The 138,461-nt window shown below is 50.2% G+C and overlaps 6 protein-coding genes across 8 annotated transcripts in view; 3 read left to right on the top strand and 3 right to left on the bottom strand.

The window, feature by feature from the left end:
* SPSB1 (splA/ryanodine receptor domain and SOCS box containing 1) overlaps window positions 1-1,198 on the bottom strand; it is a 5,255-nt gene extending 4,057 nt beyond the window's left edge. The window contains exon 1 of the mRNA XM_027882480.1: window positions 42-1,198. Coding sequence (XP_027738281.1) covers window positions 42-735 — 694 coding nt within the window. The 5' untranslated portion in view covers window positions 736-1,198. The remainder of the gene's footprint in view (window positions 1-41) is intronic.
* Window positions 1,199-32,210: 31,012 nt separating this feature from the next.
* On the bottom strand, window positions 32,211-43,350 carry H6PD (hexose-6-phosphate dehydrogenase/glucose 1-dehydrogenase). Its single transcript, XM_027882479.1, has 6 exons — window positions 42,895-43,350; window positions 41,186-41,340; window positions 39,477-40,133; window positions 38,220-38,337; window positions 35,945-36,214; window positions 32,211-35,286 (listed from the first exon to the last, which is right to left on the bottom strand). Exons 3-6 carry the CDS (start codon window positions 40,101-40,103, stop codon window positions 33,929-33,931), a joined length of 2,373 nt encoding a protein of 790 aa, XP_027738280.1. The 5' UTR covers window positions 40,104-40,133; window positions 41,186-41,340; window positions 42,895-43,350; the 3' UTR covers window positions 32,211-33,928.
* A 33,580-nt stretch (window positions 43,351-76,930) lies between these two features.
* Window positions 76,931-102,007, top strand: GPR157 (G protein-coupled receptor 157). Its single transcript, XM_027882477.1, has 6 exons — window positions 76,931-77,322; window positions 82,700-82,913; window positions 84,451-84,645; window positions 85,205-85,456; window positions 87,647-88,188; window positions 101,997-102,007. Exons 1-4 carry the CDS (start codon window positions 76,946-76,948, stop codon window positions 85,418-85,420), a joined length of 1,002 nt encoding a protein of 333 aa, XP_027738278.1. The 5' UTR covers window positions 76,931-76,945; the 3' UTR covers window positions 85,421-85,456; window positions 87,647-88,188; window positions 101,997-102,007.
* Window positions 90,171-99,817, top strand: SLC2A5 (solute carrier family 2 member 5). 2 transcript variants are annotated; one of them, XM_027882475.1, is made up of 13 exons: window positions 90,171-90,495; window positions 90,837-91,130; window positions 92,671-92,769; window positions 93,157-93,317; window positions 93,793-93,917; window positions 95,833-95,985; window positions 96,069-96,194; window positions 96,441-96,628; window positions 97,021-97,131; window positions 97,424-97,525; window positions 97,864-97,939; window positions 98,345-98,472; window positions 99,142-99,375. In XM_027882475.1, exons 2-13 carry the CDS (start codon window positions 91,074-91,076, stop codon window positions 99,373-99,375), a joined length of 1,560 nt encoding a protein of 519 aa, XP_027738276.1. In that variant the 5' UTR covers window positions 90,171-90,495; window positions 90,837-91,073. The 2 variants fall into 2 exon arrangements, with proteins under 2 accessions (XP_027738276.1, XP_027738275.1); XM_027882474.1 differs by lacking the exon at window positions 90,171-90,495 and having other exon boundaries at window positions 91,074-91,130; window positions 99,142-99,817.
* On the bottom strand, window positions 100,111-115,153 carry CA6 (carbonic anhydrase 6). Of its 2 annotated transcripts, none has more exons than XM_027882473.1 (10): window positions 114,480-115,153; window positions 107,229-107,322; window positions 106,102-106,284; window positions 104,312-104,460; window positions 104,061-104,156; window positions 103,836-103,902; window positions 103,138-103,295; window positions 102,170-102,293; window positions 101,610-101,708; window positions 100,111-101,080 (listed from the first exon to the last, which is right to left on the bottom strand). In XM_027882473.1, the coding sequence occupies exons 2-10, from the start codon at window positions 107,305-107,307 to the stop codon at window positions 100,467-100,469; spliced, it is 1,569 nt and encodes a 522-aa protein (XP_027738274.1). In that variant the 5' UTR covers window positions 107,308-107,322; window positions 114,480-115,153; the 3' UTR covers window positions 100,111-100,466. The 2 variants fall into 2 exon arrangements, with proteins under 2 accessions (XP_027738274.1, XP_027738273.1); XM_027882472.1 differs by lacking the exon at window positions 114,480-115,153 and adding an exon at window positions 108,387-108,423.
* A 3,969-nt stretch (window positions 115,154-119,122) lies between these two features.
* On the top strand, window positions 119,123-132,415 carry ENO1 (enolase 1). The gene is made up of 12 exons (XM_027882476.1): window positions 119,123-119,231; window positions 123,312-123,405; window positions 124,691-124,786; window positions 127,036-127,094; window positions 127,748-127,817; window positions 128,004-128,137; window positions 128,285-128,507; window positions 129,920-130,117; window positions 130,285-130,486; window positions 130,863-130,971; window positions 131,434-131,492; window positions 131,952-132,415. The coding sequence occupies exons 2-12, from the start codon at window positions 123,321-123,323 to the stop codon at window positions 132,019-132,021; spliced, it is 1,305 nt and encodes a 434-aa protein (XP_027738277.1). The 5' UTR covers window positions 119,123-119,231; window positions 123,312-123,320; the 3' UTR covers window positions 132,022-132,415.
* Window positions 132,416-138,461: the final 6,046 nt, after the last annotated feature.

Below are 138,461 nucleotides of genomic sequence, written 5' to 3'. Positions count from 1 at the left end.
CTGATTTGAGCAGCCAGAACAAACACAAGAGTGATACTCACGGTCGAGTCCGTTCAAGTAGCACATCCGTATCTCACAGTGTCCCCACACTGCGCTCACCACCGGGTACAGCTTCTTCCCTTTGAGTCCTCGAAACGCCACCCCCATGTACTGCCCATCGACAATGAAGCTCAGCGTCCCATCATCCATGTCCAGGACCACCAGGAAGGAGTCGGGCACGATGAAAGTCTCGTCCGGCTCCAGGAAGGCGGGGTAGGTTTTGCTGGGCTGGTTCTTGCCGTCGTGGTAGAGCCTGTTGCGGCCCAGGTCCCAGCCCCACGACTCGTGGTTGTTCCCCACCAGGGTCGTGTAGCCCACCGAGTGCAGGGGGGCGTCCGCCGTGGCCACCCCCACCACGGCGTGGGTGCCCCGCTGCCGCATGGCCCACGTGATCTGCCACACGTGCAGCCCCCGCGTGTACCCCACCTTGCCCCTGATGGCGTCCGTGCTCTGGGCCACCGGATGCCGGTGAAATATGAGCTTGTCGTCCTCCTTCACGAACACGTTCAGCGAGCGGTCGTCGTTGTTCCACGAGTGCAGCAGCTGCACCTCGTAGGACACGGGAGGCATGTCCAGCAGCAAGTCCAGCCGCGTGGGTTTGCTGTAGTCGAGTCCTTGGAGCTCCTGTTTCAACGGCCTATACACAGGGTCCCTCATATCCACAGTCTTTATCCCACCTGTGACCTTCTGACCCATGGTGTGTCCTGGTCTCACCTCTTCACAGGCTCATCGGGTTCACCTGGCAGCTTCTGCTGTCATTCAGCCCCGCAGAAAAGGTCGCTAGGAGACTCTGTCAAGATGTGCACCACTCAGGATTGCCTAACGGGTGGAAAGAAAAACAGGAGGCAAGTTAAACATTAGCGCACGCAGCCTTGCGTGCCGCATTTACAGAGCGCAGCACTCATCTGTTTATCCCAACACCCTGTCCTGCCTTTCCACCAGCAAGAAAGGGCTCCACGGATAGCCTGGCAAAGCACAGAGCAGCCACCGACACGGGGTTGAGGAGATAACTCTCTTCAAGCCCGCTGAAGCTTTGCCGAGTACCTTGGAGGCCTGACTGCAAGCCCGAAACAGCAGACAAAACCTGCAGGGTCCGTCCTTGGGGGACACTCATTCCAGCAGCTCCTGGTGCTCTCGGCCCCACTGAGGCACTGCAGCCAGGGAGCAGATAAAAACCTGCTGTGTGGTTTGTCTCAAAGGAGCAGCTTCGGTTGGGGCAGCTGCTCCTCTCCAAGAGGGAAAAAAAATCCCCCACTTGAGTCGCAGAGTCCAAGGGGGAGGAGCGAGATTCTTCTCACAGTTTAGCAGTTCTCCTTCCAGATTTCAGAGAAACCTTCTAAAACATTTAAGCCAGCTTGGCTAGAGATACTAGCTCACTTTGTGTACCTCTCCTCCAGCACTGCATCCACTGAAGTGTCTCTGCTCTCACTCAGCAACACAAACAACCCTCTGTAAGGCAGCTGCCAAACTGGGGGCAGCTATTAGGAGAATTAGAAGTGGGAGGGGAGCAAACGAGCTTTCTAAGAAAAAAAAGTGTTATTTTAACATTTCCTGAAGTGAGGCAATCATGCAGCACTCCTGCCAGCTACAGTCACAACACTTACTCACAACCAAGGACCTCATCTGGCATGCAAAATAAGAGCATGAATCAGATCTGGTTTAAAAATAAGATTACTGGACATCAGCAGCAAGGCTTCAGCTAGAAGGTGACAGGGGAGGCTCATGTAGGTTGAAGGCCCCTGTATGTTCAATTCAGCAGCTTCCCTACAGGTTTTTACCACTAATCTAAGGTATGTCACTTGAACAGTGAGCTAAATCTTAATTCCTAAGTAACAAGAGACAAGACTTTTCCTTTCCTTCCCTCCTTTTTTTTCAAGGATGGGAGAGGAAAAGGCCTGAAGTTCTTTAAAAGTCACCCCCCAACACACAGGCTGCAGAACAGCTATTTCAGACTATCCAGGAACCTCAGATGTTTGGCACTGGCAGAGAGAAGATGCCATTTAAACAGGGTCCAGTCATGTTATCAGCTGCTAAGATAACCAAGACATCCTGCAACTTAAATAAATACCATCCCCAACATCAAAACAAATCCTGAACCACATGAGCCAGCTGGTCAACAGCTGAAGATAAGCAAGTAACAGCAAAATCAACAGAGGGATGGAGGTGCCTGGATGTGTCGTGGTTTTGCTCCACAGAAAGCACCAGGTGAACCACCTGGCATTGCCCAGGCCTGTGGCATAAGGGCAAAGGCTGTCCCAACAAGGGACTGGCTAAAGTACACATGGAAGTCCAGAGGCAAATTCAGCTGCTGGAATTTTGATTAGGATAAAGGAACAAAACATTGGCAGAAGGAGGAGAGGCAGAGACTTCCTGTGCAGTGCATGTGAGAACACAGCATAGGAAGCAAGAACCAAAACAAAGCAGACTGCCAGACTGCAGGAGTACTTGGTGCAGAGCTCTTCGAGGCACAAAACACTCCAGAGAAGCAAGAGAATACAATTGTGCTCTTCATTAGCAAAACAATGCCTCGTTCATCGTGACTTTTTGCCTTTTGCCAACACAAGCTTCATCATATTTCTCTCAAGGCCGATGCACCAGAAAGGGAATCACCCCAGTGAAAGACAGTAGGGACTTCTGAAGCACAGGACACCCTCCACTGCCTGCTTGGCTCTGCAGGGGAAGCAGCTTTTCTGCACACAAGCACCACTCATCACTTCCATTAGTTACGACTCTTTCCCAGGCAGACTGTTAACACCAGACGAAAGACAATGGCCAGAAAAAAGGGAAAAGAGGAAAGAAAGAAAAAGGGTTGGAACAAAGGGGTTGATTAGAGTGAGAGCAGGTCAGACACTGAGCACCATACGCCAAGATTTAAGTGCAACATGGCTCCTTATTAGGGCAAGGCAGTAACTCCTGCTCACAGCTGGCTCTGCTGCCGCTCCTGGCACTAGCCCGGTCTGGAACTGCAGGGTGGCACCTTGCCCTGCAGTCAGGAAGCACAATTACACCCTAATTTTTTAAAAGGAAAAGCCTCTTCATGCACAAGACAATACAGGCATTTTCCTGCAGCAGGAGAGATACAGAAGAGCTTATCCTCTCAAATTAATGGATTAATGCCCTGGGCAGCTCGATAGGAGACACAGCCAGCCATAAATGAGAAGATACGCGAGGGAATGGGCTGCTTCAAAACCTTTGAACTGTTACAGGTTTAAGTACAAATCTAAACACTGAAAGTGCTTTTATCTCTCTTATCAACAGCTCAGGCTTGCTGCAACTCTGCTCCACTTCACAAAACACAAGCTCATCCCCCCATGATGCTCAGTTCTGCTCCCATGCTTTTTTTCAGCTCTATTGTTAACCTTCTGGGCTTAAAAGCTTTGGAATGAAATTATAAGAGTGTCTCAGAGAAAAGCATTCCCTGCTGTTTCCAGTGAGAATTAGACCTCCCCTCGATCTCGCTGCTCAGAGCGAGCAGGCAGTTTGCCATACAAGAAAGATATGCCAGATTTCAAAACAACTGCTTGCTGAAAATAGATCAAGGCAGGGAGACAGAAAGACATCTCAATGCAAGGCAAAGTCCCCGCTGTTGGACAGGGAGAACACAAGTCTTCGAGGAAAATATTGTATATGACACAGCAGGGTTGGCATCCAACTTCTCTCTTCAGCTCAGCAAACCCAAGGCTCCTCATGGCTCCTCCCTTGCTCTGCAGCTCAACACCTACAGACACCTGTCTGGAGCATCAATAACAAGAACACTTGAAGGGTCTCAAGCTCCTTGATTCCTGATCCAGTCTTACTTTAAGTCTTTTTATTCAAGTCAGTTTACTGTGGCTTTATTTCCTCCACATAATATTAATTAAGTGTACTTCTACAGATAAGAGGCCAGACCTTTAAACACCTAACAGGCTCTGGGTGCTCTACAGGCAATGAATCAGAGCCCTACCCTAAAGATTTCCAGCCTGGAACACACCTCAGGAGAAAAGATATTCTACCCATGGTGATTTACTTGCTTACAGCTTTAGAAGTTGAATTAAAGGATCCCAGATAGTACTAACAAATGAGACCAAAAAAAAACACAAAACCCCACTGTGGTTTTGCTCATGTTCCCATGATTTTACTAGAAGAGCATGAAGTAAACCTGGTTCATTTTCTTGGGTTGAATGTTCATCCTGCAAGCCAATAAACCACACTACTCCTGGTTTGCTGACCAGAAGGCAGATATGTGCACAACTAGTATGCCAGAAAGTGCCCACAAAGACCCTTCCTTAGAAAGAAAGGGATTTCCCCTTCCCCCCTGGATGGGGCTGAGAACAGATCCCTCGATCCCGCAGACCTTCTGTATCACAGAAACCAAGATGCATCAGCAATGCTACAACACCTCTTAACCAGCATGAAGAGGGATGAAGACTCACGTGCCCCTGACAGCATTCAAACTTTAGCCCCAAAGAACCAGGACACTCGATTTTCCCTGCTTGCTGTTGGTTTTTGGCACCACAAACACAGCAGCCTACTTGCAAGCATGCATTTCTGCCCACTGCAGAACCTGGTCCCAGGAGGGCTGTGACACCCCCTTTCCAGTGCTGATGCAATCACTTCACCACCCTTCTGGCTTCAACACCCTTCCCACCCCATTAAATACTGATTAAACCTTGGGGGGAAAAAAAGCTCACCTGTGCTGCTGAAGAAGTTTTGCAGTGCTGTGTTGGCAGAGCCCAAGCAGCTACGGGACAGATGACAGGAACAACTGCCCCAACAACACGGTTCGAGCGCCTTTGAGTGTTGCAAGTTTGCTGAGATCAGGACTGGGCAGGCAACCCTTGCTGCACAGCACTGGCTGCCTCACTGCTGCCTTGCCCCACGTGGAGAAAGTTGCCACAGGGGCAACTTGCTCAGCCCCACCTCCTGAGGAGCAGGAGCAGTTGGGCTGGGCAGGTTGAGGTGCTGGCAGGGCTGTGTGGCCTCTGCAGGAAAGTGAAACTGAGGTCACCGCAGGTTGGGTGAGCAAGAATGAAGACAAGGTGGCCCATGTCCCAGCAAACAGCACACAGGAAAATCCTCCAGCAGAGTAAGAGGCCCCTGACAAGTTACTGTGCTCGAGATATGGCAGGGATGGGGAGAACAAGTCACTTTGGTTCGGCAATGCTCGACTTGCCTGGACTACGAAGCTAACCACCACCTTGCTGAGCAAACAGCCTCATTCACCTACTGAGCAGGCACCAAGGACTCTGCTCCGTCATACACGAGGCAGCCAGTCCACCCCCAGACACACCAGAAAAGGCTTCTGCCCGAGGAAGCCAAGAGCATGTCATCATTCAGCACTGCCAGGACTTGCAACCACTGAGAATCAGCTTGTCTGTGAATCCAGCTCTCCATCCTTCCTCTCCTTGGGATGATTCAGACAGTTTCTGCTGAAGTTCTCTAGCTATTTTTGCCAGGCTGAAGGCAAGATGCCCTTTAACACCATTTCTCCAGTGTCTGGTTCTCTAAGACAAAGCACTGAAGTTACTCAAAGGAGCACATCTGAGTCAATTAAAATCTGAAGTAACAACCGTGACCCATCCTCAACTAAGCTTGGTCAAACTTAAGCAAATTTCCACCTGTCCACCTACCCAGGCAGTTCCTGCTCACTGCAGTGCTGCATAATCTAGCAGAAAACACCACTAAAAACCAGGAGAGGTTACTTTGCAAAGCACCTGTAATGATGGAAGCAACCCAGACAAAAGGAGTTCCCCAAGTTCCTGCCTGAGATCTTCTATTGAAGGATAATTATAAATGGCAATTTTGGTTCAGAGAAACTAAGGCAGCCCTTTCAATGAAAAAAAACTCCCAACTTAGGGCTGGTTTTCCTCATGGAGGAAGTTCAGGGGATGTTGTAAAGGTCATTAGGCTCTTTACAGCTCCGTGTAAGGCAGCTCATGAATGTCAGCTGCGTGTTAGAGACCAGGCACAAACCAAGGCTCTTTAAAATAGCTTCTCAGAGGCAGATTGCAGCCATTTGCCTGCAGCCATTCTGTTCTTGGCATGAAGCACTGTTAGTTGAGCTCCCTATGGTCAAACCCACTTAGCCCAGTACTCTAAAGCAGCTCTTTTGTACCTTTTCCAGCACTACCTTGGGGACGCCCTGTCCTGGGTATTCTGAGGACAGCAGCACTAGGAAGCTGTGCAGGTTAAACAATTACTACTGCATTACCAGCAGCACAGTTGCTTCTTATCCTGTCTGGTGTGTCCACTTCCTTTCCACACTTACTCATGGTCTGTGGCCTTCACAAAGCAAGCCAGGACAATAAGACTGGCTAGAAACGGTTCATTTACTGGTAGGGGAACACACAGATGTTAAAAAGGAATTAAGCAGTTTGCTGTGCTTGTACAACAGAAATTTACCCTGAACACACATCCTCAACAGCAGCATTACACAGCACAAGAATGGCTGCTAAACTGGCCATGGCCATGGTAAAGTACCCACACTGAGTAGCAGCTGATGAACTGGCCAGAAATCCAGCAACTAAAGCTTTCCCCCACCATCAGGCAAGATAGGACCCTGAGTTTGCCATCCCACATTGAACTGACAGCTCTGCATCTCAGCTAAGCACTGAGAAATTTAGCCAGAGTCCCTTCCCATGTCCCACATCTGCAGCTGCAGCACTGACCATCCCTACACCTCTCCCCTTTGCTCCTCTCCAACTTCCTGCTGGTCTGGAATATCTGCTTGTAGCCAACTGGTGAAGTGCTGTTTTCCAGAAGCAACTTTAAGCTCTGTATTCTAGCAAGCACTTACAGGCAGCTGTTACCTAGAAGGATGACCTGATGAGCTTGGGTTCCAGGTAGAATTCAGCATCCAAATCACACCTGGTGCCAGAAGGTGTCACATGCTGAGGTGTCAGTCAGGTCACCTCTCAGGGTAACCATTTACCTGGGGATCCCAAGTTACCCAGACACACAGGAAATTGCAGACATCCCTCATTTCCAGTGCCAAAGCTGTGGAGAGGTTACAGTGGGGACACGCTGCTGCTGCTCATCAGATGTGTCAAGGTCAGCTTTGTGCCACAGGTCTGAACTCCAGGCAGATTTTTGTTGGGAGGACAGAGCAGAACAGCTGTGGCTTGGCAGTCAGGTCTGAGCTGAGACCACACCTGTACACGGTGCTACAGGAAGAGAGATCCACATTGTTCCCTTCCTGGGAGAAGGTCCAGGGAGATGTGACAGCAGGGGCACACACCAGCCACTGCAGAGCCTGGAGAAACACCGGTAAGTCATTGCAATTTCTGTGCCCTTATGTAGAGCCCTATCCCCACTCAGAGTGCTGAGCACACCACCACAGCACAGCCTTTCTGGAGGACAAGCTGTTTACAGCTGGGGCGCTGGTTTGGGCAGCTCTGAGGCTCTAACACTCCAGCTACACGTTCCACCAGCATGGCAGGTTCTCTGCAGGCTGCAGCACACACCCATTCAGGGAACACAGCAGCACCAGATCAAATATCCTGCAAACCAGGTAAGCTGAAACTCCCTCTTACCAGGTTTCATCTCACTTGGTCATATTTGGCAGTGGCATTTTTTTTTTTAGCTCCTGGTACCATTTCCAGGCTAGATCCATCAGACAGGTGATGCTTTTCCTCATTGCTTATGTCAAGGATCCATTTTTGGGGGATGCAGTTTGTTTGTACTGAAATGAAGACTAATATAACTATGAAAGGCTGCTCCCAGGTTGCTTCAGTGCACTCTTTGCCATCAGAAGAAAAGAGCTCTGGTGTCTTGGGGGAGCTTATTCCACGGAGAAAAAACAGCTAGGCCAGCACAGATACACCAACTGCAAAGGGCACAGTTTTTTCACAGTTCCAATTTCATTACATGCAGTCAAGAGGTGCCTCCAGGACCTGTCTGCAGATTAATTGCCACAGGAAATAACTCACTTAAGTAGCAAGGAGAAGGGTCACACACAGCCTTTTCTCCACGTGTCCAGAGGTTCCCCTTCCTTACACCTTTGCACCTGTCCAACCACCTTCAACTGATTTTTCCATATTTTATCAAGACTCTGCATGTAAACAAGCACTGCCTCCAGAGGAAGCCTCACGACCCCATGAGGTTGAAATCTCTGCTTGGCAGATTACAAATTACAATTACATTACAGATACAAAACCCCCCCAATTTTATAACCAAGCAGCACTCAAAAGACCTGGCCAAGCTGCCATGCTTGCCTAAGGTTTTTCCCTCCTTCCCTCCAGCACTGGAGCCATTTGATAGGCTGCATTTAGAAAGGCATTTCCTCTGCAATTAAGCCACCATAAATTTTAAATAGTGTTTATGTTCAGAACTATTTGCATTAAAGAACCCCACATAATCCGTAACAAGCCACCCTCTCGCACAGGAACTCCCTGCTTTTCATTAGTTCCCTGCTTATTAATTTGCAGCCTACGCTGCCCACTGTCCACCCCTCATTCCGGATTCATTAGTTTTGTCTGATAATCAGGAGATGGGGAGGGGAGCAGTGGGTGGAAAGAACAAAGTCTGACATTTCTACCTCTGCCCAGAGTTTCCACTCCCGTATCAAAAGCACTTTTTTGGCTACGACTGCGAGATTGGCCAACACCACAAGCCATCAGGACAAAGGGTTTGGTAACAAAGCACTGCTTTCCCCTAAAAAACAGTCCATGAATCACTGTGGTTTCATGCTGGCAGCAGCTGCATTAAAAGAAATCGATGTTCTCAGCAGTCACCTACCAAAACTCCCCTTCTGTCTCCTTCCTAGCTGACAGCAGGGCAGAGCAAAGAGACTTTCCAGCTGCCTCCTGTGCTGTCTTCTCCCACCTCGTGGCAGGTCAGCCTCCGTTTCAGCTGAAGAGTAAGACCATGGCATCCCAACTGCTGCCAAGTGCTGGTTTAGTTTCCAGGACGGCTGTTCTGCTGCTTCCAGTGGGCACAGTGAGGCAATCACAACACCTCCATGAACACAAGGAGCCCAGCAAGAGCTGGAAGAAGTCACAAACCAAGTCCCAATACCTGCATGAGAACGTGAACTGAGCCCTTACTGTACTCAAATCACTGATTTGGGTATTACAGACCTGCAGAGCAGCATTTTCTCAAACAGATGCCTTGAAATTATAAAGCACACAGCAGATTGTGAGGATATCAATCCCTGCTCCTCAAAGCAACACAGTATACTCTGTCAGGAGACACACTGAATTCAGCAGGATTCCTTCTGTCAGGAAAACCACTTGCAGTTTGAGCTATTTTAATATTAAGGTTGCTCAGCTACTGTCTCCTTCCTCTTTTCATTTAAAGATGTCACAAACACTGCTAACAGTAAAGCAAAAATCCCCACAACAGAGCAGCTGCCAAGCACCAGATTACTCAGCCTGTTACCCTCAAATACGTTTATTGTGTCTGCAGCTTCAGCACATGTATCTACATCAAATACATCTCTGCCAGAGGGGAAGTTGTGCAAGTGTGTCTGGTGCTGCTCATCACTCTGGAAAAAGCGTAATTGAAATCTGGGCCATGTACTAGAAACAGATAATTCCTGGCCCAATTGCAACAGGGCCTCTGTTCCCTCCAAGCAGAGCATTTACAGGACCACAGACTGGATGCTGTTCTGAATCAGAGGACAGGGCAGCACATTCACCAAAATCAGGGCCCCGTGGTGCAGAAATGAAGTTGTGCTCCATCCCTGCTGCACTGCCACTCAGCCTGGCAAGCTTTGGCACATCCCTTCCCTGGGTCTGCGTTTCCCCCGTGGAGATGGGCAGCAATACCACTACCAACCTGGCACAGAGGGCAGGAGAACACACTCTGCAGAGAGGAAAATGAGAGTGTTGCACACTTCTCATCCTCGGGGAGAGCAAGAGAGCAAGGTGAACAACAGGAGGATGCCCACAAACTGCCTGTTCCTGAGGAGGAAATTCCAAGCCCCAGCATCCCTGATGCCCAGCAGAACACTACTCAGTTCCCCCTCACAAAAACCTGCCTTGTCCCTGACATTTAAAGAAGCAAGAGTTAGATTTTTCTTTCTTCTCCACTCCTACAGTTTATTTACATTTGCATCCCCAGCAACTCAGCTGGCATCCTCTTCCTCGCTTTCAACCATCATGCTCCATCCAAGTCCATCCCTTTCATCCTCCCTCTTACAGTCTGTGTTTAGTCACTGCATTGACCTCTCCTGTCACAGCCATCCCACCACACAGACAGGAGGATGGATGCAGACAGATTCCCGTCCATCCAGGCATGCCTGCTGCTATTTTTCAGGGAGGAAACAAGCAAGTCCCTCAGGCAGGAGCTAATGAGCTTCCTGACTGAGTCTTTTCCACCTGATCAGACACTACGACAGTGGAATCACGAGACTTGAGAAAATTCATTCCATAACCCCGGGGCTGAATGCAGCCAAAGAGCTCTGCATAGCTGCTGTTTTCCTACACATAACCAGTGCTACAGCACAACCCAGTCCCTGCAGAGCTTAAAGCAGAAAAAAAAAAGGCAGTGTGACAAGCACAACTTTCCCCTCAAGCTCTATCCTTCTACCAGCCCAAACACTGGGTGTGCAGCCCCTTATCACCAGCAGCTGCCTCAGCCTGTACAGTACATTTCTCTCCACCCTTTCACCACCAGGTCAAGAGATAAAGTTAGTTGTGCTCCTGTGACCTATCACAACAGTCATGTCCCTCTTTAAAGAGGGGCTGACACCCAACAGTCAAACCAAGTGCCCAGCCCAGAAGCTCTGCAGTGCAAGGACTGTAGTTTTATACCTTGTCTTGCTGAATGCCAAGCAGTGAGTCAGGAAGGTGGACAGCATGGCCTTGGGCAGGATGGCCCAAGGTAAATTTTGTTTACTAGCTCACCAGTTTACTCTTGTAAACCTTCAAAAACAGACTGTGGGCAACCTGTTCCAAAGCTTAACAAGTTCCATGGTGACAAGACTCCTCCTTATACTTACGGTTACACATCTTCTTCCCTGTTCCAGTCATTCCAGTTTCAGGTTGAGTTTTGTGTTAGTGCCCAGGCCAAATAAATCCTAGACAAGGGAATGCAGTTCAGTCCCTTTGTACCAGCTGTTAGTGCCTTCATCCTGCACTGTGATTTACTCTAAGCAACACAAACACATCCAGTTCACGTGCCTTTTTGTCTTACCTTGCCACACGGAAAAAACTCAGCACTCCTCTACAATATTGACCCAGATCTCTTCATCCTGGGCTTCTTAGGTGTTGAAAAAACAGGACTCTGTATGAAGACCCAGTAGATCTTTCACAGCTTAAACTACAGATTCAGGTCTTTCCTGTCCTGAAGTCTTTGGAGACTGAGGGTGTCACCACTGAGGACAAAAACCTCACAAGAGGAGACAGCTGAGTCACTGAGGAAGTGATTTTTTTCCCCACACTGTTTAGGAAACCATTCTGTTCACTTAACAAAAGGATGTTTACAAAAGTCAACACCCCTGTACATGCATCCAAAGCAGGAGCTCATCACACAGTTGTGACAGGTTCTTGAAGTCGAGTTTAGGCTTCCTTACCTGCAAGCCTGTCAGACTCTTCAGAGCCTCCAGCACCTGCCCATGTGCAAAGCAGCTTTGCGTGGTTTCCCTCACTGAGTCTGGTAGTTTCTGTAGGTATTTTCCTCAGCCCCTACTCTCAAATGAGATCTTGGACCCATGATCTGCACATCCAACGTGCCTCTGCTGCATCACACAGTTCTTGTAACATGCTAAATGCTGACAATGTCTTCTCTTTCATGCCCTGACCACCAGCCAAGCCAACCATGGCCTAAGTTTGGGAATGCTTCATTCCTCAAAGTCACCTGCCACATGAGCAATGCTGTGGCTCAGTCTTATCAACCAGTTGTTCTCCTTATGAGGACAGACACACTTCAACATCCCCCTGGGAAACAATCCCCACACCACCCTTTCGGAAGTATTACACCTCACAGGAACAGGGCTTATCTCTTCAAGTGGAGAAGATGAAAGCCAAAAGCTGGATGCTGACATGAACCTCACGCTCAGCACAAGTCTTTGAAGGCAGGAAGGCTTGGGAGGGCAGGGTGGATTGGGAAAAACAATTCTGCCTGGCTGGAGGATACAGATTGCTTCATCACCACGGCGCAGTGTCTGCAGGCTCCTGTTCCCCTCAGCTCCTTCCTCCTGCTGTGCCCCACCTTAGGCTGTGTGGTTGGCACTTTTGACACCGTCAGCCACTCGCTGCAGCTCACAGCCACCTGCAGACACACTGTGCACCAGCATCTGTCACCCTCTGCCCCAGGAACATCCTCGCCACGAGCAGCTCAGCTTCACCCACACCTCCCACCCAAACAGCACAGTCACTGAGCCCCCAGGGAAGGATCTGCACCTTCAACTTAGAGCAAGAAGGGTTCAGGAGCTCCCAACCCTCAGGTTGGTTTCAAAGGAACACAGAATTACCTTCCAGATAAAAACAACAGTTTTGTTATCAAAGTTAAGGAGGGGCTTTGCTTTGAAATACAGTTTCTTCCCCTGCATCAAAGGGCTGCTAAACACTCTTGTAGCAAAAAAGTAGAAGAAATGAAAGCAGCATCTGCTTGGAAGAGATGAATGCAAGATAAAAGGTGTCTGTGACAGAAAGCTGGCAGCAGCCTTATGTTTTCTATTCAAGTTTAATCCGGGAACAACAACCACCCTTAAACATAACAAAAGCTGTGGAAAAACCCTTTCCAAATCCAACAACACAGACAGGAGATGCAGTTTCTGTTCTCCAATTTTAGCAGCAGCCAGTTGAGGTGAAGTGTCCAGACAAATCCAAGCTTGCTATACCAGGGTCATCGAGCATCTAGGCTTGTTTAATTCCACAATATCCCCCCCTTTAGCTTCCAATTCCTTCTTTCCTCCCTTCAAGTCTCCATGGGAAAAGCCATTTCCCATGGATCTCCCTTAGCAAAAAAGGAAGCAGAGTCACACTATGGCAGAACACCTCCAGAATGTCTGGGCACAAATGGCTTTGCAATCCAGCCAATAGAGAATGGAAAACAGCACTGACCTTTCTTGCCTGCCTGGTACAGTCCGTTCTTTGCAGAGAATCAAGTCAGAATTGTAATTTCTGATGGGGATGGTGAAGGATTCCCATCCTTCCACTGAACAGCAGGTAGAGAAAGCCACTCTGTGTAACCTTTTAAACTGCTTGGAACTATCAAGGAACAAGAAGCCAACACCGTGCACTCTGCCTGACCCAGCCCATCGCCAGTCTCTAGAAAGATGTGCTCACCTCTCATTCCTGAGGCAGCTGCCAGGAGCTGTGCAACTCAAACACTGGACATATGAAGCAAAAACCCAAAGAAAGAGCTGGATAAACACTGGAACAGACTAGTGCCGAGACATTTGTCAACATTCAGCAAACCACTCCACCAGTGTGCTCAGCAAGGAGAGCCCTCCACGTCCAGGAACACACACCAGCAACGAGGCATCATCGCACAGCAGCTCCCAAAGTGCTGAACTAAGGGGATATTCCTGGCAGACGGATTGCACAAGAGACACCTCACGCTGCCAGCTTTACTGGAACACACTCAGCAGCTCCCCAGAGCAGAGCATGCTGGGATGATGCTTCACTGGGTTTCTGACTTGTCATTAGCCAAAAAAAGTTTAATGATATGGTTGGACTCGGTGTTGAAATATAATTGACCCGGGACACACCATAATTAGGAAGAGGCACTGCACATCTCCACGAGTCCAGCAGCTGGGTACAGTCCCAGCATGATGCAATGTTTTGCTTTCCCCATCACCTGAAAGGGTCCCTGGAAATTGCTGCGGTGCTTTGAGACGGGCAGGGTGACCAAAAGCTTTGGCTGGCTCCTGACATCATCCAGCAAAAGGCTTCACATGACAGCAGTTTGAGAAAGCCTTTCTAGCCTGCCTGCAATTTTATCCCTGGAAAAGCACAACGAGACAAATCAGACTGGAAAGCACCAAAATGAAGTGGATAAAAAACACATTATACAAACTGTGGCTGCAAGAATGCACATGCTGCCTTCAGAGGACATCTGCACTGTAAGGTAGCCAGATATCTCAGAGCAACTTTTTTTCCTGGAAATATCACTTGTGGTAATACAGAACAAATGTTTTTGCCAAAAAAACATGACCAGGACATGCACCACAGCGTCGTTCACAGTAGCTTCGCTACTGGTTCAAGTGGCAAGGGGTGAAATTTGCCCCTTAGTTGTAGTGGGACACTCAGAAATTCATTCCTAAGCACCAGTTTCACCAGCTTGAACTCTGGAAATCAAGTGATATTTAAAGTGGCTTCCTCACCTCCCAGGTGCCAATATGAAGCTGCACCTCAGAGCACAATGCCCTGCCGGGAAGGAAAGAAACAGCCACTGCTCAGTGTCTGAGGTCTATTTGGTGGTGACAGGGAATGCTAGGGTGGTTTTTATTCCTCCTGTTTCCACCTTCCAAATGCCCTGACACTGCCACAGAAGCCTGAGTAAGCAGAGTCTGAAGAACTTCCATGTTCTCCCTTCCCTCCCTAGGGCTCCTCAGCAGACTAAACTGTGGGTTTCCTCTCTAAAGCAACAAAATTCCACACCTGTAATTAGGCCAACGGCCCTCTGATGTGACTATTCCAGACTCTGCCACCTGGGTCCTTTCCATGAAGGTTACCCATTCAGAAAGCTCTCCAACGTAAGAGACAAGAAACAGTGCAACAATCACTGATGGAGCATGTTCACGAGCTGTGAGCAAGCCTGAGTCCTTATCTAGGCATTAAACAGCTGCCAGGACTTGGAGAGTTCAAAGGCAAGACAAAAACTGTACAGCCAAGCCATCCTCCCAACATACCACAGCCATCAGAGGTCCTCATAAGTCAACATACCTTCTAAATAAGTGTTTAACATAAACATTTGTACAGTCACTTAATTCCTGGTGAACCGAGATATTTGAGGTGGGCCGCAGAAAGCTCCCATGACATCAATGGAAAGTTTCCAATTAGGAAACCAAGTTCGAAACACATTAATAGAGCTTTAAAAAAAACAGAGATGAGGAAGGCCTTGCAGAAACAGTCAAAAGATCTGCTCTTAAGCAAAACGCACCCAGTGCACTTAGGAACAAGCAGAAAAGAGCAGCTGCCTTGCATTTTCAGAGTTTAGTTATCAAGAACTGTAGAGATGTAAGCCAGTTATGTTAGGTGCTGTCCTCAGTATCTGGGCTTCTGACTTTTCTAGGGCTGGGCAGTCTCAGTCCAAGTATGTTCAACTCTTTTTTGGCTTCTGCTGAAGCCCTTACTCCTTTAGAGAAGGCTGGATGGCTTTGCCAAGACTTGCTGTGTGCAAACATCAGTTTGAGATTAACGAGAAAGCCACTGCCACCCACCACTGAGTGCACCACAACCTCCCAAACGTGGAAGAGATGTAAACTGTCCAGAATATCTAATGCCTGGGACATCAAACAAAGCCACCATATCCAACAGTCTTTTCCTCCCCCAAAAAAACCCTCCCACCAGAATAAGCTTACCTTGCAGTTTTATTTCAATCAATCCATTTACAATCAATCCATTACACTACTAATATTCAATGAAAGCATAAACTGAAACCACCCTACAGATAATCCCAACTCCTAGACTTGAAAAAGCTGGTTATGGAGCTATTCACCCTGGATAAATGCATCTAGGCAAGTCTTAGTTGGACTGTCCAGCTCTTCTATCAGACTTGTAAGCACAAGAGGGTTTGCTGAACGTCCTGCAAAGTCACTTTGTCATTGCTGCCACCCTGCCACCTGCTGGGCCATCTGCTCTGCCTGCTTTGCGCCAAGGACAGGACTGACACCTCTTTGGCACCACAGCCCCGGGTCAGACACCATTTCTGTGACAAACTTGTTTTGTGGGTGTCTCAGGTATGCCAAAACAAGATTTAAGAGTACACTGAACCTCGTGTTGGCATAAAAGCCTCCTCAGCAGTAAAACCACTGACATGCCTTCTGCTGTGCTGTTTGGCACCTTGAAATGGAGATTCCCATGAGGCCAAGGATTCTTTGAAAAACAGTCTAGACTGAGGATTGGTTGGCATTGTTGGAAAGTTTGAAGACAGCCTAATCCAAACAACATAAGAGCACATGCCAATGAACAAGTACTGGTTACATTACCTTCCCCTCCACCTTAATGACCATAAGCTCAAAAACCATTCTCCTATCTTAAACACACAGGGGGGTTTGCCAGCAGTCCTACTCTACAGCATGCTGCTCCCCCGTACCAACCAAGGTCTTCCCTGCACCAAAAAAACTCTTCCACTTCAAGCTCTGAGAGCCATTCCTCTCTTGTTTCTTACCAAAAACCGTTAACAGCCGTCCTTCTTCTCCACTTTAACACCAAAGTGTTGCTGCACTTATCCCACAAAACACAGCCCAGCTGAGGATCAGCCCTGGGTCTCACTTTGCTCTCGGATGTTCCTCGATGCACACCAGAGGCCTTGCCACACCTCTGGCCTAAAGCCCAAACCTGCTCCTGCCTACTGAGCTTCGTCAGGGGATGCTGCACATGGCCCAGGGGCAATGTGAAAGTCCATGGAAGTTCTGCTGCCCCCACTGATAATGTGCTGCCACATGCACTTGCAACCCCTTCCCTACATCGAGGGACAAAGACTGAAGGCACCTCACGAGGCAAATTCCTTTCTGGAGAAAATATGGACAGCAGGAAGTCCTTATAGGAAAAAATACATACTGCAAGTTAGTGTTTGAGTACACCTGGCAGCAAGGATTCTCTTCTCAGTAAAGCAGCAGATTTACTGGAGCTCCTTGTAGGCAAAGTTCTGGGCACCTCTGCCACCCTGGAGTGACACAGCACACTTGGCAGGGTTGCCCAGTCACACAGCACTGCTCTGGAGCAAGCAGGAGGGCACTTGCACAACCACAGCCTGGCTGCAGATGTGGGCGATTGCTCCTTCCAGGCAAATCTCATCAGGTGTCCCCTCCCACTCGGGGTGTTGACACACAAAGCTGTGCCTCCTGCAAATCCAGTTCGGTGTCCACACTCACACCAGGCTTTATGGGATTACCCAAATAAAGCCTCGGATTTAACGTTATTGTTATTCATGCCAGAAGTGCAGATTGGGACCTGCGTGGGCACTGTGGGCACATGTGACCTGCCCCTTCAACAATCTCCCATCCTACTGCCACTTGACATACCCAGAGGATCAGAAACACCTCAGTGGAACAGGAAAGATGTAGCTGGGGAACATGGTGAGTGAACCCTCCAGGAAAGCTCTCAGTTCTTGCAAACACAGAGTTAAAAAAGTTAAACCATTTAGCAGCTTGTTGGTCCTCGAGTAGATCATCTCAAGGTCAATTAACTAAGGCAACCATTAAGAAGGAACTACAATATCCAAAATCCAGGATGAACCTCAGCCACCGAAACAGACACATTAATAAACCCCAGATACACACACAGCCCTTTCTTCTTCTCCCCGTCCCACCATACAGCAGGTCAAACCCACAACCTGGAAAACCAGCAGCACATTACAGCGCTGGTCTGCCTTCACTCCCTGCATTTTCACCATTACCCAAGCTCACAGCCACTTCAGAGCAGATTAGCTGCCCCTTTTTTAACTTCTGCACAGCAGCTGTACGTTGGCAAGCCCTCGTGCCACATACCTAACCTTCCAGCAATATCCTGCTGGAATCAGGGCCATGTGTGCAGCCCTTCTGCCCTTCCCCTCGCAGGCTGCAAACTAAGCTGTGCTAGCAAGATCTAAGAGATGCATGGGCCTGAATCAACACCAGAGGCGAGTCTGAGGCAGAAAACCACTTACAACTGGCCTGTCTGATCCTTGCTGCGAGAGGGACACACGGCACTCCAAGAACACTGTGAGGTAAGAGGCAGGAAAGCAGTGCCCTGGCTCACAGAAGATGAAGCGCGTTCATCAGTTTGATTCACTCCCACCCCCAGCTCCGCTGTGTTCCAGCTGGAAGTGCCCAACACGCCACCTGGAGAACCCCAGAGCACTGACTGTGAAAAACTGTGTGGGCCATCAGGCAAGGAAGCCAAGGGCTGAAGGCAGCAGTGCAGAACCTCGACAGCGAGGCCGCAGGGTGACAGCACAGCCCGCAGCAGCTCCTGCCTATCACAGAACCCCAGAACACAAAGTCCAAGCAACTACATTTCCTGCCCACAGGCACCAAGCCAGGTACTTTCTGGATTCACAGAGGCTCAAAAACCTCTTCTCAGCACAAGGGTCAACAGGTTTCTTCTGCAGCTGTTCAACAGTTTACAGGACACAGACACTGATTCTCGCAGTTCAGCTTACCCCTTACCAGCTGGTCCACAAAGTTTTGGGTATTTCTTTCCAGGGGCACCTCTTGAAACTTCAAGTCCCCGATGCCCTGGGATTAGTATGGGACAAAACAATCCCTCCCTCTTTCTCCACATTCAATAACATGGCTTGTTTAGCCTTAAAATAGCATGAGGAGACTGCATATCAAAAGAAATCATCACCATGTAGAACTGCTGGCAACACAGCACAACCCCATCCATCCCTCATACCCAATTCCTCCACAGTAAGTACCAAAGGCTACTGTTTGGAAGCACTGAGAGTCATTATTCTCTTCTCAGTGAGAAGCAATGCTGCTTTCCCTGCAGCACAGCTCACCAGGCTGCATCACAGACCCAGGGATCCCGAGGCACCACATGACAATGAATTAGGGTGTCTAGGCAAGAACTGCACTTTGGCGAACTCCAGGGCTCACTTCAAACCTCCAAACACTGCAGCTGGAATCCAGGCACTTTTCACATCTCTCCATTAAGTAGAGCTTAATTTACAAGAGACCATTCAAAGCAGAATTTATCCACAGGGAAGTCTGCAGAAGTTTAAACTAAGAATTCCTAAACATCTGAGACCAATGTAGCCTTCTCATGTCGAGAATGGCTTGGCCTTACCCCTTCCTTGCTTTTCTTGGCTGTTTACCATCCGTGGCTCACGTTCTTTAGAACTAAGTTGTTTCTGCAGTTTTTGTGCAACCGAGTGCCTTTGTACATTTATGGTGTCAAGGCCCCATCTGGGATCTCCTCAGGACAGATTCCTGACTTGATAACATACCAGCCCTCCAAAGAAAGCAGTTTCAAACTAACATCTACACAGCTGCTCCGACTTACGAGCTTCATCAAATTCCCCTCCCAGGCTAAAAGAAAAAGCCCATGTTTGGTAACGCCATTCAGACATCACCACCTTCTGCCCCAAAAGCTCCCAAGTCAAAAGTTGTCGCTCTCACTTTGAAATCTGGCAGATGGCGGTGGTGGCTGTTATTTTGTTGGGGTTTTTTTTACAAGGAAAAAGCTTCCTTCCCAAAGGGAAAGCCTCGCACTTCTTCCTCCTCCCCTTAAAAAGCTTCCTCCTGCCAGGGAAACCTTTGCAGGTTAAAAGCCTCACTGTTACACAGTAGCAGCTGCTTCGGCTTTGAGTCTGTCTTTACATGTTCTGGAAGAGAAAAAAAAAACCAGCAGAGCCATAAGACAAGGAAATATCAGTGGACAAGATGCTTCAGGAAAAAAAAAAAAAAGCTAAGGCAAAGGCAGGTGGCTGTTTCTCTATTAAGATCAGAAGGAGATGCTAATCCAAAAACCTTTGAAACTGATCTTCAATGCTCCTTAAGTACAACACAAAACCAGAAGGGAAGATGACAAGACATTTACCACAGGAGTGAAACACTAGATAGTTGATGCCACGCCAAGATCCCCATGGCACTTCCACACTGTGGACAGAGAATGACACTTCCCATCTTCTCCACCCCACTGCCACAACGAGCCACGTGGTAGAGGCCTCTAAATAAAACTGGTATTAGTACCCATCCCAATCAGACAAGAGCAGCATTAGCTTTATTTTCCCCGTGGTTGAAAACCCTAGTGCAGGGTCGAGTGATAGAAGCAAGGCCACCCATCATGTCAGATGTCTAGAAAGGATTAACCCAGAGCTGTCCCTGGCCTGTGGTCCTACACCCAGCACTGTCACATTGTCCTTCCCTCTGTGCTGTTTCTAGAGAAAGGACTCCTGCACAGACAGTCCCTTGGAGTGGGACAGTTGAAGTTTTCCTCAATCTCAGCTCCAGACTAGGACATTATTCACGGTTCAGCTGACTCCTCTGGCAGTTCCTTACTCACTGCCTTTACACACTGGGGGTGGATCTCAACACAGCATCCAGCTCACACCAAATCTGTTCTACCAGGGACAGTCTGCTAGATTTCCTTCCCTTAAAAGCTACGGAGTTGAGGCAGCTTGTCCCACCCCACAGCTACAGAGGAAAGCAGTTCCCACACCCAATTAGCACCCAGAATGAGGACTTTCACATTTGCCATATAAAAACACTCCTCAGTCTGGAAGAGAGTTTTTTGACCAACGCAACAGGCCAATTTACTTTATCCCAGGAGTTTCCAAAGCATTACCTTTGAGGGCAGAGCACAACAAAGTTAACAGGGAATCGATGCTTTGGAAGTCTCTGGGAAAACACAGTTAACAGTGGCACATTCTCCCCACCACGTGCTCAGTTAGTAGTATTTTTAAGCTGCATTTTCTCACACTCAGCAGAGAGTGTTTGGCCATCACCTGTAGCACATACCCCCTCTTTGCTAAGGATAACTGTGCTCTTCCCTCCAGCAATTATTGATATAAACAGTAGCAGCTGTAGCAGTTACTCACATGGAGCAACTCAAGGGAACAATTTTTTGGTTGCCCAGAGCAGTGTAGCAACTGGAAGTGAGTCAATACCTCGACATGAGCCCATTCTGCAGTGGCCACCAGCAAAGCAACCCAGTGACTGCAGTTTGGTAACAGACACTTACTCACTTTCATTCTGCAGGCATCACATGGCTTTGTCTGAAAGCAGCCAGTGTCTGACTTGTGACTTGGCCAGTTAAGCCGTGGATACAAGATACATCACACACACCTGTAAATACAAAGGAGCAGGGCAGCACCTCCACAGCCAGCCACACACACCAGGTTTGGGGAATTCAGAACCAAAACACAGCTTGTTAGGCTAAGTCATGCAGGTCTAGCCAGCTGTTTCTCCACTGCTATAACGCAACACTACTCTACTAGTTAATACATGTGCAAGTCTCCTTCCCCAGGACATGAAGATAAGCACAGCCCAGCTGAGATCATCTCATTGATACTCCCTGCCAACACCAGTTAATCCTCACTCCTTGTCAACACAAGCCTTCAGTGACTCCAGACTCAGTCAGTACATGTACACTGAAGCCCAAAATTATAAGCATCACTTGCATTGGCCTCTTCAAATCTGTCAGGTGCCAAATCCAGTGCATTCAGTGACACCACAAAATGTGACTGAGACAAACCTCAGACAGGCACAGCACATACTCCCTTCCACATCTTATGTTCTTCAAAAAATACATTGTGACTTGGAACATTATCTGTCAGCAAGGTCTACACTCAGTCACAAACCCTGGCACAGTGTCATGACTGGCTCACCAGCTACAGATTTTTAATTCCAGTAACTTAATGAATTCTTAATTAGCCCTCACAAGACAGACTTGACAAGACAAGCAACCCTTGCAGACTGCTTTCACTTTTTCTGAGGAAAGGAAATAGAGGCCAGGGAAAAAAAAACCAAAACAACACAACCCAGACACAGGAGAGCAACAAGCAGAGCAGTCTCCACATCCAGCAGCACTGAAGTGACTCCACACAAATGCAGCACGTATCAGCTAGCCAGTTCCAGGAACACAAGCCCGAGTCTCAGAAGTATCCAACATAAGTTTACACACAAGCTCCAAACCACATTATAGTGCACTTCAGTAACCTCTAAAGCAGAGCAGAGAGAGGCTGCAAAAGCCTTCTGCTGATGCACTGCAACAACCTGATGCCCCCCTGAGGAATACACTGCTGGAGTTCATTCCGTGCCTTTAAGGGGGGAGAAGAGTAAATTGCTGCTTTATGCATCCATCATCACAACTACTGAGAGCCACGAGAGGTCCAGTGGCCAGGCACAGTGACAGAGCAGGGAGGAGACAGGGCAGTTCCCTCTGGTTGGTCAGGGAAAAAGCTCCTCCACTTCAGTGCTTCTCAGCATCACCATTCACTTTGTAAACAGCAGCACAGCTCCATCACATTCCCAGTAGTTAGTGCCCTTATCAACTCAGAACAGAAATATCCATCCTTCTAGGCTGGACTCATCCTTCTTACAGCCAGGTCTCTCTTACTGCAAGCCACTGGCACAGAAATAAGATGTTAGAGGGGTGGGAAAAGCACAGAGTGCTCCAGGGAAAAAAGGCTCACGGATTTATCCTACATTGCTATCGGAGAAAAAGAGAGCTGATCTTTCTCCAAGGTAGCAACTCTCATTTTAATCAATCATAGACTTCCTTATCTTGTGCCGTGGCTCGGACGATTTTATAGGTTTTAAATCCGGCACGGCCACCACCAGCCATCAGCCACCCCGGCTGCCCACTTCAGGCAAGGAATAAGGAGAACACATGGCACACTTCAGCAGGAGGCCACGGCAAGACCGACCTCTTCTCATAACAACAGTCTGGGTCCTTCAGATAGAGGGTTATATAAGTCCCCGCTGTACTAGCACAGGTTTACACAGCGAGAAAAGAGACACATTCATCAGCCCTTGTAAGGTGCGCTCCAGAGACCACCGCCGTAACCACAGACACCGAACAAACAACCCCGCTTCCTTAACGGCTCGGAGACATCTGAATCGACATTATCAGTGTTTGCTTTCCAAACCCGCGCCCGGGCCACGCCAGCCGGGCTCTGGCAGCCACCCCGCGGCATCCCCGCCGCCCCAAGCGCCGGGGCTCCCGCGGGCCCGGAGCGGCGGGCGCCCCGTTATCCCCATCGCCCCGGGACCTCCGAGCCGCCCGGGATGGAGCAGCCCCGCTCCCGCCCGGCCCCAAAGCCCGGCCTGGCCCCAGCCCGGCACCGACCGCGGGCACAGAGACCCCGCACGGAGAGGCCGCGGAGGCACCGCGGCAGCGCCCGCCCGCCCGGCCCCGCCGGCTCCTACCGTGCCCGGGCTGCCCCGCGGACCATGGCAGCGGCCCCGCCGCTCGCTGCCCCCCGGCGCGGCGGGCAGGCCGAGCCGCAGCGCCCGCTCCTCCCGGCGCCAGGCGCGGCAAGCGGGGCCGGGCCGTCACATGGCCCAAATAGCGCCCGGCTCGGCCCCGCTCCGCCCCCGGCCCGGCCCGGGGCGCGGCCGCTCCGCCCGGGCAGCGCCGCCATGGGGGCGGGCGGCGGGCGGGGCCGCGGGAGGGGGGGGCGAGCATCGCGGTGCCCGGCGCTGGTTCCCGGAGGGGGGGGGGGAGAAATCTGGGCGAGTTTGGGTCGGTGCTGCCGCGCTCCCTCCGGGAACGGCTGAAAAACAGCGGCGAGCGTCGGGCGCTGCGGGTCCCCCCGCGGCCGCTCGGTGATGGGTCGCATCCTCGGAGTCGCGTCCGTCGGCACGGTGTTGCCGCGTTGGTTGCGATCGCTCCGGGGAGTTTCATGCTTCTTATTAAATTATTTATTTATTTTTGTTATTTATTATGTTTGTTATTTAATTTTTATAGACTTCGATTTTTTAACTATCTATTTGTTATTTTATATAATTTTTATTTTATTAGTCTTTACTCAGCTAAAAATAACATTATTTATGTTAATTTGATTTATTATTTTATTATTTATCCTTTTTATTTTAATTATTTTAATGTTTAGTATTTATGTGTTTCTTTCTTATTATTTTAATGTTTTTTATTTATGTGGTGATTTATTGTTATTTTATTTTATTGTTTAGTGTTTATTTATGTGATGTTATGTTTTTATTTTATTTTTAGTACTTATGTGATATCTATATTTTATTATTTAATATTTATGTGATCTTTTATTATTATTATTAGTTATTTAGTATTTATTTATTTGTATTGCTTTTTATTTAAGACTCCATTTTTTTACCAAAATAAACCAGGGAAGTACAATTCTGGTCATTTCAGTCTTTTCCCCCCCCCCCCACCCCTAAAAAGCAACTCTTCGGACTAATTAGACCCAATAGTGTGTGTCTTTGAGGCGATTAATTTTTCAGTGTTTCCAGACAAAAGGGTTGTTTGTAGCGTTACTGCTTGGAGCTGTAAACCAGTGGGCTGTCATAAATCCAGTGATCCATATTGCACGGGGATACCTCCAAGGACCACCTAGGAGCTGCAGGAAGTGGTATGAATGATTCAGGAGGTGGCAGCTTGCCATCTGAGTCAGTGTGGAATGAATGCCCCCGCATGCTGCTGGACTTATTGTATTTTGGGGTTGGACATTAACACCGGGCCTCGACATTTCTCATCACCGATGGTCTTGGGCACGTGTTTAAAAAGGGCAGGGTTAATTAATTGTCCTCATTTTTATGCCTCTAGTTCAGGACGACCTTGCTTTTGTCTCAGCTGAACTCCATTTCCAGCAGAGAGGCTTAATTCCAACAATGATCTGCCATAAATACACAAGTGCCTTCTCCTTACCTACGTTTTAGTTAGACAGGATGCTCGGACACTTTTCTCCTGGCCGTGCTGCTCTCTCAGGGGGTGGGGAGGTGAGCAGTGAGGAAGGCTGTTCCTGGGTGCAGATGTGTGCAGGATCTCTGGGGAAGCTGGCAGAAGGAGGTGTTCTCTGTTGAGAGCTCAACAGACTGTCTGACACGTTTCATGGGCCATGCGCTGATTTACAACTTAGTTACACCAGTTCTTACAAGATAAAAAAAAAAATCCTGCAGCTGCACAGGGGATGAAATGAAGTTGTGTGGTCCCCAGGGGACCGTAATAACCACTGCTGGGTTATTTCTGCAGTGAGGTGGTCACAGCAGGGCATTCAGTGACATACAACGGGGCAGGGTCCAGTGCTGAAGCCACTGAGCTCTCAGAAGTAGTCAGAAGAAATGTGAGGGCCAAGGTGGGATAGCTGAATACTCCCCTTTTCCTCATGCCTTCCAGGGCAAAAAAAAATCCCTGGAGAGGACTTCAGCCAATGCAGGGGGAAAAATTCTGCTGAACTCCACGGGGCAGTGCATGCATAGGAAGTTGTCCATATGGGCATCTGCATCTCTGCAGGACCGAGGCACGAATTTGTGGAGCATATTTTGGTGTCCCTGGGGATTAGTTGCTCTATGCCAGCCATTGTGGTTCATTAAAAAAACACATTCACATCAGATTAAATTTATTGCTCCAGCTGACCAGAAACACCAGGGAGATTGTAGATACAGCACAAATATGTTCTTTCAGGCCCTGCAAGACAGAAATAGGTGGGTTTATGTTAAATAGGTACATATCTGGGTAGCTTTTTTCAAAACTACCTTGCTTTGAGCTGGACCCGCCCCTATTTAAGTCCTCACTAATTTCAGCAGTTCTTCAGTAATTAAAAATCTCCCCCTTTGAGTTTTTCCTGCAGAATACTGTTCAGTTCTTGGACAGCTCTTAGCCCAACCTTGGGGGCCCACGCTCACCCAGAGACCCTGTAAACAGGGAGCTGAGGAGGGATCTTGGCTCTGCAGAGCAGCTCCGGTGTCTTCTGTCAGCACACTTGCAGCTTGTTGTGTGACCCCACTTTGTGGAGAGTAGGGAGTTCTCCCAGTCGATCTCCACTGCTCAAAAGACCCACTCCAGCCTTTTCTGCCAATCCCAAAGCTGTTAGAGGAATGTTCCAAGCATCCATGAGCTGGAGAGCCAGACAAACTGAGGTGGTGTCCAGGGAGAGTTCTGCACTGCTCAGAACTGCTGCTCTGTGGATCAGATTCTCCTTTACAGTAAATCAATCTACCACACTCACCAAAGTGCACCTGCTTTAAGTGCTTTGTTTCATAACTGTCAAGGTGGTCTGTAATGTGAGACCCCACCGGTGGGAGTAGAGCAAAGGCTGGAGTGGATTCATAAGGTGGAAAGGCAGAAGGAGGGCAGTGGTTCATTAGGTGACTGACAGTAGCTCTTGATGTCTAGAGATAGGGATGGGGAAATTTTCTCTCACCCTGAGACCTTTGCCTGCCCATCTTCTCTGACTCAGTGGAGTGACAGTGGCCAGAGCCAGGATGCTGAGGGAAGCCCAAGATCTCACTCGTGGAGGCTCAAAAACAGGTTCTCCTCAGCCTGGGGAGCCACAGGCTCAGCACAGCACGAGCACCTTCTGCAGCAGCAGAGACGTGTCACTACTGAGTCCAAGAAAGTTGTGAATGATGTCTGAGAACTGTACGGGAGGCTCAGCAGGTTGGAGTCTGCCTGTGATTTCAGCTGCTGTGCTGACTCCTGTTACCTGCCTCCCTGCCCTGCTTGGCACTGGGACCCGTTCCCGATCCCTGGGCACCTTGCAGCACGTTGCCATTAATAGATGGGAGCTTCTTTGAGGGCTGCTCACAGTCTTGCACTTTCCTGTGTGCTCCTTCCAGGTGAGCAAGGGTTTCCTGCCCAAACAGAGATTCCTGTTCCTTACAGCAAGAGGGAGAAGTGGGGTGGAGGAGGTGTAAGAGCAGCGGGGAGGCTGGAGGAAACCAGACGTGACAAGTGCTGAAGCAGAACTTTTCAGCTTTGTGGTGGCTTCTGGCCAGATGAGATCACAGCTCCTACAGAATCTTGTCTCCTTTTATTTCCCTAATATTTGACTTTCTTGCTTCCTTAAGAAGCGGGATTTGCTGATCTTCAATCACTTGCTTTGAATGCTGTCTGTATCTCAAACAACAGCACAAAAAGTGGCAGAGGGGGGTGACTGATGGGCCAGTGTTTATGGCCTGCAATGGAATCCCTCTAAGCCTTTTTGGAGTGCTAACTGGGGATTGAGCCTGGATTAACAGAGACTTTTCCAGCTCCCATCCTTGTGAATTCCTGCTAAGATTACTAAAAGGAAGGTGGGAGGAGGAATGACCTGGCATGCCTGCTTTCTTGTGGTCAGCATTCAGCACTGCAGATTAGCTCTGGGATCTGGAAGTGGGTGAGCATCCACATTCTGGAAAATGGGTCCCTTTTGGCTGTCTGAAGTTAAACATCTAAATCCTTGGGGCTGCCAGCACAGACTCTCAGGCTGGTACAGCCTTTGTAGATGTGCCTTATGCCTGACTGACACACACCTTGCAGCAGGAGCCGGGTAGGCTGAGGCAGTAAAGGGGATCCTATTGCTTTGCGTTTGGAGGGGGTGTCTAAAGACAGGCAGGCAGAAAGCACACAGCTTTCTGTGCCCTGGGGAGAGGAGGGGAGAGAGAGAGAGAGCAAGCACTCTGCCCGGAAACATGTACATGCTGCATGCAGGCTCTGCCTGTGGGAATTAAGGGAGACAATGCAACAGATAGTGAACAATGAGCGTCTGTAATGTGCAGCTACAAAGCCAAAGTAACCCAGTGTGCTGCAGAACACAGAGACAGGCTGTGAAAACAGCAGCCTCACGAGGTAGAAATCCTGCCAAGCCTGCTTAGAGGACAATCAACAAACCCTCCTCAGCTGGAAGATGGTTAAATGTGGTGGAAAAGGGACTAAAAGAGGGTGGGACAGAGGAGGGAAAAGAGGCAACCCCCAGGGACTCTTGGCAGGAAAAAGAAAAAGTAGTCATCTTCCTTTTAGTCTCTTCTTGTGAACTGAGATGTCAACACAACACTTTGCATGCTGCAACAGAAGCAAATGAGGCTGTTGAATGAAATGAAACTACTTTTCCAAAACCAACCAAACAAAACCCCAAAAAAACACAAACCAGAACAAAAATGTAACCCAGATATTCTGCTTTCCATTCACCTGGAAAGCAGAGGCTTGCTGTGATGTCTCCTGTCACTGCTCCTTTACCTTTCCACTTCAGCACAGGGTGCTGGCTGGGAAGATGCCCTAAAGAATGGGAAATAGATGCCTGGAGCACTCATACTCCACTTCCAGTTCTTTTTGGAGCAACCCTCCCAACACTCCTTGTGTCAACTGCACTGTGAGTGGGGAGCTAAGGACATGGTCACAGCCTGTGCATGAGAAGCCACTGGGAGTGGGGAAGCAGAAAAATCAGTTCCTTGCCTTTTTGATGGATAATCACGAACTGAAAATGGTAGCAACCAGGGTAGTACAGGAAGAGCAGCTATGGAGGAGCTGCTGGGAGAGCAGGCTGGCCAGAGAGCTCGCTGTGCTCAGCCGTGCTCAGCTGTGCTGATCCGTGCTCAGCCGTGCTGATCCGTGCTCAGCCTGCACTCTGTGCGGCTCAAGGGCCAAGCAGAGGAGTCGGTGTGAGAGGCCCAGCTGTGCTGGTCTGTGCCTCTGGAAAACGCTCCTTTTGCAGGACAGGGCTGGGAAAAGCAGTTCCCAGCAGCTCCTGCAGCACGAGGAAGCAGCACCCTCTGCTGCTGGCAGACCTGTCTCCAGAGCACCTCTTTACTGACACACACCTAAAGAGCTTCCAGAGAGGAAAATCATCCGCAGCGATGTCCCCCTGTGAGTCACGCACTGCAGCGTGGGGGTGGCTGCTTTGTCAGACAGTTTGGTCGTGCCAGACACAGCTGTTGGGAGAGGAGGTGCCAGGCAGGCCCTGCTTCCAGCTGATAACAGCAGTAAGAGCAGGAAAGATTTCGACTGCTGCTGTTCCCAGCAAGTGCTTTGGCTGGTATTGTTTGATGAACATGACTCGATACACACCGCAGGGGTGATGTAGGATAAAGCTCTCCAGCAGCCTTCCTCCAGCCTCTTCCAAACCTTTCGCATCCCCACGAGGTAGCGGATTTACTGTTGCTGCGTGTGAGAGGAGAGGGGAACCCAGGCAAGAAGGTGACTCACCCGCAGTGAGTCAGTGGCAGAGTCCTGCCCCTTCGGCTTTGCTCTAAGCACGATCCAGCAATTCCCATGGTGCTGGGAACATCAGGAAGGTGTCCTGACTCCTCCCACCCCTAAGCAATCCTACCCCAGGGCACACAGAGAGGTGCTGTGCCACTACCAACCTGCCTCCCTGGAAAGCTATGGGATGCTGCAGGATCCAGACAGTCAGCTGAATCCCAGTCACCCTTGGCTTTTTCCCCTCCCCTTTGCTGTAGACCTTTTGTTTTTCCCAAATTAAGCTGTTTAACATCAACCAGGTCTATCCCACAAGCACATTCCCAAATGGGATATGCACACCTCAGACAGACAGAGAGTATTTGGTCTCTCCCTCCCATTTCCTCCCTCTCCCTGAATGCAAGCTGCCTTTCTCCCCGACACCTGACCCCAGGTTTCCCCTCTTCATGTGGGGAAATAGCCAAAACTTGGTCCTGGCTGCAGCTCCTGACTTGGATGAGGCAGAGATTTGACCTCCCGTTCCATTCCCCCCCTCCCATCTCACAGCCTGTCTGTCTTCCTCTCTCCAAGCACATAGAACACTGTTCCAACTCCCCTTCTTACCCACCTAAAAAAAAAGCAAAGCCCGAAAAAAGAAATGCTGGGATCCTGTTAAAAATATCCTGGGATCTGCAGAAAGGATCCTGCCCAACCAGTCTGTGTGCATGCACAGGTCTCTTTCCAGCGACATCGGTCACACAGAACCCGGATTGTTCTGGGGATAAGGAGATGCCTAAGGAAAGGGAGCCCTGTACGAGGAAAAAATGAGGCGATGTCTGCTCGGAGCGCCACCAGGACATAGTTTCTGCGGGAAATTCCTCTCCACGGAGCGATCGGCCGGAGGGAAGGGGAGCCAGCACGTCCCGCCGCAGGGAGCAGCCCGAGGGCACCGGCCTGGCACGGACTGCAGTGGTGCTTGCAGGGGAACCCGGTGCTGCATTGCTACACGACCTCATGCCAGCTCTCTGCAGGGGGAGCAGCTGGAATGAGCCGGATCCATCCACACAACCCACAGGCATCTCACAAGGCAGCCTGGCTCAGGATCTCCCAGGCTCCTGAAACGGGCTCTTCTTCGCTCTCTCCCCTCCCTCTCCTTTCCTGCCCGTTTTTAGGACACGGCCACAGTTTCATCACCTTGTCTCGGGAGAGGAAGGCAAGAAACCACATCCCTGCTGAGGCAGGCAATGAATCCGGAGCACAGATCCTACTAAGGATTGCCCTGAGCTGTGGCCAACGGAGAAGTCGAGCCCAGCACCAAAAGATTTGTTTTTAGAAAAGCATTAAGAGACTGAAAATTTTGCTGCTTTTCTCACCACCGCCTCTGCTCCCTGTGTTTGGGGAGGATTCACTGACCCTGTTCTAGCTGGAGTATCTCTCTTCAGTGATGTGCAAAGTAAACTGGAACAAAACTCTCTCTAAACCAGAATTAAAACACTTCTGATGTTAATAGGAAAAATCTAGAGAGGAAAATACTGCCCCAGCCCTACGTTAAATGTTGCATTTAACTGTTAAACATCCTCACTTGCAGAGCCATCTTCAAATGAATAGGTATCTCAGAGAATTCAGCATTACCAACAGCATCAGCAAGTACCATAAACATGTCATAGTGATGTCCCTGGACGCCCAAGGGAGCACTGGAGAGGACTGGGACACGGAAAAGATCCACATCTGTGGTACTAGAACAATGCCCTGCTGGAATCCCCCCAAAACCCCCAAGTGTGTGAGTGACAGTGCCCTTCCAGCTGCGTGCAGGGGAAAGGAGCAGTTGTGAATCAGCAAGACTGCAGCAGGAAGCCATCTGATTTAAATCCTCCCATCCTCCTCTTGCCAGGAAAGCGAAGCCTTCCCCCGGGGCACTGGGATGAATTTGCTGTGCTCCTCCTCCTCTCCCCTTTCCCAGGCACACAGTGCCCGTTCCTCCTGCAGAACAGGAGGTGTCAGGTGAGATTTTTCCTCGCAGCGAGGAGGTGGCTGGGTCTGGACAGGAGCATTTGGGCATCAGCTGCGCTGGAGGCCAGGACTCTGCTCCGGGACTGTCCACAGTGCCCTCCCAGCCAGAGCCAGGGCACAGCTTGTGCTTGAACTCGAGCTGATCTTCCCAGAGCTGAGTTCTGTAAACTCTGTGTCGTTCAGCAGCTCCGTCCCGTGGTGACGGTATCCATGGAAATGCAACACTGGGAACCAATGTGCAGCAGGGGGGGGCTTTCCCCAGGCCTGGCCATTTCAGGACCCTGCCCAGCATCGGGTGATCCCATCTTCTCACCTTAAAAGGGCTTTGGCTGTTCCTCTGTTTCGCAAAGTCCTGGCCTTGTTCGGGTGAGACATCAAAAAAAACCCAGAGTCAGAGTGAAGCTTCAATACCAGCTGCACTGTTCACTTTGTACAGCTAAAACCCGAAACCTTCACTCACCAAGAGGACAGGAAAAAACCCAGAGTGATCTTTGGAAGAAATTAAAAGACACTTCTCGTTAAAAACTATTTATTTTTTTACAAATATAATTCTCTTTTATTCATTAAACAACAAGAAAGGAATCACAAAACTTTGCTCATTGGGGAATAAGAAAAGATTTTACAACTTGATTTATAAAAAAAGTTTAAGTTAAAAATTAATTATTTCCAGTGTTAGTTTTCTGTAAAACATATAAACAATCATACCATTGAATTCTAGGAATGCGCTTGACATGTAAAAAATTAATAAAATTGGTATCAATAATCACGTAGAGGAGAAACAGACTGTGAGAAATTACCCCATGGAGCTGCTTTTGCAAAGAAAGGTTAATACAGGCTCTCAAGAAGGTGCACACCTCCTATTAATAGCTTTCACAAAATAAAAATAGCACTGCTTCCTTGGCCTAGAGCCCAGTGGATTTCTACCATTCCTCCTCATCAGATTTGTTGCTCATTTAACCCTTCTCCCCATCCACAGTCTCTCTCTTTCCAGTCCTAAGTTTTGTATATTCAAAAATATTTTTTTTTTCATTTGGAAAATGCTAATTATGAAAGAGTTTAAAAGGAATTATCTGTGTAAAAAGAAAATGCAGTTCTAACCCCACCACCCAACCAAACCAAACAGCTATGTTCACTGAGGGGAACATGTGGAAGCTTTCAGTGGATTTTAATAAAATCTGGGATTAATTTCGGGATGACCCGCTAGATAGAGACTTCACAAATAAACCCCATTTTCAGCTGGAAAGAAGAGAGGCTCCCTGGGAAAAAAAAACAACATGTGCTTACTTAGAAGTGCAAATAAACCTCTCAGCATTTATTTCAAAAGGTGCCAGCCAGATATTAAAAATAAGTGTGCAAAAATAGGAAAGCACCAATGCCATAGTCACCTGCAACACAGCCATAAATTCTGTCATTCATAACAATATAGTTACTCTCATATAGGTCAATTTTTCATTAAAACTTGTTCCCTTATACCAACATAAAAGACCTGGAATGAAGATAATGGATCTTTTTGTTTAAAAATTAAAAAAAATTATGTTGGAACTCGTGGATGTACCAGACCCAAACCCTGTTCCTCTGCACAGCTGTTCCAGCCACTGTGGCATATTTTGGAACCACTGTTTGCTACCAGTCCTCTACAAAGAGGGTTATTCCAATGAACTCCTGGACATAAGCTCTTATTCCAGACTCCACTGGAAAAGCAAGTCCTGCAGAGCTCACCTTCCTCCTGCTCCCTGTTCTCCTCTGCTCCCCTGGGGTTTATTTTCACCCTCTGGTGTTTGTGCTGGTGGTTAATCCTGCCTGTAACCAGGACACAGGCAGAGACACCCACAAAAGAGGGATAACCAGCCATCCCAGCTGTCAAACCAGTTAAGGCACTAATCCAAAGGTAAATAACCCGCTGGAAAAGATCAGGGAGCACTTGGGGATACCATGGAAGCACAGGACACCCCTTGTGCGTGGCAGCATTCTGGGAAGGGGAAAATTGGAAGGTCAGGAAGGGCAGAGTGGCGTCTCTGGGTAGGACTGGATGTCTCCAACCCTCCCTGCGAGCAGAACTCCACATTTCTGCAGCCACCCCATGCTGTGCTGTCAGAGGTGCACTCTGCTGGTTCCGTGTGCCGCGGGGATGTGTACAGAGAAAATTCCCTCCCTTATAAGTCACCATCCACGAGTTCAAACACCAGCAGCGCCACCACCATCTGCAAACAGTGGATCTACCTCAGTGTGTGCTGTAATGATGGATATGTGGGGAGTTTGTAAAGCTGCCTCCCACAGAAATTTTATGAGCCACCGAATGACGCTTCAAGCTTCGAGTCTGGGGACAGAGAAAAGTTCATTTCAGAGAACGAGGCAAAGACAGCTAAAGAAAACATTTTCTTGCTAGTTAAGTCCAGCAATTCCTCTGAACACCAAGCTTTTTCCTCAATAATTATTGCACTGCTGGCAAACAACAGCTCTGTGAGCTGCCATATTCCTCACCCTGTCCCCATTATTTTAACAGCCTGAAAAGCAGTTTGTCTTCCTTCCCCATCCCCCGTGTATCAGCCATCCACTTAATGAAAGCAGCAAATTACTGCTTCTCAACTCAGCCTCTGCTGCTGGGCAGGTTGCAAAGGCTCAGGACCGCAGTGAGCTCACAAATCAGTGTCAGAATTTGGGGGCCACAGAGCACAAAAGCCAATTGTGCTCCCAGGAGAGCACAGTCAGAGCCTGGCTGACACCAGGATGGGCTGCACAGATCCACGTGCACACAACCCTCATTTCACTGAGACAAGGACTCTGGCCCAGCCAGACTGAGCAGGGCACAGGATGAACACGTTATTATTGTCTCTTAGCCTGAGAATTCCATGAAATTTTTTTAAAAATTGGCAGATAGTTAATTTAACAAGTCTCCCGTGGTGCCTGCGAGGTAGTTAAACGCCAATAAGCAAAAAGGCCTGATAGAAAAACTGAGGCACTTCAGGGTGAGGTAATTTGTCCAAAGTCACAGTCAGAATCCCTGGCAGAGCCAAAAATGCTGCACTGGCTCCTGCTGAGCTCTGAACAGGGAGCCCAGCTCCCTTCAGGCTCAAATGTCAGAGGCGCTGCAGGCCACGGATTTCCCAGAAGCTCTGAGGAGCCTGTGAGAGATGAAGCCGCCGCTGGCAACAGAAAAACACGGACATTGTGTAGGAAAATCCAGGCTGTAAAGGCCACGCAGACAAGGGAGGAGGGACACCGTGAAGGCATCACCCAAGCAGAGCGTCATAATCCACGTACCAGACCAGCTGGCCAGAGCTGGGGCTGACGCCCGAGATCGGCCACTTCCTCGGCTCGTGGCCCACCCTGCTCAGCAGGGTGGTGATGTTGTGCTTCCCCTTCCCCAGAACCAGGACAAACACCTGCCTGGCCTTGTTGATGAGGGGCAGGCTAAGGCTCATCCTCTGGTGAGGTTTGACAGGGCTCTCGGTCAGCACCACAGTGGCAGCCCCTTCCAGGCCGCTCTCCGAGCGGGGGAAGAGCGAGGCCGTGTGGCCGTCGGTGCCCACCCCCAGCAGCACCAGGTCGAAGCTGGCGTTGGCCACCAGGGCCACGATGTCCTTGGCGTACAGCTCCGTGCCCCTGTCCTCCTCCACGCAGAGCCGCCGGTTCAGGTGCACGGGCATGGGGTGGATGTTGAAGTAGGGCACCCTGACGCTCTGCAGGAGGTGGCTGTGCAGGCCGAAGAAGTTGGACTCGCTGTCGGTGAGGGGCACGCAGCGCTCATCCACCAGCCAGATGTGGGTGTGCTTCCAGGGGAAGGCGAAGTGGTGCCTCGCCAGCCGCCGGAACAGGACCACTGGGCTCGAGCCCCCCGAGAGGGCCAGGTGGAACTGGCCAGAGCGTGCCACGCTCCTGACCGCTGCCTCCTCCATGTCGGACGCCAGCCGGGAAATCAGGTCCTCGGACCACGCCGAGACCAGGGGACTCTGCCGGTACTTGGACTGCATTGCCTTGTAATCACTCGGCATCTGCCTGGGGGGGTTCAGCAGCTCCTCTGGCTCTGCCAGGGCGAACGCCAGTCCCCCACTCACCATCTCAAAGTCGAGGAGGTGCTGGTTCTCCACGCCCCCGGGGTAGAGGCGCAGGGGCTGGCGGGAGATGCTGTCCAGCAGGGGTGTCCAGAAGCCCCAGGAGGCCAGCAGGTTCTCCGTGGTGATGAAGAAATCCTTCCTGCCGTGGTAGATGTTGGAGATGAGGACGGAATACGCATCTCTCTCCTTCACGGGGCTGTAGACGTAGTAATCAGACAGCGGTTGTCCAAAAACGTGCAGGTCTGACTGAGCCACGGCTTCTTTCCAACTGTCTTTGGGCATGATGGGCCGGAAAAGGTTCCTGCTCACAAGCACCGCAGGGGTGTTGAGGGCCCCGTGCCCAAAGTAGAAGATGATCTGCTTGGCTTTGCACTGGCTGTGCCCTGCATCCCTCAGAGTCTCACTCTGAGTGCAGTAGGCCCTGTTCTTGAAGAGAACACGGGCATAACCTACCCGTTCATCCAGAGCCTTCCCAGAGGTGAGGAGGAACGGGACCCCTTCCCACCGCAGGCTGTCACTGTGGATCAGCACACCTGAAATGACAGGGAGCTCAGCTACCAATCAAACCTGAACAGCAAACAGTTTTGGGGGGATCTCTATCACCTACCCGTTATTCTCCTTCCTCACGTCCCAGAAATTTTGGCAGCCACCGTGTCTCTTGCTCCACATTCAACCCTTTCCTGACTTCATTGCCTAACTGCTCTCCAGTTACCATGCTGTGCTTCCTCCCAGGTATCCCACTTGTTTAGCCTCCTTTAATCTTGTAGGAAACCAGTTTTCTGAACATGAACATCATTCAGACAGTATCTTTAATGTTCAGAAGACACAGCATGGGTAGAGGTGGCCTCACGGTTCACTCATCACAGAAGACTGCAGAGCTTTACCCCTCAGCTGCAGAGAGCAATGTGACTGCATGAAAAGGCAAAGGAGTTTGCAGGCCACTCTTAAAAATAATGCAGAAATCTTAGAATAATTGGACTTAGCTCTTATGCTTCCCATTCACAGTTAACTGACACAACAACAGTATTGTCTTGTTCCAGCTCCCAGTCATGCTGGTGGATGCCAGGAGACATCCCTGTGCCAGCAGTGAGGTCCGGAGTCATGGAGCTGGTATCACCACACAAGGACTTATCTCCTGCTCTCCTCAGCTCCAGGCTACTCCCCTCTCCAGGGCCCAGCCCAAACTCTCACCTGCAAAGGTTGGTGTTGTGCTGACGTAGTCCTGCGCCTGCTGCAGCTCCTCCTGGACCTGGCTGGCATACGTCTGGTACTGGCCCAGCACGGCACTGTTCTTCTCCAGGCCCCACAGGGACTGGAAGCTCTGCAGCTTGTGCTGCAAAACCTCTTCTGCCCTGCTCACGTTGGCTGGGAGCTCCATGATCAGGAACATCAGGGCCTCTGTGAGGTGGTTCTGCAGCACGTCCCGGATGACCCCGTACTGCTCGTAGAAGCTGGTGCGGCCTGAGGACAAGGAGGAGGGAAGATGCTTTTAAACTGATGTGGGTTTCTTGCAGCTTTGTCCTCTGCTCGTGCAGTGTGTGTGCCAAGAGCAAAGAGAACAAGCCCTGGCTGGTTTGCACCTCTTCTCCCAGCCCAGCAATTAACTTGAAGCCGTCAAGCTCAGAGAAGTTGTGGATGTTGCTTTGAGCAACCTGTTCTAGTAAAAGATGTCCCTGCTTGTGGCAAGGGGGTTGGACTAGACAGTCTTCAGAGGTTCCTTTCAACCCAAATCATTCTATGATTCTACACTAAATAAAGATAAAAGGTTCCCAAGGGACTGCTTGTCCTCCCCAGAGCCAAACACATCAAACACACTTCTCTTTTTGGGTGCTTACAGAGCCTGAACCCAGGAGAAGTCACGCTCTGCCTGACAGTCCCAGGTGCACAGAGCAGAAGGCAGCCCTGCAGCCACAGCTCTGGGGCTGACACTCCACACAACAGGCAGTTCCACACAGAAGCTTTGCCAGAGTGGCTGCAAAGTGGGGTGAGAGCAGGGACCCCAGCAGCTCTAAGGCTACACACCAGCTCCCCAGAGCAGCTGCAGCTGCGCCCTGGCAGCGAGCACTGCTCTCCACTGCCCCTTTTCCCCTTGTTTTCCTGTCCTCAGAAGGCTCTGGCTGAGCCATGCCCTTGGGAGACAAAATTTCATGCACAAAGCCCTGCTTCCCATTTCCCTGCCTGGCTCCTCCTGCAGGTGGGAGCAGGGGGAGAAGGACACTGCACTTATGAAGAGACTCAAGCAGATGCCTTTGTGTAAGCAAGCCAGCAGCAGCAGGCTGCAGACTGCATCACCCACAGGCTTCCCCTATTGATTGATACATTTATCTCCTCTGCTCTAATCCAAAGGCACATTCATTAGTGGAATCAATGCTGCAGGCTTGCTGGCAGCCAGGCTGCCAGCTGAAGCTGAACAGGGGAAAAAAAGACGTCAAATGAAAAATTACAAAGTTGTTCAGAGCAGGGAGGGCACCGGGTGTAGCTGGGGCAGTGCAGAGACAACACTTGCCCCTTTATTTCCCTGCAGTGCGTCCCTCTCCCAGGAGCAGGCCTGGCTGAGGGCTGGGCTGCCAAACCAGAGATGGCTCCAGGTTTGATAGAACTGTTTGAACTGGTTTGTGGTGGCTGAGAGAACGAGGAGGGAGGGAGGCAGGGAGGGAGCAGGTAAAGGGAGTGAAGAAGCAGCCCTGATGTTGCAGAACTGAGGGCACCTGACATGCCCAAAGTGCTGCGGGTGGCAGTCCAGCCCGGGGAGCTTTGTGCTGAGCACTGCAGAGCGGCTGCTGCAGCACTGCAGGGAGGGAATGCAGCCGTGTCCTTCAGCAGGAGACCCATGCTAGCAGCTCTGGCCTTGGATTCTTTGTCCCTCTGCAATGCTCTTTCTTACTACAGAGAGGAAGGGAAAGAAACAGGCAGATAAAACACAGAGTGACCCGGGCACCTGGACTGACACTCGTCCGAGAAGAGCAACATCCAGGCAAGAGATGCCAGAGCACCTTCCAAGGAACAGCACAAAGGTACACTCAGGGTGAGCCTGGTAGCTCACAGGACAGGAATACAAAAGGGTTATTGTTGTTACAACAACCAGAGTATTGCTGCACTGAGCTGAAGTGGCCTTAGATTGCATCAATTCCAAATCTAGTGCCTTTTACCAAGAATCAGGATGGGAAGCTGGGTGCAATGTCCCCAGAGCTCTGCAGCACAAAAAGGTGGGGGATTCTGCCCCTGCTCCCACACGAACTGCAATTGGAGTCTTTTCTTGGAAGCAGCAACACTACCTGGAAGTGAGTCAGCCTCTAGCACAGGAAGTGTAGGACAGTCCCTCTCTGTTTCCAGAGAGCAACATACCGTGTGTTTTTTATCTCTGTACCAGCATTACTTCAAGGGCCACTTTCATATAATTAATGAACCTGCCAGTTCTCCCTCTCATTCATTCACCCTGCACACTCTGCACACTCTCCTCACCAACCTTTAGCATCCACAGTCTCCTTCAGGACAATCTCCACTCTTTCCACGTGATGCCGGTTCCAAATCGGATCCAGAAACTGTCGGTTCTGATCTCGAAAAGGCAGGATATGGGCTACAGCCTGCGAAGGGAAAAAGGCAAAGATCCCATAAAAACTCACCAGGCTCCCACAAGATCTCTGGCACAACATCTCTGCCCCATCCAGCACTGGGATGTGCCAGCAGACAGGCAGCACAACAGAGAGCAGAGTGGGTCAGAGAAGAGAAAATCATCAAGAGAGCCTGCAGGGATGCTCAGTGGGGCTGCCAGTGACTGTCCAGAGCAGACATTCTGAGGCATTTTGAGGTTTCTTGTGAAAAAAGGCTGAACTACAAACTGCAAGGCACTCAGTTTACATCTGTCAAGGGACAAAGGGCTGAGTCAGACCATCCTGGGACTAACGTGCACTTCCAAAGTGCTGAAATACATCAGTTCAGATGCTTACACCACTGAAGCCATCTGCTCTTTTTGGGACACAAAAAAAACCCACAACCAACCAAAAAAAAAAAAAAAATCCAAAAAACCAAAACCTCCCTCTTAGTGGAGATGCTCTCCTTGCAGCTGGACATGCAGGAAAAACTGCCCACAGTGCCACAGCTGGAACAGGCTCCTCTCAAAATGTGACATCACAGTCCTGTGAAACAAGGATGGCATGTCCTTGGACACATTCCCTCTGGGACAGCGCAGCTCCACATCCTGAGCTGTCCCTGCAGCAGACCGGAGTGGAGCACAGGGCAGGAGGAAACCTTCTCCTAAGCATCCCATAAAACCGACATCCATCAGCTCCTTATCATATCAAATCAAAAACTGCTTCCAGAAGGCAGGGCTAAGCAGAGAGGCCTGTGAGTAATGAGATGGGAGAAGTGTGAGAGGCTACTCAGCGAAATCAAAGCCCTGACCTTGGGGAGAAGACCAGATAAACTCTGCACCTCTACTTCAGGCCCACACAGAGTTCAACCCAACACCCTGGCCTCCCTCTGGAGAAGGAACCCTCATCACTCCAGCAGGAGAAAGCCCTGCTTTGGTCATCTCCTCTGCTCTCTAAGAGGAGGGACAGCAGCACAGGACAGGAGAGGAGCAGTACAGGATCCCAGGAGGCTTTGGATCACACTGAGAGGCTCTGCCTAACTTTGAGAGGGGAACAACACCCTCATTAGGTGCAGAACTGACACCCAGCATTCTCCCAGCCAGGCAGGGGGCTGTGCCCTGCCAGCTGCTCACCTGTTTGCCGAGGTAGTGGTCCACCCGGTACATCTCCTCCTCCCTGAAGAAGCCCGCCAGCTCTGCAGCCAACTGCTGGGCCGACTGCAGGTCGTGGCCAAAGGGTTTCTCCAGCACCACCCTCAGCCAGGCCCCCGGGGGGGGCCTGCAGCTGCTGTTGATGTGGCGGGCGATCTCCGTGTAGGCAAACGGTGGCACCGAGAAGTAGAAGATCCTCCCGGCCTCCTTCAGCCCCTCCTGGCGCAGCAGGGCCTCGATCCCCCTGCTCAGGGCAGTGTAGTTTTCGGCAGTGCTCAGCTGGTGGTACTGGCTCAGCTTCAGGAACTGGTCCTTGAGCACGGCACACCTGTTGGGAGCCTCGTCCGGGGGGCAGGACAGCTTCTTCAGCACGTCAAACATCAGCCTCTGCCCCGGCTCCAGGGCCGTCAGCGCGGCCCCATGGAACGTGAAGCTGTGGCCGCTGCTCACCTGGTCCATGTAGAGCTGGAACAGACCCTGCCACAAATACTTCTTGGCCAAATCACCCGTGGCTCCCAGCAGGACCACGGAGATGTGGCCCTGGGATGCCTCAGCCAGGGATTGCAAGGCTCCCACCAGCAACACTGTCCACAGGACCCTTCCCAGCATCTTGGGAGAGAAGGGGCAGACCCAGGAACACTAGGAGACAAGGACAGAAAAGAAAATGTGCCAATCCATGTTATAATGCTGCAAAACACAAAGCAAGGTACCTGCACCCTCCACCCACCAGTCTCTCCTCCCCTCCACGATTTGGGTTCTGGAAGGGCCTGCAGCCTCTTTATGCACAGCAAGAAGTGGAAGGCATTGTGTGGCCGAGGCCTTTGGGCAGCATGTGCATTGTTCCCACAGCTGAGTTAATGCAGGGCTGTCAGTGCCTTTAGACTGTGAAACTGGAGCCCATTTTGACACAAATTTCAGAGCTGGCTACAAAGGAACACACGTGCCTGCACATTAGGTCCTGCTTTCGAGAGCCTCCTGTTTGGGACTTTGCTCCAATAGTGCTGTGCTGCCTTGGCATGGCTTCATGTCAATATTGTGAGAGCAGCCCAGAGGCAAACACGACCACTGGCAGTCCCAGTGCACAGGCTCCTCTTCAGGGCACTGTTTAATGACTCCTGTGCACCAGCACTCTGGTGAACAGAGCTGAACTGGGTTCTGAGGAGCTGCTGAGGTGATAAAACAACACAGGGGAAGAAGTTTAGTCCTTAAATTGAGTTTAGACATGAGCCAGTCCAGATGGTGCCTCGTGACAGGCAGTGTATGTGGCCAGGGGAGAACGTGGGGTTTGTGTTCTGCCTCCTTCAGCCTCCCCTCACTGAAGAGCAGGTCAGCACCTTCTCCACTCAGGGCCCATCCAAACCCCTGCAGACAGGCACAGCTGGAATCCTGGACCAAAAAGCCCCTTTGCTCACTCTTACTTATTCAAAATAAAGCTGCTTTTAAGAGAAAAGAAACATTGGAAGCACAGATGTCTGAGCTCTTCACTGGTTTTCCCTGTGGAAAGCTCCCAGAAAATCCCCTATTTCATCACTACATCAACACAGGATCTAAAGCAGCTAAAGGATCTAAATTAGCTAAAGGATTAGCTAAAGGATAACTAAATAATAACAAGGAACATCTGAACACCTCTCCCTGTCTGCAGCTTGAACTGGTCTGTATAACTCTTGTGTTTCTCTGCCCAGCAGACTCACCTGTAACACAGGAGCTTTGGAGACCACAGTGGCAAAGGGAAACTGGAAATGTGTCTTCTCCCAGTGCAGATCTCCCTCCTGCAGGGACTGCTGTGGGGCAGAGTCTCTGATCAGTGGCTGGGCGAGCAGGAGAGATAAGGCACCTTGCTCCCTTTCTGGTAAATGGGAGGGAAGACCCGATTACAACAGAGAAAAAAGTGAATTGTGCCCGAGCCAGCAGCGTCCCAGCACATCCCAGCTCTCAGCCCACCCACAATGGCTGGGCCAAACCTTCTGCATGCTGTTTGTGAGCTGGCAAAACACGGGCACACGTGGCAATTCCTGCTCCCACGGTGTCTTCCTGACCCCTCAGCTTTGCACCTGAGCTCAGCTGGGTGCTGAAGGTCCTCAACTGACCCCAGTGAGCCTCCCTGGGAACAATCCCCCAGTCCAGCTCTCAGAAGGCACAGTCCCAACACCACAACCTTGTGGCAGTGGGAAGGGGGCACCTCAGTGAGCCCTCCTAGGACAGCAGGACAGCTCTTGAGCAGTGCTGTGCGTTTCCCTCTCAAAGATCAGTTTGCACAGAAATTCCTTTGGATTTCCCTTCCCTGTTTCCTGCATGGAGACAGGGCAGCTGAGCATCACTTCAGCTGACAGCTACAGCCCACCCTGCTCTGCCTCCTCTCCCTCCCTCCCTTCTCCCTGTGCTCCTTAAGCCCCTTGTACTCACTTGAGGAATCCAGCAAACACCGCTGGCAGCTGCAGAGGGGCAGAAATGTGGCTCCTAAGTTTTTGCCTGCAGCATAAATAACTGCTTGGTTTTCCTTCCCCTGCTGTGGGGTTCCAGTTCAGATGGGCAACGTTTCTCAGGGCACTGGGGCAATATTTGCACTTGTTTGAGCAACCTTTGTTCCAGGAACCAGGGACACGTGACACGCTGCCCACTGCACCTTGGCAGGCTGAGATGCTGCACGAGACCTCAGCAGGTCCCACCGTGGAGTGGGAGAGGTTTGGGTGGGTCAGGCTTTTCCAGAAGGAAGGAGTGAATTAGCCAAGTAACTTCCTGGCAGATTCAGTCACATGCCCTTCCAAGCCAACTGAAAGCCAGTTTCACAACACCCCCAATTGCAAAATATTGAGCTACACTGCCCAGAAAAAGCACAGCAAACCCAGCAATGTTTGCTTGCTGCTTTCATATCAGCTAATCACCACTGTTCCCGTTAAAAAATAGTACTCAAAAAATCCCCCCCCCCCCGCCGGCCAGAACAAAGTTGCTCAGTCAGGCCTCAGGAAAAGACTCCTGGGCCTTATCCACATAAAACATGTAGGAGTTTAATCCAGCAGTGAGACTGTGCATTCCCTCCAGTTTGACAGGAGCTCAGTTCAGATCTTACACAGAAAAAAAAAAAAACAAAACAAAACATTAAAAGATGCTTTGTTACTGTTGCATCCCCACTGAAAAATAATTAAGAGATGCACAGCCAAAAGAGCTGGACTTTGATGATGCTTTTGGGTCCCTTCTGACTCAGGGAAGTTGGTTCTATGATAAATCCAGGGTGTTTGGGCTGCTACAAGGCCATGCATAGGTAACACATGAAGGAAAGAGTGATGGGGATACTTTGATAATCAGGAAAACCATACTGGCCTTCTGTGTATCCCAACATTAGAGCAGGAATGGCCTCACCATCAGCTCCTGGGAAGGTCAGAGGCTTAACGTGGAGACTCACATTAAAAGCAATCTGGGAGATGCACGAATTAGCGTTTGGCTCTTCTGGTTCTGGCACAGCCCCACTCCAGATGCCCCACTCCAGGTCCCAGCTCAGCGTCCGGAGCGCTGGAAAAGCAGGACAGGGTTAGGGTGACAAAAATGCCCCGGGACCCCAGGGATGAGCTCACCTGTGACAGGTGCGTGTCACACCCCCCCGCACCTCCCGCCAGAGCTTCCCCGGGACACACCGGGACACACCGGGACACAGCGGGCCAGCGGTGAGCCGGGACGGGCTGAGCGCGGCGGGGACGCGCGTGGGTGCCGTGGGTGCGGGGGCAGAACGTGCGGTGCCCACGCGGGGCCGGGACGGACCGGGTGTCCCGCAAACACCTCTGCCCGCCGGTTCCCCGCCCGCTGGGGAACGCCGGGGACGGGACGGGGGTCGGCGGGGACCGGGAGTATCCCCGTATCCCTCCATCCCTCCATCCCTGCATCCCTCCATCTCTCCCTCCCTCCCGCGGCCATGCGCGGCTCCCCGGCCGCCCACGCGGAGCCGGAACGGGACGAGGCCGCTGCCTGGTGTCGCAGGACAGCGCCGAGCGCCGGGGCCAGCCCGTCCGAGCCGGGGGTCCCACCCCCGTCCCGCCCCCCGCGCCCCCCGACCCCCGGCCCGGCCCCGCTCACCTCCCGCCCACCAGCGCCGCGCCGGCGGGCCCGACACACAGCGCCCCGCCCGCCGCGCGCCCCGCCCACCCGGCGCACAGTCTTGTGGTTGGCGTCGGGGCTCGCCGCGCGGCGCCGCGCGAGAGGGGGGAAAAAATCGCGGCGTCCAAGGGGGGAATTTGGGGGCGCTACCCCAGCTCGGGTGGGACGCGACCACCCCCGACCAGTCCCCGCTGGGACCGCGCCTGGGCACTGCGGATCGCAGCCTTTCCATGCCTGGGGGTTGCGTCAGGCGTGTCCCTATGGGTGGGGGTGTGGTGCGTTCGCTTGTGGTTCCCGTTCTGATGGAGATGTTCTCACTGCACCGTCGGACCAAAGCCTTGACCAAAGGCAGGGGGTTTGGCAGGAGTTTTGGTAACCTTCGAGGGCAGGTTGGATGGGGAACTGAGCAACCTGGTCTAGTGGAAGGTGTCCCTGCCCGTGGCAGGGCGTTGGAAGATGAACTTCAAGGTCCCTTCCAACCCAAGCCATCCTTAATTCTATGATTCATTCTAAAATAAAAAGTATCTCTTTTCCCCAGCTGCATTGGCTAATTTTACATATATATATTTTTTATTTATACACACACACACACATATATAGGTATATTTATCTACAGACCTTGCACTGCTTGGTGTCCTGAAATGACTGTGACCCCAGCACACCCCCTCCTCACCCCACATGTTCCTGTGTTTAGTTCTAAACAACAGAAATACCTTGTGACCCTCCTGGTGTGCGATTCAGTTGAGCCTGATACTGCTCTTAGACACATCAAGTTTTGGGGAGGCAGGTGGAGTGATGGGAGGCAGAAAGAAGAGAAGCAAAGGGGGAAAAAAAGTCTTTGCAAACGTGTATGGCAACAACAGGGAGTTGTGAAAGCAGACTTAGACTGTTAAACAGCTATAACTGCATCCCATAATATATGGCATTACATTACATGGCAAGACTGCACACCATTCCTGTTGTCTTTCTCACTCAAAGGTCTCCAATTATTTTACACAAGTAGAGACACTTCACCACCACTATTTTACGGGTGGGGAAAGGGAGTCACACTGGCAGGACTGAGCACAGAACTGGGGTACCTTGCTGCTCAGACTGGTAACCCAGAAATGAAATTATATATAAGACAAGCCTTGCACTGTATTTGTGATATATAGATATTTATTTTGAGCAATCTGGTGTAGTGGAAGCTGTGTGTGCCCAGGCCATGGGGGTGGAACAAGGTGATCCTTAAGGTCCCTTCCAACCCAAACCATTGTGTGGTTCTGTGATACAACTTTGAATCTTATTTACTATATAATTTCTTTATTCCATACCCTGCTCTGGAGGTTATTCCACCAGCCTGCTCTCCCAGAGACCCTGTAAGGGGTTGCAAAGGGATCAGAGTGACACAGTGCCAGCACCCAGGCTTGCCTGCAAGGATGTGGATCCGAATTTGGGAGGAGGGAGACTGCAGTGTGCCCTGCCTCACACTGCACAGTGCTTTGTGATTCCACCCATGTTGCTAATGCAGCTCCGGGCTGGGTGAGGCTCCAGTCCTGAAACCCAGCGCAGGGTACATCACAAACGGTGGAATTTAGCAAATTAGGCTCGCTGAGGGGGTAAATAACTCATCTGAAAGAGCCAGCTGGACAAACAACCCAGCTCTTCCCCACTCTGTGTGATGTGACCACACAGTACATTTAGCAAGGAGCTTAGGGGGAAGCGGTGCCACATCCCACAGCCCTGTGTTTAACCCGTTAGCACCCTGATGGCAAAGCTTGCTGAGCTCTCAGAAGTTAAGCTGGCTCTGTTTGGGTAGAGCAGCCTGTGAGCTGAGGTGCATGGGAGTCCCCTTCTGCAATCTGTGTTCTGTTCTGGCACAAAAAGGGGGTTTGCCACCTACTTTAGCAGGAATCCTAAAGTGCAGGTCTCCCTGCTGCATCTTTCTGGCACGTGGAATGAGATGAACAGCTGAGGACTTGGTCACTTGAGCCTGTTATTATCAGAGAGATTTCAAACTTGGGACTAGCAGCAGTTGTTTAACATCTTCTGTTGACACATCATGTTTACAGCTAGGTTATATGATGCCAAATTTCAAACATTGAGGCTGAAATTGTAAGGGAGGGGGGTTTCATTTTATGCAGTCATTTTTTGGAAGACTGGGAAAAAAAAATATAGTGCAGCTATTTCTGAGCTGAAGGTCAGGAGATAAAATAGGTTTTTTGACTGTGTTAAAAATACCTCAGCTGTTTCATTAAGGAGCTCTAACATCTCATAATTTGGGGCAACTAAGATTTTATCAGGATGATGGTTTGGATCAGAATGTGCTTTTGGCAGGACCTCTTCCAGACTTCCTCAGTTGCATGTGCCTTTAAGGGAAAAAGGTCCAGTGTGACAGATGAGACATGTGATGCCAATAAAGGAATAAAAGGTAGTTAACAAGGGAAAGGGGCGTTAAGGAGACAGATGTTCTACAAGCAAATAAAAGCTCTATAGGAAAAAGCTGTTGTGGGTGGTGTTTAAAGGTGGTGTTTCAGAAGAGGAAGCAGTAAGCTGAAAAGAAGCAGCTTATCCATGGAGAGACTCTATACCCTGGATAAAGGTTGTGTTTTGGCATAGGAGCTGGAAGCTGCTCCACAGAAAGTGGTTCTTTATCTAGGAGTGGGGAAAACAATGTAAAAGGTGAGCTTGGTGTAGCTGGACTTTGTTGCCCTTTGGTGTTGCAGTTGCAGGCTAGACCAAGGTGTGGAGAGGTGAAACTGGGGCAGGATGGGGTTTGTAGTGCTCTGAGGAGGTGAAGTGTGCTTCAGCAGGGCAAGCTTTTGATGAAGTAATCTTAGAGGAAAATTGCCTGATATCTGCCAAATTTATCAGCCTCTGCAAAGGCATCTGCTGCCAACGATGTGGCTGTAAGTGACTGAGGAATTTCTGTGGGTGCCTCATCATTCCTTGCTTCTTGTGTGTGGTTTCAGGAGCTGAGGGCCCTGTTTGGTCCTGCTGCTGCAGAGCTGGTGGAGCTCAGTCAGTGGCTGTGCTGGAGGGGGGGAAAAGCTTCCAGGAAAGCTCTCAAGTTCTAGGTTATCAAGGCCACGTGGCTTTGAACAAGGCTGTGCAGTTCTGCTGTGAAGCAAGAAAGAACAGCTGTGCAGCAGCTGGGGGTTCCTAGAAAATCCAATTACTGTCCTGTGGCTTCTCAAAAACCAGACTGTAAAAGTCTTAACAGCAGTTCTTAAACCAGGGTGGGGGAGAACAAGAAAGAACAAGAAAGAGGGGCTTTTTTTATGGTTATTGGGGCAAACCAATGACTTACCTGCTTGCTGAGTTCTGGAGCTGCAGTTGTGCTTGAAGTTGGTTCGTGCTTGAGGGTTCTCAGCCTTGAATGGGCCTGAACAGGGAGAAATCTCCACTCCAGTTTAAGAAGTTAGGATTTAAATATTCAGGCCTGCTTGGCATCAGACAATTCCACCTCTGTGCCTCCAGGCACACTGTTTAAAGGCTGGAAAACTGATCCCAAGAGAGCCCTGGGTAGTGATGTTCCCAAGACCCCACTGCTCTGGTGCTCTGCCCGGACAGCTTGGCTCTTAAAGAGCTTAGCATCAAAGTACAGCTGAGACACTCCAAGGTGAGAGAGTATTAGAGTAATACTGCCTCTTAAGAGCTTTTTTGTCTGTTGTTTGTTGTCTTTCTTTTCGGAACTGTAGCTTTCAAGCTGCAGAGATCGTGTCCAGGGAATGCCTCTCAGGTGTGCAAGTGGAGCGGGGAGGGAAAGCATCTTAACCCACCTGCCTTGCTGTGAAGCTCCAGTGCATGGTATTAGTGGCTGATTGCATTAACACTCTGCTGCTGTCCCAGTCATGGGACTAAAACAGGACTTAATTCCCGCGGTGAAATCCTGTCAGCAGGACCAGGTGAGCCCTTCCCTGCACTGCTGCAGTGGGGATGCAGCTCTGCCACCCAAACGAGCCAGAAAAGCAGGGACAAGGGGAAAGGAGCCTCGCGGGGGGGGGAAGAGGAGGAGAGCTAATCTTCACCAAGTGCTCTGCTTGAATGAAGCAGAGCTGATCAGAGCCATGCCTTTTGTTCTAAGGAAGTGATGCTCTCATCGGCTGCATCAGCAGATTAAAGATAAAGCGCTGGCATCTTCCCCAGGTATTCCTGCACTGGGACAAGCTGCCTTCTGTCTCCTTTTCAGTTTTGGGCTAGGTGAAGATGAAAACAGAGGTTATAGGCTAAATGTACGGTTTCTTCGTTGTACATTTGGGAAGTACTGTCTTCCTCTTGACAGGGGGGCAGAGGAAGCCAGGCAGCTTTGCTCAGCTTTAGGTAGCCAAAGATGAACTGCTTGCAGTGTGGTCCAGACTGATTCAGAGCTTCAGCAGCTTTGGGTCTGTATCACAGTCTGTTGATTCACCTCAGAAAGCAGTTCAGGGTGGGTAACTTGTGTTGCTGCCTGGCTGGCTCTGGCAGCTTTTGGCAGAAGTTACTTTTCTTGGTTATGATATAAAAGGTGGACAGAAGACAGGCACGTAGGGGGTACTGTCATCGTTGAGTTACTTGAAGTTCCCCCAAAATGTACTTGATTAGAGTTTAATAGTTACTGTATCTTAGATAAATATTGATTGATGAAGATTGACACACTGAACTTCTGAATTTAATGGGCTGGTAATCAGTTTCCTGACTAATTAATATTGGACATATTGCCCTAGATTAGTAAAACCCAACTAAATGAACCAAACAACAAAAAAAAATTAATTGTATATAAGTAGCACACTTGTGAGAAAAAACCTTCAAATACCTGGAGGCTTCCTAGTCTAGAAATGTCTGAGCTCTTTCTTTGGCTTCCACACCCTCAGTCCAAGGTTTTTATCATTCTGAGTGGACATTGCAACCCTGGATGCCAGTTGTCCACTTTTACATTGAATTTTCATTGAGGAATGCAGGTTTAAGAATGGCAGTCGGGTTATTTCTTCTATCCAAGAAGTTTTGAAAACTCTAATAAAAGTAAACCCAGCATCTACCAACCCCCTTGGTGTTCTAATACAAACAGAGGTCTAGGCAGTATCTGATGGTGTAAGAACTGCAGGAGAGCTGTGTTGAACTCCATGGCAGAAAGCTGCTGCACTCCAGAACGTTAATGCAGCTGAGGAAAATCAAAGCTTTTCTCTGAGCATCTGAGGGCTGAGTCAGGAGGCAAAGCTGAAAAGAATTACCCCTCTGCTCCCATCTCTGTGTTATCTTGAGCTTGGACTGACTGACAGACAAAGCTTAAACCCCAAATCCTGCACAGGAGCATCTTTGTTCTCCTATAACAGAGGGAAATGCACCAAAATGCATAACCATGTTACTATAAATGGACGGTGGTGCAGCAGGGAATTGGTGCAGAGTTTGGGATGGTACGTGTTGTTCGGTGCATTCCTTTGGCATCCTGCACACAGGGTGTGCTCTGGAGCTCCCCAGCACTCCAGTGGTGCTTTCCCTCAGCTTGCCTAACACAGATTAACTACGTGTTTCTGGTTTAAGGAGTGAGTGGCCCTGAGATGTTGTGAAACGCTTCAATAAATCAATGTTTCCTAAGCCTTGGCAAAGATCTGCGCCGTTTCACTAAAATATTTTGACGTTCGGGGGAGTCTCTTGCTGCTGCTTTCAGCCCACTTTCAGGTGTCACTGAAAGGCTTGCAGGGGTGGTGGGCTGAGAATATCCTGCCACGCAGCAGCTGCAGCAGCACAGTGCTGGGGGGAAGGCACAAGTAACTATAAATGCAATGCTGAGGACCCGGTTTTGTCTCTCTGTGCTCCTGTGTGGTGGTGCAAACCCAGGATTATTGAGCAACAGGTAGAGAGAAGTAAAAACTGACCCAGACCCCTGACTCCTAAGGCCAGACCTCTGCAGGGTGGGTGGTGAGGACTGGAGTGCTGGATGCAGATCTTCATCTCCATCTCACCAGGCAGAGAACAGGTATCCTGGTGCATTTTGGGTGATGCAGCTGATGGGCAGGTGCAAGTGGTCCGGTCAGAAAACTAATCTCCAAATGGAAAAGCAGTGAAGGTGAAAGGGAGGAGAAGGCTTCCCAGGCAGCAGCAGGGCTCTCTCACATGCAGACAATCAGCATATCTGAAAGCTTTCAAGGGTGGTACCAAAAGGCGATGATAAATTTAGATTGACCCTGAGGTACACTTGGCACTTTGCTGTGGTGCATTGAAGGGTGTGGATGAAAAATTAACATGTTTCAAAGCTTTGCAACTGTTGGTTCCAGAGCCAGCTTGTTGTAGAGCTCCTGTCCAAGGGTTTTAAATGCTGTGTGCCCCTGCAGATGTCCTTCAATAACCTTGAACTTAAAGTGGTTTCCCCTTCCTCAGTCTCACTGAAGACCAGAACAACAGGGCCAGAAATCACTGATAACTGGTGGTTCTGGGGTGTAAAGTCTCTTCTCTGGACACTTGTTCCATGGTGCTGATTCCCACTTGCATGAGACAGAAGGAAAATGCACCAGTGCCTGTTGTCTGTCATGAAAATGGGCTGAATCCACCACGAGATAAAGGGGTCTGTGCAGCATCACTTGCTGTAGCCTTCCAGTGGCTGAATCCATGGAATAGCTGGGGATAAATTGTGCTTTCTGTCAAACTGAGAAGAGGCAGAAGTCAAATGTGCACAGGGCAAAAAGCTTTTTGAGGCCTGAGGTTTAAAACAACACAGATTTGCTGAAGTTAAAGACAGGTCTTTGTATCAGGCTTTATGCTGTTCTGTATCAGGAAAAAAAAATGGACCTGTCAAATGTCTGGGGGATATGTGAGCCTTTTGTTTGGCTTGTTTGTCTTCTTTTTTTCCAAATTTATTATTTATACTTGCAGCTTCTGTCTGAATTCTTGATGTGGTTAAGCGTGCTGTTAGCAACACTGTGGAGAATAAGATTTTTCCCTGTTCTTTTTGTCACCCCCTGTCCTCGCTATCAAAGTTAAAAGAGTGCATTCCCTGCATCTCTCCGGCTTCTGTTTGCTGGAAGAGCCGCTGCTGACTCCCGAATAAGTCCCAGCCTGCTCCCCAAATTTAGACCAGCTCAGGTGGGAGCAGAGTACATTTGAGAGGCTCCTGCAGATTGTCTGGCTTCGCTTTTCATTCTTGCTCTTGCAAGAGCAGCCTCACCAGGTGAGAAAACCCGGCAGACAATCAAAGAGCTCAGTCTCCACCTTGCCGGGAAATCCGGCTGCGCAGGGGAGCGAGTGCCGGCTTTTCAGACCCAATCCTATAGGATCAGGGTTCTTGCAGTGTCAGGGATTTAAGACTTTTTAACTCCCCCCTCCCCCGTTTGGATTTTTTTTTTTTTTTTCCCCTCGCCTGTCTGAACAGCTCCGGGCTCTCCCGGCATCACTTCAGTGCGAGGACCCGTCTGACACGACTTCTGCCAGGTCCTGCCTCCCTCGCAGAGGAACCGTCTGCAACTTTTGCTGCTCCAGACATCGCTCCATCCCTGAGACGGCAGAGCTCCACAGAGCGGATTTGGGGTAAGAGGAGAGAACTCGGGAGGGAGGGAAGGAGGGAGGATTTTCTAACCTGCTTTAATGGAAGCTCTTCCCTTTGCATGCTCTTTTAGGGAGGGAGGCATTTTAAAGAGGCTGCAGTCCTCCCTCCTGCGAGGTTGTCTTTTGTGATGGATAAAAGATGAAAAAGTGCAACTTCTGCCGTGTGCTTGCTAATTAAACTTCATCCACTTCGTTTCCTTTCTGCCTTTTGAATTCCCCTTGGGACCAGCGTGAGGGAGGCTGAATCAGCGAAGTATTTTTTATTCTGCTTATTTTAAAACAAGTCAATTGAAAATAAAATTTAAAACAAACAAACAACCCAAAAAAATCCAAGCCAGAACTAGAGCCGCTAAAACGCCTGGTCGGGAGCTCTGGTTTGGCGTTGCCGCTGGTGCTTTTCCAGGCGGGTGCTGGGTTTTCCCTGCCTGGATGCTGGTGCAGTTGTGCTGCAGTCCGAGCCCTGTGCTGGGCTGCGGAGCTTTGCAGGAGGTGCAGCAGGACGCGCTGCTGCTGCTGCTGCTGCTGCAGCACTCCGGCCACGCAAACTTCCTGCATCTCCCCTCCTTCCCCCTTTCCCTGGCACTTCTCAGCTCGTCTCCCCACTCTCACTCCCTGTCATCCTCCCACCCCCAGCCCCACGAACGCCGGGGTTTGTGTGGCAGGAGAGGGGAGGGCGAAGGAGGAATCGGGCACTGCAGCTTTAAGAGTGCAGCAGTGCCAGAGCTTTTCTCCTTCAAGTGATCTGCAAAGCAGCAGCCTGAGCCAGGGATTCCCCCTTTTCCGTGCTCGTCCGGAGCTGCCAGATGGAATCAGGGGGTTTGCAGCCCCGACTGACTTGCTTTTACCTCTGATTTCTAAGCAGGCAGTCAAAAAAAAAAAAAATAAAAAAGATGTCGTTTCCTGAAATGTCCAGTCTCCCATCTCAGCTTCAGGACCCTTCTCCCAACAGACTGTGTCCTTGTACCTGCTGAACTGAGCTCCAAAAGTGTGTTTGATGAACCTGAGAGAAGTGTTCTCCCGACCTCCAAGCTTTAGTACCTTCCTACAGTCTTCAGAAGTTGAATTTGCATGGGAATGTGCCAGCACAGCCTCTTACTGCAGAAGTTTAACTTGCATTTTCTGGAGACGTGTGCAGTCTGATTTGTTAATGGCACAGGGACTGATTAGTTGGTTGTGGTTTTTTGAAGTAAAAAAATGTCACTTGGACATAAATGCCTGTTAGCAGCTTGCATTTTCCTAGTATAAAAATTATCTCTATTAATTGAAATGTAGCTTTTTTTTTTTTTCAATTCCAGAGCCTTGGGAACTGTGTGAATGAATGGGGCAAGGGGAAAAATGCAGTTTGAGCAATTATCAATTCTGTTGAAATAGCAGTGAAGTCAGCTGAGCTGAAATCCCTGCAGATATGGATTTCATCTTATGTGTCTGGGGGTAGTGGGGGGGGGGAAAGCTACTCAGCAGTCAGTTGTTACAGCACATACCAAGTTAGATCCTGGCTGCTGCTGTGGAGTTGATGCTGGATGACATTTGCAGCATCTGAAATGACTAAATATTTGCCTTTCCCTTTTTTAGTGATGTCTCTTGACAGCAGGCAGGGTGTTCTTGTCCCCGCTGAGGCCCAGGCAATTACTTGTGTCTGTGGCTTTATTTGAGAGTAGTGGTGCATGTTTACATTGATTAGATCAGTAATTGTGGTGGGAGAGGTTGTTTTTTTTTTTTTTTATTGCACAAGGACTAAGAAAAGTCAGTCAGATCTGTAGGAAAGGTGAGTGTCATCCTCCTCACGGAGGAGCTGGGGCTGAGGTGTGATCTCTCAAGGTCACACCGGTGCCAGCTGATGGCAGAGGCAAGCCCTGGGCACCCCCAGCTCCCAGTCCTCCTTTAAATTCAATCAAACTTTCACATCTCCCATCAGAGATATCTCTGGCCCCAAGTCAGAAGGCACGAGGGGTGTCACAGATGCAAGGGTGAAACCTTGAATTTTGTATGATTTAATGTAGCCCACTCATGATATGTTACTTCTGTTCCTTTGCATCGTCATATTAGTGAGCAAAGAGACTCCAATTCATTTGTAAAGTGCAAATGTAGTGAGTTTGTGGCATTTTGTGAAGAACAAATCTTCACAGGTAGAATAGGAACAAAATTAAAGTAACTGGATGTAAATCACTAAGGGCTAATGAATGTGACAGGGTGTTCCAACAGATGGGCATTGTGGAAGGGTAATCAGTGTAAAAGAATATTGGTCTCTGCCTTAAGAAAAAAAAAAAAGGTACAACTGCTGTAAAATTGAACAGAACAGACTCACCAAGGGTGGCACAAGTGGTGGGAGCACTGGGGAACTGCAGGGGAGCAGCCTCAGTCCTGGGAGTTCTGCTCTCCAGAAGTGGCACGGGAGCCTCCTGGAAGGGTTCTCCTCATGTCTCCTTGAAAACCTGGCATGGTGAGTGCCCAGCAGGCAGAGAAAATAAGAATAGAAATAAGAATAATTGAGGCAAATCCAAGGCCTGGTGTTTCAGATGGGCCCTGCATTGAAGTGTCATCGTGCTGGGAGTCTGTCAGGTGACAGATCCGTGTCACTGTAAGGACAGTAACGGCGAAGAGCCCTTTGGTGCTGAGCAGTGGGAGGAAGAGTCCCAAAAGCCAAAATAACACCAGAATTGTTGAGGATGTACCTTATGCTATTTATCTTCTTGCATCCTCTGCTGCCCCAGCAGTCCTTGCTTTGCACACCTGGGAAGGCATCCTGAGTGCACATTAAATCTTAACAGGAATTCATTGCACCTCCAGTGCCACCTTAAACTTCTGTGCTGTGCCTACAGCAGCCCAACATGATAAATATCCAGACAGTGTGAATATAACATAAGGCAGGTACTGGAAAGCCTGAGCGCAGAGATTCAGTGCCTCTGACATCTCAACTTGGCTGTGCCTGATGAAAAGCCATATTTCAGCTGATTTCTTCCTTTAGTGCCAGTCTCTGAGCTGGAAAGCAGTGATCTTTCCCTGGCTGCCTTGCTGATTTTTTTAGAGTGAGTTTTAGCATTTTGGAGCTGCCTGGGGTATTTCTTCATGCTTAAGTTGTCTATTTTAATAAGAGTAAGGTGTCTTGAGGAAGTACTGGCTTTATAAAATGTAAGGAGGTTTGTTCCTAGTGCCTGCTCTTGGGGCTCATGAGCTGGCACAGGGAGATGCCACATGAAATTCTCTGTGATCACAGCCAGCACTGCTACCAGAGCCTCAGATGAGCCTGCTTCACTGTGTGTTTAAGGACTGGGACTTAAAATAGTGGTTTGCTTGTTGCTACTTGACTTCTCAGTTTCTGTTTGCAGTGGCTGGTATGGAAATGTTTAAGGAAGATTGGGTCAAGTGGCAGCACGTCCATCTGGGAAGGTCATGGATGCTGTGCCTGCTGCCCCACTGCAGAAGGCAGATACCCATTAAAAATCTGGCTGTGTCTACAGTTAGTTTGAGCTCTTGCCTCTGGTGCTGCTGAGGCAAATGCAGTGTAGTGCAGCAGCAGCTGCTTGGCTGGAGGGATGCAGCTTATTTTCCAGCCAAGATGTGCTGCTTCTTCCCCCCCCCCCCTCAATTTACGACAGGCCCTGTGGGTAGTGACGAGCACTGCAGCAAACCCACATGCTCCAAGTTTCTTTCTTCCCAGAGGGCTGGTGTTAAGAGGCAAGAAATGCAGAAGTGATGTGAGGAAGGGTCTGTAATTCAAAGTGGAATTTAGAAATTGCTGCTGCTCCCCAGAGGAGGGTCACTGGTAGTGCCTGTTCCCGTGGGGAACTGGGAATATGTGCTTTGCCTTCCTGAATAGTGAAAGGCAGTTAGTTTTGCCCACTTTTCTGCAGACCTGAAACATTCAGGCTGGGGCAAGGAGAGAGGCTGCTTCTTGCAAAAGCCCTGCAGGTTCTTCCAGTTGGCTTTTCCACTGCGGGATCAGGAGGGCGAGGAGGGGTGGGGGGATTTGTTGCCCCCCTTTGTGTGATGTGATGCACCAATGTATTAAAAAGCCTCACCAGCTGCTGTAAATTGTTTCCTGCCCATCCCTGTCTGACACGTGAACACAAGAATTCCCATGTGCTGGGAATCTCAGTGGTTTGGGTTTATTTTTTTCTCCTGCCCCATCAATGTCCTTAAGGTGTAATTTTTCCAGCTCAGCCCTCAGAATTTCTAATTATGCTGGGGAGAGCTAAGCTGCAGCGGGAATGCCATCCTGCTGCCCTTGTGCCTTTCCCCTGCTTCTCAGACAACTGACCTTTTGAGAAGGGAGAGTCCCTGCTGCTGAGTGGAGAGCTACAGTTTGGCAAAACTAAACGAGCTTTAACTTGCGTCAAAATTCTGCAGCGAAGTAACTTTGTATGTTTGTAAACAGAGGGCAAACTCACCTCACTTTAAGAGCCCGCTTGTGATGAATAGGAAGTACTCTGCTCTTGCCTTAAAGAACAAAATTCAGTGAGGGTGGTGCTTATGGAAGATGCCTTTCACTTGGCTCAGCAGCAGAAGTTGTGTTGCATCCTGTGGAAACAAAATAAGGTCCCTGCCCCAGAAAGCTCAGAGACAAGAGACTATTACATGCAAGAAAAGCGTGGAAATGGCCTTGAACTAGCTGTTGACCTTGAGTTGTTGGTGACATTTTTAGGTTTAAAATATTGGTGTATTGTAACTGAGCATTAGTCTTAAGTCCTCTGCCAGTCCTGTACTGCAAAAAAAAAAAAAAGGCTTGGGTGATTAGGTACCGTTTGATTAAACAAAGGGAAATGATGTGGAGAGCCATTTTCAGCTTCGAAGGTCACTGTTAGGCTGGGCAGAGCAGGGGAGAAGGTTGCTGGTCGAGGTCACACCTCACATGCTGTGGTTTGGCTCCTGTGGAGCTCCCAGGCTCTGAAATGCTTCCCCATCTGCCTTCTCCCAGGGGACACCCAAAAGTGCCTTTACATATAAACCAGAACATACTTTTTTTTTTTTTTTTTTTGGACAGAAGGCATTGTGCTAATGCAGGGGCACTGGCAGTGGCAGGACATGTGACTTCACCTGTGTCCCTTGCCTGCAGAAGTGCCTGACAGTGCTGCTGTGCTTCAGAGAGCAGCCCTTGACGTGCTCTAGGCAAAGAGGGACCTGAAAGAAAGGGCCTTGAAGAGAAGGGCAGGAGAAACTGGTCACTGGAGGCTGGTTTGGAGCTAACCTGGACTGTGGAAAACTGTGTCAGTTAGAACACTGGGCTACAGTCCTGAGGAGAGAGACCTTGGGCTGAACACCAGGAAATATTCCAAGCTCCAAGCCTGCCTTGCCTATGGAGCTGGTAAATCCACGTGTCTCAGGGTAGAGGCAAAAGTGCTCTGCACAGAAGCTCTGTGAGTGTGGTGGTGGCACGCAGAGGGGCTTTGGTGGTGGCACACAGCAGATTTTGGTGGTGGCACACAGCAGATTTTGGTGGTGGCACGCAGCAGATTTTGGTGGTGGCACGCAGCAGATTTTGGTGGTGGCACACAGCAGATTTTGGTGGTGGCACACAGCAGATTTTGGTGGTGGCACGCAGAGGGTAAACTGGAGCAGGATCCTTGTGAACTCTCAGAAGAGTTGAAAGGAGGGGTGGTGCAAACCAGACCTGCTCCTCCTTGAAGGCTCAGCTCTGTGGGCAGGCTGGGCAGTCCCTCTGTGTCTGATTACTGAGTATCAGCTCCTGTTCCCCCTGATGGAGGGGGGAGAGGAGGGCACGCTTTGTGGTCTGCTGGCAAGTCACCCGCTCTTTGATGCACTGCAGCAAAAGCCCTGTCTGAAAACTCTTCAGCAAAGAAGGACATTGCAGGGGAAGGGGAGGGGGGGTGGACGATGGACGCAGAGGGCTCAAAGATGCTGCTGCAAGCGCCGTGGCAGCCAAACCCTGAGCCGGGCTGCGTCCCCCGCAGTCGCTCCCGGAGAGTTGGCCAAGTCCGCTGCCTCGTGTCTGTGACAGGAATGCAGTGTCCTTTCCCTGGATGCCCTTCAGCTGCAACCAGGGTGCAGCCACATCCCCGGGGGCTTGTTGTAGCCGTTCAGGTGCCACCAGGATGAGGGAGCAGCGAGGCTCCAGGAGGAGGAACAGGAACGAACTTGGGTGAGGAGCCACCACTGCAGCACCCGCTCCGCAGTGGCCTCGGCCGGGAGGCTCTTGGTGTTCCGGGCACTGAAGTGACGGATGTAGCGCATTATGTAGCAGCAGTGCTGATGGGGGAGGAAGTTGGAGGCCAAAGGGATGGCTCACTGCTGATGCAGTGCAGGTGAGCCTCGGCTCCGTGTTGCAGCATGCGCAGGGTGCCCGGGCTGTGCCACGGGGCACCTCATGCATCTTACCCGCTGGGGATTGAAGCTCTTCAATTGGGAACAGCCCTTTGTTGGCCCCCCACAAATATGCTGTTGCTGCAGAGGAAGACTGCAACCTGCAGGCCGCCCTGTCAGGGGATGGGTGCTGCCCCTCTCGGGGGAATAACACCCACAGTGGCAACAAGGGGTGGAAGAAGATCCTGCTGACCCATGGGCCAGGGGCAGGGCTCAGAAAGGTGGGCATCCTGCTACGCCGCTTCCAAGCTGGACCTCTTGGCAGCACAACCCGCTCGCCAGGGCAGGATTTGGCCTCCTTGCTGTGGAAGGAGTTGCAAGAGCACGGTAAGGCTTTTTAACTTGGGGTCTCAAAATTAACCTGTTATCTTAACTCTTTATACTGCCATCAAAATACTGAGTTGGAGAAGAGGGAACACTTGCTTATATTACTTGATATTCCAATTTCTTCTGGTGCCAGTGAACTGAGAGTTTAGCATGGGAGAAGTGAAGTCTGCAGCAGACCTTGGATGCAGAAAAGACTTGTAGTGATCAACTGTTTCTCTTCTGGCAGTTCCTCTATAACATACAAATTGAATACATGCAATGACTGTATTTTTGTTGGTAGGTAGCATCCATAGTATCCATGTTCAGCTGATGTTTATTTTCAGGCTCTGTTTTAAGAAAGTGACTCAAATTTACACGCCAGGGGTGTTTCTGGTAACAAAGTCTTCACTTGGAGCACGTTGGCAGTGTCGTTGGTGTGTTTTGTTGTGTAAACTTGTGTGACCAAATATCTAAACCAGCCACTTGAGCTGAACATGGCACTGGCACTTTTGTGCTGTTGCAGGTTGATTTAAAGGTGGCATTTCTTGCCACGTTCTCCTCAAGTCCCAAAGAGCTGCAGCAGCAGCTGGGGGAGATGTGGAGATCTCCACATTGTGTGTTTTGCAAAGCTTTGAATCCCTGCAGTTCTGCTCCTGATGGAACTGCCCTGTGCAGTGCCACCTCAGTGGGCACAAAGCTGCTTTTCACCAGGTAGGAACGGGCAGGGAGTTTGGAGAAGGATGGATTAGGAGAGGTATTTCTTTCCCTGGCTGTCATTTCAGGAGGAATCAAGGTGTTGCAGTGGCAGTGGAGGAAATGTGGCCAGGTAAACAGAGCTGTCAGTTTTCTGCTGGCCTTGCACTGTCCCCCGGGTGCAAAGGCAGATGCTGCTGCACAGGCTCCCCTCCCTGAGCACCTCTGCGTGTGAGGAACTCAACTTGACCCCCTGTTTTTGCTGAAAACTCTGTTTGTTCTGCAGATGTGAAGCACGCAAGGAAATAAAAATACCTGCAGTCTGCTGGGGGTGGGGGAGGAAACAGCTGCCAGCAAAAAGCCCGCTTTTCTTACTCTGATTCACTAAGAACTAGTCCTCCACCTGTGAACCAGCAGGGGAAAATGGGATGGGCTTCTCCCATATGGCTCTGAAGGAGGCTTTCCCATCTGTACCCCTCCTGCCTGCTGCGCTCCTCTCACCCTGGGTGCTTGCAGAGGCCCCTGGGGGATGTCCCCACTGGGTTAGAGGAGGACAGGCCACCTCGTTCCCAGGACAAGGTGTCCCCTCTGCCTGGCTCCCAGCAGAGGGAGGCAGCAGCACACCAACCTCAGCTGCTCTGTGCTCTTCCAGCCCCGGTGTCACTGAAAATGAGCGAACAAAACCCCCCCAACACCTCGCCAAGTAAAGATTAATTTCTCTTGCTGCTCAACCATAAAGCCCTTGAGTAGCAGGGAACTGCTACCTGTAATTGCCCCAGCTAATCCTACCAGCAAGCTTTGTCCTTTACCTTAGGTGCTATTCTTAGTTCAGTCCCCTGCTGTGTTCCTGACAGAGCAAGGGCTGAGGCTTGGTGTGTGCCTTTGGGTAGATCAGTTGAATGAGTGAACTGGGAAGCATCTGCTCTTCTTAAACCACGCAAGAGATTAATGGAGACCTTGCTTTTCCAAGGGAGATAAGTCTAGTCCTGATGGAAATGCTCAGAAAGCGGTGGAAGTGCTGATGGATGAACTTGGTGGACTGGAGCTGGCCCCAACTCAGCCTGAGGGAGCAGACTGAATGACTTCAGTTCCTTGGGACTCTTTGCTCGGACGATCTCCATCTGAAACATCTTTTTGTCCTTTTGCCTTTCCTGATCTGAGCTGGGTCTCCTGCTTGTTGCTGTCCATTTGGTCTACCAACTAAGGAGCAGAATCTCTGTGCCATCCAGGCCCTGCTCCTGCTCCTGTGACCCTGGGAAGGGGTGATGCAGTCCAGGAGGAGCTGATCAGCTGCTTGAAGGGGTGTCTGCTTCCTAGAGCAGTCATGTGCTGCTGTGTCCTCAGTGGCATTTTTTCCCCCCTCCCAAGACTACAGGGCACGTTTTTACACTGACATACTCCACTCCTCTTCTGCAAAGTGCCTCAACTTTGGGCTGTTGCAGCCTAGGGAACTCTGGTGTGTCTCAGTCCATCTGCAAGTCAGTTCTAACAGGGCAGGTGCAAAGTCATGGCAGTGTGGTGAGGTGTCCCTGGACCTGGCAGCTATGGCTGGGTGTCACCTCCTGTGCAGCATGAGGGTCTGGGGGGGAGGTGTCCTTGCACCCACTTCTATCTGATCAGGAGGGAGGCAGAATCTCCCTAAGAAACAAAAATCCTCATCTTGAAACTGGTACGTGCCTGAGCAAGACCAGGCTTATCAGAGTGAATGAGGCACTTGAGTTTGAGCAGTCAGATGTTCCAGTCGTCACTGGGAACATGCTCAGCTGTCTGGAACATCACCCCTTGCTCTGTGCTTGAATTAGTTCAGTTCCTCATGCTGCTTGCTCTGCTTCTGTTCCCTGTTCCTGCAAAAAGGGGAAACGTTCCCAGGCTGTTCTACCCACAGAGTGTTTGGGGAAAGCATTTGCCAGTGGTGTTGGAGCTCACTGCTGCTGCTCTGTGCTTACACCTATGCAGCTGAAGAGACTCTGTGCCCATCCCATTAGCTGTAATCAGCCTCTACAAAGTGTGCCTGTACAGGCATGTCTGTCAGCAGCCAGAGGACAGGGGAGGGAGAAGATTTCTGCAGGGGAGCTGAGGAGAGCTGGACCCGCATTTGAGTTTTCAAGTCACTGAATTCATGACAGCTCGGGTTCCTCCAGCAGCCTGAGAACTTTTCCTGTGCTGATGTTCAAGTTCCAGCTGGTTAACGTGTCTTAGTCACCAGCCCTTGTCTACCTTGTTGCTGCAAGTAAAGGCTCCAGCAGAGCACCAGCTGCAAGAGTGGAGCAATGACAGGCTTAGACACCAGTGGTGTTGTTTCAAGATGAGTCAGTAGGTGAAATGTGCCTCTGTGCTCTTCCACCGTGGCTGCTGATCGAGGCAAATATTCCCTCAGTGTGAGCTGGTGTTTGTGGTGCTAACTCCTGTTAACACAGGCTCTGAGCCTGCACACACAGCCCGTGAATCCAGCCCTGCTGGAGCGTGGCACTGCTCCCAGCTCAGTTCTGGGAGCTCCTTCAAACACAGGGCCCTGCAGTTGGATGCCTTCCACACTCACTCGCTGCTGAAGTTGCCCAACTTGGGTGCCACCTGAGGTGTTCCTGCAGTGGAAGAGGCAGAACAGGTTACTGAGGTTTGTCAGGTTTGTGTGAAGACCTCGGGCTGTGCTTCAGCCTCTCACTCACCACACAAAGTGCCTGTTGAGTAGGCACCAAGCCATTTATGTCATAAATACGACCATGAACACAGGAGCTGGTGTTGTACAGACAATATTTCTGTTCATTCCTAACAGGCCACTTTGCTGTAATTGAGAAACCTGGATCCTCTGCTCGTTCCAGGTGCACAGTTGCAAAGTCTTACCTGCCCTTACAAATGAGGTCTGGAAATGTGCACTTTGGGGAAAGCCTGATTTATTTTCTTTTTCTCCTCCTGTTTATCAAGAATTTTGTCATCTATATATTAAAATGATGGGTTTTTAGGGGGGAGAGAGGTCGTATATTAGTGACTTGTGACTGGCAGTTTGCATGAGTGTACATGAATCTACCTCCATTGTGGTACCGTGGAGGGGAAGGAGTTGGAATGGATGAGGAGGAGTTGGGAACTTAAAGGAGACACTGAAACTGCTGTTTCCCTCCACATTATTATGGGAACACTTTTCCCCTTGGTAGGTTTATTGGTGACTTGGTGTTAAACTCCGTCAAGGTTTACATTAAGGGGTGGGAGTTGTGAAGGGTGCTGGGAGGGGGAATGGTGGGATTTTCTGGGCTGCAAAGGGTTCTCTGCTCTCCCACCTGGAACAGAAAGGCTGCTCAGAAGTTGGGTTTTCTGGTTTTTACTGTTTTATTTGGGAGCTGTCAGTTTAGAAGTTTGAGGAAGGTGGAAACCTCAGTTTGAAGTAGGAGAGCCCTGGGGAATTGCATGAACAGGTGCAGAATTGGCCCTTTTAGCTGCCTGTTGCTGTTAACACTGTTCAACAGCTCACACTCCTTTCCAGGAGGACCCTGCTCTTCATCCTTCCCATATGGGATGAAGGGAATGAAGGACTCTTCTCCCTGTAGTTCAAGCTTAGGGAAGTCTGTGCATAAGACTAGTTTATTTTTTAAATAATTTTGTAGAAATGTTTGCTTTTTTATTATTTTTTTTTTTTTAAAGAATGCTTTGGAGCTGTCGGATATCCCACTCACCCCTGCTGTCACACTACAAATCCTGAGCCCCTTTTCTTCCCCCAGCTGCAACTTCAGGTGATGGGTGGGAAGCAAAGGCCACCTGGAGGTAATCGTGGAGTCACCCAAGTGGCTGTGCTGAAATCTGAATCTGGCCCTTGCAGCTTCCTTGGGAAAAGTAAATGTGACCACTGACTGACACAAAGGGGGGGAAATATCTGCATTGTGTGTGGGGAGGAGGCTGCTGCAGCTCTGCCTCTGAAGGGCTCGTTATTAATTAGCTGTGTGCACACTAAGCGCTTCTCCGGAGGACGAGGAGGGAGGCGAGGGCACCTCGTGGGACCTGCCATTTGTCACAGTAAGTGTTGGGAGGGGTCGGATCTGGGAGATGGGTGTCCTCGAGCTGCAGGAGGAAATCCCCCGGAGCACCGTGGGCTGAGTTTGGGGCGTGCATTCCACGCCGGGGTCCTGCACCCCTGGGGCTCTGCTCTCCTCGCTGCTCTGGGCTCCCACCTCCCTTTTTTTCCCCACTCGCTGGAGCCTCTGGTGGGATCTCCCAGCTGTGGGTTACGTTCCTTTTGCCAGGAAGGATCCTGGAGGAATCGTGCATCCCTCCTGGCTGGGCTCTGTCAGTGCAGTGGGTCCAGTTCAGCCCCGCTGAAGTTGCAGCGCTCCCGAATTTCAGCTTCCCTGGGATCAGTGATGTTGCAGCGGCAGGAATCGGGTCCTGTGCCCTGGCCCGATGTGTGCTGGGCTGTCCCCGGGCTGCAGGAGGTACCTCGCTGTGACACCCGGAGGGCTGGCTTTGCCTCTGACCGGGCAGGCTCAGGAAGAGGCTTTATTTGGGCTTGTCTGGGCTTGTTCAGGCCTGAGCCTGCCTTTGTCTTTGCGATCCCAAGGATCGGAGTGGATCAGAGAGGATCTGCCTCTGCCATCAGCAGCTGCTTTGGAGCCCTCCTTGCGAGCCCCCGGCAGGACCCGCTGACCTGGAGCCTTTGGGACCCTCCTGGCTGTGCCCAGGTAAGTGCAGCCCAGGGTGTGTTTGCCCTCCTGCCTGTCTTACACCCCCTGCCAGCTTCCTGCAGAGCCTGGGGGTGTCTGGGGGGGGGTGCTCTGGAAGGTGGGGATGGTGGTCTGTGCAGATGCACACCTCGGGGAGGCTTTTAGAGGTCTTGAAATCACGTGGGGGAATGTTACAGTAACTGCCCTCTCCACTCTGTCATGCTGGGGCAAAGAACGCTTCCTTTTCTCTTTTATCCCCCCTTTCCTCTTCTGACCCCCCCTTCCTTCAAGCCCTTCGCACACAAATGCACTTTTAGGATGCTGGTGAACGCCTCGTTTTTGAGGGATCCCAGAAAGTAGCAGCCCCCGAAAAGCAGCTGTGTGGGTCACGTTGTCTGAACGTGCTGCAGCTGCACGGGGAGAGCTGAGGATGCCACAGAGCAGCTGGAGTCCAGGAGCAGTTCAGTGATGCTGAGGAGTTACTTGTCTGGCTGCCACATCCAGGAGACACAAGGCACCTGAGCTGGTGTTGGAATTAGCCACTCTGTGATTCATTGACGTGTCAGGCGTTCACATAGGGGGAACACAAAGCTGGATGCTTAATTATTTGCAGAGAGCTGGCAGCTCTTCCCCTCTTCTGCTACACTTGGCACAAACCTTCCTGTCCATCCTATTTCCAGGGCTGTTACCTGGCTCCACGTGTTGCCTTTGTAAGGGAGGGGATAAATAATACAAGTTCAACTGCTCTCATGGGGGAGGAAAGCTCTGCTGTGCCGTGTTTGGCTTTGTTTGCCTTGTTCACTGGCAGAGTGGAGCTGGGCTCCACCTGCACCTCGCTGCTCTGTGCATCCCTCACCTGCTTATCAGGAGGTTTCAGGTGTCTGCAAATGCCGGTGGGATTATCTGTGTAACTGTGACATCACATAAGAGGGGGCCTTTCCATGACTTAGGGCTGCCTCGGGTAAGAGTTGGAAAAGACACGAGGAGTTGTTCCAGATGAGAGGTAAATACCAGCCCATCAGAGCTGTCAACACCAGCACAGGTCCAGCCCCAGGGCTTGGTATTATTTCCCCTCTCACCTTTCAGGTGCATCTCACACAGGATGGGGTGAATGGATATGAAGGTTAGGCCTGTATTTTGAAGACAGGTGTGCTTTATATCTCTGATATAGAATGTAATCAACCTGCCTCTCATCTGTACAGTCTGTTTGATATTTTATTAGCTGTCTATACACCAGAGTGGTTTGGAGTTCCCCCATATTAGGGGGGAGTTTGCTTGATTGTTATTTCCTTTATCATTTTCAAGTGCTGTGAGGTGCTTTCTTTTGTTTGCTTGTTTAGTTTGGTAGACTAGAGACACTAAGGGATTTTATTTTATTCCTAGGACCTGAAAGTAAAGATGTAGTATTTGGTTCTGATGAATTCTGTTCCCTTCCAGTGAACACTTTTTGCATCTACCACTGATGGTTTTGCAGTCAGGAGTGTTTGTGGTGCTCCCTTCCAGCAAGGCTTTATGTTTGTGCGTGAATTTTCCATTTGCAGACACCTGCAGGGAGTCTCAGACTGAGCTTTAACCCTGTCCCACTGACAGCTCCAGTAGGCACACTGGTCACTCTGCAGCTCTTCCATTCCCCGAAAAATTGCACTCCAACAGAATGTTGTGCCTTGTGGATGGGGTTGCACCCAGGGCTCTGCTGCAGGCCTGGTGAGTGCCCAAAGCCTTGGCCACAGTGGAGTTGTGAAATGACCTGCTCAGCCTGAATTCCAAACAGGGTAAGAAGGGCAAAGGATTCTTCCATAACGAGGCTCCTTTTTTTCCTTCTCTTCCACTTAACTGCCCTCTGCACCCAACCCAAGGATGCTGAGGACAGGCAGTTCTGGTGGCCACGCTTCTGTCGTGTCACCTCACACTGTGTTTTGTCCCCTGAGCAAGTTAATTGACCTATTTTAAGTGGCTTCAAAAAACTGAGGCACTAAAAAAAAAAATATATATATATATATTTTGAGTATACAGTGAAACTTATTAGTCCATTTTGTAGGGCACTCTGTGCTCCCCTGTGCTCTGAAGGTAAAACACCAGTAATCTCCCAGTGACTGGTACAGCTCATCTCTTAATGCAAATGGAGAGAAGTTAATAACACATGAGCCATTGTTTTGTTTCCAGAGAGAGGCTCAGCTGAAGGGGCTTATTACAACTGTGGGACTCGAATTCAAGCTTTCAGTTTTATGTAATTTTTTTTTGTTTTGTTTTCATTTGAATGTATTGTAGGAGAAGTGACCAAGGCATCCAACCCATGCCCGGCCTGTCTGAAGCTGCTTTCTCCCTGAGGCAAGAACCCTGCACCCAGTGGACAAGAGAAGGCTTTGGTAAGATGAATTAGAGTAAAAGAAACTTTATACTACTGAAAATGGAGTTTGAATCTGTAAGTGTTCTCCCCCAGTGATGGGAGTCTGCTGTTATACCCATTCACAAGGGAAGCAGCTGATGTGCAAGACCCTGAGCTTGTTTAGAACGTTGCAGTGCACTCGTGATGAACTGATCAGATGCATCTTACAGGGGATTGCAGCCCTTTCTGTTGTGTAAGCAGGTACAGCCCATGTCAGGCTGGGGAGGAAGATGCACTTTAGGGGTAACAAATGTACAAATAAGAGAGTCTGGCCTTGGAAAAGAAAGAGAGGCATGTCTTGAAGGAAGTTCTACAAAGATCCTTCAAAGCCCTGACAGAGGTGGAGCCTGAGATGAACAAGGAAGAAAGGGCAGAACTGCTGTGACCGTAAAATCTCTGCTCTGGATCCGCCTGGCAGCATCTTCTGTCCCAGCAGACTCACCTGGGGGGCCAGGTCAGGAACTCCTTGGGTTGGATAAAGTTGTCTTTCCCAGCTTTATGCAGGCTGTAAACCCACAGGTGTCTGTTTGGCCTGAGGAGCTGGAGTGGAGATGAGGCTCCTTGCAGCTCTGCTGGGTTTATGATCGATGAGTAATTCCTGCGCATTGCCGGGCTAATGAGTCACGGGCTGACGTGTGGCTTGGTCCTCCCGGCTCTGCAATGCCCTGGACTCTGCCCAGGCCTCTCCCGAGGTACTGAGTCAGCAGAATCCCTCAGTCTGGTGTCCTCAGCGTGCACTGGCTGCTGCAGAGTGGAGCTGGCTGGGAAAAGGGGCAGCCCTGCTTCCAGGAGCTCTGGCAGCAGCGCAGCCCTGGATGGGGCCATCACCAGGCTCTGCTGCACAGCTCCTTGCTGGGAAGTAATTTTGTCTGGGGCAATTCTGCCCAGAAATTAATGGCACTTGCTCAGCTGCTGGGAGAGCTGTGAGCTGTCTGTGCAAGCTCCAAAATGACAATTCCTCAAAGAGCCTCTCTAGATGCTGTAGGGGGAGAACTGGTGTTTGGGGTTATCTGACAAATGACCACAGAGCAGGTTTAACAGAACATTTTGGCTTTTATTTAAACCTTTGGGTTCAGTGTGTGTGTTTTACTTCGGTTAGAGAAGGCATGGGGAGGGAATTGGGCAAAGGAAAGGGGTAACATGCAACAAGTTTGGTGTGTGAACTACAACAGTTCATCAGCTTTGTGGGTAACACAAGTGCAGGTGTTCTTCTGGCCACTGAGACTGGGCTGCTGTAAAGAGCCTGCAGTCCAACTTTAGGATGTTCCTACTGGGCATCTCTGCTCTCATTTGGGAGAACAGGGTGGAAAAAGGTAATGAAAGCTCTGTTATTCATTGTTGCTGCAAAGGGAAGAGCAGAATTTCCTCGAGTGCAGAAAGCAGAGGGCTGTTTTGTTTGTCTTCATGTAAAAAGGGGATCTAAAAGAAAGGAAGACGTTGCCCTGAACCTGGCAAAGAATGAGTTGTTTAACTCTGCTGTGGGAGAAGGCCCAAGTCTGGGGTAATGTGTGAGCTTGTTCCTCCCAGCAGGGCATGTGGAGAAATTCAGTAAGCGATGTGTGTATTGATTCCATGGCTTCATCTTGTTTTGATGTGAAGATTTAATATTGCCTGAGCCAGTGATATTAGTCAGGCTCAGTGAGATCCCAAACGAGGATTCACCTGGGTGAGAGGTGACAGATTTTCAATATGATGCCTTTTAAGGGGTGGGAGGAGACTGTTGCTCTGGGTTTTCTTCACAGCATCCTCGACTGTGCCATGTTTTAGGGAGCTTTTGTACCTGTGTTTCCTGGAGTAGGTGCTTGAGTGACAGACACAGCTGTCCTGCAGATCTTGGGTAATACAACAAGCTGAGCTCCTTCCTGGATGTTCCCTCTTATATCTGAGAGCTTTTGAGCTGCTCAGGGTGCGGGGAAGTTTGTGGGAAGAGGCTGCTGGGGGTGGATCTGCCTTCCATCAGCAGTGCCATCCCAGGGGCTAGAAAACCACTGCTGCTGTTTCACCTGTCACCCGCAGTAAGACAGGGCAGCCTGTTGCCCAAATTGCCCCCTGAGCTGAGGGACCAGGTGGAAATCAGCCAGGTTTGGAATGTGGGTCCTACAGGTACAAATGCTGGCCGGTGCCACACAGGACCCGTTTCCCTTGTCGTTCTGTCACCTCTCCTGTGTGATCTTTGCTCTCTGTGAAGCACAGCAAGACAACTGCTGGTACTGGCTGAGCTTTTCTCAGTTCTGCTCCATTTTCAGCAGCCTGTGACTCAGTGCAAAGGTGTTGTCCCATTTCCTCCCGAGCCTGAGCGTGGCCCGTGGGAGTGGTGGCCGTGTGTGTGAGTGGGGAGGAGTCCTGGCTGTGTCCAGAGAGCCGGAACTGGCTGGGTTTGCTGTGAGTCTGGAGCAGGTGTCTGCACCTCTCTGGAGCCTCTGCTCCCCTTCCCTGTCCTGGATGAGGCCAAGGAGCAGGAAGATGGGATCACCTGGGAGTTTAGATGGACCTCAGGTCCTGCTGCCAGGCGGGCTCAGCTCCTACCGCAGAACCACAAGGAACTGGTAAACCTCTTTTACTGTCTGGGGACCTGTCAACTCATCTCCTAAGCAAAGTTTTCTGCTGGGTGATTAATTAGGAAAAGGCAAACAGGAGTTGTTAAGCAGCTTGTGTGCTGTATTTGGGGAATTGGGATGCTACAGGGAATTTGGAGGGGAAGAAAGTGGTAGGAGAAATATGATAATAACGGTGCTTAATGAGCATTGCCAAGAGTCATTAGCACAGAAACATTTTCTGGATGGCTCAGCATATTGCAGGAGTTGCAGCAGAAGGTGGGATAATACAGCACTAGCCTGAAAACTTTTGGGGACAGTAACCCAAAACTCAGGATCCCACATATTGTGGGATTTCTATCAAATCAATCAGAATTTATCAAATGTATTCTTACCTAAAAAGGGGAAGCCTGTCTGTAAGGCTGAAAGTCAGGAAAACTGACTGTAGTTGGAGAAGCAAGACCTTTCCTCTCCTACCTGGAGGTTCATAATAGGAAGCTTAATTTAATAAATTTTGTCCAGATTTACTGAGATCTTTGTCTGTCCGGGAGCAGATGGATCAGATCCAACTGGCACATTTGCATTTAGGGTGCTGGTCCCTTGCAGCTGAAGGCTGGAGTAGGTTTCTTTGGATCAGATGAACAGTTCTGATGTGACTTGCTGCTCGGGTCTGCTTGGGGTGCTGGGCACACGTTTTTTGGGGGCTGCTCTTCCTGGGAGATTTGAGTACAAGGGTGGTTTTGGTGCTCCGTGTTCTCCCTCAGGATTGAACAAGAGGGAGATCAAGAGGAAAACATCCAGTTTCAGCTGGAGAATTTGTCTCCTCTCCTAAAGCACTAGGAATAGGTAGCAAGCAGCACAGGGGAGCTAAAATGATTTGCAAAATTAAAAGTAGGCTCATTATTCTCTGGATGACTCAGCACGTCACAGGAGTTGCAGTAGAAGGTGGGGTAATACAGCACTGGTCTGAAAACTTTTGGGGGACACTAACCCAAAGATAGAAGGTTGTTCCCCAAAACATCTTTTCCTGGCCCTGTGGTGCTTGATTTTTTTAGTGGCTCAAAGGAAAGTTTTACAGTTCCCAAATTCTGCAGCCCTGTATGTCCCCTGAGGAGGATGAAAGATGAAGTGGTATCTTCCTCTTCTGTACCAGACTGTTTTGCTCTCCTGTACCTGTGCTTGTCCCTGACCTGTTAATTGCCTTTGAGATGGTCTGGTTTGTTCTGATCCTGGTGGGAAATGCTGGAGGGATGATCAGGTCACTGTTCAAACAAAACAGCTCCTTCCAGAGTGGGGCACCTTTGCAGGACAGGGAGGTGGGTACTGTTGTCAAGTCTTGATTTTCATGTTTTGGAATTGTTTGCTTTTTCCCTCAGGGTGAAAAGGTCACAGTCAAGAAGTGGTTTGTTAATTGACTGGTGCTGTCTCCTGGGAGTGGAGCCCCTGTTCTGTCATCAGGATGCCTGGTGGGTGTGACTGTTCTCAGCTGTGCAGGTTGATGTGTGGTTACAGCACCTCATTTCACCTTTGTCAGCCTCCTTCGATATTACACAGAGGGCATGACCTTTTCCCATCACCTGCACTGCCATCCTGTGTGGTGGAAGCCACTGAAATCTGTCGTGGCTTAGTGCACACAATAAACCCAACAGTTTAGTCTTGCTCTGCAGGGATGGCAGGGCTCTGGTAACCTGTTGGAAGATGGAAATGTTGTTTCACTGAGGAAAACAGGGTGAAAACAAGGAGCAGTCAGGAGTCTCAGCTCGCTCTGTCTTGGTATCCAAACACAAACCAGGTTGTGGTGTTTGTAATTGGTGACCTGGTGCATTAGGAGGGGGAACAGAAGTTTGGAAGTCTCAGAATACACAGATTTAGTGCTGCCAGCGAATCACTGAAAGAAATTAGAGGCTGGTGAAAGCCAGTGAGCTCCTTGTCCTGCAGCCTGTTGGACCTTTATACTCAAGGGTTGCCCAAGAGGCCCTGGAGCAATAACCTGCTTGTGGGGCTGTGCTGCAAGAGTTAAGGAGCTGCTTTGTCCTGGAGGCTGTTTTCTCACGTGCCCATGTGTTTCCAGGAGCTGAGGATTGCAAGAATGCCAGATAACACCATTTGTTGTGTCTCTCAGGCTGTTCCACGAGTAAAACAGGAAAGTCCAATGGTTTCAGTACAGGTAAGTGTTGGTGCCTTTGTGTTCCCAGTGAGTTCCCTTTCTGTCCCCCCCCCCCCCGTGTCTGACCCCAGACAGAGCTGTGCAGTCAGCTGAACCCACCAACAGCTTCAACAAGTTTGTGTCTTTAAACTGTTTCCAGATGTTTGGTGGGTTTTATTCCACCCTCCTGCCCAAGAAGTGGTGGTGTGTGAAATGTGGGAACTCATTGCAGTAAATAAGGATTGCAGGCAAGTAAGCTGGGCTTATCTTGGTAATATTTGTAATTCTCAGAGGCCATGACCAAGGTCTGGGGGGAAGGGACAGGGGAACTGTCACTTTATGGGTTTGAGCCTCCTCTCCCTTGAAAGCTGGTTTTTTTTCAGCACTGCTGCAGCTGCTTCACTGACTCTGTTTGTCCCCAGGCTCTGTGGACGAGCAGAGGAGGATTTCCAACGACCTGCCATCCTTGTGTTGATGCCAGCTGTGAGTGTTTCTTTGGCAGTGTCTTAGCTGGTTGTTGTGAACAATAGTCAAGGAAGCAATCAGCAAGTATACTGCCCTAGAAGTGCTGCACATTGTTGGGCCCTGCCTCACCTCCCTGGCTCGAGCTGGATGGGGATCCAGGCTGGGAAGCTGCCCAGGTGGTGTGTGTGGAGCTGGAGCTGGGGGTGCTGAGGGAGCAGAAGGCTGGTGTGAGAAGTGCCACGGGATGTTCGATGTCAGAGGAGACAAAGATGAACACACCGCAAGTTTTCTTCTTTCTTTGTCCTTCCCACGTGCCTGTTCCTGAGTGTCAAATGTGTCAAATGCCAGCTGTGGTTGGTAACGCTGCAAAATGCAGCACTAGGTGCTGGGGGAGCAGGAAGAATCATCCCAGCCCTGGGAGAAGGGAAAGGCCTTGCCTAAATCTTGTTTAACTTTTCAGTAATCACACAGAGGTTAAGAGCTTACATTTATTTCATTTAGGCCAACCAAGCTGCTTTTGCTTTGTCCCTGTCTCTCATATTCCCATCAGTTCCAGGCTTTTTGTAGGAAGAAAGAGGGTGGGTTGTCCCTGGTAGATTGCTGTGAAGATCACTGCAGAAAGGGCCACCGTGTATTATGTGGAAATTCCCTTTCCCAGCTTGACTCTGCCCTGTACTTGAGTCTGAGCTGGGTGTTGGCTGATTGGGACTGATGCAATGACTGGAATGTGGTTGGGGTGACAAACACGTGGGGCTTGAACCTGTCTCACCGTGTGACTGCTGAGCAACTTCCTCTGTGTTAATGAAGGCAGGGGGTTTGAATCCCAGGTTATAAGAGAATGTTCTGCTCTCTGAGTTTCCTGCACAGAGCTGGGCAAAGGGTGAGAAGTGTTTTAAACCCCCTTTTCGGGGTCATATTGGGATTTTTGTAGATTTACTACAACTGTGTTACACCCTTTCCCTCCAGTAAAATTGTCTGTTTGCTGCTTTGCTCTCCACCTGTTCCAAATAACTTGTGTGAAATAACTCGAGTGAGGCTTTGAGCTCAGGGAAAGCTGATCTGCATCCTGACTCCCTCCTTGGGGCTCTCATTATTAGCTTTCATATTCCTGTCTCATCTGTGTTAAAACCACAGGCTGGAGGCAGCTCTCTCTGCTGCAAAGTGTGCACCTCCAGGTCAATTTACAGGAAAAATTACACCCCAGAAATCCTACAATTGGGCCTATTTGCTGACTATTAATTATATCACTTTTACTATAAATTATGACAATGGTAGGAAATCAGCACTGAGGGGTTGCCATGAAGTTCACTGCAGAGACAGGCCCTTTGTATTCCATGTAAATCCCCTTTCTAGTGCCCTTTCCACGCTTGGGTGTGACCTGGGTGGCCCCACAACCAGCTCTGAAATGCAATGTCTTTTGCTTGTTCATGGCATGCCCTGTTTCATTATGAATGCACAATATCAACACCTTTATTTTTCTCCAAACAGCCCCAGCATGAAGGAATATCCTGTGTTAATCCCCTAATTTAAATTTGAAATTAAAACCTATCACAACACTTGGAGCATCCTTTAATTCATTGATTGTCACTGGCTTCGTTCCAGCACTGTAACTAATTACATTCTGCCTGCAAAAAAAATTCTCATTGCTGGTGGCTTTGCTCATTTTTTTTTTTTTTTTTTTGAGAGCTGCTGGCTTGAATTCTTGTGCCATCTCTGCAGCCTGACTACACATTTTTATGCTGATGGAACTGTTTCAAATGACTAAGCAGCTCTGCTCGCTGGAGGGATGCAGTGTGGTGCTCTGCAGCAGGTGATGAGGGTGTCCTGCCTCAGCAGTTGTGTACAAACACTCTGCTCTGGGGTTTGCTGGAGGTGGAGAAGGAAAGCCTTGGAGTAAATCCCAAGTCATCCTGATCCAGCAGGTTTTTACAGGGTCACGTTTGCCTCGGGGCCACTCTTCTGTCCCCACTGCTGAGCCTGCCAAGAGTTGAAAATGTGTGACTCCCACCAGCAGTTGTGTTGTGTGGGTCTGGTTCAAGGGGATTGTTTCAGTCCCTAAGGAATCCCAAGGCAGCCAGGCTGGAGCAGCAGTTAACGTGCCACAGTTTGTAATCAGGCCCTGGAAGCAGCTTGGAGGGCACAGCCCTGTCACTGCTGAGCAGCAGAGGGGTGGGAAGCAGGAGAAGGGGGGGATTAACCTGCAAGTAGCAGCGGTAGAGAAAGTCAGGGTGTTTGGTCTTGCACGACCAAGATAAAGTAGGAATTCATCCAGCATTTGCTAATTCCAGAGGACTTGGAATGAACTAAAACTAATCTGAGTTAAACTTATTTTCAGCTGTTGCAGTGACATGAGGGCACTTTGGGTGGTACTTTGGGTTTTTTTGTGTGACCCCATCTGGTCCCTGGGGGAGAGTGGGAGCTGCTGGTGTTGAGATTGGATGTGATGTCTGCACCTTTTTGACTGACTTGTTGCTTGGTGTTCTTAGTGACATGTAGGGAATGTATTTCCTTGTGGTTTGTTTGTTGTGTTTTTTTTCACTTGACCCTTCTAAATCTATGTGAGGAGGGTTGTTGTCTAGAGGGGGTCAGGTAATGAGAGACTGTTATGAAGTATCTGAGTGCTCACTGGAATTTTTGGAGCAGCCCTCGATGTCTTTCAGCAGTGCTGTATCAAAAGCTGGCTGTGTTAGTGCCTGGCCAAAAATGGAACAGATGGGGTTAATGAAGTCAAGGATTAGGTCCCTAATCTGTGCCAGGACTGCTAGAAATGTAGGGTTGTGGGGGTTTTTTTGTTTTTTTTTGTTTTTTTTGTTTTTTTTTTTTTGGTCACATGCTAGAAAAAGCAACAAAGGACAAGCATGAGGATTTTCACCTCTCTCAGAAGCCTTCTCTTAACTATGCTCCCCTGGCTTTCCTTTCAGCTGATGCAGTGAACCCAAGGATCAGGTGATGCCTTAGAAAAAATGGTCCCATTCTCCTGGAAGTGAAGAGCTCAGGTGCTGGTAAAACTGTTGGCTGGTTTTTTGTTGTTTTTTTTTTCAATTGTTTTACAATTCCAGAGTTAGGGTTCTCTTTCCAGGGACTCAGGTTTAACTCTTGGCCAGGTGTTCTGCCTGGGGTCTGTGGCAGGGGAAGGTTGGGCAGGGTGCATTTAATTTGGCATTCCTCTCAGGGGGGTGGGAGCTGGGTGTCTGATTGCTCCCAGACTGGGCCCTGAGAAGCTGATGGGTATAAGAAACAGCTGTATTGGCTTCCTGGGTTGGAATTTAGCTGCATGGTGGTTTGAAAACTAAAACATTAAAGAGTTCTGGTTATTTCAATACTCATCTACTTTTGTTTGTTTGTTTGTTTGTTTGTGTGTGCAATGAAATTGGATTCAACCTTTTTTTTTTCCAGACTCCTGCTTGAAATCACTGTCTAAGCTGTGGGCAGGGGTGGGAAAACGTGACCAAGGTTCATCTGCCTTTATGAAGAGCTTGTTAGATCAGGACAGTGGTGATGGGAGGAAACACTCCTGCCTGGACCAGCAGTGACCTCTTGTGGGTGCAGAGGCTGCTGGGGGTGTTGGGAGCTGGCACTTGCAGTCAGAGGGTGTTCATTCTATCTGTGGCCTTAAGGTGGATGTGGTGAAGGGAACTCGGATTCCCTTGCCTGAAATACCAGAAACAAACAGCTCTAAGTGGTGCAAAGTCTCTTTTCTCCCTCACACGTGTGTGCTCTGGGCTGGGATGTGAAATGATGCTGAATGGTTCAGGAGAAGCTCAGGCTCCTCTCCCTGGTGGACCCTGAGCTGGCCTTTGAGCAGATCAGGGGAGTAAAACAGAGCAAGAGCAGAACTCCTGTGCTCATGTGCTTTTTCCTTGGAGTGTCTTTATCTCTGATGAAAAGCTGTCTCACTGATCTGGCCCTAAACCCAGATTTCACAGTGCTGTAAAGCAGGCCTTTGTCTGGGGTATGCAGAGGTGCTGGGGGGGTCTCAGCTCCTGATAATCACTTAAAAGTCCTAAGGCATATGACCAGGTTCCCAGTTAATGGGGAACTGTCTCAGCCCAGCTTCCTACCAGCTGCAGGGGCAAAGCAAAAACTTCTTGTTGAAGCCAGTTTAAAAAAAAAAAAAAAAAATTTAAAAGTTATGATGTCAGTACATTCTGTCTCCCAGTGGAGGTAAATTTCTGCAGCTACAGCTCAACCAGTGCTGTGTAAGATGCAGAGTGTAGCCTGTGTATCAGAAAGCTCTTTTAGTGGTTGGTGAGAGGAATTCAAGTCAGGAAAAAAAAAAAGATTTTTTGTCTTTTCACCAAACACCACATTGCTTCATCTCCCTGTGCCTTAAAAAGCATCTGAAAGTGAGGCTCTCAGAGGAGATTTTTCATTGTGTCTGTTGTTTTATGACAAGCTGCTTGCTTAGATTTTTTTCTTTTTTTTTACTTCTGAGCTAAAGACAACGCTCCCTTTGAGTTGACACGTATCTTTGGGCAGTTTCCAAATATTTCTGTTCCCTGGACAACTGCAGATTCCTTGGGAGTGAAGGTAGGAATTTTGGGCAGAGACAGCTGCACTGCTCCCCTGCAGTTGGGAGGTAACAACCTCAAAATGCCAGGAATGCCATGGAGGTGCTGGATGTCTTGGCTGTGGAGATGCCAAGAAAATGAAAGGTGGTGGGAATCCTTAGTAAGAAGTTATTTGCCTTTTATTCCTCAGTTTTAAAGCACAAGCTCTTTGTGTGTGCCCTGCTCTGGAGTGGTGACTTCTGTGTGTAAACTTGCCAAATTCCTATTTTGGAGACACAGCAGAAAATCCTCTGCCCTTTTCCTATTTCTGACTGCTAAGACAAAGATACATTTGTTTATTTCTGCAACATATGATGACCTGACAAACTGCTTTTTTTAAAAAAAAAAAAGCGGGGAGAAGGGAATATCTGAATTATAGCCACACGGTTAGGGAAATGTAAATTCTGGGTTTATTTTGATTTCGCTGTCTGGCAAGGCCTAATTAACACCCAAAAATAAAAGCAACGCTCCAAAGCCCCAGGGTGTTTGATGCTGTGGTTTGTCTGGATGTTTGTGATAGTTAGGGGAGTGTCTTGTGCTATAAAAGTGGGGAAAGGGGAAACCAAACAACGAGGAAGAAGACAAGAATGTGTAAGAGCAACAGCTGGGAGTGCAGCCTTGACAGAGCTTTGTCTCGTGGGTTTTTTGGGGGTGGGTCAGATGGTAGCTAAAGAAAGGCTGGAATAACGATATTCCAGAAAAGCTATTAGTGTCAAACTGTGTCCGGGTCAAACGAAGTGATTTAAAATGTTGAGAACTCTCTCTCAATTTGGAAGATGAAAATGTAAAACTGAAAGGACATTTGTGGGGTTTTTTTAAGGTGTTTCCATCAGGTGTGCTGTTTGGGGTGTGTTAGGTGGCTCCAGGGTGCTGGGGGAAGCTTGGGTGGGGACAACCTGGTTCTACAGGTCCGAATAAGCCTTGCTAAAACCTGAGTTCAGCAGGGATCCTTCATGGCTGGGAAATGATTAAACAAGACACCTGAAACAGCAACGCCCCTTTGAAAATGGAGCACATCTACATCAAAGGTGCAAAGTATGAGCTGTCTTGCGTGGAAGCCGGTGAAGGATCAGGCAAACAAGGACGTGCTTTCAACCTGTGAGTTCTTTGAAGGAGAGGCGGGCTGGGGGAAAGCTCTCTCTTATCGACAGAGCTGTAAAATCCGTTTAACACGGGGAATGAACGCTCTGTTGTGTCTCTCCCGAGGCTTTTCCGCTCCGCAGGTTGCAGGATGCTGCGAATCAGTGCTGGAATGTGGGAGGTGAAGGTAACACCGGTGTCACCTGGTGAGGGTGAGGAACCGGCGGTGTGTGTTGCTGGTCTGATAAACCTTTCTTCTGGGCATGGGAACGTGTTCCAGTGTGCCCCCGCGTGTACATGTATACACATGTGAAACACCGATAGATCTGGCTTAGAAGGGGCGGGCGAACTGAGCGCTGTCCTGGGGGGAAGAAGGTCCCGATAGTAAAAGTACGGAGTCAACAGTGAAAATGAGGAGCCGACAGCAGAACAGGCGTTTATTTCTGACGGGGTTTTTCCCGTTTGAAGGACGGAGGTGTTTTCTGCTCCGCGGGGCCGCAGCCGCTCCCGGGGCCGGTCCCTGGGGATTCCCTCGGGATCCAGAGGGGGAGCGGGGGGGCCGGGCCGGGCTCACATGACGGTGGGGGCGGGTCGGGCCCCGCCACTGCCGAGCCGGCCCCGGCTCCTGCCGCTCCTGCCCTCCCCATCCCATCCCATCCCGTCCCGTCCCGTCCCGGAGCTCCCGCGGAGCGCTCCGGTCCCGCCGCGGCTCCTCCATCCCCCGCCGCTGCCGGGACCGCTGCGATGCCCGCCCCGCTGCCCCCGACGGAGCTGCTGGGCTCGGAGCGGGCCGTGGTGCTCGTGTCCTGTGTCCTGTCCTGCGTGGGCTCCTCGCTCCTGCTCTGCTCCCACGCGCTGTGGCCGGAGCTGCGGACGCGGCCGCGGCAGCTCCTGCTCTACCTGTCGCTGGCCGACCTGCTCTCGGCGCTCTCCTACTTCTACGGGGTGCTGCAGGACTTCGACAGGACCTCCTGGGACTGCGTCCTGCAGGGCGCCCTGTCCACCTTCGCCAACACCAGCTCCTTCTTCTGGACCATGGCCATCGCCCTCTACCTCTACCTCACCATCGTCAGGGGCTCGCCCACGGGCACGGGCTTGCTGTGCTGCTTCCACGCCGTGAGGTGGGTGCTGCCTGCTGCTCCTGGGAGGTGGGGACCCCCCGACACCCACCCCGTGGCCAGGAGCCCCCTCTGCTCCGCGATGGAGCGCTCGGATGGCCGCTGGAATCACCTGCGCCTCCCTTAAGGATAGCGTCTGTGTCCCCCTCTCAAATTCCTTTTAAACACGGATTTTGCTGCCTTTTAACCAGCTAACCCTTTTAACCAGCTAACCCTGCTGGTTCCATCCCCTCTCCCCCTCCCCGCCCTTCCCAAGTGAAGAATTGGAGACGTGGAAAAAGTTAAAAATGTTTTTTTTGCTCAAGGTCACACAGAAAAAAATCTCTGGCGAGTTACAACGACTCTAAAAATCCTGGCTTCTGCCCTGACATCCAGGAAATAATACCCTAAAACTTGTGTTTGCGATACCTGTCTGCCAGAACTCCCGTGTTTGGGGTCTGTTTCCATGGGTCCCTGACTTCCCCGGTGTGTGGATCCTTCCCCTTTCCCCGGGCAGGTTGCTGTAATCCAATACCCACAGGAGAATGCTGTCTGCGAGTGATGAGGCTGCTAGGAAAGCATTCCGGAGGTTGTTTTGGCACGTTTGATTGAAAGCAAGGCGAACCAGACCGCGGTGTAGCTTTCTGTCTCGGTTTCTGTTATTTAGGGAGCTGATTTTCCACAGCATGTTTAGTAAAAGCTTTCATTATGCAATTTGGAGCTTGTGGAATCATGTGCTACGTCCACGCTGAGCGAAACAGTGATCCTTTAGTCCTCCTCCTTGCCAAGCTTTTGCAATAAATTAGAAGAGGAATGATCTGGTTTAAAAAGGGGGGAAAAGAAAAAGTAATTGGGACAAACACCAACTTTTCTTTGGTTTCTTAGTCAAGTATTTGTTACCTTGTAGTTTCAAACAGCATCAGTTGGGAGATGATGGAATTAGAGCCGAGTCCAGGTAAGGATGTGCCACAGAAAGACTTTAAGGCTGAGTGTGAATCAGGGAGGAACTTCAGTTCCTGCCCTACCTGTTCTAATTGCTGCCTGACAACAAGATCTGTGTGTGAGGAAGCCTGAGGTGACTGGAAACACCAGGTTGATGGTGGTGAAGCTGAAATAAGATGCAGTGAGGCAGTGGAGGAGCTTTTTAGGTGATTTAATCTCAAGTGAATAGAGAGCTCTGAGAGCTGTGGAGAGGATGGAGTGCCAGTAAAGAGCCACAAGTTGCTTAATGGACAGAAAACAGAAGCCTGGCTCCTTCATGGCCATGCTGGTTCTATCAGGAGACATCAAAGAGTTGAGGCAAATCTGGCCTATTTGTAATTTTCTTGCCTGCTGATTGCTTGTGGGGCTTTTGCTTGTGTTTGTTTCTCCACCTGGTTTGATGCCCCTCAGCCTCGGTGGCTACAAAGTGCTCAAAGGAACAGGCAGAGTCACCAAAACAGTGTTGGCTGTAATCTCTGCACCCTTGAAAAACCTGTAAAAACCCCCAAAAGGTTGCTCTGCTTTGTGACACTGCTCAAACTGAGCTGCCTCTGTATCAGTTGCAGGAGGCAAGTGTGGGAGACCTGTCTAGGCCGAAAAGAAAGGTGACAAAGGCGGGTGATGTCTTAAGGATTTAAAGTTAAATTTCCACTTCTTTCTTTCCTTTTTTTTTTTGTCTAGGCAAGAACCTGAGGGGTTTTTATTCCCCCCCTCCTTGCTTTGTAGTTTGCCAGCAGGGTCATGCAGCGACCACTGTGTGAAGAGTCATTCCAAGACACCTTTGGAAGGGATCCAAGGCAGGAGGGAGTTCTGTCAGGCGTGTTTCCCATTCTTCACCAGCAGCTGCTCACAAGGGGTTTGTTGAGACCAGTGCTTTGTTGATGTTGGGTATAACCAGAGACTTTATTCTTTAGCTGAGTGGAGCTGACTTACATAGATGTTGGGAAGTCAGTACCTGACAGTCTCCGAAGGGAAAGGAGGATGTCACACCGGACCAAACCTGTCCAACAGGTTTCATGTGGTAACACATCCACCTCTTCTGCAGCCTCTGTGCGGGTTTTAAACTTGTCCAGCCCGGAGGAGCTTTGAAAATATTTAGGCAGTTGTTAAATGTGAGGTCTGGCATCCAGAGTGCAAAGGACCAGGCTGCCTCGTGTTCTGAATTTCTAAATATCAAGTGTCATCTGGTTGGGTAATGTCAGCTCTGTGGTGAGAGCAGCTGATCCAAACTCAGGGTGAGGAGTGGACCAGGCAGACAGAACCCACCTTGGGATTGTTTTTTCTTGGCTTTTGACAGCAGTTGCTGACAACCTTTGAACTATTCTTATTTCATGATCAGGCAATGCATGCAAGCATATATATATGCTTTACTTACATCATTAATAACTAAATAACATTTAATCATTATAAGCATATATATGCCTTGTTTGTACTTTTATATGTATATAAATGTGTGTGTGTTTATATATACATTTATACCATTCATATATACATGTACATGCATGTCCAGGGAGTACTTGGGGTTCTTTCATGTAAATACTGTCCTGTTCATCTCAGTCCTTGCTGGGCTGTCTCATGCATGCTTAAATTAGGGCAGATTTGCTCTGGAGTTCTTGCTTGCAAGGTGTACTCAGAGCTCTTTTCCTGGAATGTTGGCTGGGAGATCCAGGAGACTGATTTTTCTTTCTCTACAGAGGATAAATTGCTGTCCCCAGAAGGAATCGCCCGCAGGCCTGCTGGCAGGATGGCTTGTTGTCTAACCTGTGCAGGCAGGTGACAGCAGATCACCTCTTGTGAGGGCCTCTAGGGAGGAAAAAAAGCAGCTGTGCAGCATAAATCAGAACGTGGTGATTAAACAACCTGACCCAGACATGCTGAGGACAAGGAAACCAAGACAAGTCGAGTGGTGGAGTTTAGGGGTCCTTGCCTTGTTTGGGTGTTAATGTGCAAGGATAATAGTGGGTTATAGGGGGTTTTTTTTTATTAATCCATTGCCAGGAGCTGTATTAGGGGAATAAGAAGTGTTGTGTCTGCGTTAGAGATGGGATCTCCAGCCTTCCTACAGAGGTGCAAGGAGTTGTCACCTTCCCCTTCTCTCCCTCTCTGATTGTGTTTAGATCCAAGAGTGCTTTTGAGAGGCCCAGCCTACACAATTGCTCTTGGAGGCTCAGAGGAACATTTCTGCCTCTCTGTTACCTTGGATCCACTCTTTGCATACACCTTGGGTGATGAATGCTGGTTGCTCAGTTCCTCCACTCCTCCAGCTGGGTGTAAAAGCACTGGCATTTTGCAGCCCTCGTGAATCTGCCCTTCAGGAGTTCTTAAGAACGACCAAATCACCAGTCTCAGTTCTCCTTTCCAGTTTCCTAAAGTGGAGCTGAAGTTCACTGAAATATCTGATTACTTTCTGGATCCTTTCTGACTTCGCTTGGAGCTGGTAATCCTTTGTCCTTGGTGTTGGTGGTAAATATCCATCTGATCCCAACATGCTATTCCAGTGACAATTGACTGCCTGCTGTGCAGCAGATTTCTTCCACACTTTTTCCTTTTCCCAGTTGTATACTGAAGATTTTTGGAAGTCTCTTTCCTAGGAGTCTGTTGTTTCCTGCTGTGCCAGTGTCTGTGTGGATTTGGGCTGGTTTACATCCACATGCAGTAACTCGACCTGCTTTTACCTTGATTCCCTTTTGATTTCAGGTCATTGTTGAGATGATTATTTAGACAAATTAGCTTCTTAATTTGCTTCCTTTTTCTTGGTACTTGTGTGCCTTAACGTGGTTTCTCTAAGGAAACGCCAGTTCTCTTGAATTCTCTACCTTGGTGCTCAGTTCTTCCCAGTGAGCTGAAAAGGGAATTGTTTTCAGAGAAATCACCACTTTTACCAAAACGAGGCGTGAATTGTGTGGAAGCTGTCACGGTGGTGGTGACGTTTGGGATGTTTTTAGAAAGCCTGCTCTGATAACAGCGCGGGGAGGGCTTCCTGCAGCACCACTGTCCTTAAATAACAGCTCTGGCTTGGATCAGCACTGCCTGTTCTGAACTGAGCATTGAAACAAAATGTCCTAAACGTGCTGAAGAGTCGGCTCTGACATTTTTTTACAGTGTTACATTCGCATTTGTTTGTTTTGTGAGGAGGTGAACCCGGACATTATTTAAGAGTGGGAAAGGGGGTATTTTTGGAAATCTAATATCATGGGATTATCTCTGTTTCTTCAGCTGGAATTTCAGATAATCTGGTCAAGGCAACTGCTGTTTGCCTGCATAGTCTGGTGCCTGTGGAACCCATTTTGGGGAGGAAGACCCTTCCCATGCTCTCTGCAGCTGCTGCAGACTGTCAGTGCAAGACAAGTGTGAACTGGGAAGGTGCTGAGAGCAGGACAGTCATGGGTTTGTTTTCTCTGCACCCGGGGGGCTCAGGGGGGCTGTGCTGGGAGCTCAGTCTGAGCACTCTCCAGCATTTATGGCATCTATTGAATGTCCCTTGTCCCTCTTCAGGCTGCCCAGGGTTTTTCCCTGAGGATGGCCATGGGGAGGGCAGGTGATGCACTCAGCTGGATGCAGGGCACGGTTTCAGCCATGGTGTAATTTTTATGTTTCTGTGGGCTCGTGGAATTTTTTGTCTTCTTCCTCCTGGCTTCTTGTGGGCAGCCCAAGCTGCTGAGTGACAATTCATGTGTGTCACCACAGTTGTTTTTCTTCTAAATGCTTCCTTATATTTGCCTCTGCTGTCAAGAGAGAAGCCAAAGTCTCACCTCCAAATTATGAGAACATGGCTCCTCTTGGCATTCTTCGCTTTCTGCTGTTACTGCCAGTACTTTTCCTTGGGAAGAAACTTGCTCTTTGTCCTTCAGAAATTACACTTTTGCTCCCAAAGTATTGCTTACACCTCCACTGTAAAGCAAAGCAAACCAGAGCACTGGTGGATAAAGCTGTGGATTTCTTTGTGTGCTGGTCCAAAGTGTCACTTTGGAATCAGTGTGGGATTTGGCTGCTTGTGTTCTGAAAGCCCTGAGGGAGGTGGCTAAGCCCTGCAGGACAGTCACATTGTACAGTACTCTGGGCTTGGCAAATCCTCATCCTCTCCTGTATCCAGGGCAGAAGGGGAGGAGGTGGGAAGGTCTCCTGTTCCCCCTGGCTGTGCTGTGCAGGCCAGGTCAGAGTGTAGTACATCATTACACGTCTGTCCTTCAGGACTGGGGATCCAAATCCCTATAATGGGTCCTTAGGAAGTGGGATTTGCAGTCCACATCTGTACACTGTCTGTCTGTCAACCACTTCCCTTCAGCCTGACACAGGAGTGCTGATGTCTGGAACAGGTATTGGCATCCTGGCTGATGAAGAATCCCTGAGCTGAGGTGTGGGGAGGGACTAAAGCCAGGATGTTCTTGGCTTCACCTTGCTCTCTGTGTTCCCTCCTCAGCTGGGGTGTCCCCCTTGGCATCACAGTGGCAGCTGTTGCCCTGAAGAAGATTGGCTATGACGCCTCCAACGTTTCTGTGGGCTGGTGCTGGGTCAACCTGGATGCCCAGGATCATGTCCTGTGGATGCTGCTGACAGGGAAGGTGTGGGAGATCCTGGCCTACGTGACCCTGCCAGTGCTCTACATCCTCATCAAGAAGCACATCAGCAGAGCAGTGAGTACTGTGCTGTGTTCAGCTGGGCTTGCAGACTCGCTCTGTGGTCCTGCCCTGCCATGCTCTGCAGGTTTTGGGCCACATTCAGCAGCTGCACAGGCAGGAACTGCTTCACAACCCTGCAGTGTCCCCACCCCTGGGAGCAGCATCACCACACAGTGACTTAGCACAAGGATGTAAAAGCCTTTTGAGGACATAGCAGGGGTCGTGGGATGTTCATGAGGGAAATGCTCAGTCCTAGGTAGGAATTGAAACAGGGCACGAAGGACAAAATCCCACTTTAATCGCTGTTCAGCAGTTCCACTTGTGCCCAGACTGGACTTACCTAACCTCGGTCCTTGCAGTATCAGTAAGGATAGTCTGTGTTTATGAATGGTTTGTGCTGGCAGCATAAAGCACTGTTTGGGAGTCTGGACACTCTGTGGCAATAGGTACCTCACACACACTGCACAGGAGACACCCTGGCCCAGCAGGGTTTTGGAATTCAGAGCTTTAGTTGTTGCTGTTCCTTGTGAACACAGAGAATTAAAGCATCTGGGAAAGCATTTGCATAACAGAGACATCTAGATTGAGAGTGCCAGAAGGAACTGCATTCAGGGTTTCCTTTTTTTCCCCCTCTAAGTTGTATTAGAGTTAAAAAAATCCCCTCCCACACGTGGAAGGGAAAACGCTGCCACTGCACTTGTGGTGCAGCTGTGGCAGTTGCTGGAAGGGATGAACACAAACCTGGTTAGGACAGAGCTGGAAGAACAGGGTAGTTTTAAGCAGCCCAAAGTGTCCTGGGAAAGAGGAGTTGGGAAGGGTTTGCTCGTGCCTGTCAGCACCACCTGACGTAACCCTGACAGGACACTGTGTCCCAGCTGCTGTCAAAGATAGAAGTGTGACCTCCTGGAAACCTGACCCCCCCAAAAAAAAAAAGGCTGGGCTGATGCTCCTGCTCTGCCAGGGATTCCTGGGAACTCTGCTGTCCCTCCCCACTCCAGCCCTGAGCCCGTCCTGGGAGCAGGGCTGAGGGCAGGCAGCAGTCACTGCTCTCACTTGGGGGTCTGAGGGTCTGGAGCAGCTCCTTGAGCCTTCTGGGCTCCATCATCTCCCCCCTCTCCTCATCCCTGGGGACTTTGCCAGGCCTGGAGCTGCTTGCTGAGCTTCTGAACTGGCAGGGAGTCCCCCACTTCCAAGGGAGAGCAATAGGCAACCAGAGCAGGGCTTGGGCTGGGTTTTGGCTGAAGCAGCACCGCCCCAGCAAAACTATTTTGTGGAGCACCAGGTTTTTATTTATATTCTTATAACCTGTCTCAAACATCACCCAGTGATGTTTGCAAGTATAAAGCTTTAGTGGGACTCTGACAAGGGCTGGATCTCCCTCATTTGCCACTCCCTGGCTTCAGCAGCAACGTTTGTGCTCGCAGAGTGTGGCCACTGCTCAGAACTGAGCCCCTGTTAAGATTTAGCTTGCTCTGGAAAGAATCCCTGGAGCTGAATGTGCAGCGTGTGTAGGTTTTTGTTGACGTTTGCTCTCTCTGCCCCTCCCTGGAAGCATGCAGCTCTCTCAGAGTACCGCCCCATCCTCTCAGGGGCACCTGCATTCCAGCCCCGGACTTCCATAGCGGACAAGAAGTTGGTCCTCATCCCTGTCATCTTCATCTTCCTCCGCATCTGGAGCACCGTGAGGTTCATCCTGACCCTCTGCAACTCCCCTGCTGTGCAGAACTCAGTCCTGGTGGTCCTGCATGTGAGTATTCGCCGGGAAACGCATCAGGAGGAGGATGTGGGAGGGACACGAGGTTTTGGTGCTCTTGATGTCACAGGATGCTGGTGCTGTGAGAACACCTGCTCCCTGCTGGCAAGTGCTGCCCTGCCCGGGATGCTCAGCCCCAGCAGTGATTCCAGCAAGGGCAGTGATTCCAGCAGTAGCTGCTGCAGCAGCATCTAGTGGCTGCAGAATAAAGCTGCAGTGGGGAGGGATGGACGGCGCCAGCTGCCTGTAGGAGCAGCTCAGACCAGGAATGTTGGGTGTCTGTCCCTCAGGAGAGCTCAGCCTGCTCCTGCCCTACCCCAGGCTGCAGCAGTGCCAGCCCACAGCAGCTCTCTGCTCTGCTTTTAGGGGTGCTTTTCCTGGAAAAAAAAAAAAAAAAAGAAAAAAACAAGCTTAATTTTTCTGAATTTGTTTTTCTCGTTAAGGTGAAGTTGGTGACTGTCACGCAGCTGGTCTGACACGATGTTTGCTCCTCTCTTGGGGAGGGGGGTGTCTGGAGGAACAGCACTGGTTCATTCCTTTCTTGCCCTTGCAGGGAATTGGTAACACGTTCCAGGGAGGTGCCAACTGCATCATGTTTGTGCTCTGCACTCGGGTGGTCCGAGCTCGGCTGCTTTCCTTCATCTGCTGCTGCAAACACGACGAGCTGGAGTGGCCTTGGCAGAGATCAAACAGCTCCTGGCAGCGCCCAGAACCCCCCAAGGATGTGCCAGGCCCTGAGCAGACAAAGCCACTGCTTCCCAGCACCTGAGCTGCCTCCACCTCGGTGTCGAGTCCTCCTTTCATGGTAAAAAAAACCTCAGTGTGAGTCTTTCCTCCTTCTCTGCTTCATGGTCCGAGGGGTGGGCACGGCTATCAGTAGGCAGCTGGCAGAGGGGGGGGTTTTCTGCTGCTGCTGGGGGGATTCCCTGTCTGACTTTGCAGGTCCTAAACCATTTACAGAACTGTTCCACCCCTCCTTCCCCTGAGCTGGGGTGGTGTTATTCCAGCTGTTACTGGAGCCTGTAAAATGAGGAACTGCAGGGCTGTCTGACCCTCAAACACAGGACACCAGTGAAAGCTGAAGAAGAGGAATGAGTGGCTCTTTTTTGATGCAGAGTACCATGTGCACACACATTTCATCAGCACTGCACAGTTCAGATGTTCAGTGCCCCGAGTTTTGCTCGTGAGGGAACACAATCCCTGCTGCCAGTCATCATGAAAGGGAAAAGGAGGGGAAGTGATTCACCCAAGCTTGCCTAGAAAGTCTCTAGGAGCAAAAATATGACAGAAGCTCTTAGGATGGGGCAGTGATGTCCTTGCATTGCTGTGTAAGCTGGGATGCACTGCCTCTTCAGAGAGAGTATGAAACCATCTGTGCTCCTGCAGTTGTACTCACCCTGCAGGTCACACTCAGTCCAAAGGGCTCAGCCTGACAGGAGCTGCCTGCCTGGGCCGTGGGGATGGCAGGGGAGGAGCATCCTGGAGAGAAGGGGCTGTTGGGGATGGCAGAACTCTGAGCTGGACCTCTCCTGTGTCCATCTCCTCCTCCTTCTCCTCCCAGACCACACAGCCCCCCAAAAAACCAGCCAGGGCTCTTTCTTTTTAATCAGTTGACATTTTTGGTTTGTACACCAGGTTTTTGCAAACAGACCAGGAGCCCTGTGAGCTGTATGGGGAGGCAGGGCAGCTGTCTGGCTCCCTCCCCTCCGGGCCCCTGGCTGTTCCCAAGCTGCTCCTATTAGTTTATTTTAGTCACGTTAACAGCAAGCACAACAGTTACATGATCCAGAGCTCTTAGGGGACTGTAGGCAGAGGCAGGTCCTTTATTTCCTGAAGCCTTGGCATTAGCTTTATTATTATATTAGTATATTTAAGCCTTGTGCTGCACAGGCTGTGTAAACACAGGAGGTGAAGCTCTCAAGAGCTCAGAGCCCATTTAAAGGGGATGCAGAAGGGCTCTGCTCTTTACATCCCTGGAGTCTTTGAGAGGTAGGTGGAAACATCTTATCTTTGCCATAGATAACTTCAAGAGGTTTTTTTTGGTTGTTTTTTTTTTTCTCCTTTCAAAAGGCTTTTTTAAGCTTCTAAAAGCTAAATAGCAACCTGGGTAGCTCAGCTTCGTGTTAGTCCCGTGAGGCCTGGAAAGAGGAGCTGTGTTAAACTTCTTGTAGGAAGGCAGAATAGTCATTTTTCAATTTTAGGAGATTTGGTGTTATGCTGTGTTCTGTTTTTTGGAGCCAGCCCTGAAGAGAGAAAGTAAAATTGTCGCCAAGTTGGCTTAAGGGAAAACAAAGCAAAACACACACACAAAAACCCAACACAAAAAAATCAACAAATCACATTCCATGTTCTCAGTTTGCCTTTTTCCATTACAGAGCTCTGAGAAATGCTTTTGAAGGAACGTGCAGCTCACCAGAACATGGTTCCAGCTCCAGGGGTTTCAGGGAGGCACGCTGGGCTGTAAACACCAGCGAGGGGCCACAGTGGAAAGTCTGTGACATCTCTGACATCCTCCTGTCAGCAAGGGCAGGGAAAGAAAAACAGCCAACAGAGGAGCTCTTAGAAATGCCTGTGGGTCCTAACACTGAAGTTGAGGGTGGCCTAAATAGGAAGGGAGATGGGCTGATAGGGGAGGTGACTGTGGAAGTGCCTGGCTGCTCCTGGCAGGCATCCCTGGATGAGGTGTGAGTGCAGGGCAGGTGCCTCAGTTGCCTGTGGGGATGGCTCTGACCTCTCCCCTGCCTGGCATGCACTGGAGAATTCCAGCTCAGGTGTTTCTGGAGGTGGCTGAGGTTGTGGTGCCAGGCTGGGCTTTAGGAATGGGTCCATCATGCCCGTTCCAGCTGCTCCAAGATGACATCCCTGGGGTTGGAGCTGCAGCAAAGCCTCTTCCCCTGGCTCGGGGCAAACCTGGCACAGGCTGGGCCAGGCCCTGTGCAAAGGCTGCAGGGTGAGGGGACACTCCTGGGCTGTAACTGTGCTTCCTTCTGTGCAGGTGTGGGATGATCCCGGAGTCCCACAGAGGGAGCTAAAGCCCGGGGAAAGGCGCCGCTGGAGAGGCTGAGCAGATGGAAAAGGTCCCGCTCCTCCTTGCACTCACATACCAAAGGCTTCGGGTCTTCGACTTTGCTCAGGATCCTCTGGAAGGGACTGTTGGACTATACTCCAGTTTCCTGGTTTTCTCCCCTTCTTCCCCTCACCCTCCACTGTAAATCTTAAAAATCGGTTTGGGGTTTTGCTTTTCTATTTGACGAGGCGAACTGTGTGGTGAGTTCTGAGGTGAGCGAATATCAAGAGGACAGGAAAACTTCAGTAGCTGCTGAATGGGACTGTGCTGGGCATGGATTTCAGTCCCAGTGTGTGAATCTTCCCGGGGAGCTCCAGGCTGGCTCCCGTTCTTCACTGGAACACGGACAACAATGTGCAAACAAACGTGTTTGTTTGGTGGTGGTGGTGGTGGTGGTGGTGGTGGAGGGTTCCTCTGCATGGCTTATTCCTCCTCCTGGATGGTTGGGAGCCATCCAGGTGCTCAGGGGTGTTCCCCAGAGCCTCCAGCATGGACAGCCCTCCCAGCAGTGCCTGGCCAGTGCCCTGAGCTCCAGAGGTCCAGTGCTGAATGCTGCAGCCTGTTCCTGCTTTGGGAGCATTGCATCAGACCTGGGGAGGGGACGCGGTTTTGTTTGCTATTTGCAGATAATGTTTTACCTTATTTACGGCTCCTCATTTGCCTGAGTTTAAAATATTTCTCTGACCTGTACAAAATAAAGTTTTGTTTCTTTACCAGGACCCTGCCCAGCGTTGCCTTTGTGAAGAGAAAATAGGGTCTCATTTGCTTCTCGGTTTCAGAAGCCCCATGTCTGCTGCTGTTCCCTGCAGAGTTCCTATTCCTGGGGGATCAGACTGCCATATCTACCTCTTGCTCGCTTGACTGGAAGCCTTTTATGCAGCTGATAAAGCAGTGTTTGTACATATGACTTATTTCCAGGCAAATCATTTATTTCTTTCTTAAATCATCGCTTCAGCTGGAGGCCCCAGTTGTGTAGCTCAGTGCCCCAGGTTATGCTCAGGACTGCATATGACACCTGAGCAGTGACTGAACACGCAATTCCTTCCCAAAGTGCAGGTGGAAAGGCTGCTGATGTCACTCTCTTGGTGTGGGATGTCTCCTAACAAGCCCCCTCGGGGCAGGCATTGCAGTGAGCACACTCTGCAGCACACTCTGCCTGCCAGCTCCTAATCCAACCAGCGCTTTCCTGGAGCTCACCACTAAAGTGCTCCAGCAGATTTGATGTCCTGAAAGCTAAATTAATTTTCCCCTCACCCCCCAAAGATACCAGGGTTTCATAGGATCCAGCTTTTAGCACGCACAGTTGGGCTGTGAGTGTAAACAAACCCCTGCACAAGAGCTTGGGAGCTCTTGCCATGTGGTGGGCAAGTGCTGAGGAGGGAAGATCCAGAGGTGAGTTAATGTCTTCAGGCAAACACTCTCTGGGATGAAGGGCAGATGGAAGGAGCCCAATGCTGTGCAGAAGCTGAAATGGAAAATGTGCTTTTCAAATGCTTGTAAAATGGGCTCTTTGCTTCTTCCTGCCTCTGTCCTGTGCCCAAGTCCAACAGGATCTCAAGTGCTGAAGGTGTCACACCCCTGCAATTGCTTTGAAAGTCCCAGGGGAAGATCGTTCACCACCCTGTCTCCCTTCATCAATCCCTTCCAAGGTCAGCCCAGTGCCAATTACTACCTCAGGGATGTGATCAGATTCCTGCTGTGTTTGGCAAATCCTCAACCTGTTCTGCTGCCATAAGCACATATTTAGTCTGATGTAGGATTTCCGATGGCAAACCTACATGTACTCTTTGATTTCTGCATGTTTTGAGTTTATTCCTTCAGGGATAGGAATTTAAAGACCACGACAGAGAATTCTCCTTCCTTGCAATTACTGAGTGTCAGAGCAGTTGTCATTCTGCCAAGAGCTCCCAGCAAAATGATGGTGCCTTTAAAGAACAGTAATTCTATGGAGGAAAATTGACCTTTTTTTTTTTTTTTTTTTTTTTTTTTTTTTTTTTTTTTTTTTTTTTTTTTTTTTTTTTTTTTTTTTTTTTTTTTTTTTTTTTTTTTTTTTTTTTTTTTTTTTTTTTTTTTTTTTTTTTTTTTTTTTTTTTTTTTTCAGTTTTCCCACTCCAGGGGCAGAATTTTCCCTCTTGGCTAAAGATCTGAGAGGGTGAGAACACCACCAGTTGCTGACTGAGCTGTAATCTCAGCAGGTGTGACACAGGAGTGTTCTTAAGGTGGGATCCACCACCAGATATCTCAGAGAGCTATGTCCTTAGGGTTGTTCACTGATAACAAAGGCAGTGAAAGATAAATTCTACTCTAAAAGTAGCAGGGCTCTGTCTCCTTCCACGTGGAGGGAGGGAGGCTGCAGCAGTTCAAGAACATGAGCAGGACACGTGGAAAGGAGCTGTTGCCCAAGACAGCCAGTTAAGGAACACAAGCAGTACACGTGGAAAAGAGCTGTTGCCCAAGAGGGTGTGGGTTTTTAGGCTGCCTGTTAAAGGCAGCTGGAGCAATTAACAGGAGGCTTGGTTTCTCTCCAGCTGCTGGGGCCATCCGTGAACTTTGCATTTCTCTGCTGAACTCTATAAATTGTAGTCGACCATTAACCAGGCCCTGGACTGTTCAGAGCACCCTCGTAAGGTAGGAGGTTAATGCCGAGCCAGCAGCACGTGGGGCTCCTGTTGCATGCAGAGGGAAAGGAACACAAAGTGCTGGTGGAAAATCTCTGCTCTGTCAAGACCACAGCTCTGAGAGGATGAACCTGTGAACTGCAGAAGTGCCTGAGCAAGGTAGGACAAGGAGCAGGTGCCATTTGTGGCTGCAGGGGGGTTAATGGGGTTCACTTGTATGCCTGTGCCATATGGCAAACGCCCTCTCTGCTGCTGGGGCTGCTCCCTCAGAATGCCCTGTTTTTCCCTGAATTCCACAGCTGCTGGGCAGCCTCTCCAGCTGTGCCACCCACAGCTGCCCACGGGCTGCAGGGTGGAAGGGGCAGCAGCTCTGGGCTGTAGATCCACTTCTCCCACATCTACGAACCAGCTCATTTAGCAACCTGGGCAACAAATCCGCCCCTTCCCGCTGGAGATGAGCCTGTTTGCCCTGTAACTGGCAGCACCTCTGTTTGAAACAGGTTCTGGTGACAGAAACCCGACCCAGCAGCGACAGGCTCGAGCAAGGGGAAAGGAATCGAAGAATGGTCAGGCAACAGGGACTTGCTCCAGCTGATAGAGCCTGTCGTTGATTGGATGTGTTTGGAAGAGTCACAGAGGGGGATTTTCTGCGTGGGGGCGTTTCCATCCCCTGCCTTGGCCGTTTGGGCTGCACAAACCTGCACTGCAAACGCTGCTGGTGGGATTCCAACGCCAACATGAAGCTGAAAGGAGGGGAGCAGGAGAGCTCTGAGCGCAGTGAGGGTGCAAAGGGGGTGAGTATTGTTGACTCTCTGCTTCCAGCTTGAGCCTCCCACAGAGACACAGAGCGAGCTCTTGGAAATCTCTGGGTGCCTGTAGAGAAAGGGGAAGATCTTTTGGGCTGACACATCCGCAGGGAGGGCAGAGACAAGTACATTCTTGAGCCTTGTTTATGTCTGTCTGCAGGGCAGTGTTGCACTGGGTGCTGTGATTTTCTCTCTGTCTGCAGCTCACCCAGCCTGTAACTTGTGTGTGACTTCCCCCTTCTGTGTGTGAGTTTTCTTTCCTATTGTCTCATCAGTTTGAGGCTGCAGTTTTAGTTTTCTGGATGGGGGTTGCCTTTCACAGCAGTGTTTGTGGAGTCTTGCACAACAAAACTTTCCTGTGTGCCAGGAAGGGCTTGAACGTGAATAATTAGCACCAGTGGCTCTTCTGAGCTTCTGGGATTTGGTTAATGAGAGCAAGGCAGCTGCTTTTCATCACCAGTGTGAGAATGTCATCAGTCTGCTCCTAGAAAACAGAGTGGGAAGCCTCAGCTTCCTCGTGATCCTTGCTCTCAGATCCAGTTGAATTTTGATCTCCTGCAATGCCTTAGATGAGCTCCTGCAGATTCTGAGGAATAGAAAGAAGCACCAGCAGGTATTTGGGCAAATGTTCAGCTGGGGAGGTGACAGGTCCCTCATGTGGGACCTGAGCTGAGCGCTGGGACGTAAAACCTTGCAGACATTGAGGCTGGAGGAGATGGAGACAGAAAATGCATCTGAATGGAAAATGACTTTATTGGCGTGGCAGCAAGGAGATGCATTAGTGAGCTATAAAAACCAACCCAACAGAAACCCAACAACCCAACTCTGTCAACACAGCCCAGGGCTGAACAGCAACTAAACTGTTGTGAAAAGCAGGTTGTTTGTAACCCTGAGCACCGTGTATCCACAAACGTGGTGTTTGATCCCTCTCCAGATGGCAGTTTCACTCTCCTGGTTAACTGCAAAGTGCAGCTCTTGTACCCCACAGCCAAGCCCTCACTGAGCTACTTGGAAAAGTTCTAATTGGCTTCAGTGACGATCAATTAGACCCATAAAAAGCTTGGTCCCAAAATGTGGGAAGCAGAAAAAAATTACCAGGAAAGGGATTTTGCCACCTGATGCAAAATCACTTCTTTTTTAAAGCTTTCCTGTGCCAACATCCTGTGTTGTTTCCCTACCCAATTAGCATGTTGGAAAAAGAATAATTGCTTACAAGCTTTTTTCCCCGTGGGGCGGTGTTTTAAGGATGATAACTTCCAAAAAAACAAAAAAAATATTTAATCATCCAAGTGATTCATCAATACCAGCAGAGTGAATTACCGTAATGACCATGTGCAAATCAAGCAGAACAAAAACGAGTCGTAATGAAAACAGCCCACTGGGCTTTCATGTGCAGTTAAATTAAGGGAAAAAAAACGTAGAAAAGCAAGACTTAAGGTAATTCTTCATTTTTACTGAGTGTCATTAATGCCTCTGAGCCAGACCTGCATCTAAGGTGGGGTTTGTTTGATTTCTTTCCCCTCCACAGAAAATGACAGTTCTCCTTGCCCTGGTGGCTCTGATATCTGGCTTTGGATCTTCTTTCCAGTACGGCTACAACGTGTCTGTGATCAACTCTCCAGCCCCGGTAGGTTGGTCTGTGGAGCGGCCCCTGACTCAGCAGTGGGTTTGCAAACACTCTTGGGAGGAGGCTGACAAACAGAAGGAGTGTAACAGTTCATTACAGGGGTTTGGGGGCAGGTGCTTGTGCTCTGAGCTCAGGAGAGATGAACTGTGAGAAATGCACCCCCTGTCCTCTGGGAACCAGGCACAGCCTGCAGCTCAGGATCACTTGCAGTCACAATTCCCTAGCCCAGGCTTCTCTACCCTTCTCTTGCATCCCTTTTCCCACTCACCTATTCTGGTTTCTTTATCAAGACATTCATTTAAAGCTTTATGGCATTTGTTGTTAATTGGCTTTTCCAGCACAAGAACTGTCCCTACTGTGCTCAACGTGCTCTGTGTTTCGTTCCAGTACATGCAAGACTTTTACAACCAAACCTACCTGGCCAGGACGGGGGTGCCCATGAACAGTGGCTTCCAGACACTGCTCTGGTCTCTTACTGTGTCCATGTTCCCCCTGGGTGGCTTTTTTGGGTCCCTGCTGGTGTGGCCCATGGTCAACAACTGTGGCAGGTACGTGTCAGCCGTGTCTGGGATATCTCACCCAAAATTGCCGGGCTCAGATAAGACTTGACTCGCTGGTCACTCCAGCTTGCCCAGCCCAGCAGGAGGATGAATTTCCCACACACACCCCTTGGCGGTAAAGCAGATGGGATGAGGATGAGTTGCTGGGCTCACCTACACGTGGTGTCTCCCCAGGGTGAAGGAATTTATATGGTTTCAGGATGGTCAGGGCCAGGCTGTGTGCTGGGCACTGAGCCAGGCAGAGAGCAGTGATGGAAGTGCTGGGCTGAGACCAGGCCCAGCAGCTCCTGCTGCTCAGAGTTCCTGAGAAACTTCAGTTCTTTCTGGAACCCTCCATTCCCTGCAGGAAAAATGGGCCAATTGGCATTTTCTCTTGGATCATGAGTCTTTGGGGTTTGGGACAGCATTGCACCTGAGGCCTTAAAAACCCAAACTGAATGTCTCTTTTTCTGTTACTTCGCAGAAAGGGCACTTTGCTGATAAATAACCTCTTCTCCATCTCTGCTGCAATCCTCATGGGAACCTCAGAGCTAGCAAAAACCTTTGAAGCAATCATCCTTTCCCGTTTCATCATGGGAATTTATGCTGGTAAGTGCACGGTAAAGGGAGAGCCATAAATGTTTGCTCGGCTGTGTGAAGGTGTTTTATTCTCCCAGCAGATGCTCTCACAGGCAGCACATTTCAGCATCTGCCTAGCAATGCTGTGCTTTAGCACTGGTCATCTGCATGTTGCAGAAGTACTAAAGGTCTCCTGGAGATAAGGGCCCTGAGACTGGAATTTAAGATGTGAGAGGAGATGTGTGCCTGCAGGTGAACCTCCCCTCTGCAATAAACATCTGCTAGGCACTGCAGCTCCCACAGCCAGGCAATCTGCTGCTGATAATCTCTTTCCCCAGACAACTTAAAGCAGGTAGTCTATTTTTTTATTTTTTTTTCCCCCTTTTTAACATAATCAGAATAATCCATCAAAGTCGTCGGAGTCAGTGCCAGATCCAATAATCCACTCCTGGAACTGACTGTTCTTCCTGCAGGAGAGAAGAACTGTTAAAAGGGAGAAACAAAGAGCTCAGAGACACTGGATTTACTGCAAAGATAGTGGGAAGCCAAGGATATAAGTGTGTTGCTGGTGTAAGTGGCTTTTTTTAGAGCTGCAGTAACAGGGAACAAACAGAACCCTGGAATTCTGGGTACCCCGTGCAGGGCTGGGCAGAGCCAGGTCTGGAAGAGTCCTAAGGGCATTTAGGCTCAATTAATTGGCTTTGGGCTGGCGAGACTCACGTGCTCCACAATTTATTAGTGAGTTGGGATATCCTGTAAAGATAAATTTCCTGCCTTAGCTCAGTGGCTGTAATTGCTGCACGTTACACATTAAGTTGCTTTCCTTGGGTAGCTTCTCGTTTTCCAGTTTATCTCCTCCAGTGGTTTTATTTTGCCTTTTGACTCACCTGAACCTGGCAGCTGCTCTTAGCACTGGAGCTCAGAATAAACGCTGAGGGACCTGTTCAGTGTGATCCCTCTTTCCAGTTATTTATAACCCACAAAGGAATCTGGACTAGCTGTGTCCTGACTTGTCCTTAGCTTGACCAGGCTTGGATGTTTTTCCTGGGGAGGGAAGCTGCTGAGCCCAGCCAGGCTGCCTTGGAATCTGGGAGGATCCAAGTGCCACCCTCCAGGAGGATCCAAGTGCCACCCTCCAGCACTGGTGACGCTTGTTTCCATGCCTTTTAGCTTTCAGATAGCAGCTTGGTCACCCCTGTAACCCCAAGCTCCCGAAGCCCAGGACCTCTAGAAATGTCAGATGAGAGCCTCACCCGGTCATTTGAGCCCGGGAGTTTGGGTTTTGCGTGCCAGGGTTTACAGCGCAGGCAGGGAGCTGGCAGCTCGCTGGGGTTACTGTGGGTAGGCGGGGTAACGTTCCTCAAAATAACCCGTGCCCTCGGTGCCCTGATTGGATTAGAAATCCCTGTTCCAGCACTCCACCTGCAACACGTCTCAGACCAGCAAAGCTCTCTGAGCAGCGAGTTTTTAAAGGCCAACACGGAGTCGTTTCCTTCCACCCTCACACTGGTTTGATTGGATACTGGTTCCTTTTCTTGTTTTGGAGGAGGTGAAAGTTCCTCCCTTACACAGTTTTCATGTGTGTGTCGTGTGCTGAAGTGCCTGCTGGGAGAAAGCTGCTTTTAGGGAGCTGAACACAGAGCTCTCGAATCATCTGCTGGCTCTGTGGGCTCACCCTCTGACTCCTCAAATGCTTTGCTGCTGAGCAGTTAATAATCCTGACACCCAGAGCACCAGGAGATGGTCTGATTGCACTCCAGAGCCAGAGCCCCTGAGGGCACCAGAGCCAGGGGTGGGTGTTGTACCTCTCCACATACTGAGTGACCCAGAAGTTGGTTCATCGTGAATCTCTTTTGCCCCCCATGGGAAAACAGCACCTTGCTGGAGGTTGTGAGCGTGCTGTCACCAGGCAGCTGCACATCTAACGCTGCTCTCTCGCTGCCAGGCCTGGCTTCCAACGTGGTTCCCATGTTCCTTGGAGAAATGTCCCCCCGGAATCTCAGAGGGGCCATTGGGATAGTCCCACAGCTCTTCATCACCGTCGGGATCCTCGTAGCTCAGATCCTTGGCCTCAACAGCATCCTGGGGAATGCTGAAGGTGAGGCTCTGGCTGGGGACTTCACTGGGGGCTCCACAGGGGTGGGATTGCTCACAGTTGTCCTCTTGTCCCCCTGCTCTCAGGCTGGCCTGTGCTGCTGGGGCTCACCGGGATCCCATCGCTGATCCAGCTCCTGACGCTGCCCTTCTTCCCCGAGAGTCCCAGGTACCTGCTGCTCCAAAAGGGCAACGAAGAGCAGGCACGACGAGGTACAGTGCCATCCTTTCGATGGAAGGGGAGATGGAACGGGGCGGATCTGACGGGGGGACACCTCTGACAGCAAAGCGGGAAATTCCTCACTGGTGGTGGAGGTGGAATTCTTGCAGCGTTGCTCCTTTCTCTGCACGTGTGGATCTCCAGCTTCCCACCGTGGAAGCCCTGCTGCCCAGAGCTACCTATTGTTGTGTCTTGATTGGGAGCAGCACTTGTAAAACTCACTTTCCTCTCCCAACTAGCCTTGCAGAGGCTGAGAGGCTGGGATGACGTGGATGACGAGATAGAAGAAATGTTCCAAGAGGGCCAGTCAGAAAAGGAAGAAGGGCAGTTCTCTGTGCTCAGCCTGTGCACCTTCAGAGGCTTGAGGTGGCAGCTCATCTCCATCATTGTCATGATGATGGGCCAGCAGCTCTCCGGGGTTAACGGGGTGAGTGGGAAGCGGGAAAGGCAGTGGGGTAGAAAGGAAGGGATGGATGAAGTTGATGATGTGGGGCAGTGCTGACACAGGAGATAAAACCCAGGACACAGGAGTGCCCCTTCATCCAGGACACTGGTTCATGTTGTGATGGGTTGACCCATCACTGGCCAGTACCAAATCCAGCACAGACAGGTACAGGGTCAGGGTCATATACAGATGCAGAGTCAGGCTGCCCTGTTAAGGATAATTTGGATGTTTTTGGAGTGCTTGGGCCTGGATCCGAACAACAACATCTCCAGAAATAAAATAAGTGCTCCAGTGACAGGATGTAAAGCAGCCAAAATGGGATTCCCAAGTTCTGCCCTTGGCCACATCCAAACACAGCTGTGGTTTTGCTGCAGGTCTTCTACTACGCCGACAGGATCTTTGAGTCAGCAGGTGTGCCCAGCAACAGCATCCAGTACGTCACTGTGTCCATAGGTGCCATCAACGTCGTCATGACTTTGCTTGCTGTGAGTTTCTGTTGGGGCTCTCTGAGCTCTGACTTGTCTCCCCTGACTGTGTCTGTCTAATTTACATTCATCAAACCAGAGAATCCCAGAACGATCTGGGCTGGAAGGGACCTAAAAGATCAGCCTCGTTCCAACCCTCTGCCCCGAGCAGGGAAACCTCCCACTGGAATGTGATTTGCACATGGTGTGAGGTGCTTTGCACAGTAGGTGCCCTGTGGTGTCCCTTGGTTGAGGGCACCTGGAATAAGAGACCCCAGGTGTTGGGTCTCTCACCCTCTCCTGTCTCTTCCAGGTTTTCATTGTGGAATCCCTGGGGAGGAGGATCCTTCTCCTCGCCGGCTTCGCGTTGTGCTGTGCTTCCTGTGCCGTGTTAACCCTGGCCCTCAACCTCCAGGTATGTACAGATGGCTCAGGGTGATCCTCCCCAGGCATTTCTGGACTTCCCAGGGAGCAGGCCAGGGGTATATTTTGAAGTACATCTTGAAAAGCTGTGATCCTGCTTGTCTGAACACTGCTTCCAGCGTGTCACGTTCCTAATACCCCTTGCATCTGTTTGCTGGCAGCGAGGATCATTCCCAGGCTGCGATTTTGTGGCTCATTATGGACATATCTGGCATTGGAGGGCGACACTGGCTTTAGAACACCTTCAAATCTTACTACAAGTAGTGCCTCGGACGTGTTGGGGGTGTTCAGACGGGAACCACATCTAACCTGTGATTCAATCCTTCACAGACCACCGTGTCCTGGATGTCCTACCTCAGCATAGCCTGTGTCATTGTTTACATCATCGGACATGCCGTGGGACCCAGTAAGTACGCACAGCCCGTCCAGGCTGCTCCACAAGCAGGCTGAAGCCAAGGGCTATGTTCCATTTCAGCCCAAAACCTTTGTGGAGCTCATCCATGGGCACTGAATTTCACCTCTGTGTGGCCACACACCGTGCAAGTCATTTAATTGCCCTGGTTTTTTGTTTGTTTGGCTTTGGTTTTGTTCTTTTATTTAGTCCTTATTTGATTTATTGTCTGCTCCTAAACACTTAGAAACCATTGCCTGCCACTGAAATGGTTGGACCATTTTTTTTTTTTTTTTTTTGGAATGTTTTGAACATTTGAACAAATGGTTGAAATGAAAAAAAAACCCCAAAGACTGTAATTAAGAATTCAGAGTGGAGGAACTGCCCTTGGGGTTTCCAAATGTCCAAACTGCCTTCCAGGTCCGGTTCCCTCTGTCATGATCACCGAGATGTTCCTGCAGTCGTCCCGGCCTGCAGCCTTCATGGTGGGAGGGTCTGTGCACTGGCTGAGCAACTTCACCGTGGGGCTTGTGTTCCTCTACATGGAGGTGAGATACAACCCCACAGCAGGGCACAACTGCAGCTCAAGATCAGTCCCTTCTCCCCTGTTTAATCCCAAAAGCTGCAAATGCCCCTGTTGGTTCCCAGTACCTGCATGTAGGATTATATGTTAAGGGCAAGGAACTGATGTTCAATCAGCATTTTCTTATCACCCCTGTCTGCTGCACAGGCTTTAAAAGAAAGCAGTTACTTTGCCAGGTGAGTGTCTCATCCTGAACTCAGGAGTGTGGAAAAGATGGCAAATTCCCTGTCTATCTTCCCCTGGGGGATGGGAGCAGGTGTGTGTCTCAGGAGGCCAATTTTAGTTTTGATCTCTGCATCCCCCAGTTCAAACTGATCCCCATCACTGACTCGTAAACTGCAGCAGGTGCTGACTTCAGCCTCTGCAAAGGCAGCTGGTGAGCTCAGTTTGGTTTAGTTTGAATTAGCTTGATTCACCCTCCTTTTCCAGCAAATTCGTGGTGTTTCCAGTAAGCCCATGGTGGTTGTATGAGAAGACAGAATCCACCCCAACTTTGAGTTTTCAGCTCAAAATACATGCAACACCACCGTGGCTGCATCTTTTATGGCCAGTGCAGGATTCACCATGTCCCAGCCATGTAACTGCCCACCTGGAATGTTTCCCTGATCCCTGCTCTCTCCTGTCCTTGCCCTAGGCTGGCCTGGGGCCCTACAGCTTCCTCATCTTCTGTGCCATCTGCCTGGCCACTGCGCTTTACATCTTCTTCATCGTTCCCGAGACCAAGAACAAAACCTTCATGGAAATCAACAGGATCATGGCCAAGAGGAACAAAGTGGAGATTCAGGAAAACAAAGAGGAGCTGAAGGATTTCCGCACCGCCCCGGGCGGGCTGGGGGAGAGGACGATGAGCTCCAGCAGCCAGCTGTGAGCCAGCCCAGTGTCTGGCCTGGCAGGGACATCCCTCAGCATCTGTTCAGCGGGAAAACAAATCCGTTGATTCATCGTTTTTGATACTGCTCTGAGAATCATAGAATCCTTAAGGCAGGAAAAGACCTTTAAGATCGAGTCCAGGTGCAAACCTAAAACGCTGCCAACTCCACCTCTTGTCACCGGGAAAGGACAATGTCCTCAGCCAGCTCAGTTCCTGTCACCAGGTAACCAGTGTCCCTGATGTCCTGACTGACACACCTCGGGAGACACAGGCCAGCCCTGGGGCTGGGTTTGGGTCAGGCACGTGCAAGGAGTGCACCACACTCCTCTGAGGAACTGTCACTCGTGTATTTGAGGGTCCAGCATGGGGAAACTGAAGTTAAATTGTTATCTGAGGGTGCTGCCCTCTGTTTTGAAAAAAGCTGAATTGCTGAACAGCCTGGTGTGGATTTGGTGGTGTTGATGGAGAGCCCATGGTTGACTTTAACCTTAGAAAATTGGTTTTATACCTGCCCTCAAATTTGTGATATAGGTGTTGGAAAAGAAACTGTTTTCATCTTCTGTCTCTACATCCCTCACAGAAGAGAAGGCAAAGGGCTGTCCCTGGATTGCACAGGAGCTGCTCTACATCCCTTTTCCTCTGCGATGTGTCTGCAGGGGAAAGGTGCTGAGTTGATGGTGGCAAACAGAAAGAAAGACTTGCAGGGAGGATGGTGAGAAAGTGAGACTTGGGTGAAGGATGGGACAGAAATTTTATTTGAGAAAGTGGCTCCTTTGACCAAGGAGAGCAGCTCTTTGGCACGAAGGATCTAGGTCGGGGGATCTAAAATTCCTGCGAGGGGTGTGACAGCCCAAGGTGCTGGACTGTGCCTCAAGTTCTGCTGTTCTTTGCCTCTATCCCACCGAGGGAGGCTTTGCTCTCTTGGACAGACACTCTGGAGCAGCAGCAGGTGCACGGTGAGCCCACCACAAAGCAGAGGGAGAAACAAGCCAATAATCCCAATTCTTCTCAGTTTCCCCAGCAGGCAGTTCAGATTCTTCTGATGCCTTAATTAAAAAAAAAAAAAACAACCAACCAGCAGCTGGGAATCACTGGCAGCTGGTGTCAGCCTCCAGAACCACCCCCCCGAGGAGGGCCATGGGGGTTTGTCCCCAGGCTACCACATCCCCCTTCGGCCGCCCCGGCTTGCACAGCGCGAGCGCCCGAACCTCGGCAGGGCTCAGAACGTGGCTCCACAGGTTCACCTGAGCCATCCACCCCACAAACCCGTTGGAGAACGTCCCAAGGAGAGTGTCTCTGTCTTTCCCGAGGACGAGCATCCCTCCGGGCTGGCTCACGTAGCCCTTCTGGACGCTCACCGCCTTGCCGGCCGCTCCGTTGAGCCACACGTTGGCCGTTCCGGGCTGGGAGGCCCACGCCAAGCAGTAGTGCAGCCAGTTCTGGGCCTTGTGGTGCAGGGGGAAGCTGATGGAATGGCCTCCTATCCACAGTCCCACCTCTGTGCCCAGGGTCACCACCAGCTCGTTGTCCCTCTCCTGGGTGGAGTAGGACAGGACGGTCTGGCTCCCGGAGTGCTGGGATCTGGCCCAGAAGCACAAGGTGAAGGCTTGGAGAGACATGGCACGGAGGGGATGGACATCCACAAAGCTCTCAATGTTTTCCACAGGGAAGTAGAAAGCTGGAAAAGCGCTGGGTTTAATACCTGGAAGAAGCAAAAACCACTGCTTCCATTTCCTGCCGTGCCTGTAAATAAACCCAAATCCTGAAGAATTGCACCCATAGTCTGAGCTGTCTTGAGCCACAGTTACTGGTGTGTGTTGTGCCAACAGGGAAAGGGCTTGCAACGATGAAAAACTGAGCTCCCCCACCCAGCTGTTTGGGAAAATTGCTTTTTTCTCCCTCCTTCTTTCTCTTTTTCTCATCCTGCATAAAACAGAGGTGATGATTATTCATCCTGGGGGAACTGTGAGCTTAAACATTTCACTGCTTGTAAAAAATGTGCTCACACGTTGCAGGAGAAAGCTGCAGTTGCTGTGGGAGTATCTAGATCAGGGCTGGCCACAGCAAAACTCTAACTGAAGAATTTCCATCAGCAGGCCTAGATATGGAACAAAATTCTGCCTGCACGTATCAGTACCCAACCTGTCAATGGTTTAGGCCATCAAGGTCAGCAGGGCATGGGCTCTTCCTTCTCCCAAGGTAAGCTGGACTACATAGCTGTGTGTCCTTACCTGTGTGGCTCACTCCATTCAGCAACTCCGTCTTCATGTCTTGGAGCTGTGCCTGGATTTGATCCAGTCTGAGGGTGAACTCCTCTGGATGGCATTGTGCTAGAGCAATCAGACAGCTCAATTTACAGAAGGCCAGGACACCTACACACGGTAGATCTTCTAGTTCGGGGAATACCTTTGTTTTGAAACGCAGCATCTCTCCTCTGTGTGGTGCCAGCCTGGCTGCTCACACACCTCACCCACTTGGGTGCAGACACACCCGAGCTGAGGACCCTAATGTGGTGCCACCTATCACCAGGTACCCTGGACATGTGTGTGACAGCCAAAACTGTCAAAACACAGGCTGGCACACACCCTGCAGCCACCACTGCACCCTCAGGGGCCAAGTGTGTTGGCAGGGAAAGAGGAGGCGCGCAGGGGACATCTCCACCCGCGTGGGGACACCGCTGCTCCTGGGAAAGCCGATCTCCAGCACACCTAAACTCGCAGCTGAACGCCTTTCCACGCAGGATTCTTGCCCCTCCCCAGGTGAGCCCAAGTCCTGCCTGCTGAGCCCTTACCTTGGGGGGGTCTGGCTCTGAAGGAGGACTCCACCACCCTCCCGTGGAGGGGCTGGCCGTGCCGGTAGTCGTTGCGCAGGGTCCTGTTCTCCCAGTCCAATAAGGTGTTCTCCAGCAGGCTGATCTGGCAGGAACACAGGCATCTTTAGGAGGGCAGTGGGAAGGGGCTGTTGCACCTAAAAAAAGCGCAGGGAAGATCCTGCAGCTCAGGATTAAACTGAGCAACCTGTTCCAGAGGGATCCTCAGGGCCTCTAACCGGGCATTAGCAAGGGAAAGGAATGGAATGTGAGGGCTCTTATCAGCTAATTCATGATAAAGATATTTTGCCTGAGGGAAGTTCTGAACACCTGATGGTAATGCATGCATGGAGATTTTTGCTGGTGTGCTGTAGCTTTCTCACAAGTGCCTTCCAGCCTTCCCCCTGCCAGAAAGAGTATTTCTTTTTCAAAGAGAACACAGCGACCCTCCCCTGCTGGAGTCTCGATTTTATCTTGCTCTTCTCCTAGAAGAAAATGTTTCTGATGCTTCTTTATTGAATTAAAAGCAATGTAAGTCTAAACAAGGAAAAACCCTGAAATACTGTATAAAAACGTGACAGTTATTCTGTAATTAATGTTATGAATGGCTCTTTTGAGGTTGTTTTGGGTTTTTTGGGGGGGACTCTCTTACAGCAGTTTTTGCCTTGTTGATTCTGACTGGCCTCTTCATTTTTATAGTGCTTCAGGGTGAGTTTAGAGAGCTTTGTTATCAGTCACCAGACCTGCTGCTCTACAGCACCTGACCCTTGCTGTGATGTGGCACCATGGTGTCATCACAGCCACCTGTAATTCCAGTTGCTTAGGAATCTATCCCAAACTGAGACATGCCACGTTATCTCACCTGTCAGGCTGTTCCCAAAATCACTGGAGGGCAGAAAAGGAAAGGTGAAGCACAGAGGAAAGAGCAGCTGGTGACAGCTACCACTTACCTGTGTGTGTGACAAGACAATGGGAGTGTGGAAGATGGTCCAGATCACACTCTCAGAGCAGGGTGGGGTTGTCAGGGAGCCCTGGTACCTGTAGAAGTGTGAGAGGTTTTCTGGCAGCATGGCTTGGACATCCAGAGAGCTGAGCTTCGTTGATTGACCTCCAAAGGGGAGCAGAGAGGCAACATTAGCAACTAATGGGGAGTGAAGAGAGAGGTGGGAGCGCTGTCAGAGCTGGGGTTGGCAAAGCCCTCTGCCCAAAGCACTGGTTTTTGAGGCCTCTGGCAGAAGGGATGGAGATGGAGAGGAAGGAATGGTCCTTTCAGTGGATCCAGGTCTGTCATTTGGAGGTACCTGGGTCCTGGGGGTGGTGGGCACCTTCACCCCAGTGCTCTGCCAGCACCTGCTGGTCCTCCCAGGAAGCAGAGAGTATTAGTGGGTGTACAGACTGCAGGGAGCTGCTCTTTGGTGCTGCAGACCTACCGGGAGTCTATTTACTGCTGCCTTGAGCACCTTCCCCCCCTCACCCCGCTGCTGTTGGAGCCACGTGGGCAGGGATGGCGTGGAGTTGGGCACAGCTGAGGATGCTCAGCCATGGGACTGCCAGCAAAGCAGCAGGAAAATGTCTTTTCCCCAGACCCAGCACCTACAGACAGGCTCTGAGAATGTCAGGGATGGAGAAAGGCATTCCCTGGTCTTACCTGCAAACCTGATTCTTCCCAGCTTGGAGATGAACTCACTGTAGTAGGTGTTCTCAAAGTGCCCATCCTAAACACAGCACAGAAACCTTGATCAAAAGCTTTGTGACCTGCCTGTCCTTTCGCTCTGCTGATCAGCTGGGGGGACTAATTGATGATTTGGGGGATAAAGAGAACAAATGCTACGGCAGATCTGATGGGCTGGACAACGCTGGGCATTCCACTTACCTCATAGAGGAAGGCCAGCACAGCCAGCCCGTTGGGTTTGTCCTTGGCTTCCTCAAAGCTTGAGTAGTCAGCAGAGTTGTAATGGACAATGTGCAGCTGGCAGGAGAGAGAAGCTCATTCAGCAGCAAGTGATGAGGGGCCCAGGGCAGACTGCAGGGAGGGTCACCATCCCAATTCCTGCTGCTTGTGCCTCACAGCACAGTCAAGGAGACCTTTGATTTAACAGGTCTGTGATGAATATGCTCACGTACCTCTGCAAAGTACCTCATCCCATCTATGGTGTGCTCTGAGCCACTGGTCTCCAGGTCCAGGCCACCCCAGTGCAGGTGCATCTGGACAGCCGTGTACAGGCCTGGGAGCCCTCTGGAGATGTTCATGGTGGGTGGCAGATCGATCTGAACTGGGAAAAAAAACCCCACCAGGATTAGAGGCAGCCACCCCACTGCTGTAGATCCCCTGACAGGGCCTGGTGCTCCCTGCAGCACCACCCTCTGACATGAGCAGGCACAGCTGGGGAACCAACTCCAGTGTGGAAGGGAAAATGCTGAGCCTAAAGCTGGATGTGCTTAAAATCCTTCCTGAGCTCAGGCTTGTGCCCCACACAGCTCCCACCAGGGGCAGTAGCTGTGCCTGCAGACTCTTCCTCCCTCTGAGCAGCTCTGGCTCTGTCATTAGGCTCTAATAAAGGTGCTTTAGTGATCAGCCCTTGCACAGCACAGTCACTTCTCGCTGGGCTCTGCAGAGATTTAACTACTTCCTTTCCAAGGAAGAAAAGGGGAATATGGGTGAGACGTTTGGGTTTGGCTCCTGAGAGTCTGCAAGGAGAGTCCTGCTGAGAAATCCACCTCCTGCCCCTTTCAGATCTGCTGAGTGTTTTTCCCTAAAAGATTCTGCTGCCCTGTCCCCTCTCACTGAAGCCAGTAGAAAAACCCAGCCTGACTCACAGGAGCTGTGAATGGGGACAGCTGTTTTGTCTCGGTGCTTTGGGAAACTGCCCTGCATCAGATAATCATTGTTGGGAAGTAACAAAGGAACAGGCAAATACACACACAAGGGGGGCAGAAAAGCTAAACCTGCAAGAATTAATGTATAGGCAGGTCAGGGCAGCAGTGCTGACACAACTGAGTCTGTGTGGGCCACAAACAGGCACTTTGTCTCTCATCACTTCATCTCCTTGCTCTCACACCGCATTTCTCTCTCTCTGTTACAGAGGGGAAGAAAGGGCTGTCGTGCAGGATTAAAGAGCTACGAGTTTTATGTTTCAATCACCTTCCCAACACCGCTCAATTCTCTCCCCACTGCAGCCATTGGAGAATCAAATCCTCTCGTTGCTCATCTGTAGTCCAAAAGCATTATCCCAACAGTACCAGCTGATGAATTATTTAGACAGTGAATTACAGATTGCAGCAGGGGAATCTGGGATCTCCTAAATTACAAGCCTTGCCCTGAAACTGTGTGGCCGAAGGCCAGGCTTTTAACCTGCGCTGTGCTTCCTTTTCCCTTGCTGAGACCCAAGATACCAGTCCTCTGGCTGTGAGAAAGGGATTCCTCTGTGTTGTACTTTGGGTGACCTACATCTAAATGAACTTGGGATGCAAAGGTTTCCATTCCTGTCACTTCTAACTAATGCACAGGGCCAAAAGATGCATTTTTTTAATGCAGAGAGGAGTCAGCATGCCCCAAATAAATCCCACGCATTGCTGTAGTCCTGTTGTCTTGGAGCACGTTAAAAGAAAGGATCAATCTAGAATGCTCTGTTTGCATTTTATCCCCTTTTCAGGTCTGACAGAGAAAATATCTTGCAGGAACCTAACTGCTTGTTATTTGTCTGGTTTATATATGTATTTCTGGAGAGCCTTCCTGGGTGATTGGGCAAAACAGCAAAACTAGGGGAGGGGAACCAAGTGAGATGGCAAAGTGAGGTGAGTTAAAAAAAAATAAATAAAAAATAGGGCATTGTCTGCGAATAGCATTTGCATCAGTTAAAATGAGAAGTGTCCCTGCACTGCCATGAGCCTGACACCACCACCCCCAGCCTTACCAGAGTGACCATTGTTGGTCATCTTGAAATCCCCCTGCAAAGGCCCGTCGTAACCATTGAGCTCCAGCTCCAGCAGCAGGGGGTTGTACCTCACTTTCTTCCTCTGGATGTCAATTGGAGATTGGTGCTTGCCAGCACAGTCTGGAAAGTGCTTCCCCCAGTGCTCTTCATCCAGCTCTCCTTCTGCCAGCAGGGGAAGCAAGGCGAGGTTACAGGGACGTGGTGAGGAGCCGGGGGAACTCCCCTCATTTGCCAGCAGGAAACGTCAATCTAATTATTGTAACACCGGGAGCTGCAGCCCTGAAAGGTTGCTTTGCCTTCCCCGGAGTGAAAATACACATTACTCTGTCTGCAGGACGGCTGTGCTGCAAAGTGAGAAACCTGCATTGCAGCAACAGAGACTGAGCCTCCACCAGAAGGGGAGCAGCGTTTACATGGAAATGGGGATTTAAATGGGGCTCAACTGCCAAAGGTGTGGAAGTCTGTTCTCAACCACTGCGAGTGAATAGGATCAGGGCAATAGGCAGGAAGACTCTTCTTAGGATCAGGAAGTGGCAGCAATTTGCTGTTTTTAACTGGGGAAAGAGCGATTGCAATAGTGCAATTCATCCAGCAGATAGCCTTTGTTTTAGCTTGATTATCAGCCCACCCAAGACCATAAAGGGATTAACATTTACTTCAGCGAGCCCTGCAATCAACTCCCCGAAACAAACGCGATTGTGATAAAATTTCATGAAAAAATATAAATACCCAAATAAGCACTTAGTGCTCCGTACTGCCTGGCACGTGACAATAAAATAAGCAGCAGGCAGAACTTAAAGCTTTTCCTTCCAGGATCATCCAAAGGGCAGCTTTTCTTCGAACACAAGTAAAGATTTCGCCCATTGTTTGAAACCTCGTTGTGCTGCCAACCCTGACAATGTGTCCTGACCACACAAAGGAGCAAAAAGGGGTGACATTGAAGAGAATCACTTTCAAGACACAGAGGCATCAATAAAGTGGAATAAATTAGCTGCTCTGTGATCTTTCGCCAAGGGAGAGTCAAGCTGAGCGTTGCTCTTGCAGCACAAAAGGGAAGGGAGCGTCTTCAGCTGCAGCGACCCCAAACCAGCCTCATTTTCCCTCACCTTTGTAAGTCCAGTGCACCAGGTGAGAGCAGCTCAGGGGCAGCAGGAGCAGGGGGAAGAAGGCAGCTGGGAGCCACATGTCTTCTTGCTGCACCTGCAGGGACACCCAAGGTGGGGAGAGCTTTAAAAAAACCCTCAGGAGGCGAAAATACCCATTTCCTCCAGGCCTGGCCTCTCCAACACCCACCGTGCCCTTCTCCTCACCCAGCCAAAACAATGACAGCAAGCAGTGCCACAGAGATAATATATTTGGGCAGTCAGCTTTATTGCCTCTCTTAACTAAGCTGTGCCTGCAAACGGGACAGGTTTCCCCCCCCCTTGATGGCCAACGCTGATCCGAGTCGCTGTCTGACCACTTTTCCTGTCCATTCATTCCTGATGAATAGGTCGAAAAGCTTCGTTGCAAGTATCGGTAAAACAGTGCTTTGTAAGCAAAAAACAAAACAAAACAGCACAGACCTCAAACACTGTCCTGAGACAGCCAACTGTTTCCTCCTTACCCAGAGGCAGAAGGAATTTAAGGGAGCATTCACAATCTTATTAGAAATCAAACCTGCAGACACTTTGCTCCTGGGAAAATCAGAGTTTTGAGGCCAGGTTTAAAAGGGCTCCACACCCCCAAGCCTTCAGAATTCAAAGCATTTTGCTTTCAACACCTTCCCTCCTGACTGCAAATCTAGTTTTGAATGGGGAGGGATTTGCAACCTTTGAAAAATTCAGAGCTCTCCAAAAAAAACCCCACATTTAGACTGTTGAAAGATATAGGTGTGATAGGAGAGAGCGGAACACTGATGGCTTTCTAAAAAACATACAGGAATTCAAATAAGAACCAGCAGGTGACAGGTGTCTAAATGCTCTCGTGGACTTCAGTAGCTGCTCTGTGCATCTTCAGGCATTTGATTTCATTAAAAAGGTGTCCCAAGCAATAAGTGCCTACAGTCCAGTAATAAAGTCACTTGGCAGAACAGGGGGCAGCCCATGGATCCTCTCCCTGCCTTTTGGTAAGGCAAAACGCCATTCCATGTGAAAAACCTTCTCTTCCCTCCATGAATGTCACACCACCAGCAGCCCTTCCTGCCCAGCAGTGCCATCCAACCCACAAACCCACGGCTTGACAACAAAAGGGAAGCAGAAATCTCACAAGGACGGAATTTTCACCTGGCACTGAGAAGGGCACACAGCTTCCCCCTCCAAAGTCAGCACAGCTTTGCTGTTGGTTGCAGGTGGCAGGCAGAGATACCAAACATTTGGCAGGAGGGCAAACTGAGATCAGTGCAACCTCAGCACTTGTGTCTACAACGTCCCTGCCACTCGCAGTAAGGTTTGTAGTTATTTTCAGGAGCAAGGAGAGAGACTTTCAGCAGCAAGGCAGTTTTTGGTCGGTCAGAGGCAGCAATGAGGTGAGTTCCAGGGCTGAGGGTCACACTGAGGGGATCCTGAGCTCAGACACAGCCGAGTGGCAGTTTGGGTGGCAGTTTGGGCAGGTAGGGCACTGCAGTTTGCTCAGTTGCTGGTCGTTAAACTCGCTGAGAGAGCTCAAATGTGGTGCCTTCCCCCAGATGCTGTGACCCAAACAGAGCTCCCAAAAAAAACATGCAAAAAAACCCTCCCGTGTAGCTGTCCAGGCTTGAGGCTGAGGGAGTGCCTGGAGCAGGGATGGCAGCAGCAGCAGCTGGGTTTGCACAGGCTGGACAACTTGCCCAGTCTGGCAGCAGGGTTATGAGATGAAGTAGAAAGAAAGGGCTGAGAAGCATCAGAGAACAAGAAAGGGAGACTGAGTGGTGAGACTGAGCCAGAACCTCACCACCCTCACAGGACCAGCTACCAGAGACAATTCAAGATCAAGGGAATCATCTTTCCATCCCCCAGCAAGGAGCAATTCAGCAGCAAGAGCCACAGGTGAGCTACAGATTGCACGGGACCTTAGATTTCCAGGATTAGGCTGAGTTGAAGGACAGAGGAAGGTTTTTTTATTCATCTCTGCAAGTGAATTGTTAATGTGAAAAGGCCTTTCCTGGTCTAATGGTTTGTGCAGTGCATGTTTAATCTTTGGGAACTGCTGTAATATTGAGCTGATTAACCAAATGTGGTTTTTTTCCTGTTCTCCTCTGAAGAAGTCATTTATTCTGACAGTTGCACTGAACTGTGTAAGGACTAAACTAAGCAAACATGCCCTGCAATGCACTTCTTAATCCTTGTGTATCCAGTTGGGTAAATAGGCTTTGAAATTAGCTGAGGGAGAAATTTTGGGGGGTTTATACCTCTTTGCACTTCGGGATTCCACACAGCAGCACAGGAGGGTGCGAAGAAGAGTCAAGCACAGGAGGTCACCTCTGCACCGAAAACACCCCTCCTGTCAGCTCCCTGTGTGCACCAGGAGAGTGGAAATGGATGGCACACAGTGACAAGCTGTTTCCCTTGCCTGTGCTTTATTGATCAGCCAGCCCAGCCCACACAAAGGATTTGGAACAAAGCCCATTCGGGAACGTACCAGTGCCAGGAAACCGGAGATGACAGCGAATTAATTTTTAACGGAGCTTTTGCAACATTTGTGCCGTTTCACTCGACATCAGCAGGAGCTGTGGGCGCTCAGCACAACCTAAACCCACATCTGTTAGCTCGAGGGAGCTTCCCTCAAATCAGTGCCTGCTTTGGAAGGCCAGGTTGGATGGGACCCTGAGAAACCTGGGCCAGTGGAAGGTGTCCCTGCCCATGGCAGGGGGTTGGAACTGGATGATCTTTAGGTCCCTTCCAACCCAAACCATTCCGTGATCCTATGAAGGCACAGCAACCTGGGGAGAGGATTTGCTAAGGGCACAAAGCATGGATTTGTTTCGGAGTCAGGACAGAGCAACGATTTTAATGAAGTTCTTCAAATGTATTTGGCTATTCAGCTTCTAAGTACAAGCTGAATATTATGGAAGTCCTTCCTCTGTAAAAAGTATTGCACACATCAGCCACTGCCTGTTGGTTCTTGGAGCCTCTTTAGCCTGTGTGGAGTTAAACCTGGCTGGGATGAGGCTTGTCTTAGTCAGCTCTTTTGCTACCCCAAAATAATTGCTGGGGAGAAGCAGGGACACAGTGCTCAGGAACTCCAGACAGCACAGCAGGACCGTGCTTGAGATAAACTGGGGGTTTACAGGTGAAGACTGTGGGTCTGACAGCACCCAGATTTAGCCAGTGAGAAGATCTAAAGCTGAGCATCTCAGCCATGGATATTCTTGGCACTGTTTCTTCCCAAAGGCAGGCTGCTTTCACACAGACTTCAGCCTCCCCCCTCCCGCCTCGACTACAGTAGGAAATAAGCCTTTTATCCCACATCATTGGCTTCCATGCACTTCACTTTTATCTCTACAGTTTTCCCTGACTCTTTGCCATCTTTTAAATCCTGCTTCTCCCAGGCTATTCTCCTCGCTGGCCTTAAAGCTCAGCTCAAGTCTGACATTTGGAGTATTGGGAGACACATTAAAACCTTGAGATGGCATTGAAGTGGCTGGCTCAAAACCTCAGCGCTCCTTTGACCCAGAACTTGAAAGGGTTAACTCCTCTCCCTCTGAATCAGCAGGAATTTCCTCAGGAATTGCAGTAATAGCTGCATCACTCCCCAGTCCAGCAAACACTGGTGCAGGCACAGGGCTGTTTGATGTGAGATGGACAGATTGCCTTCAGTCAGGCTATCTGGGTTTTCCTAAGTGAGTCTAAAGCCTCTTCAAACAGAGGTCTGTCTGCTGAGGTCGTGCTGGATGAGTGAAAGTATCCAGAGCCGACACAAGTTTTATGAAAGACCCAAATCAGCCAGTGCAGGCAGGCCCAGACCCATGAGTAAAGCTGGCAACAGCTGGCAGATTGAAACAGGAGATTCTTTTGTGCAGAGATTCCTGTAATGTTTTCACATCTTCCTTCCAAAACTTGCCCTCATTCCTTTGAAATTTTGCACGTGGGGTTTCTCCCCCCCCCTCCTTTTGCCCCCCACCCCTGGTTTTTAAGTACTTCCAGAGATCACAGAGGTAGAAAAGTGCTGGAATTCATTTCTCCAGTTCACACAATCCCTTTGGACCTCCTTCATCCTATATGATATTTTGATGTGTTTGACTGAATTTAAGCACAGAATCACAGAATGGTTAGGCTTGGAAGGGACCTTAAAGATCATCCAGTCCAACCCTCTGCCATGGGCAGGGACACCTTCTTACCTTCTACTGCTACAAATTCTGACACACTTACTGATTCTACTGAAGCTTTGTGGTAGAAATGGGCTTTGAGGCAATCAGACACCAGAGATTTACACCAGTGCTCCTAAAAGCAGGGTTTGCCCATTTTGAAGCAGAGAGGTTCCCTCTGCGGATTCCATTTCACGCTCTAACAGATCTCAGCATTATCCACCTGCAGTTCATTGTCAGCCTAAAATTTCCTTTTGCTCAGTTTCAGCCAATTACTCTTAGTTATAGCTATAACCCTTGGATTATCTTAAAATAGTTTGCCCTTTTTAATGTTCACATCACTTCTGGGGTGTTTCTCACCTCACTGCTCCGTGGGCACGAGCAGCTTTTCACTCTGTTTTCCCCAAGGTGGAGAAAAGGACAAGGTGATGCTATAAAAAGCAGAGAACATGGTCAAATAATCCCTCTTTGTTTTCATCTCCAGGAAATGTAATTCCAGGTCTTGTGATGTCTCTATAAGGGCTGCTCTATGGACTTGGCTGAAAGTGGTTTCATGTTCTGGATCTCCTCAAAAGACTTGGAAAAAAAAAAACAAAATGTGAAGGGGGGATCAGGAAGGGGGAGGTCAAACTTCCCTCTGCATTCAGAGTGAGGAGCACAGGAATTTTGCCTGAAGGTGGGGATCGAAGGAGTGCTGTAGAGAGGGGGGCCTTGAGGAAATGATTCCCTCATTCCAGGGCCCTGTGCTGTGCACTGGATGGTGGTGAGATAGAAAGGGGATAATTAAGTGAAAAAGCAGCCTGTCAGCACGTGCAAATACCTGTTGGCCTTTCCCCTGCTGTTGGTGTTTTACACATACCTCCATCTCCTCCCCGTTTTGCTCCTGACCTCCCGGTGTAATGACAGGCACAGGAAGCACAGTTGCTGCTCAATCTCTCTGAAAATCAACATTAGCAGAAGCCCCCGAGCCCCTTGCCAAACAAATGCTGTGCACAGGACGAGTAAAGGCTCTGGAAATTGCTGCTGCCCATTGCTGGGTAAGCACTTTTCCTTTCTGCTTTCAGCTGCATTGTGTGTTGAGCAGCTGTGACATCCAGTGGCCAAACACAATAAGGTTTGGGTCCGGTACAGACCTCTTCATACGTGGTAACAATAACAGAGCCCTGCCATGGCACTTTTCATCTTCAAAGAGCTGGATAAGCACGAATTCATTAACCCCTACCCAGCTCAGCGGGGCAGAGCAGTGTAGTGATCCCAAAAGTGCACGTGAGAGGGGGGATGCCACTCTCCCAGCTCTCCGAAAGCACAGCAATCAGCTCTCTGGGGAGGTGGAGAGCCTGCTGTAGGACCAGAGTGCAGGACCTTCAGCCAGCAGTGCAAAGAGAAGCTGCTGAGAGAGAAAGGATCAGAAAGGTGCAACTCATTCAGCACCTGATGGGGAGGCCACACCCGAGGGAAGGGTTGTGCTCCTTTTCCCAAGAGCAAGAAAATCCGCGGTCAGGGAGTGGGGAAAGCTCTGTGAGGGGACACAGGAGCAGGGCTGGTTTGGAAGAGATCCTTTGTTAGAGGACTGGCCTGAGGAAAAAGCTTCTGCAGAGATTCTCTGAACATGCCAGAGGACTTTGCTGATGGATGTGGAAGGTGGGGAAGGCAGCACGAACATGGATTTGGGTTAAGAAATTCCGTGGTGGACCCAAAGCAATGTGACTGTCAGGAGATCCCAGCAGTTCACTGTGATTCTCTGTCGTGGCAGGTGAATTGGAAGATAGAGAAACCAAGAAAACAAATCATGGAAAGGAGGAGCTGGGTGTCCCCCACGGAACAGGGCACCCCAGGTGGGTGTTACCACATCTGTTCCAGTGGCTCCTCACCAGTGCACTCTGCCAGCTCAGGACAGGAGGAAGATGACAGGAGCTGAAAGTCATTCCCATGAGAATGAGGTGGATTTTTAAGACAACATGAAGGAGATTTAAATCCTCCTGTCTGTGTTGTACCTGTTCTGTGGCGAGAGAATCCTGCTTGATAACTCCTGTGCTTTACATAAGTATTTTGCACTCGTTAAGAAAACAAATGAGTTGTTATTGGGTTAATCATACTGGGGTGTTTTTTTCAGGTTTCCATTAAAAAAGAACCCCAAACCTAAATACCAGATATAATTTCTTAATGGCTAATCAACTCCAAGCATACTTTCCCCTTTATAGCAGATTATATCTCAAAGAAAGGGAGGGCCCTGCTCAGCAGGGAGCCTCAGACACTCCTGCAAGAGGCAGTGCAAGACTTGTACACTGGCCTCTATAGAGGATATTACTTAATGGTTTCACCATGGTTGGAACAAGCAGCTACGGCCTTTGGATCCACAATTCCTGGCAATTAATATCCAGCTGGTTTAAAAGCTTTCAGTCTCACTTCAAATCACCATATCAGATCATCAGCTGCTGGGAAATGTACTCCCTGGTATTAGCACTCTGGATTTGTGCATTGGTTGCCTTCCAAACAACCCTTCCCCATCCCCTGAAAACAGATGTAGTGGCTGTATGTGCAGGTTGGGATTTACAGTAGTTAAAAAGTAGTAGATGTTTTTCCTCTTTGAGCCATCTTACCTGCTCTTCTTTTGTTGTTGTTGTTGTCATGGTTGTTGTGCGTGAATGTTCCATTTTAAATAAAACATTTTCAAAACATTCAGCCCTTATTTACTCAGGGAGGTGGATGACTGACCCATGCTACATATTCCTAGCTGCACACAGCCCACAGTGTGCCACAGTGCCACTTCTCAAACGTGGACTAACCAGTCCATCTCTAAAAACCCTGAGAGAGGGGAGCAGAATTAAGAGAAGTGCTGGAAATTAAAAGCATTAAGAAAGACGTCAGGTCTGTCACCTGCAGCCATTTCATTATTCATGTACCTAAAGACCGTGGTGGTTCATGGCAGAGAGGAGCTGGAGGACAAAGGCATGACAGAAAAGGGGGATGAGAAGCGAGAGGGAAGGATGTAAAATCAGAGCAAGTTTGGAATGCCTGGAAGAAAACACCTTAAGCAGTCATCCAGCAACTTAACAGACACCCAGAAACAGCATCATTCAGAGCCTGCTGTTACCTTTCCAATGGATGCTCCTTAAAATACCAGGATCTGCTGAGCCAACGAAGAGGAGAAATCTGAGTGACAGAGTGCTGAGTTCTGCATGTGATGGCTTTCCCCTGGAGATCTCCACTCGGCTGTGCTGACGTGGGAAGCCTCGTTCCCTGAGATGCAGGGCTGCTGTTCCGCAGGATCCTGCTCCAAACCCCAGCAGGCTGGCACTTGTCGGATGGAGCAGGTGAGGGTGGTGCACAGACACATGTCCTTCAGGTGTTCTGTGAGGCACTGGGGAGGGAAAGAGGAGTCCCTGAGAATTCAGGAAGTGCTTTCAAGGTGCTACAAAAGCTCACGCCCTGGAATGCGCCCTGTGCTGCTAATGGGCATTAAGCACATTAAGGCAAACAAGTCCTGATCTGTGGTGGTTCTGCTCCCTGCCTTGGCATCCTCAGCTGCTTGAACCGGTGATTTCACACTCTGCAGAGCTCATAACCTGCTTTAAGCAGGGAAAGGAAAGCCTGGCCCAGTCAGCTGCTGTGCTCACCAGCGTGTCTCGAGCCATCAAAAAACTTACACCCTCACGCTTGGGGTTTTACCTGTAAAGCACAAGGAGCGACCAGGCCTTGCAGCAGAGGGGATTCTGATCACGAGAGCTGTTCTCCATCTCTGGGTGGTGGATGCCTGTAAGCCAGACCCGTGTCAGTGTTTCTCCTCCATCTGCTCCATCAGCAGTTACACTGCTGTGTTGGTGTTCCTGTGTGGGCTGTCATGTTTCCCAAAACTCTCTGTTCCCAGTGTCCACCCCATCAGCCATACATCCCCCATCCAAACCAGGAAAGAAATATTTTAAAAGAGTGCCCTGAGTGTCTGATTAACTGGTGACAAGCTTGGATTCCCACAGAAACCCATGCTTCCTAGATACCTCATAGCCTTGGGAATGCTCTTTTAAGGAAGAGAAAAAGGGAAGTCGGGCAGGATACATGACTGAGCAGCAGCATTTTTTTCACATCAGCTCTGACTTTCATTTTAATATGTATGGTACAGTGCAATTCTAAATCTGCTGACCCAGAAAAATATTATACCAACACCTGAACGGTGCCAGACTTCTGATCATGGATGCCTGACCACTGCTGCCTCCAGCTACTGCAGTCCCAGTGTGTGCCTCCAGCTGTGCCTCCCTCATGGACACACGAGCCAGTGGAGCAGACACAGCTCCTGGCACGGTGTCCATGGCCAGGACCGAGTGCTGCCTGCTGGGGATGGGGAATGCAGGTTCTCAGCACACAGCTCATCGCTCGCACGCCAACGGAGGGAACTCGCTGGGTGCTGGTTTTGTGGTCACAAGGAAAGGAGAACCCAGACAAGGGACAAGTTGTAAACTCTTCCTCACAGGGAAGGTCTTCTACAGCCAGTCCTCCCCCAGAGCTTTGGTTTGGTTGGACAGGAATAGGGACCTACAAGAGGCTCAGTGCTCCAGGCCAGAGGGTTCACTTTACACCCCACTTGTGCCTGCCACCGAGCTAATTATGACCTTTCCTAATACATCTTGTATCTGGTTCACTTTACACCCCACTTGTGCCTGCCACCGAGCTAATTATGACCTTTCCTAATACATCTTGTATCCCCAAAGAGCACCCTCTTTTACTTCAGCATCAGCCTCTGCTCAGCTGCTACGATGTTTAATTTCCCTCTGCCTTAGGCTTTCTTGTGCTCCATTTTCTTCAGCTCATTAGGAGACTCGGCACCTCTGCGTGATTTTCCTGCACGGCAATCAAGGGACTTTTACCGAGTGCAAAGATGGTGAAGCGTCTCCAACCCAGCAGTTAAGCAGCACAAAAATCCAGTTTTGTGATTTCCAGCATCTGGAATGTGTTTTTGAAGGGAATGTTCCCCTCTCGTGCCCTTATACCAGGAAGGGTAAGGCTGCAGGATAAGTCAGTGCTGACAAGGGCACAGATATAAGGCAGTGGAGTTTTGGGGAGGCTGGCAGTGCAAAAAAATCATCTACCTCGAAGTGACAGTTTAATCCCAAGTTTAATTAATTAATTAATCCACCCCTAAGTGGCAGTTTAATTCCTTTTCCTGGCCTAGATCGCTTTATCTCAGCTGTGGGCAATCCAGCAGCATTTCAGCCTGGTTCACAGCTGTGCAGCCCACATGAACCTGCTTTAAACAAAAAAGCACGAACCCCAGCACACAGTGTCGCTGTGGGCACAGGGGACACATCACCCTGTCACCAACCAGCCTGGATTTCACAGGGCTTCTCCCTGCTGGCAGCCTGGGGGTCACACGAGGGGGCCTGTTGGGCACTGGTGGCACCACACGTGAGGTGCTGGGGCAAGGAGGTCAGTTCTGCAGGTTGCCTTTGCTTTTTTTTTATTAGACTTATAGCTTGCCCCGAGGGGATGTTCTCAGGAAGGAAAGAAAAATGTGCCCAGAAGAAATATCAGTCACAGGCTGGCAGGGCGAGGCAGGGCTGGAGTGAGCACAAATATCAGGGACTCTGTGAGCAGTGATATCAGTGACTCTGAGTGCCCTGTTCAGGGTGAACTGGGCACAGAAATGAGTAACAGAATAGGTTGGGTTGGAAGGGACCTTAAAGATCATCCTGTTCCAGCTCCCTGTCATGGCCAGGGACACCTTCCAATACACCAAGTTGCTCCTTGGACACTTCCAGGGGTGGGGCAGCCACAGCTTCTCTGGGCAACCTGTGCCAGGGCCTCCCCACCCTCGCAGGGAAGAATTTCTTCCTAATATCTAATCTGAACCCACTCTGAGGTCTGTCTGACCCTCTGAGCCCCTAGACCCCAACTCCAGGCTTGGTGAAAACAGGTTTGAAGGGGGGTTTTTGATGTTGAGGGAGGCACGGGCCCCCACCAGCACCACAGTGCAGCATTCCAGCATTCAGGAGATGGAGCAGGGACTTGCCAAGGTGGTCCCAGGGAACAGCGAGTGGGGGGATTTGGGTAAACAAGGAAGGAACAGGAATCCCTCGGCAGTGCCACTGCAGGAACAATTCATGTGAGGGGTCATGCTCTTATTAAACACCAGGACACGAGGTCAGCGCTGAGTCCACTGATGGTTGAGTGTTACTTTCCAGGGATGGAGGGTTTGCTGATCACAGAGCTCCCAGCTCAGCCCGTGGCTCATACCTCACCACAGCAGACTGAATAATTATCAATGAATAATTGCTTGGTTTTACAGCATCCACAGAGGGGTTGGAGCTTTTCAGGAGCAAAAATCACTCCATTTTGGCGAAGCCCTTAATTCTGTGGCCGGTTCTGAGCTCTGTTCTGCTCTGTTATGTTTTTTTGTAACAACGTAGTTTTCAAATGGGCCTTGGGGAATCAGATCCAGGCAGAACACTGGGAAAAGTTTTTGTTGCTGCTGGCACATTGATATGAGGTGTCATAACCCTTCAACGTAAGTGCTCCCTCTCCACCCCGGGAAGTGTGATGGTTAAGCACTTAAAAAATCAGAGTAAATATTTATTGTGATTAACCTTTTCCTAGAACTAATACAAACACACACGCACTTCCAGCCTTCCTCATTCGGGCTTTAGTTGCCATTCCCACACAGAATTATTGGGACGTCCGGAGATCACCCAGCCCAACCCCACTTCCCAGGCAGGGTCACCTGGAGCAGGTGACACAGGAATGTTCCCCGGGTGGATTTGGAATGTCTCCAGGGAGGGAAAGTCCACACCCTCCCCAGGCAGCTGTTCCAGGGCTCTGCCGCCCTCGTGCTCTTCCTCGTGTTGAGGTGAAACTTCTTGTGTTTTAGTTTATGGCCGTTGCTCCTTGTCCCGTCGCTGGCACCATCCTCTGCCCTTGAGATATTTGTATGCATTAATAATGTCTCTTCTCTGTATTCTCTTCTCTGGACTTTCCTCACAGCTCCTGCGGTCTCTCCTCATCAAAGAGATGCTCCAGCCCCCCTCAAATCATCTTTGTGGCCCCCGCTGGACCCTCTCCAGTAGCTACTCTGGTACAGAGGAGCCCAGAAGTGGACCCAGCTCCCCACATGGACACAATTGTGAGGAAAGGCTGAGAGAACTGGGATTGTTCAGCCTGGAGAGAATCTTCACAGTGACCTAATTGTGGCCTTCCAGTGCCTGAGGGGAACTGAGGGCAAGGATGGGGCAAGACGAGTTACGAGAGCGTGTAGTGACAGGAAGAGGGGGATGGGTTCCAACTGAAGGAGAGGAGATCTAGATGGAATTTTGGGAAGGAATTCCTGGCTGTGAGGGCGATGAGGCCCTGGCACAGGCTGCCCCATCCCTGGGAGTGTCCAAGGCCAGGTTGGAGCAACCTGCTGTAGTGGAAGGTGTCCCTGCTTATGTAAGGGGTTCGGAACTGGATGATCTTTAAGGTCCCTTCCAACCCAACCCCATTCCATGGCTCCACGATCGCGCCTCGCGCGGACCCGGCTCCCCCCGCTCCCCCCCCTCCCTCACATGGTCCCGTCCTCTCCCCCCCTTCCGCCCCGCGCCCGCATGGGCCGCTCCGGCCCCGCCCCCTCCGCGCGCGCACCGTGCACGCGGCCGCCGGCCGGCTCTCGGCGGCACGTAGCACACGCACCCCAGTCCGCCTCTGGCGCGAGGCGCCGGCGGCCAATCGGGGCGCGGCGCGGGGCCGGGCCGGCCAATGGGAGCGGCCGGGGGGCGGGCCCCGCGCGCGAGGGCGGCTATAGGGGGGCGGGCGCGCGGCCGCTCGCCCTCAGTCAGAGCCGGGGCGGTGAGAGCGGCGGAGCTGCAGAGCGGCAGGCACAGCGGTGAGTGCGCCCGCACCGCCCGGCCTCGGCGCCCCCCTGGGCACCGGCGACGCGATTCACGTGGAGTCCCGGGCGCCCCCGCGGGATGGGGCCAAGGCGCGGTGGTCCCTGAGGGGTGCAGGCCGCTGTGGGCGGTCCGCGCAGCACCGGTGGGCGTTGCGGGGGTCTGGGCGGCCTGAACCCTGGCCACGTGTGGGATTAGGGGGTAAAATCAGCGGGATATGAGGGTCGAGGCTCGGGCAAAATCGGGGGAATATGATGGGTCATATGAGTCAAGGCGGGGACACAGTTCGGGAGGATACGGTGGGTCAAGGCTGGGCCAAAGTTTGGGATATATGATGGGTCGAGGCGCCCTCAAAGGCAGAGTTTAACCTCTCCCTCTTAATCATTAACAATCGCTCTCGGATTGCCCGTGGTGATTCGGACTTTTCCCCTCTTCAGTGGATGTCCTTCAGCTGCCCATCTCAAATATTTAACGTTTGCTGTCGGCGCTCCAATCCGTGCCTGAGGTCTCTTAGCGCGTGGTTCAGTGCTGGCTATCCCAAGGCAGCAGCACCTGGACGTGCATCTCTGGACGTTGAGGTGTGGAGAAAGAACGAAAGAAGTGCGTGCTAACCCTCTTGCCTCGTGCAGGGACTGCCGGAGAGGATCCTGGGCTTGCTCCTGTTCCGTTACTCGCCTGCTGAGTCACAGGGTAGGGCTGTGACTGTCTGAGCCTGGCAGGAAGTACTGAAGTTTGTCATCCAAACCCACACGGGCTGAGGCGATGCGGGTTCAGGCCTCCATCTTATTAAACACCGGGGAGAGAAAGTGGTTCAACATGTCTGTGATTTACTCCCTGCCGGGCATTGTTTAGAACCCGTTGTATCACGTTGCAGAGATAGAGGTGCATTTTAACCCCTCAGAGTGCAGAGCAGGAGGGTTGGAAAGGTGCACGTTTGCCCAGTTTTCAGGAGGGCTTTGGCAGTGGGTTTGATGTGCTGAATCTGATAGAGTGAGCTCAAAGGTCTAAGGGGTGGTAATGATATGAGAGTTGGGGTCACACAAGACCTTTAAATGTCAGGCAAAGCTGGTAAATGGCATTTCTGTAATAAGACACTTGGGTAGTTCTTCCTAAGGCCGGACTTCAGTGTTGCTTTTTAAATCTCCATTCAGATGCTTGCAGTGCTCAGCTGTAACCCTGCCTTGACTTCACAGACGTGTGGCTGCAAAATAACTCACAAGGACAATCTTTGATGAGAAAGTCGGCAGTAAATAAAAATCTTTAGAAATAATTTTCACTTGGAGTAGTCCCCTTTGGTGTGAGAGTACTGCATTTCCTGTGCAGAGCACGGAATCGGATGGGCAGTAAGTGGTGATTTCTTGGACTTCAGGAGATAGTGGTGTGAGTACTCAGAGCTGGCAGTGGGTTGTGACTTAGCCTTGAGTAGGTACTGACACGTGTGTTGGTGGGAAGGCAGCAAAGCTGATGTGTGTGGCTTCTCCCCTGCAGGGAGACAGTGACCTTGTCAGCAGATTATGCTGCAGAAGAAGGTTTAAGGCAATGTGTGTGTTAAATACCACTGTGGTATTTGCGTGTTGGGCTGATTCCACAGCTCAGTCCAAAGTTTGGAGCAGACAGTGCTGCTGGTGACCTCTCCTGCCCTCAGTCAGCATTTCCACAGTTAAACCTGTGCTCAGGCTGACCCCTGTGTTCTAGATGAGTTGTGTGAGGCAGGAGTGATAATGCTGAGCTCGTGGGGAGCTAAACAGCTTCAGTTTTACCTTCTGGCTCAGTGGGAGAACTGTTCCTTGAGCACAGGAGTTGAGGGGGTTTGCAAAATGAGCAAGAAAAAAGGTGTGAAGGATTTCTGGAGTGGTGCTGTAAAAGGGCTCTTTGTGCAAGAGAGGGAGGGACTTCTGGAGAGGTTGTTTGTCAAGGATGCTCAGTAATGTCAGACCTGGCAGACATTCCCAGTGGAAGCTCTTGCAATGTGTATTCCTGAAGTGCCTCCCTTGTGGAGGTCAACCAACAATCCTTGCATTGTCCTAAGACTTCCTGTGAGCTGTCTGTGCTTTCAAAGAATAAGACACCTAAAGGTTTGTGGCAAAGCCACAGTTCTGAAAATGAAAGTGCCAGCCTAATAAACTCTCAGAGCCCTTTTTGGATGAGTGGGCAATGTTCCTGTTAGCCAGTGCTCAGTGCACCTGCAGAGAGATAAATGTTGGTGTGGGAGGGACTGATAACTGGAGGGTTGCAGGGATTTATTTCTAGCTTGTATATTTTTCAGTGGTGGCAGCGTGAAGGTCAGCTCCAAGTAAGTTGTGTTGCTTCCTAGATTAGTCATATCATGTGTCAGTGTGCGGGTCTGACTCGAGACAGGCACTTGAAAATGTTAGAGGTTATACAACATGCAGGGCAGGACAGCTGGAAGGGACACTTGAAAGCCAAGAAGACAAAGCAAATGGCTGCCTGAGTTTCTAACTTGAGGGGAGAGGAATTTGCTGTAGAGGAAGAGCTGAGTGTGTGAAGTTACTCCTCTCACAGACTCAGAACAAGCAGCAGCATTGCTAAGGTCGTGTTTTCTTAACTTTGCAATAACTGTGGATTCACGACCGTTTCTGTAAACAGAGTTGCCACCCACACTGGTTTGCCAAAAAGGCAGATTCCAGATAGTTCTGCTTCTGAGACTGAGCTTTATTCTCTGCAGATGGGCTGGGTTTGGTGCCAGTCAGTGGCTTACAGGCATGTGTATGACTTGGGTTTTAAAATCTAGCCAAGCTTACATAAGAGTTTTCTTACGTGTGTAAAAGTGAGAAGGGGGAGAAGGAACTGTTCAGGAGATTGTGGTGATTTCTCTTCCTTTTAAGAGGAAAAGTTAAAAGGAAAAACTATTCCTGTAAATAGTTGACAGGGTGTAACTATTAATGCAAGCTCTTAATTGGAGCTGTGACTGTTTCTATTTCGACACAGCCTCTGTTTGGCTCTGAGCAGCTGCTGTGCATACTAAGAGCTGTTGCACTTCAAACTCTTATCAAAAAGAACTCCAACTGGCAGCAGAGATTTTTTGTATTAGGATTGCCTGGCTGCTCTTACGTGGTGAGAGATCTCTCTCTGAAAACAAAGCTTCTGGGCTTAGAAGATGTTCTTCCCAACATTTGACTCTTAACTCCCTCCAAGTATAAAAAGTTTTCCTGTGGTGTGGTGTTTCTGAACTGGTCTCATACCTGCAGGTATTAGTACAGGATATAAAAGTCAAGCTGATGCTTGCAGCAGTTGCTGCCTTCTGAGAGTGGTGCGAGGCCTGTGAGGTCCCTGGGCAGGGGTTCTGAGGGGGTTTCTGTGTCCCTGGCACCCCTGGGCTGTGTGGGAGAGGGATTGGGGCAGGGCTGGTGAGAGTTGGGTGGTGCTGGTTGTGTCTGTGGCCTGTTGAAGCTGCTGAAGGCCACACACAGCCAGCCTCTGGGGAGCCTGAGGAGCCAGGGAGTGGCATTGGCAGGTTGTGGTGGGAAGGGTGTGGGATGGGGCTCTGCCAGCTCTGTTCACCTGCAGCTTGGGCTGCAACCTGATGGCCACCCCAACTCCGTGGTGACTGTGCAGAGCCTACCCAGAGTCTTGGAGACTCCTGGGAATTAGAAAGATGCCACATTTCAGAGAAACATTTCAGAGGAATTACCACTTTATAACTGTAAGGACAATGTGACCTGCTGCCAAAAAGGTGTGTCTGCTATTGTTAGAGATTCCTTCTTTGCTGAAGCTCCCAAGTTTGCTGCCTACCAGGAGCTTGCATTCACGTCATCTGTTCCTACTGTTTTGTGCAGGGTCTCATGGTACTGCAATGAGGTCACTTAGAAACATCAAAAAAGACTCTCTCTTGGATACAGGGAAGAGGTTTTTTCAATGATAAAGGTGATGACACTGGCACAGGTTGCCCAGGGAAGCTGTGGCTGCCCCATCCCTGCAAGTGTCCAAGACCAGGTTGGATGTGACTTGGAGCAACCTGGTCTGGTGGAACCACACCCATGGCAGGGGGTGGAAGGAGATGATCAGAAGGAAACTTCCAACCTATTCCATGAGTAATGGTAAAATCTTCTTTTCAGGTATTAAAGATGTCCATCACCAAGATCCACGCCCGTGAAATCTTTGACTCCCGTGGGAATCCCACTGTTGAGGTAGACCTCTACACCAACAAAGGTGAGTCCTCAGCTCTAGGGGTTTATTCCTTTTTTCCATCTGATAAAACAAATGATCCCTTTCTAGCCTTGGAATTGTGCTTACTTTTTCCTCCATGAATAGGAGGAAACTTTGTTGAGCCTGGCAGGAGAAACCTCTGCCTCATTCTCCTGGGATGAGTTTGCTGAGCTCAAGTTCCTGGCCTGGACAGTGCAGGGATTTTTTTGAAGTGTGCTGCTTCTTACAGTCTAAATTGTACCAGTGCGGTTCCAAACCTACCTTCCTTCCCTGGCCAAGCATAAACTGGGGGAGCACTTGCAAACTTGAGACCTTTGTTCCTGTCCTTGAGCAGCTGCTGATGGTCCTGGTGGTCAGTGCTCCCCAAATTGTCTGACTGCCCTTTGTCTGGCAGTCACTTGCTGGAATGAAAAGTCTTCTTCTGCAGAGTTGAATTTTGGGTAATGGTTTCTTCTCTGTGCAAGAACTCGGGCATGACTCAAGGACTTGTCTAATTGGGCCTTCACATATAAAATCTTATATTTTTAATTATTGTAGGACTTTGCCGTGGTTTGTGAGTTGTTCATCCCACGTCTGATAGGATCTGACAAAGGCATTGTGCAGACCCATACCAACGTGCTTTGGTGGAATGAGCAAACACAATGGTTGTAATACACTGACTAAAGAGCTGATCTTTCTGCCTCAAAGGATTAATGCAGTCGTTTAATGAGACTGCCCCCACTAAGCTCTTTGATTTAGTGGGATAAGGGAAAGACTGGAGGCTGAAGCTGGCATCTTGAACCACAGGCAGAACAGACTCCAGTGTGTAGATTTGCTCCAAGTTCAGCATCCTTGGCTGGAGGAATGGGCTATCTGGGTGGCTCTGCTGTTGTCAGAAGAGCTCAGAACTCACATTAATAAAATAGACCTCCTAATTGTCCCTTTTATGCCATATCTTAGAATTTAAGAGCTTGCCTGCCAGACTGAGCTCAAAAGTAGATGCAGGGAATAAAGCTGCCTTTTTGGAAAGGGAATGGATGGGTTTGTAACTTAAACACTTGAAATGCACAGTGGAAGAGAATGAGTCAGCTTGCTGTTGATCAGTGTGAGGGAAACACTGATGAACTGGCGATGCTGTAAAGGAGCAGACAGCCCTCTTAGGATCACTGTACATGTGAGCAGAGATGTTTAGAAACCTCCTCTTCCATCTCCAGGGGTGGAAGTATGAGCAGGTTGGGATGGTTTATGGGTGTAGGACGTTTTGTGGGTGTTAATGTGCCAAGACCTTTCATTTTTGTGCTGTGCACAGGTCTGTTCAGAGCTGCTGTTCCCAGTGGTGCCTCAACTGGAATCTATGAAGCTCTGGAGCTTCGTGACAATGACAAGACACGCTACCTGGGCAAAGGTAAACCTGAGTTTGGGCACCCAGAGAGCCCCATTAGCAGGGGCTGTGTCCCTGCATGTGCTGCTGCTGGATGCAGCAGAGGACACCAGAGCTCCTGTGCTGCTGTCTGTGTTCTGTACAAGGCATGGCAAGTGAGCAGGGCCAGTGGAGATGCACAGGGAGGTGACAGCTGCGGGCTGGGGCACAGGGAAAGCAGAGGCTGCTGGGCTGGTTCTCTGGGGATGATGTGGAGGGTGACTGTGCCTCCAGCAGTGCATCTGTCTCGTGCTGGAGGTCACTGTACCTGCACAGGTGGGTCTGTGGAGCTTGGACAGGCCAGGCAGGTGCCAGTGTCTCTGTGCAGTGTGCCCAGATGTCCTCTGTGATGCTGCTCCCCTTGCCCTGTGTGTGTGTCAGAGGACAGAGTGCATAGCAGGGTGTCATGAGAGCATCTGCACTGCCTGCTCCCAAAGGCTTGGCCATTCTGCAGCCAGTCACAAGGTCTGTCAATAGACCAGATTCTCAAAGAACCCTAAAATCTGTCAGCTGTGTCACTGTAGACTCCTGAGATCCCTGCCTGTTAAATCCTGAACCTGGGGTCTATGCCAGCTGCTGTCCACAGCTGATGTGCAGCTCTGCACTGGTAATCCTGGAGGATAGTTCCATTCCAGGGTGCACAACAGCTAAAGCCACTCTGAATTTTGTCTGTCATTACAGGTAGCCAGGATACTTAGGTCTGTGTTAGTGGTGTAATATTTTACTTGTCTGGGGACTTACTGTGTGTTCTGAAAGGAAATTAAACACAGCAGTCATCAGGCTGGCTGGGGAACAAGTATGGGTGAGAATGAATAGCTGCAAACAAGATGTCATTTCGTAATTGTAGTTCTTATGACCATTCTGAGAGCTTGGACACTCAGGGCTCCTTGCTGCTCTAAAAGCATTGGTGATGCCTTCCAAGTATAAGCAATCATCCTGACTTTTGGCTGGGAGAGAGAATTATTTTCAGACTCTTTTGCCAGTCAGGTGAAAGGAAGCTGAAATATTTTTTGCCTATTAAGAAGGAGCAATTAGAGTGAATAACTACTGAATTAACTTGCAGAACCTTGCCTTAGAAGATTCATGGTTGTTAATACTTTAAACACAGAATAAACTCCTGGATGACTGAATATCCCAAAAAGCTGAAGAGCTTATGCTGTTTACCCAGGGCACTTTTTCTTGAGAAGAGCAAATGTGTACTCACCTCACTGTGCTAAATGTGTGTGTGCTTAGACCTGTTAAGTCTGATCCTACAGGCAGTTCTTAATGGCCTGTAACTAGACAGTGGTTAACAGGCTGTGGCAGCTGAAGGGCTTTGTCAGCTGGGAGATAACAGTTGTGAAAAAATAATCAGCAAATGGGATGAGTTGCAGATAACTGGTGGGCCTTCTGTAATATAAATCTGCAGACTTAGACTATTTGGAAAAGCAATTAATGCGGTTTAGGGTGCAGGTAATTAGCATTCTGTTCTGAACATGGGGTTTAAACACTGCACAGTAAAACACGTGCTAAGGTGATGCTTTAGCAATGTTACAAAATCATAGCAGATGGTGAAATGCCTGAGCTGCTGCATAGCTGACTTCTGGAGAAACCTTTTTCTTTCCCCCTTTCTATGAGCAGCCCATCCTAAAACCTTCTCTAAATGCTGCCGTTCAGCCCCTTGAGGCTTGGGTCCAAAGTGCTGTTGGCAGAACTGTGGAGGCCTGGGTGGAAAGCCCAAACACAGCCTTGCACAGTTTCCTTTGCTCTTTGCCCCTTTTGTTTCTAGTCCACTGCCCAGTGTCAGGCTGTTGCTGGCTGGTGGATCTGTTTGCCTGTGTGTGTGTCCTTTCTCTGCCGTGCCTGTGGGGTTGGCTGCGAGTCTTGCTCTCCCCCTTGATTCTGTCGTCCTGTTTCGCTTCTGTCAGGTGTCTCCCGAGCTGTTAAGTATGTTAACGAGTTCCTGGGGACAGCCCTGTGCACACAGGTAACGGATGTGCTTCCAGTGCAGTGTCACTGGGATGAACTCCTGCAGTGCATGGCCTTGCACCCTAACCCTGCCCAGGCATTCCTGGACAGCGTGTCCTTCCTGCAGCCCCCACTCAGTCACGGTCACCTCTCTGTTCAGATGTGCCTGTGAGCTCAGGGTGCACTGGGGCTGGAGTAGCATGAGGTGATGTTCCTGAGAGAGATCCCTACTAACACCTGCATAACCTGTGTGGTTGACCAGTGTCTGATCTGCTTGTTCCTTCCAGGTGTCTCAAAAGCTGTTGAGCACGTCAATAAAACGATTGCACCTGCACTGGTTGGCAAGGTAGGAGCAATCTGCCTTTCCTTAACCTCACCTAAAAGCCAGGCAGCGTGGCCAGACCGCCCCTCAGGGTGGTTGCAGGAACTGTGTGACGTGGGGGGTGTTAGTGGATTGGGGTGCATGTGAACAAACTGACTACAGCAATTGTTTTACTTAATTTACTTAATGAATGCATATCTAATACGTAATCAAACCATCTCTGGCAGCCTGGTGGTGCAGTGTGTAGGAACACAAGCACCTGGGAGCTGCAGTGGTGTGCTTTATACTTAGGAGTAGCTGAATGATGAGGAAAGGCTGGGTTTCATCCAAGCTGGGTAATTTGGAAGGGAATCTGATGGACCTAGGAAAGTCTGCTTGTGTGAGATTCCCGTGTGCTTTGTGGGCTCTAAGCCCTACCTACAGAGGATGGTGCAAAACGAGGTGATGTGTAAAGTGATTGCACATCCAGCTTTCCTGTCAGCCTTGGCCTGCTGCAAGTGGCCAGAGGTTCTGCTGTGTGATAATGGCAAGAGTTGGTCTATTCAGCTGTTGGCAGTTGCCCTTGAGCAAGTTTTGGTGCCTGCCAGGGATGTAGATGATGAAGTGGGGGGGTAGGTGAGTTTGTGAACCTGTGTTTGGTGTCAAACAGTGGTTTTTTTGCTCGCTTCTCCCTGCAGAATCTCAATGTTGTGGAGCAAGAAAAGATTGACAAACTGATGCTGGAAATGGATGGGACTGAGAATAAATGTAAGTGGGCTTTGTGTTACCCCGAGGGGTGGAAAGGGGAAGAAGGGTTTATAGAATTCTGATATACTTTATCAGAAGTGGGTAGTGTGTGGCACGTGCTGTGCACTGCCACAATTAAAACCGTGGGGCTGGCATGGCTGAGTATCTTTATAAAGACATTTCCATAAGCAATTCCTTCTCTTTCAGCCAAATTTGGTGCCAATGCCATCTTGGGTGTATCTCTGGCTGTGTGCAAAGCTGGTGCTGCTGAGAAGGGTGTCCCTTTGTACCGTCACATTGCTGACCTCGCTGGAAACCCTGAGGTCATTCTCCCAGTTCCTGTAAGTCTTTGAGTGGGCCTCAAACCTTGGTCTGAGCAGGTGCCTCGTGGGCTTGCATCAAGTTTTCTGCAGAATAAAGAGTTAAATGCTGTTAGCAAGTTACCCTGAAACACTCTAACCTGGCTTTTTTTTTTTGGCTGCTCCAAGGCTTTCAACGTGATCAACGGTGGCTCCCACGCTGGCAATAAGCTGGCCATGCAGGAGTTCATGATCCTCCCCGTGGGTGCTGAGAGCTTCAAGGAGGCCATGCGCATCGGGGCAGAGGTCTACCACAACCTCAAGAATGTCATCAAGGAGAAGTATGGCAAGGATGCCACCAACGTGGGGGATGAGGGTGGCTTCGCCCCCAACATCCTGGAAAACAAAGAAGGTAAGAATGAGCTAAATGCAGCAAGAGCTGTAGCTGATAGCTGGAGAATTAAGACTATGCCTGCCCCATGTCAGTGAAAGGCAGGTTAAAAGGTGTAGAACTTGCTGCTGTTTCTTAGCTCTGCTTCTTACCCTGACAAACATCCCGAGTTGCTCTACTGATGTGGTCAGGTGTTCCCTTGGACATCAGCTTATGCAGCTTGACAGGGTGGCTTTAACTTCAATGCCTCATTAGTTCCATTCCTGTGGCAGCTTAGGGGAATCTTGTGCCCTTCCAGTTGAAAAGCGATGTGGAAACATCTGTGCGCTGCAGGTCTCCCAGAACCAGTAGTCAAAGATTACTGGAGTTGTTTTTCTGCTGACAGGGGAGGAAAACAGTTTGCACTCTGCCTGGTCATGTGTGGGAGTGCACAAAGGCTTGCCTGGGAAGTTGAGGCAGTTGCTGCTTCCACGGCCAAACAATTCTGTTCAGGAATCTGTGGGAGAGGCAGTTTGTCTGTGGGAAGTGAAATACCTGTTCCTACAAAAACTGTGCCAGAGGAGCTGTTTTTCTGCCTCTCACAGAAGAAATGGAGCTGCTAATAAGGCAGTAGAATACTACAACTCTGAAGCTGCTTGTTACTTTACACCTGTTAGTTCTGTTATTGTTCAGGGTGACTTCTGAACTGCACTGCCTTTTCTGACACTGAAAGTACTGAGGCAGCACCAGGAGTGGGGCCATTCCTGATCCCAGTGTCACATGCAGCTTTGCTGGGTCTGTACCCTCACAGACATCAGTGAGGATGACCTGAAATGACCATTACAGTCCCAGGAACTTCTGTTGCTGGCAGCAGCTGCTTTTGAAGTTTGTGCTACCCAGCCAAGCCCACAAAAAACCCAAACCAAGAAGAAATGGAAAACACTTGCTCTAAGCTTTCTACTGCAGATACCCTGGCAAGTGGAGAGCAGGTAGATGCCAGGAGGGGTGCCCTGTGCAGAGGCAGGCTGTGTCCCCTGGCCTGTCAGGGTTTGCATGCTCACCGCTTCCACAGGCAGCACCTGATGTGGAAGGAGCTAAAAGGGATTAGAGTGCAGCCAGTGCTTCCTGCCCACATGCATAAAGCTGGAGGAGGATGTGGTATCACCTAGCATTAAGCTTTCTGGGCTGACATGTAGTCCTGCCTGAAGAGATTAGGAATCCCATAATGGTGTCTCGGGGGTATTACAAGCTAAAAGCAGCATTAGAGTAATATCTTGTTCCAGTCAGTTCAGAAGTGGGAGAGTTTAAGAACCTCTTCTGTGCAGCCTTTTGGGCTTTCCAAAGTGGGTAATGAAGATTCTTTGCCAAGTGGAGATGCTGCTGGTGGGAAACGAGGAGCTTTTGGGTTCAGATGTTTGGCAGGAGCTCAGAGATCCCTCCCCTCTGTGTTCCAGCCCTGGAGCTGCTGAAGACGGCGATCGCCAAGGCCGGATACACCGACAAGGTGGTCATCGGCATGGACGTGGCTGCCTCAGAGTTCTACCGGGATGGGAAGTATGACCTGGACTTCAAATCCCCTGATGACCCCAGCAGATACATCACTCCTGACCAGCTGGCTGACCTGTACAAGGGCTTTGTCAAGGGCTACCCCGGTGAGTTCTTCATTAAAAAGGAGTAAGAGCTCCTCCTTTGATCAGCCTCTTTGGGGTATTAGGAATGTTCTTCGAAGTGGGTAGTGCTTGGCTGCAGCCCTTTGGCACCACTGCATTCAAACAATTCAGGCTGGCGTTGTCTAAAAGCTGCTCTTGTCCCTCTGCAGTGGTGTCCATTGAAGACCCGTTTGACCAGGATGACTGGGCTGCCTGGAAGAAGTTCACTGGCAGTGCTGGCATCCAGGTGGTTGGTGATGATCTGACTGTGACCAATCCAAAGCGCATTGCCAAGGCTGTGGAGGAGAAAGCCTGCAACTGCCTCCTGCTCAAGGTCAACCAGATCGGCTCCGTGACAGAGTCCCTGCAGGCGTAAGTGCTCCCCCCTTGGCCAGGCTGGGAGTGGGGGTTGTTTTCACTGAGGGAGATGAACATCCAGACCAGATCCAGGGGAACAGAAATCTGTTGGTGGGGCATCTGTGAAGGGAGAACAGTTATTAACTTGGAGAGGATACTGGCAAGTAAACTTGTCCCTTCGTGCTCTTGACGTCACAGGGGCACATTGAACAACCTCCCAGGGTCTGAGCACGTGTGAAGGCGGCTCTTGGTCACTGCCTTGTTGCGTGATCCTGACCTGCACCACAGGGCAGTCCTGTCCTGCCAGAGCCAGGAATGCTGGCACTGTCACCAGAGCAAAGGCTCCTGGGCACGTGGGCACGGTGTGAACCTCTGCCTTTATCTCTTCCAGCTGCAAGCTCGCCCAGTCCAATGGCTGGGGTGTGATGGTGAGTCACCGCTCTGGAGAGACAGAAGATACCTTCATTGCTGACCTGGTAGTGGGTCTCTGCACTGGCCAGGTTGGTGTCTGTACCTGCTGCAGTTTGGCTTTTTTTGCTTGATGAGATAATTTGGTGGTGAAGCCAAGGCCACGCTGCACTGCAGCTGGAGGCTGCTCTGCCTTCAGGTGTGCAGATTTGCTGTGCCTGTACACAGGGAGCTGATTTGACTCACAGGAGCGTGACAGGAAACTTGTTATCTTGTGCAAACTCACCTTTAACCACCAATGTAAAAAACCTTTGGCAACTCCAGTGGGTGTACTGGGATTTCCTGATCCTGAGGCTGATGGCAAATGAACAATCTTTATTGCTCCCAAAACCTCTTGTGTTTGAGTGCTTAGATACTGAGCCTGACGCTCAAATAAAGCTTATCACTAAATTATTATTACATGATTATGCTTATTTCTCTGAACAGTTTTGTTTTGCTATCTCTGGCCTGGTTTCTGCTCTAGTTCTTCCCTAACTTTCTGATTTCCCTTCCAGATCAAAACTGGTGCCCCTTGCCGATCCGAGCGTTTAGCCAAGTACAACCAGCTGCTGAGGTGAGCCTTGGGAAGGGGAACAGGGCTGAGCCTGGCATAGAATCAGTGCTCCAGGAATGCTTGGGGGGCACAGCTTGGTCTTCTGCCTCTCAGAACCACCCTGCAGCTGAAGGACATAAAGTGAGCCTGGCAGAGGTGCTTTTGGGCCGGGGCTTTGTGGCTGAAGGGCTGAGCTGGATGGGTCAGGTCCTTAACAGACACACCGAGGGGAACGTCACACAAAGCATCCTGTGATCCTGGGTGGGACACATTGTCCTTCTCTCTGCATGGGCAGAGCATTTAAACTGTTGGGGTTGAGTTCTGCCAGGTGGGTGGCACTGACCCCATGGGGCAGGTCTGTCACTGGTGGTGCCTTCAGTACCAGGTAGGTCGGGGGTTTCAGAGCAAGGCCAGTGGCTGTGCTGATGCAGGAGCTCTGTGCTGTCTGCTGACCCCCAGTGCTCTCTTCCCTCCCACCAGAATTGAGGAGGAGCTTGGCAGCAAGGCCCGCTTTGCTGGGAGGAACTTCAGGAACCCTCGTGTCAACTAAGTGTGCATCAGTCGACCCCTGTTCTGGTTTCGAGCACTAGTCATTTACTTAGATCACAGTTACCTGTACTAGAAAGTTAAGGGCAGCTGAAGGAGAAGACCAGTCTGCAGGTCCTCTTTTCCCCTAGATGATCCCTTCACCCAGTGTTTTCACCAACTCTGATCTGTTAATTGTAATGCTCTGCTGCTGCTTCTGTAGAACAGTCCTTGAGGGGGTTCTGTGTATTTAACACCCTCAGGGACCCTGACATTGTGATTCTGGGCATCAACACTTCAGTTCCTTTTTCTGCCTGTCAATGTTTGGAGCTGTGTGATTTGCAGTGCAGCAAGAGGTACCTGCAGACAGAGATAGTAGTGTTTTTACATGTGGTAAATAAAAGCATCAAACAACCCAACAACGTGTGGGTTTGAGTTATTTGGAGGAGATGGGGGGGGAAGGGGCAGGGATGTCCACCTCTGCATCATGGAATTATGGAATGGGTGGGGTTGGAAGGGACCTTGAAGCCAGCCCTGGGGGGGGAGCTGTGGCACAAAGTTGCTCCTCAGCCCCCAGGCTTTGCTGATGGCACTGATAGAAGGTGTAATTTGGGGTTGACCACAGAGCTGCACTTTGATTTTCACCCTGTGAGTGTCCAGGTGCTGTTTTTTCCAGGGGAAAAGGAAAGACTTGAGAGCGTTTCCAGCAGTGTGAGAGCAGAGTGAACAAAAGGCTGAGGAGCTGATCCTTTTATCTCCAACCCCCTTTGCTCTGTTCAAGCTGTGGCTCTGCTGGTTTGGCAGGGCTGGGCAGGGCAGGCAGGGGGAGATGGCAAAACGTGTGGCCCATCACTGCTCTGGGAGATGAGGAGGAAGAATTCCTTTCTCCGGGGCTTTGCCAAGAGTCTGTTCGGTGTTTCTGTCCCCACGGTGGTTCTGTTGCTCTGTGTGGGCACTCCCAGAGCAGCAGCCCCAGAACTGGGGATCAGACTTGTGACCTTAGTTCCCTTCTAGTCGGGAAAAATCAAATTATTACACAACCGAGGGAGGAGGGGTTGTCTAAGCCAGTTCTTGTATCTTGCCTTCCTTTTTTTCTCTTTTTTTTTTTTTTTTCCCTTTTCCATAACGGCAGATTTGTAATAAAAATATTAATTTCCGCTTCCCTTAATGACTGTTCCTGGTCTTGCAGTTCCAGGAAAGGGTTCCCTGTGGCTGGAATGTTCATTATCCGTCGGGAGCACAGCGCTGCCCCCCGGTGGGCGCTGCGGGCGTTGCAGGGGCAGCGTCACGAGGCAGTTTTGTGCCTCTAAAATCGCCAAGATGGAAAATGTTAAAAGCCGCTGATGCTGCAGGGAACGTGTCGTCAAATGCCTTAAACTTAAAGCATGTTGGCGGTTCTAGTTTTGGGGGGGTAAAAACACTCAACAGATTTTATTTCAGGAGCTGCTGTGAAATGCTGAGGGGCAGGGATGGGGTGTTGTGTCCCTAAACAAACCTGTAGATGGGGAGGGGAGGAGTGGAGCCAGAGCAGAGATGGTTGTGAGCAGTGCAGGGAAAACCTCCTTTCCTTGGGCAGTTGGCAGCTGTGTCTCCTCAGGAGATTCATCTCTGTCAGGCTCCTTAAGAAGAGCTTTGCTCTAAATACCGAATTTACCAGCCCCAGCTCAGCACAGGTCAAAGGCTCCTCTCCCACTCCCCAGGGCCTGGGGCTGGGCTGGTCACAGCCCGTGGCAGGTTTGAAGCCCGGTGCACTTTTCACACTTAGCTGATCTCTGAATTAGAGCTGCTGAATGAATAAACCAGCTAATTACACACAAATCCTATCAGGGGATTTTTCCTCTCTCTACGAGAGGAGTTTGTAGCGTGTGCAGGATGCTTTGGGAGGATTTTTAGCAGAACTGTGTCTCACCTGGCACTTCAGGAAGTAAAAGTCCAAATGCTCAACCCGCCTTCCCCCGGGCCTTTGTTTCCACTCGGTGATTTTCTTTTAATAAGCATCAGAAGGCAAAAAAAAAAAGAGCCGGGAAATCAGGTCAGTGGCTGCCAGAGATTGACAAAACCCTGAAGGGCACTAAGGCTGTGATGAACCGAGTGACACGAGCAGGGCCTGGCACCTGGGCTGCCGTATTTGTGTGCAGCTACATCGACTCGGGGGGAAAAGGGAGCTGTTCGGATGAATAGTTTAGTCCCAGCTCTGACAAAAAGGCCCTTCCACTTGTTCTGGTTGACAGCGCTGCCGGTGGAGCCCGGGCGTTGATTCATTACCGTTCGCACCTCGTCAGGGCAAGGTGGAGGGAACGGCTTACAGGTCAATTATCAGGTGTGTCCTGCCTTAAAATAACCGGGAAATCACATGGAAAATGGCAGGGTCGGAACATCGCTCGGGCTGGAAAGCCCGGAGCTGAAGTCAGAAATGCTGTTGAACCGCGCGTTCCTCCCTCCGCCGGCGAATCAATCCCGCGGTGTCAGGCGCTGCGCTCACCTGTCCCATCAAACCAGTTATGTAAAGCTTTCAAGTTAAACCTCACAGAGTATTTGGGCCAGATCAGCGAGGTGCTTCCAGCTTGCAGAGGATTCAGGCTCTACCTAATGAGGCTGCGGCGTTGAAAGGAGTCCCTCGCAAAGGAAGAAAGGAGAGCAGGAGTGGGTAAGTGCCGGAACGCGGGGCTGGGGTTTGGAGATAAGGATTTTAAGCGGCGTTAGAGAAAAGTGAATGATTGCTAACGCTGTGTGTGTTTGGAGTGAGAAGGGAGGAGGGTGTGAGTGAATAGGGGAACAAGATTTGATTGCTGAAAATCAAGACCTGAACCTGCAGTGCTGGAGAGGGAGAGGGGGGGGAAGATGTGTCTGCTCCTTAATCAGGGCTCGAATCCCGCCGCTCAGCTCCTCACCTTTCTGGGCTGTCCCCACGGAGTTGTACTCGAAAGGCTGTGCTTTATAACAGAGAGCAAATGTAGCACAGCCAGTGGCTTTATTACCGCAATAATTTGCAGGGATGGCACTCCTTGGAGCAGAGGAGGCATCAGCTTAGCAAACACGAGCTGGGAGGCTGCTCTGAGAGCAGCAGGCTGGCTTAAAAGCAGGGCTGGAGTGGGAAGTGGGAGAAGGGATGAGTGATGAGCAGAGGGGAGAGGCAGGTGGTGCTTTGGGGAGCTATTCAGGTAACAGGATTTATAATGGAGTGATGCAAAGGACTGGAATGGGAGAGATCTCTCATTACCCTCTGGCTCTGTTTCTGGGTGTGGAGAGGTGGCTCTCCTGCTTTGAAGCACAGCCTACTCTGAGCATTCATTTCCTGATGGTGGTTTCTGGGGCTGCTACAGGCCCTGTCTCAGAGAGTTCCTTCTGGACAGAAAGGAATGTTGCCATCCCTCTGTAATCCTGAGAAACCAAGTGATTCAACAGTTCTTGCTAGACATGGGCCCCTGGTATGGAGTGAGCACATCACTCCTGACCTTCCCTCTCTGGGGTTGGGGCAGTGGCACATTTTCCCATCCTTTGGTTATCCTGTTCACCTTTCTTCCCTGATTTCTGTGTCGTTCCAAAATGGTCTAAAGGAATTTTTTTTTTTTTTTGGTTCAGATTGTTGATTTTTGAAAAGAAACAGAAGTAGAATTGAACAGTGGATTGACTGTTCCTTGCAGGGACTGCTCAGCTCAGCTCTGGGAAATCTTGAGCCTTGCCAGGTAGATTTTACTGCCTCTAAAGTGGTGGTTAAGAGCTATTTTATCCCCAGTGCTTTCTCCCTCCTGATGGCTTATCCTGGGCATACACGACCCACCCTGGCCTGCTGTGGGAAAACCCCACAAGGACCAGCAAGAGCAGGAGAAGGGGAGGGTGTATCTGCTGCCTTTTCCCTGCTGGAAGGGGGAAATGTGGCTTTCCTGTTGCTGTTCAGGCTGCAAGGAGACACCAGGGAGGGAGGTGGATGCTGGGGAGGGGATCTGTGCCAGGCAGGCTGCCAGCCCTGCCTGCCCTGCAGCGGCATCTCGGGCTCTGGCCTCATGCTCCCTTTCCCAGCAGGATTGGAAGAGCTGTGCCAGCCACCAGCTCGGTCCCACCACTCCCTCGGAAAGCTTTTATTACCTTTTGCTTTGTATGGCAGGGTGAAACGATTTCCTTGTAGATACGGGCTGTGGGTGGGTGTGGGAATGAAATGCCAGAGCCCTGAGCACCTGGGAATGTGGCCTCTCCCTGCAGCTCATTCCTGGGGTCACCAGGACGGTGCTTGGGCTGTCCTGGGGGATCCAGGCTGGGTCATTTCCACAGTGAGAGACACCCCTTTCAGCCCTGAAGAGGGAACAAAGTGCTGTCAGATCTGACACACTCTGTGCTCCGTGGATAGATCCAGCCACAAAACCTGAAAGTTCAGGGTGGAGAGAAGGGGAAGAAGGAGAGGAGATAAAGGCAAACCTGCTGCAGCCCTCAATTCTGCTAGGGAAAGGTCAAGGGGGAAAAAAACCCACCAAAAAACCAAAGAAGAGAACTGAGGCAATGGGGGAAGAAAAAGGGTTGGGTGGAGAACTCGGAGGATAAAAAATGAGAGATCCAAAATAAACCATAAGGAAGAAAATAATCCCAAGGCCCAGCTCACTTCCTTGTGCCACACTTGAAATGTGTGTTTAAAGCACAATGCACAGGCCCAGCTCTGCCTGGAGACACACACACACCTTTAATCATCCCTGGTGCCACTTACAGGCTAAAGTTACAGCGGGGAGAAGCAGCGCAGACTAGTCCTGCAAAAATAAAACCCCGGGACAAAGCCCGGGGAAAATGACACCCTGCTGACAGCAGTGTCTGCACTGCAGGCACCGTGACCCTCTCGGAGCATCCCGGGGCTGTCTCCTCCTCCTGCTCCCCCCGGGCTCTTCAGTCCACCCAGGTTCAGCATCTCCCCTCGCTGACGGTGCCTGTCAGCAGCCACCAATCGAACTGGTGGAACAGGGTGTGGGAGGCTCACCCGGTAACCTGAGAGCGAGGGAGTTCTTGTGCTTGGGCAGGGAGTGTCGAGTTCCCTCGGAAAACGAGCTGGGAAAGCACCTGGGGCTGGTGCAACCCCACAGCGTGGAGTTCGTGGGCTCTTTGCAAGGGGCAGGACAGTCCCGAGGCAGCGCCATCCTCTGCTGTCCGGGGAGGGTTTCTCTGCAGCGGTGGCTCCTTCTCTGCCAGAGATGCTTCCCTTCAGATCCCTTCGGGTGCTTCACTCCAGCCAGACCAAACCCCTGCTGGGGCATCCCTTCTGCCCCCCCCGGAGCTGTTCACAAATTTGGCACGTTGGTTTTCGGCTCAAAATATGTGATTTTTCAGGACCCTGCGTGTTGTAGCGTTGTGAGAGGAAAACACTTTTGCCAATGGTCGTTTTGAAGGGATGTTTCCTTTGGAAAGCCCTTCAGAAAGCTTTGAAAACAACCTCGAGGAGGAAACCAAACCCCCTCCTTGCCAGGCAAGGCACTTCTTTGCTGAGGCTGCCTCGGTTTTGGGGTGACCCGGCACCACTCGAGTGGGGACAGGTGAAGTGTTGCCGTGAGCCCTGCCCGGAGGAGGCCCTGCTGAAGGGCTCCTGAGGGACCAGCTGCCGGGGGAAATATTTGGGGTAGGTGGGCTTGGGGGTTCTTGCACCAGACGCCCGATGCCACCTGTGCCTCTCATGTGCTCACTCAAATAAACGCTGAGCGTTCAAGCTCCCCAGCCAGGGCCTTGGAGAGGAGGTGACAGAAAGAACCTGTTTGCTAATCGGGAGTGGAGCAGCGGGGCTTTTGTGAGGGCAGGTTCCGGGGGGTGCTCCCACCCCCACGCCGGGTGATTTGCTGGTTTGTCTCCCGGTTGAGGCAGGGCTGCAAACAAAAGCTGGGCACAAAAGCTGCTGCTCTTCCCTTTCCGCTGACTGATCCCTTTTACTGCACTGCTTTAAATGAGCCCTAACCTGTGTTCTTTATTCTCCGGAGCACCCGGGTGCTTCTCTAATCTCCTGCAATAAACACTGATTGAAAGATGCCTATCGTGGCTTTTCTGCCGCCCTGGAAAGTCGCTGGCGGTGGGAACGGCTGAATTCGGAGCCTGAAAGTCTCCTGGCCCAGCAAAATCCGAAGAGCAGATGTTTCTAGGTCTGAACCTGTCTTAAAGAGCAGAGGTGTAAGGCTTTAGGAAGGCAGACAGATTTCTCTATTATTTGACAAGCCCTGAAATCCTCTTGCCCAGCTGCTGGAGTCCAGAATGAGCCTCCCCAGAGGAGAGAGAGCCCACGGAGGTGCTGGAGGGTTGGGAGCCTTCCCAGCCCCAGCCACACTCCCAAACCTTGTCTGTGCTTCATTTCTCTGTTGCTCTCTTGTCTCCCCCTGTCCCATGGGGTGGCTGACACCTCCCGGTCCAAATCCCTCGATTTTGTTCAGTGCTTTGAAGATAACAAGTGCTGAGAAAGGGGGGGAGGGAAGAAGAAAGAGACGGTGCTTGAAATGGAAATGTTCC

The sequence above is a fragment of the Empidonax traillii genome, unplaced genomic scaffold, assembly GCF_003031625.1.
Source record: "Empidonax traillii isolate 1590-97213 ecotype Southwest subspecies unplaced genomic scaffold, ASM303162v1 scaffold106:size2091409, whole genome shotgun sequence".
Taxonomy (NCBI): Eukaryota; Metazoa; Chordata; class Aves; order Passeriformes; family Tyrannidae; genus Empidonax; species Empidonax traillii.
This window is presented reverse-complemented; position numbering and strand designations above follow the sequence as displayed.

Bases quoted from the DNA above. Each gene is read 5' to 3' on its own strand.
- H6PD (XM_027882479.1), bottom strand. From the start codon at position 40,103: ATGCTGGGAAGGGTCCTGTGGACAGTGTTGCTGGTGGGAGCCTTGCAA. The intron at 36,215-38,219 runs GTTGGTGAGGAG...CCTTGTCCTCAG, and splicing joins GGAGACTGTGGATGCTAAAG to GCCGCACCAGCTTCTACGAG. The intron at 35,287-35,944 runs GTGAGAGTTTGG...CTGTCATTTCAG, and splicing joins CACAACACCAACCTTTGCAG to GTGTGCTGATCCACAGTGAC.
- GPR157 (XM_027882477.1), top strand. From the start codon at position 76,946: ATGCCCGCCCCGCTGCCCCCGACGGAGCTGCTGGGCTCGGAGCGGGCC. The intron at 82,914-84,450 runs GTGAGTACTGTG...CCTCCCTGGAAG, and splicing joins AGAAGCACATCAGCAGAGCA to CATGCAGCTCTCTCAGAGTA. The intron at 84,646-85,204 runs GTGAGTATTCGC...TTGCCCTTGCAG, and splicing joins CAGTCCTGGTGGTCCTGCAT to GGAATTGGTAACACGTTCCA.
- SLC2A5 (XM_027882474.1), top strand. From the start codon at position 91,074: ATGAAGCTGAAAGGAGGGGAGCAGGAGAGCTCTGAGCGCAGTGAGGGT. The intron at 96,195-96,440 runs GTACAGTGCCAT...TCTCCCAACTAG, and splicing joins CGAAGAGCAGGCACGACGAG to CCTTGCAGAGGCTGAGAGGC. The intron at 97,940-98,344 runs GTAAGTACGCAC...ACTGCCTTCCAG, and splicing joins CGGACATGCCGTGGGACCCA to GTCCGGTTCCCTCTGTCATG.
- CA6 (XM_027882473.1), bottom strand. From the start codon at position 107,307: ATGTGGCTCCCAGCTGCCTTCTTCCCCCTGCTCCTGCTGCCCCTGAGC. The intron at 103,296-103,835 runs GTAAGACCAGGG...TCCCCTTTGGAG, and splicing joins GGGAAGAATCAGGTTTGCAG to GTCAATCAACGAAGCTCAGC. The intron at 101,709-102,169 runs GTAAGGGCTCAG...TGATTGCTCTAG, and splicing joins CAGAGCCAGACCCCCCCAAG to CACAATGCCATCCAGAGGAG.
- ENO1 (XM_027882476.1), top strand. From the start codon at position 123,321: ATGTCCATCACCAAGATCCACGCCCGTGAAATCTTTGACTCCCGTGGG. The intron at 127,095-127,747 runs GTAGGAGCAATC...TTCTCCCTGCAG, and splicing joins CACCTGCACTGGTTGGCAAG to AATCTCAATGTTGTGGAGCA. The intron at 131,493-131,951 runs GTGAGCCTTGGG...CCCTCCCACCAG, and splicing joins AAGTACAACCAGCTGCTGAG to AATTGAGGAGGAGCTTGGCA.